A 144,179-nucleotide genomic window follows, 5' to 3' on the forward strand; every position below is an offset into this window, starting at 1 on the left:
GAAGATTTTCCACCCCTTCAACCACACTCACTCGCATCACACAATACGACAAGGTAGAAGTAGTCTATTATGTTTCTTCCACAGTACTACAAGGAGAGAATGACCCCCCCTTGACTCATGCACTCACACACTCATGTGCCGTGTCCTCTCACACATGGGGAACCATAATAGCTACCCCCACATTCCCCACACTCATTTGCATACAACCAACTCATAGAATGAGTAGATGGAGATTTCTCACTCAAAGCAACTGTTTAAACAATTTCTCAAATAGTTCCACACTCCTACGTATGTACACTCTACCGTACATGAATAGCCATTTTATAGTTCCCTTATCTAATTTAGTTCTTTCATCCAGTTATTTATTAACCTCCTATTAATTTCCAAATTTCAATTGTTCAAATATTACCTATTATTACTATTATTATAAACCTATTATAAATGTTCCAACCCAACTCAATATACCATCAATATACCATCCCCCCTTTAAAACCTGTGAAACATGTTTTAACCATAGCCTATACCGTCAATCCTTAACCCTCAGTAAACCACCCAGGCAACGGTACACACACAGGCCACTCCGACACAGAGTAAACCATTCAACAAAACCCCATCAGCTTCATGCGTTGCCATAGTCGGGAAGGACAGACAGGCCCCCCACCCCCGCCCCACCCCCCTCAATACCGAGGAGAGCGGGCAGGGAGGAGCAGCAGCACACACATGCATGCAGCAACAAGTAATCGAGTACTTCTACTTCCCACTGCAGAGTGCGTGTGGATCATAGGCCTACTCATACACTCCTCTCCTAAACCCCCCTCGGCAGTCGGCACTATCCCATCGGCCGGAAGGACAGATGCCGACAAGCGCATAGAGAGAGAGACCAACCATTTCCACTCCACATAGGCCAACGTGTAATACAAAAGCCCCTATTCCATATAACAACCATCAACAATATACAGTCGCAGTATAACACCACCTCAACCATATAACATACTCCACTCCCAACTTCATTACACTCACACAGAGACAACACAAAACACACAGACAAAATAGACAGACCACCCAACTTAACAGACAGATTTACACACAATTTACACCATGCAACACAAACACCCCATCATATCAAGCCAATTTCAATCCAATCATTCCCCCATATTAATTCAACTCCAATTCAATCATCTCATCATAAGTATCTGGTATCCCTATACGTACCCGGTGACACTATGCACCCGGTGACACTATGCACCTCACAGCGTCACTACGCAGTTCGCACAGCCAACATCCACCTTTATTTCATACACGTAACCCACACAAGACACATGCATAGGAAAAAAACACAATTCAAACACAAAACAAAACCATTATCCATTCCACCCATTCCTTAACACCAAAAGTGTCTAAGGGTATCCATCATCCTTAACACCAAAAGTGTCTAAGGGTACAACATCTCAACACGAAAAGTGTCTAAGAGTAGGCTACAATATCTTAACACAAACTGTGACTAAGACTGCACCATTTCAACAGCCCAGCTTAACACCGGAGTGACTAAGACTGGCCAAAAAACATTCTGTTTTGTTATGTGTTTGTCTTGTTACGCATTTCTTCGGTTGTGTTTGTCCATGCCAATGTTACATATACAAAAGAAAATTAATCACACCGTTCCACCCGCAACGCAAAGGGTGCGGTCCCCCCAGACTAGATTGTATAACCGAATAGGTTTGCAGCAGACATTCACCGCACAACGATGGAATTAATTGACTAACGCACGGCCCAACTCCACCAAGTCAGAGAAACGCACGGCTGTGCATGCGCACGGCACATCACATTTACCATGTCCATTTTAGTTGTGTATTATATTTCATTCCATTTCACTGTTATTCAATTCCATTTAATCTCAATTTTATTTAATTTCATTTAATTTCACTTCTATTTAGTTTTACATTTTTACATTAATTTACTTTATTCATAGCAATCGCAATTCCTAGTAACAAAGTAACTCATGGACTCTCACTCGCATCAAAGGCACTATTTCCACCATTATCTCCACCGCCAAATCAATATAGGTTCTTTCCGTTAACCTGTTTTGTGGAAACACAGTAAGTATAGCCAGTAACTTACCAAGTTCCCCCCCCCCCCAAAAAAATAAAAATAACAGGCTGAAAGCGTCCGTATAGCTAGCTCGCCAGATTTGTAATATATTGATGTTGATTAATGATGGAAATATGCCATGCAGGTTGTATAAAAAAGTGAGGTCCATCCAGTGTCCTTTTCTTTCTCATTTTGAGTTTATTTGAAGAACACCAGGAGCTTGCCAAATATGACCAAACAGGACCCAATATTCTCTGAGAAGCCCCGTTCCTCCTACCACCAGGCTCCTATATACTTCTGTGGGTCCCTTCCCACACATACCAAATCCCGTGCATGTGCGTGTGTGTGTGTGTGTGTGTGTGTGTGTGTGTGTGCGCGTGTGTGTGTGTGTGCATGTGCGTGCGTGTGTCAATGATACCCAAATGATAGCCAGATGTGGTCATCAATAGAGGCCTTGTGCTGATCTCCCCTACTGGTCCTCGTTCCTTGACCTGTCTGACCCCTGTCTGACAGAATGCGGAATGTCTCCCCTTAGTATCACTCACTGCTCATATACCATAATGAGAATAAGATGACTTTAAACATGAGCTATGTACCTAAACAACTCCTCATTATTGCAAATATGAAATACATGACATATCATACCTTTGTGGATGTAAATACAGGTGTTTCTCTATATATGTATGACTTGATGAGAACAGAAACATCTTAAGACATAGTCAAGGCTTTGTACTTTGTACGTACTCTCCATGAAGGGGGAAGGGTGGATCTCTGCATCCTGCCTACCCAATTTGAGTTCCTCCCACTGGTTCAGCTTACTGGGTCTCTCCACATCTCTATCGCAGATTGTGTCCCCAACTCTATATATATCTATACATATATGCCTACTGTATAGTATAATGCCTATATGTCTGGGCGCAAATACACGACATATCAAAGCCAGATTTTTTGCAATTTGTAGGAATTCTAGAAATATTAGACCTTAATTTGTCGAATATTTAAGCAATGTATAATGATCATGTGCAGTCCTACTTTCTTTTACTTATTAAAGACTTTTTCTTTTTTTTCAAATATAATTATAGTATAGTATACACTAGCCCTGGAACATGACTGCCATGATGATTATCATGACAGTCATGCAGTAACTTTGCCCTGTTTTTTGCGCTCGCTGCATTTACAAGATTTCCGTATATATAAACATTCAGATTTCAAATATAAAGTACTCACAAAGTGTCCCACGGGTGTTAGTTAGTAGCAGCGCCAGCGATTAGAATTGCTGCGTCCCGCGTTGTTTAATAAAAAGCATTTTTGTCAGAGCTCCCCGGCTACTTTTTTCAAACGGGGTTCGTTTGGGAAATCCACAGTTGCACAGCGGGAGTGCACTCGCCTATTAGTCTGTATTGGCAGGGCGGTCAGCCTACATATATCGAACACACCGAGTGCCACCCTCCTCCCGACCGATAGGGGCGCGTAGTTGAAAGCCAATGGCAAAATAACACCTCGGATAAAAATGCTTTTTATTAAACAACGCGGGATGCAGAAATTCTAATCGCTGGCGCTGCTACTAACTAACACCCGTGGGACACTTTGTGAGTACTTTATATTTGAAATGCGAATGTTTATATATTTTCATTATTTGTAAATGTAGCGTTCGCAAAAACCAGGGTGAAGTTACGTCATGACTCTCGTATGAATACGAGAGACATGTTCCAGGGCTAAGTATACACCTAATCTTTTAACATTCTGGACAAAATATCCAAATTCACACCGAGGTGCCCAGATATCCAAGAAAGGTGTATGGTCACGTGACTTGTCTCCTGTCAGGTGTGAAGTGAAGAGAACCAGGTTTTTATATACTACTCGGCCCGTAGTTATTTTTGTTGCTTTAGCATCGTTAGCACAGTAGCTAGCAGAGGCTGCAGCTGCTGAAAGTGCCCCGAAAGTGAAGAAACTCGCCAGAATGTGAAGCAGAGTCGCCCCGCGGCGAGTGTCCTTCACATTCTGGCGAGTCGTCAAGACGACTCGCCAAAAAGGGTAAAAGTGGCGAGTCTTCTTGTTACCAAAAGAACAGTGCGTGGCTGCGTGTGGAGAGAGAGAGAGAGAGAGAGAGAGAGAGAGAGAGAGAGAGAGGGGGGGGGGGTCCACTGTCCAATCCCAGACGGCACGACACGACACATGCACGTTTAGTTATAATTTTATCACCAGTATAGAACTCACTGTGTAGGCTAGTTTATGAATGGAACACCCCCCCCCCCATTTCCCCTCACTGTATGTATCTTTTCCCTTTTTGCTTCCTATATGATGAATTCCTGTTCTGTTCTTTAGCTACATAGAAATGTCTATTTGTATGTCTCTAAATGTTTTGATGAATTGAACAATGTGGACCCTGTTGTAAACAAGTGTAGCCTAATGCTTAATTGGGTCGTCCACTCACAGTTAACAGTCTTTGTATTGAGTTTGTGCTTGAAATGTACTGTAATTCTGCAAACTGTTAATAAATATTTAAATCAATCAATCAAAATAGCATAGTAGCCTAAGCCCACTTAGAAGTCAATTCAAATCATTGGCATAGACAATCACTGGCCTGACAGAAGTGGGTATGGGAAAGGGAGGGAGCAGTGCTCCACCTTGTGGTACCAACTGGCATTGGCGCACGCCGTGTGAAAACTGCTGAAAACTGAAACTGTGCTCACAGTAAGACACACAGAGAGACAGATGTCATTGAATTGAGCATTATCTATACACAACAAAGTGTGAATATATCTGGCTATAAAGCAAGTCTTCTCCGTTTGTGCTATCTAGATCTAGCATAGTAAGACAAGACACAACAGATACAATGGTTCTTCTGACAAACAAGACAAGACACAACCGTTCTCAATGTGTGAAGGGCCGTCATTTGGCTTCAGGCTTGTCGTCATTAACATTCTGTTTCTGTGTAGACGTGTCATGATCAGTTTGTGTGAACCAGGTAACCAACCAGTTTGACAACCTCTTCTCTTTCCTTGTCTCTGTCTGTCTGTCTGTCTGTCTGTCTGTCTGTCTGTCTGTCTGTCTGTCTGTCTGTCTGTCTGTCTGTCTGTCTCTCTGTCTCTCGAACAGGCTTTATTGGCATGACATTTTACAAGTGTTGCCAAAGCACAATCACAGATATGACAAACAACAACATAATATCACTGAAATGAAAAAAATAATACTTGTGACACGAATTGACATATTTTGCAGCCAAAACAGCACATTCTTTCTGTTCCCCCAGAAGGAGTGGTCATTTCTCCCTTTCTATCATACTTCGGAATTCTGGGAAATTTGTTTCAAATTTTGGGAAAAACTCTCTATAGCTCTGTCATCACAGTGACAGCTCCTCTCTGGGCAGCCAGGTCTGTCCTGTCCTGTCTGTCTGTCTGTCTGTCTGTCTGTGCGTGCACATTGTCAAAGTCTTTCTCAGGTTTGTATCAGTTACTGTAGTTAGGTAGTCTGCCACAGTATACTGTCTGTTTAGAGCCAAATATGTTTCTAGTTTGTGTTGTGATTGTGTGAGTTTGTTCCAATATGTGATGTATTTATCTTTTTCTTTAGTTATAATCTAATAGTCTCTCTCTCTGTCTCTCTCTGCCCCCCCCCCCCCTCTCTCTCTCTCTCTGTCTCTCTCTCTCTCCACCCATCTTTATCTAATCAGGACACAGAAGTCATTTTATTATCCAGTCCAAAGTCTACAGTACAGAACCAGAACCAAGGGTGGTCTACAGTACAGAACCAGAACCAATGGTGGTCTACAGTACAGAACCAGAACCAAGGGTGGTCTACAGTACAGAACCGGGCGGACAGGATCCATGACAGGTAAAGATTCCATTGCACCTGTATAGGTAGCACCTTGTCATTACCTTTAATATATGGTAAGATGGACGCGGTCTGCATGACTCTCTCTCTGTCACCAGGCTGGATTGTCCTGTTTTTAAACGTTGCAGGCATCAGATCTACAAGCTCACAGCGCGGCGCGATGCAACGCGCTGTGAGCTTGTAGATCTGCTCTTGTAGTGTGGGAGGAACGAGGAAGTGTCTCGTTCCCTTCCCCCTTCATTCTAGCTTATTCATTCTAGGGGGAAGGGAACGAGGTCACTGTCACACCTCATTCCTCCGACCCACACTACAAGAGCAGACCTACAAGCTCACAGCGCGTCGCTTTTTCCTCTGCTCTGCTCAACAATTAAGCTACAGGTATATATAAAATATACTTTATGCCGTTAGTATGTTGTGTTTACACGTAACCTGTGTGGTTAACAATAGACCTACTACATGTATCTCTGAATATTTAATACTTTACTTTTTCTATTACTAAACTAATTAAGCAACAGCTACCTATCCTTAAATATTTTCAATAATATTAGCCTGCACTTGTATTATGTCTTCTGTAATCTCAGCATCATTGAAAATGAAGACTTTGTCCTTTTATAAGAAAACAAATAAAGGTTAAATGTACTTTTGAACCCCTACCATGAAATGTTCTATGAGCAGGGTGTGGCTGCAAACAAGTTCTGGTCTTTTTCCTCTGCTCTCTGGCCAGCTCTGCTCTGCTCTGCTTAAGGTCTACAGGTATTTATAAAAGATACTTTATGCTGTTAGTATGTTGTGTTTACACTTAACCTGTAGATCTGCTCTGCTCAACAAGGTCTACAGGTATAATATAAAATATACTTTATGCTGTTAGTATGTTGTGTTTACACTTAACCTGTGGTTAACAATAAGCCTACTACATGTATCTCTGAATATTGAATACTTTACTTTTTAAACTAAGCAACAGCTACCTATCCTTAAATATTTTCAATATTATTAGCCTGCACTTGTATTATGTCTTCTGTAATCTCAGCATCATTGAAAATTAAGACTGTCCTTTTATAAGAAAACAAATAAAGGTTAAATGTACTTTTGAACCCCTACCATGAAATGTTCTATGAGCAGGGTGTGGCTGTAAACAAGTCCTTGGCTTAGTCCACTTCCCTGCAGGGTAAACAAAGAACTTTGCTTTGCTTTGCTCTGTGCACGTATCATTCAGTGAAAGATGTATTTAATGTGTACTGTGTTGTTTTCTCATCAGATTTCCAGCGTCTCACTCTGGACACAAACACAGCACACTGTGTCCTCTCTCTGTCTGAGAACAACAGGAAGGTGACACGTCAGGATGGTCAGTATCATTCATATCCTGACCATCCTGACAGGTTTGATAGAAAGGTTCAGGTTCTGAGTTCAGAGAGTCTAGATGAACGCTGCTACAGTGAGGTACAGTTCAGTGGAAAGGTTGGGATAGGAGTGACTGACGGAGACATCAGTAGGAAAGGAACGGGTCTGGACTGTGTGCTTGGAGGGAATGAACGGTCCTGGTGCCTGTACTGTGCTGATGGTCAGCATGATAACTATTACTCTGTCAAACACAATAGTAAGCAGACTATTCTTCCTATTGAACCCTCTGGTATCTGGACCGTCCCGATGGGACTCTGTCCTTCTACAGAGTGTTAGAGGACACTCTGACTCACCTGTACACCTTCCAGACCACGTTCACTCAACCGCTCTACGCTGGGTTCTATGTTTGGCCTAACTCCTCTGTGTCTCTGTGTGAGGACAGACAGGCTGTGAGGACAGACAGGCTGTGAGGACAGACAGACAGGCTGTTAGGACAGACAGACAGGCTGTGAGGACAGACAGGCTGTGAGGACAGACAGACAGGCTGTGAGGACAGACAGACAGGCTGTGAGGACAGACAGGCTGTTAGGACAGACGGGCTGTGAGGACAGACAGACAGGCTGTGAGGACAGACAGACAGGCTGTGAGGACAGACGGGCTGTGAGGACAGGCTGTGAGGACAGACAGACAGGCTGTGAGGACAGAGACGGGCTGTGAGGACAGAGAGACAGGCTGTGAGGACAAACCGGCTGTGAGGACAGACAGACAGGCTGTGAGGACAGACAGGCTGTTAGGACAGACAGACATACAGACAGGCTGTGAGGACAGACAGGCTGTGAGGACAGACAGACAGGCTGTGAGGACAGACAGACAGGCTGTGAGGACAGACAGACATACAGACAGGCTGTGAGGACAGACAGGCTGTGAGGACAGACAGACAGGCTGTGAGGACCGACAGGCTGTTAGGATAGACAGACAGGCTGTGAGGACAGACAGACAGACAGACAGACAGACAGACAGGCTGTGAGTCGTCTGCATCCTATATTAAACATGATGTGTTGTCCAGTGTGTCGCAGCGTGAGCTTGTAGATCGGCTATTTCGTGTAAAAACAGTGTAAAAACAGTCATTACGACCGCATCAAGGCCCGCCAAATGTTTTATTCCAAAGACTGACTAAAACTAAAATAGAAATTTGCTGCCCAAAACAACACTGTTGTCACAATGCTGTTATCTTATATAACTATATATTTGTTGTTATATTTGAGATGTGTTGATTAAAAACATATTTACATTTCATGCTGTTGAACGCCTTCTTTGACCCTCCTATCATGTCCTATGACCCTTCTTTGAGGGGCGCTAGACCCTCCTATCAGCAGCTTTTCAGGGTGAGTGTAACCCTCCTATGAGCAGCTTTTCAGGGTGAGTGTAACCCTCCTATGAGCAGCTTTTCAGGGTGAGTCTGACCCTCCTGAACAGCTTTTCAGGGTGAGTGTGACCCTCCTCTGAACAGCTGTTCAGGGTGAGTGTGACCCTCCTCTGAGCAGCTTTTCAGGGTGAGTGTGACCCTCCTATGAGCAGCTTTTCAGGGTGAGTGTGACCCTCCTATGAGCAGCTTTTCAGGGTGAGTGTGACCCTCCTATGAGCAGCTTTTCAGGGTGTGTGTGACCCTCCTATATGACCCTTCTTTGAGGGGCGCTAGTCCCTCCTATGAGCAGCTGTTCAGGGTGAGTGTGACCCTCCTATGAGCAGCTTTTCAGGGCGAGTGTGACCCTCCTATGAACAGCTGTTCAGGGTGAGTGTGACCAGAACGCAAACATTGAAGCTAAAAGTGAGGTAATTCACAGCCCTGGAATCCCAGAGTGCTACATGGTTAAACTTCATAATCAATAGAGGGTTAAAAAAGCAGTGTTTAAAAAATGTCGAGCCGGCCCAGGCAGTGGCGTAACTGTCTGGGCACCCGACTGGCAATCCAGTCGCAGTGTGCCACGGGTTCGACTCCCGAGCCCGACGGCGACACGGCACTGTCTGTCCCTTCAAAAAACCAATAAAATGCGTAAGCCGCAAAAAAATATCTTAAAAAAAATAAAAAAAAAATGTCGAGCCCAAAAGGATATTGCTGACAGTGGTTACACGACAATTTAACACCGAAAAGCCCTTCCAAACTAAAACACCTTTTTGGCCTGCATGCTTTAACACAATCGGCGCCGGGATTCCTTCAAAATAGGAGCTCTGGGGTGCCGGAAAGACATTTCTTTACTCTGAAAAACGATCCGGGAAAGAAACGGAGAAATAGTTTGCTTTACTTTGCTAGCTTAGCTTGTTCTCGTTTTTATTTATACGATAATATGCGAACAGATTCTTCTAGTACCAGGACCTCTTGTCCTTTGACACTGATTCTCATATTGTTATATCAGTATCATCAGAAGGGTCATAATACACCACTAGCTTTCTTCACAGATGTGTTCATAAAGGTTGGGGTGTTCAATCTGTTCCAACGATTCGTTTTCAGTAAAAAAAAATGACTCCCTGGTCTATAATCAGTCATGTCTGCTTTTGTATACGCGTCCCAGACATGTGTACGGTAACGATAACTAACAAGTCATGTAATGCATATGTCAATAGATGTCTATGTGGTGTTTTTTTGTTTTGACAGAAAACATGTTAACCCATTCTGTCCTGAGATCAGATTCAAAAAATGTCTTCTACATCCTGACAGTTTTCTGAAAAAGCTATGTTTCTATACGTCAGTCGTTCTTCGATTTTTCAAAAATAGCAGACCTACAATAGCAGACCTACAAGCTTGTAGATCTGCTATTTTTCAATAGCTAAAGCATAACTTTAGCACCACCTTGAACACCAGCATCCCTATTCTGGGGGAATAGGAATGCTATCAAAAATAGCAATACCAATACAAGGTGTGAAGGTTGTTACACTCTTGTAAAAACTGATAAGAGTCGTATTCAAACGATCAACACTCCTACTAATTACTACGTCTTGTAGTATATATGCAGTACTAAATTACTCACACTAAGTTTTCTCTTTGTATTTGTAGTACATTAAAGTACTCACACAAAGTATTAACCTCGGGCAGTATCTGAAGTGAGTCAAAGTAATCACACAGAGTATTCACGTTGGAACCATCTCTGAGAGACCTGCGACCTCAGAGAGGTTCTTCAGGGCCAAGTTGACGGGAGGTTCGTCCTGGGAGCCGGACTCTGTTCTGCAATCGGGACAGTCCTTGTTCTTGTTCTTCTTCTTCTTCACCGTCCACCATTGATTGGCCAAAGAGGAGAACAATGGAACCATATCTGTCCACCAATCACAACCTAACTCACTCAGTATTAATAATGTTTTACTACATTCAGGCAAACTAATGTAACTGATCCATTTAGGAAGATAAATATTATAATTAAATTAATTATAATATTGCACATTAAAAAGCTAGCAGGCTTGAATATTTTATTAAGCAATGTGAATAGCTAATGTGGGTAAACATAAATACATGAGAGAAACTTCTAGGTGCAATAAGGCTCGAAGATATAAGTTATATATATATATATATATAGAAGGGCTCGAAGATATAAGTTGAGGTGAAGAAAATGCCAGCACTCATTGCATGTCATTTTACATGATTTTATTTACCTTACATTAAAACGTACACGTTTGGGCCTGTATGGCCTTCCTCATCATTGTGACAAGACAACAGGAAGTGTGGCATTTATGTGTGAGATACAAATCAACAGTTATTGAACACCGGTGTCAACCGTTATCATCTTACACAGTATCAATAAGAAGTCTCTATTTATGGTACCAAGACAGGATAAATATCATGTAAGCACAATCGAATAAATAGTAAAATATTAATACATCACAATGAGCTATCATAATGAATGTGGGGCCGACCACTAAAGTGCCTGGAAAGCTAATAGACTAAACAGACATTGATACATCTGATGATCTGAAACCCATTAGAAATGTATAAAGACAATAGATACATTTTCTTCACCAAAACATAAATATCCTATACATGACATCCACCAACAGCCTGAAATACATTTGCATTACACTTTACAATGTCAGAACTACATCCATTTCATTGAACATGAATAATAACATAACGCTATAACACTAAGTAAGTCCTAATAAATAACACTAACGAATAATGTGTCTTAATTGAAATTAAAACTATTCTACCATCATCCCCTTTCACTTTTTATATTTTTTATTTTTCAGAAGAGAAGAAATGTAATGAACTATTAAATATTTAAAAAAGAAAAACAGGTTCGCCTAAATAATGTTATATGATCTATAGAAAACTCAGTGTAGTTGCTGCTATTAACAGTAGTGAGAATCATTTAGATGAGCTGAATATAAAATACAACAAATAGAGCAGTAGAGTGTTCTTTCACAAGTTAGTCTGATGACTTGTTGTATCACACCTTCCATGGCTTTACCAATCACATGTAATGCAGTCAAAGTGGTGCACAAGGATGGTGTTCCATTGTCATTAAAACGTAGTCATTTGTCCTAGTTTTGTCTGAAAAGAACAGTGTGTGTGTAATGATGATGGCTAGTCGTTGGTGAGTAATTGATCTATCTATGCACTTTAACATTCAATTGTCATTCGGTATTGTGCATAATTAATGATGGTGGATCATTCAATGCTATGCTCACTGTTTTGTCACTAGAAGAAGGTGTTTGACCATTGCTTCGTCTATAGTGGTGGTTCTTCTGTGCATGACAGCAGTAGAGGTAAATATCTTCTGTGCATGACAGCAGTAGAGGTTAATATATTCTGTGCATGACAGCAGTAGAGGTAAATATATATGTGCATCGCAGCAGTAGAGGTAAATATCTTCTGTGCATGACAGCAGTAGAGGTAAATATCTTCTGTGCATGACAGCAGTAGAGGTAAATATATTCTGTGCATGACAGCAGTAGAGGTAAATATCCTCTGTGCACGGCAGCAGTAGAGGTAAATATCTTCTGTGCATGACAGCAGTAGAGGTAAATATATTCTGTGCATGACAGCAGTAGAGGTAAATATCTTCTGTGCATGGCAACAGTAGAGGTAAATATCTTCTGTGCATGACAGCAGTAGAGGTAAATATATTCTGTGCATGACAGCAGAGGTAAATATATTCTGTGCATGACAGCAGTAGAGGTAAATATATTCTGTGCATGACAGCAGTAGAGGTAAATATATTCTGTGCATGACAGCAGTAGAGGTAAATATCTCCTGTGCACGGCAGCAGTAGAGGTAAATATCCTCTGTGCATGACAGCAGTAGATGAAATATCTTCTGTGCATGACAGCAGTAGAGGTAAATATCTTCTGTGCATGACAGCAGTAGATGAAATATCTTCTGTGCATATCAGCAGTAGATTAAATATCTTCTGTGCATGACAGCAGTAGAGGTAAATATCTTCTGTGCATGACAGCAGTAGAGGTAAATATCTTCTGTGCATGACAGCAGTAGATTAAATATCTTCTGTGCATGACAGCAGTATAGAGGAAATATCTTCCACTATATCACGGGTTAGGCCTGTGTAGGCTATAGTGCATTACAATAGTCTAGGCGTGATGTGACGATGATGCATGGATAACTTTTTCTAGGTCTGATAAAAATGGCTTGATTTTAGCTATGCTTCTTAATTGGAAGAAGCATGCTTGCACGTTTTTTATTTATTTGGGTGTCAATGAAAGCCCCAAGGTTTTTGGCTACCAGGAAATGTGAACAAGTAGCCTAAGCAGAGGACAGTACTATATGCATGCGAATATATATATACGGAATATATATATATAACCTTTTCCCCCATAGTATTAAAGTAGAAAAGTGATTTGGGGAATGGGATCAGATGAGGTTCTCAGTCATTCTCACAGCCACTTCATGTTCTCCGGCCATCAGGTCATCTTACACCTGAAGGACTCAGGCTTGTTGATGTCCTCCCCGGTCGGTGAACACATGGCAGGAGGACTGATGACTCCCCAATTTATCATCATATGCCCATCCAAGGTTGTAAAGTAGTTGAGCTGTATTTATGGGTAGCAGATGCAATGATAATACAATACACGGTGCCACCCAAGACTAAAATGGCTGATTATAAGTTATTATAATAAGTTCACAAAGCAAACACCTGTTGCTATAGCTAAAGGAAAAAGTTGATCAATAACTTGAAAAGACTGCCTAAATAATTGTTTTTTTATTGTTTGTTCAGGAAAATATTTAGTTGGCAATGCATCATGGGCAATCTGGGAACCCATTGGCAAAACAAATGGAAAAACAGCGCCCCCAACAGTCTGTCTTGAGAGACTACACTACATCATTGGTAACACCTTCCAGTGAGCCAACTGATTATGAAGCAGTGACTGATGCAGCAGCTACAGTAGCTGTCATAAACGACAGTCATGTAAATATAATGATATAATCCTGCATTGATGGAGTAGTAAAGTGGTATACAGTAGCTACAGTAGCTGTCATAAACTATACAGTCATGTAAATATAATGATATAATCCTGCATTGATGGAGTAGTACAGTGGTATAGCTACAGTAGCCATCATAAATGACAGTCATGTAAATATAATGATATGAATGAATGAATAGTTTATTTCGATCTTTCAGAGGGAGACATTACACAAAAACAGTTTACTTTTTCTTTTTAGGTGATGGAAAAGGCATAGGCAGAAGCTTAAAGCTTATTAGTGCCTATCCTTATCTCAATGTATTACAAAATACTATTGAAGATATGCATCACAATCAACATATAAACAAAACAAAACAAACAAATTACATTTATAGAAGAAGAAAATAAAATTAAACCAACAAAAAACAAAAACAAAAAACAGACAACGAGAAACAAGGAGGAAAAAAGACAAAAACAGACAAAGCTACAATGTTATACCTTAGTCCAACACTACATAGCATAACATATAATCCTGCATTGATGGAGTAGTACAGTGGTATAGCTACAGTAATATAACCCACACATTCTCTCAAATATAAATCCTGGACCTTATAGTGATGAATTGGACAGAAGCAGAATTACAATGTTTTATAGCACGCTGTGTAAAGACACATGGCCCACAATCATAATTCATTATTATTCTTTCTTTCTGCACTGTACTGTACTGTACTGTACTGTACTGTACTGTACTGTACTGTACTGTACTGTACTGTACTGTACTGTACTGTACTGTACTGTACTGTACTGTACTGTACTGTACTGTACTGTACTGTACTGTACTGTACTGTACGTCTCGCCTATATGCATGTCTGGTGTGATTGGAACGGGATGAAGAGTGAAGAGAACGAGGCAATCAAAGTACAGACATGTTGTATTTCTGAGATAGAAGTTTTATTACATGAGCAGTTAGTTATCCAGACCGTCATTATGTTGCACATTAGGCTATGCCATTTTGACTTTAATATTCTGCTTGTCAAAACATGTCAAGGACATTGATGAGCAGCATGTGCATCACATGCACACAATAGACCGTTAGGCTAGTACAGTGAAGGTATTAGGCTGTTAGGCTTTTGTTGGTTTATACAGAAACAGGAGATGGGCTCCTGCCCTATGGGCCTCATGGCTACAGAAACAGGAGATCTCCTGTTTCTGTAGCCATGAGGCCCATAGGGGCAGGAGCCTATCTCCTGTTTCTGTAGCCATGAGGCCCATAGGGGCAGGAGCCTATCTCCTGTTTCTGTAGCCATGGGGCCCATAGGGCAGGAGCCCATCTCCTGTTTCTGTAGCCATGGGGCCCATAGGGGCAGGAGCCCATCTCCTGTTTCTGTAGCCATGAGGCCCATAGGGGGCAGGAGCCTATCTCCTGTTTCTGTAGCCATGAGGCCCATAGGGACAGGAGCCTATCTCCTGTTTCTGTAGCCATGAGGCCCATAGGGCAGTAGCCTATCTCCTGTTTCTGTAGCCATGTGGCCCATAGGGCAGGAGCCTATCTCCTGTTTCTGTAGCCATGAGGCCCATAGGGGCAGGAGCCTATCTCCTGTTTCTGTAGCCATGAGGCCCATAGGGCAGGAGCCCATCTCCTGTTTCTGTAGCCATGAGGCCCATAGGGGCAGGAGCCTATCTCCTCTTTCTGTAGCCATGAGGCCCATAGGGGCAGGAGCCTATCTCCTGTTTCTGTAGCCATGAGGCCCATAGGGGCATGAACCTATCTCCTGTTTCTGTAGCCATGAGGCCCATAGGGGCAGGAACCTATCTCCTGTTTCTGTAGCCATGAGGCCCATAGGGCAGGAGCCCATCTCCTGTTTCTGTAGTGTGAGGCAGCTTGATGTACAAGTACACCCCCTGGACATGACGCTAGTATGTCACAGGGACTTACTTACTTACCCCCAATCCAACCCTTGTGGCAGAAGATACCATAGACTGAAAAGGGGCGTTTGTGGTTGACCTGAGACCTCCGTCACTCCGCAAGGACGCCTCCCTGCTTGGTGATTCCTTTGTCGACACTGATAGTTGACAGTTTGATAAGTAGCATCTGGAACACATCTGGAGACAGAGTCTGTTGGAGGACCCGGAGGAGTTCCTGGGGCTGGCCGCACACTACGATGGCACGGCTCAGGTGGTCCACGCCCTCCTCCATGTCTCCTCGTAACAGGAGTTCCTCTGCCAACTGGACCTCACCCAGGAAGAACCTCTGAACAGCCTCTTTATCCTTCAGGTCAGGCAGCGTTGACACGAACGTCTTCTCTTTGGTCGCGTTCGGCTTCCTCCTGCGTTCGCGCAGCTTCTTCTTAAAGTTCGGGTCACTCCGTCGTTTTCTGTCAAAATAAACGCAGTATGCGATGAAGACAGTCCCGCACGTGCCAGCGACAATGGTGCTTGTTTTATTACCCATCGTTGTGTAAATGTAACCACACTGTGCCAGTTAAGCCTATATGCCACCAATTTGTGCAAGTATGCCAGACTGCACGATATTTGGGGGTGACAGCTGTCATTCCCTTACAGTCTCTTTATCAGTACTTGGATGTCAGTCTTGGAGTATAATGACGTCACTAATGATGTCACTCAGAGTCATCAGTACTATGAAATCATTTATTGACTTCAAAAAGGCATTTGACTCGATCCACAGATGCACCGTGATGAGAAGAGAATCCTTAATTAAGGCCTACGGTGTCATAGGACCATTAAGGAACAAGGGCGGTGCCTGTAAACGAGTGCGTTTGATGAGGGCTAGGTGCACACAGAAAAATTACATACCAAAAATCTCAATTGTTGCCAAATTTTCTCAGTTTCTAAAAAATAATGTTTCAGAAAAATATTCTTTCACAAAAAAAAAACTTCGAAAATGAAAATAACAAACTTACATTGCTGCAATAGAGGGTATGCAGTGCACGTGACATCATCATCATACCCGGAAGTTATGCGGGAATGCCTACTGAGTGGCAAAAAACTACTTTCTGGCCTCGACAGCCCATACATCCAAACAGAAAAGTCCTATTTGATTAATTGATTCCATTAAATGACTTTAAACAACATAAATTTCACTTTGTCACTCACTTTGCCACTCGACTTGCAATTCACTTTATGCATGCGCATTATACCCTCTATTCAAGCACACAGTCTGTACATTTCAGGTTCCAACACTGTACTACTGTAGGTGTCATGGCCTAGGTGCCGTGGCCCATGGCTATATTCTACACAGAAGTGTATTCTGAAATTGTGATAACCTTTGTGTTAAAGTGAAAAGTTTGCCACCTGTTGGCGTGTTTTGATTTTGCAACTCACTCACTAATTTTATTAGCAGCATAATTAGTAGTTGGGTTCAGCTTAGAGGGTTTTCACTTTCAGTGTGCTGATGCTCAGTGTGTGAAATGTTTGGTGCTGTGCAGAGCTCACTTTCTGCCTTTCCTTTGACTAGAAGCCCTCAGAAGGTCACGTCTGTAAGTTTATTGTATAATGTTGTGATTTTGTGCCCATAAGTTTGTATGTATAAATGCCATATCATTTATTGTATTTTGTATTTCTGTTACAGTTTTACCAATTTGAGCAAATCTTCAAGTAAAGATGAAAGACAACGACACGCCTAGTTTTTTGTCTTCTTGAACTTTTGAATGGTTAAGCTGTTGGATCACCTGTGTAGAGGGAGGCCAATAACACTAGGCTTCCAGCATGGGGCCCTTCTCTCATCTCAATGTCTCAGACAGTGACTTCTACCACTCAAACATAGGGCTCCCTCTGGTGGCCACCACCATCTGTCCAAAGAACAGGAAGGCCTACACACAAAGTATTCACCTACATATCTAGTGAACACCAAACAAAGAAAACATTTCCCAACCTTTACAGAAGTAATTAACAACCGTGGTTTTTAAACGACACATCTATTTTTCAATCATACTAAATAGTATGCATTGACAGAAACATGCACCCCCGTAAAATGGTGCAACCCAATTTGAGTCTTCCACCTATAAAAGGAGCAGTGGATTCAGTGGTGACTCTTTTCTGAACCTATATGACCAGGAAATGAGGATGCCAAGGAAGGGTGACACAGAAAATAGCAGCAGCCAGGCGAACGCGACTAGCAGGACACTGCCAAAGACACCAAGAGCTGCCATGTAGCCAGACCTAGAGAGATGGCATTATCTCCATATTTGGGAATATATACCTGTACACCCTATACATTATCAAAGTACTTTGAGGCCATATTCTGGGTTTTACATTTGGGCACGGACAGATGAACAGACTGGGACAGGCCTCAAGATAGCACCGACCGACTGCAGGTTCTGGAACCTGGATAACTGCTGATCGGAACTGACTTCACACTCACATTATGTGAAGGACTGACATGCAGAGATTTGTAATTCATAGATGTAGACTAAACTCCAGAAAGTGTATTTTCGGATCAATTGGAGCAATACATCCAGAGTGTAGGCTATTTATGGAGCAATGGTCTGTTGGAACAGTACAGACAGAGAGGGTGCCATGTACAGTATTTGAGGAGCAAATGGACCATTGATCAGAACAATAGCGAACAAACAGGATTTTAGCTCCAATGGGACATTTTCTGGACTATACCCCCGGCAACATACTGTAGCTGCCTAGACCCTAATAAACCTGACTGCTTCTCTGAGCATTCTTAACAAGACAGTGTTGTTTCATTGATGTAAATACGTAGACTATTCTTGATTCAATCACTTTAATAAACAACTTTCTACTATTAATGACAAAAATGAAAGTCAAGAAAATGCAGTTGCTGCAGTTATTAGACTAATAACTTGGAATGAATTGAGTCAATGCATTAATTAATACCTACCAAAGAGCATACAAATAACAAAGTCCAGCTGCATCTAGTGGGATATATTTTGATATAAATATCAATAAAGGCATCATACTACACTGGACAAACACATTTTTAAATGTTAATCAAATTGCACAATTGTCTGTTTTTCCATCATATGCAAACTGGAACAGGACCCACTGTCCTCTGGCTGCAGTCGATTCCGACCAAATTAATCAAATAAAATGATTTACTAACAAGACTTAAAATGGAATCAGTTATGACTCCAAGGCCTTAATCAATGTATGCTTTATTACTGGTGTGTGGTCTTTAATATTGGAACATAGAATTTAGGCAAATCTTTTTTTAATACAGAAATAAAATGTACTACACAGCCAAATAATTCAGAACTGTAGCCTGTAATCGTCATTTTCAAAATTATATATTCAAAATGTTCACATTTCACAAGCTTAATACTTTTAGACCTGGAACACCTATACGTCGTCATACCTTTACATACAGGTGTGTGTAGATTGTTGTATACAGTATAGCAACAATCATTTTTAAGCCATTAAAACCAGGAAAGCATCCGAGTTGTTTTAGATTTTGGCGTTGGCCATTTAAAAAAAATAGCAGATATACAAGCTCTTGCACCGCGAGCTTGTATTTCTACTCAGAACGGTGAACCGATATTCCACAGCGGTTGCTCCTCGCACACCAGCCCCTCTAGATCAGAAAGCAGGCTGCAGGCTAGCCTGTTACTAGGGTTGTAACAATATACGGTAGTAACCCGAACAGAAAAATCGATGATTGAATCGTGTTGTCATAATGAACCGCATCGTCAACCATGCAACGTATCGCTGTAAAAATGTATCGTTACACCCCCCAACCTGTTACAGTATAGAAGTCCACTAAACCCACAACAGGAGAGCTGTATAGAGCGTCGCAGTCCCGCCCCCTTTCATGACAACGCCAGGCCCAGGAAATTAATTCCAGTGCATTTTTCCCATAGACATTTCAAAAAGTATGTATTTAAAGACCTGTTGAGCGTCGTACGAAGCCAACTTGACAACAAACACAATATTTTGGACCAAACAAATAATTACAAAGAAGAAAAACAACAAAAGAAGTGTTGTTTTTTTCTACTTTCTAATTCTTTGTTTGGCCCCAAAAACATTGTGTTTATTGTCATGATTTGTCACGACAACAGTTGTCTTTGTCCGCGGCGTAAAACGTCTTTAAATACTTTCTGAAAAGTCTATGATGAGGAAAATGAACGGGGATTTATTTTCCGGGTCTCTCGAGGGGGCGGGACTGCGACTACTCTATATACAGTACATGGAAAATGGAGGATAAGACAAATCAAACTGTCAGAGGGTCAACAACACACCACCATACTGTACATACAGTACATACAGGCTACACTGGCCAAAACAAAAAAGGCACATTACTCCCATTGAGATAACGTTGACTTCTGGACAGAGTTCAAAATATGTATAATTATTGTTCCTGCAGGGCTGGGCAATTATGGACAAAATCAAATCACAATATAACTCGATGTTCTTACAGCAATGAAGCCAAACACATCCCTCCTTTAAAAAAAATATATATATATAATAATTTTTCTATGTAAAGTCTATTTAGACCAAAACTATTAACACCCTAATGTCCCTGTTTGTCCACAACTTGGATGTTTGCTTTCTTCTTGTTTTTATCACCAGGCAGTCTGAGGTTCTCCTCCGTAACCCCAGTCTCCTCTTCAGAGTCTGACCTTTCCTCCGGAGACGTTTGCTCTTCTGTGTCACTGTCTGAGTCGCTGAGCTCTACAAGTGCAACATCCTGAAACAAAAACAAAATAAAAACAACCACACATGTGTCAAATAAATAAAATCATTGATGTACGCATACAACCGATTCTATAGATGACGTCTCTCCTTTCATTCATTCATTAAAAAAAGGTAGGGCAAGTGATATTTAATCGTTTTTGTATATTGTGTTAAGAGTTGACTGACACTAATAGTTTATGTATATTGTGTTAAGAGTTGACTGACAGATCTGTGTCAATATATTATTTTTGTGTCCTGAGCTCGTACAGTAGTACAGTTTCAATGCACTTTTTCCAATAATAATAATACAATGATGACATGCCTAAAACAGGAACAACAGGTGAAAGTGCCGTACAGAGTCGGTGTAGTGGCTCAAGGCCTATTCATAGTCTGGATTTTCGGTGGTGAGGTAAAAACGGAGAGAAGGGCTGGAGCGGTGGCGGTGGTTTGCTCTTCACCGCGGCTCAGTGACGTCATGTTGTAATTCGGTGGTCACCTAACCACCGAAAATCCAGACTATGTATGAGTCTTCAGGCTCACAACGCAATTAAGCACCCAAAACAAATGTTTTAAGTTAAAAAAACAAATGTTGACTCACCATTTCTATGACTTTGTCTGCGTCTTCCTCCACACACTCGATGTCAAAGTGTCCCTGAGGAGACTCACTTATCTGCTGTTGGAGCTTTTCGTTGGCCTGGGCCATCTGTGGCAGGAAACTATGCAACCGGTCCAGAACTATAGCACACAAACACAACATAAACACAAGCACATTATCATCACACATGTGAAACCCTCAAGGACATTAGTACATCTGAGAGTATAAATGGAACAAAGGGTAGGGCTGTCAAGTGAGGAGGGAGGGAGGGGAGTTGCACCACTCGGTTCACACGGGTGTGATTTTTTATGAAACAAACACTTTGCAGACAGAAAGAGGACAATTCTAGCTTTCCGTACAGCTGCAATGTTGGTGAGTGTAACGTTGTTTAATACAATCAGATATTATAAGGACGTTTCTGTTTGGATGGGCTGTTAATAATTGGTTACAGTATTAATGGTTGGTGTTGAATTGAATCTAAAGTTGTTTGCGGCTACTGTTACCAGTTGACAAGTATAGTACTGCCATAAGATCATATATAAGCATATTCCCTGGCCAAGGGAGGGAGGATTCCCCCTTGAATGAGGGTCGAATCAGCTGAGGACTGTACTCGGCTATAACCACTATAGGGACCCCCGTAAAGGTTTCTGACATTTGAATGTTTACGTCTTTACGGAGGGTCCCTCTCCACCTTTACGGGGGTCCCGAGAGGGCCTTATAGTACTCGGCTATCTCGTGGCTTGATATAGGCCAAAATAAACAAAGTTGTAAGGTACTTTCAGAATCAGACGGGCATCGATTATCAGTAAAAACAGAGATATTAAAGAAGATAGCTATTATTGTAGAGACAGACAGACAGAAAGACAAGAAATATATCTCACCATTACTCCTGGGGACCCTCTCAGTCTGTAATGTCTGTCCGGCTTTTGGCTTGACCAGAAGCGTGTCATGGAGACCTGTCATTTAAAAAGACAAAATACATTTTTTAACAATCACTGCATGAGAGACACGAATCCACTCCCACAACGTTTGACAAGGAAGACAATGATCCAAACCTCCTCCGTTGCCAAATGACAACAAATCCTGCGAGCTCGTTTTCTTTCCGTTTAGTTCCATTTATTTAATGTTGTTTTGGTTTTGAAAAATCCACACGCGTCTCTCTCAACACGACAACATCCGGTTGAAAGGTTATAACCTAAAACAAACATTTCACTGGGGTTTTTCCATCCATCATAGCGCCCTCTAGAGGAGTAATTGATCCCTGCTGCCCAAAAAAAAAAACACCATAAGATCCCATTACCCCAAAGGGAAGGGGGGGGCATCGTGGTTTATGATTGGCTGGCGCGACTGACTGACTGTCCTGTCCGTCCCTCTGGGCAGTGTTGTTTTTGGCAGCAAATTTCTATTTTAGTTTTAGTCATAGTCTCTTGAATAGTTTTCACTTAGTTTTAGTCACATTTTAGTCACCTGGAATGTTCTAGTGTTTAGTCTAGTTTTAGTCGACAACACAACACTGCCTCTGGGGCTATGGGATGGTACAAGAAGGTTGTCAGAATAAATTGTACAAGGTGTGCTCCGCGCATGCGCTGACTCTCCACTATTGAAAATATTCGGTGGCACTTTTCTTTTTTGGTTATGACGGTGACGAGTTGTTGGTTCGGCTAGCCTGGCTGTCACCGTTCCGGGTTCTCTTCTGCTCCGTATCATTCATATATCACCGACCTCAACGACTAATGTGAGTTTATTGTCAACGCAAAAAACAAACACCAGATGTTATTTATGCTCAATTTATATACTCTGTAGTGTCTGCCGTATGACGGTGCTGCTCTGCTCTCCGAACACAAGCGATATAGCTGCAAGCTCACGTATATATATATAGGTATTTTTTCGCTCTGTTTTGATGTTGACTCTCCGCTTGCTAGCTAAGATAGCTAGCACCGCCGGGTGTATTGGCTGCTATAGCCCTACAAGCAGAACCCAATGGTACTGAAGTTTCTGACATTTTGGGGTGACCCACGGGGTTCCGAGAGGGGCTATGGCTGCTACAACAGCATATGGTGACATCCTTTAATTCCTACGATTTTATGGTGATGTCCTGTCCTGACTCCTCCTGAGTAAATTAACCGCCTCTACTCATTTGAGGCAGAAATGCCATAGTAGTACAAGGAAGATGGAGGCCTGTATATATATATGTCTGCATAATGTGCCTCAGTCCTGACTCCTGCAGCTCCTGCTTGCTTGCTTGGCCTGTTACGTATTAAAAACCGCAACAAATACTGGACTAGTCTTGCTCTAGCCTGTAGTGTAGACTAGACTATCACACTCACAGTCACTGCTTTAGGAAAATCATGGTTTTTAGAAATGGTCTGGAGATGTATAACTTTAACTGGCAGTGTTTCATGAGACCGACCTGCATGGCTGGCACTGGCTGCAGCTTCAGGAATGGCAAAACCACTAAAATAAAGAAAGAGGTGCAGCTCTTTGGATTAGTTGTATTTGGGCACAACATTACTGGAGCTGCTTGAGTTAGTCTTATACTTAATGGAAACATGAGAGGGAGGGGGAGGGGGGGCAGGTGGGTATGTATGGGCACAGTTACAGTACCAGGAAAAATAAAATAAAAAGTACAGAAATTACACTGACGTAACATCTCTGGAATACGAGACTGCTCGCCCCTTTTTACCAACTCACCCCGGGCGTTACAGTCGGCGGAACAGCCCAGTAATATCCTCTTCAGAGGTTTCATAAACGAACCAAAACTCAATGCGGGACGGAGCCGTGTGTGTTATAAAGGTGGTGCAAAAGACATCTTGAAAGAAAACGTATCGGTGTTAGCTTCGTGAGAACCCTGGATATAATCAGCTGCGTAATCAAAGTAAGAAGCCCAATTATCCATGGTTGATCTAATTCTAATGTAAACCGCTTTGTTGAGAGAGACGTTGAGGACTCTGATGATCCCGGTGAAGGATCAGCTCAGCTTTCACCTTATTCTTCACACTGCCTCTTCCAGGTCGGCACTGACTGGACTTGGCAATATACTCTGGCTTCACATTATAAGTCGGCTCTTTTGTAGTTTTCGGTACCGAGATTCCTCCTTTTCCCACTTCGCCTCGGCTGTTGCTTAAACGGTTAAACCATAACCTTATTCCTAACCTCAACCTCAGTAAAACGATGCCTAAACCTAACCCTATTCCTGAACTTAGCCCCAGTAAAACTATGCCTAAACCTAACCCTATACCTAAACTTAACCCCAGTAAAACTATGCCTAAACCTAACCCTATTCCTAACCTCAACCTCAGTAAAACGATGCCTAAACCTAACCCTATTCCTGAACTTAGCCCCAGTAAAACTATGCCTAAACCTAACCCTATACCTAAACTTAACCCCAGTAAAACTATGCCTAAACCTAAACCTATACCTAAACTTAACCTCAGTAAAACTATGCCTAAACCTAACCCTATACCTAAACTTAACCGCAGTAAAACTATGCCTAAACCTAACCCTATTCCTAAACTTAACCCCAGTAAAACTATGCCTACACTTAACCCTATTCCTAAACTTAACCCCAGTAAAACTATGCCTAAACCTAACCCTATTCCTAAACTTAACCCCAGTAAAACTATGCCTAAACCTAACCCTATTCCTAAACTTAACCCCAGTAAAACTATGCCTAAACCTAACCCGATTCCTAAACTTAACCCCAGTAAAACTATGCCTAACCCTGAACTTATTTCTAACCTTATTCTCAATAAAACAAAATAAAGAATACAAGAACCGCCGCACTGCGCTGTCAGCGTAAAAAAGATGACCTCTTACCCATCTCTGTAGTGAACAATCTGTGCCGAGTTAGTCTCCAAAATTATCTTTCAAATCAGCTTCAGATGATTTTACTCCCTATTAGCCTTGATCTTTTTGTCATTTCAATTATTTCTTTAACAAGTTATTAATTTGTTCAAGGTTCAACGATATAGTTACATTTGTACAATCTACATCATGGTTTTTATATCTGTTATGTCCATCTGGCACTAGACGAGCTTCAGACGATGATGACGGGGAAGATGGGTGGCATCATCATCCAACCGGCATAACCACCAGTCGTCCCTTAAGTCTCCTTCTAAGCCCTTCTTCTTCTTCATAACGGCCCAGACTGGATGGAGGGCGAGACATGAGACGACACCGCGTCAGCCTCAGGACACAGAATGAGCATCCGCACGCTAGGGGGCACAATAGGGGAGTCCCTGCTGGGCACTAGCCTGTCCGTGCGTATGAGTGGAGCGGTGGGTGGTGGGTGGAGCGGTCTCTCCCTCAAGCCCGTCTCGTCCGGGCGAATCACCTCCCTGTTCCAGACCATGGTTCCTACTGGATACACTAAGCTGCAGGAGGAGAGGCTGGCCATGGTGGACCTGGTGGGGGCCAAACCCAAAGCCGGCGAGGCGGGGCAACCCCACGGGAACGGCTACCGCCCAGACGGCGGCCCTCCTCACACCGCTGAGGGCCGTCGGCACAACTTGGACCGCGCCGCCCGCTCGTCTCTGACCTTGTCGGACTGCAGCGACGGAGGAGGACGCTACTCTGAGACCGAGCCCATGCTGCCCGAGGGAAGGCTCTCCTCCGGAGGAGAGGAGGCCGACGAGGAGGAGGAGGAGGAGGAGGGAGGAGCGGTTCAGCGTGCCGAGGAAGGCCACGGAGGAACCGTTGGGATCGGCGGCCGGATCTTGCCCAAGGAGTCGTGGCTGGCCATGGCGCTGCAGATTCTGCTGCCCTTCCTGCTGGCCGGGTTCGGCACCGTGTCGGCTGGGATGGTGCTGGATGTGGTGCAGGTAAAGGTTTTAACTTTCTTCCCCGTTATTAAGTGTTTTCACACCCAAGTGACTCTGGGGTAAGGCAGACCCAGACACTGACTTCACGTAACATTCTCTGCCCAGGGTTGAGCTTTATCTTCCTGGGTAGGGAAGGCAGCAGTCACCAAAGGGTAAAAATAATGTCCAAAGTTGAGCTTAACCCATTTTGGGGCTGGAACCCCTTTTAGTGTTAGCATTATGTTATGCTTTAGCTATGGAAAAATAGCAGATCTACAAGCTCATAGCGCGCCACCGAGTGGCGCGCTACGAGCTTGTAGGTCTGCTATTTTTGGAAGAATCGAAGAACGACTGACATAGAAACATAGCTTTTTCAGAAAACTGTAATTTTCAAACAGACATTTTTAGAAATCTGATTTCAGGTAAAAAATGGTTTAAGTTGTGGCTTCATACAAGTCGATAAGATGTTACGTGGTCACTTCAGTGGTCACTTTTCTCTGTAGCCAACACCACACACAGTTTTTGTGGCTGTTAGGTAATGATAAATATTAATTTCATAGGGTCAAGTAAGTACTATCTATCCCCACAGATGTCTGCTCTGCATAGTGAATAGACCCTATATTTAGTCTAAACTACCGGTATAAGCAAAGTCTGCATGCTTCCTTGGACATCGTCTTTCTTGTTTTCTTTCTTTCTCTACTATTCTAACTCTTTTCTTTAAACTATGCTGCAGTCAGAACCAACATAACTTCACCCACTCGTACACCTGTAAACCTGTGATTTCACAATAATAATGTTGAAATTGAAAATCACATCACAAAGCACTGTTGTTCAGAGGATGGATGAAACTTTTTATGTTGTTTATAATAGTATAATGATGATTATTTAATTAACCAGTCGAGTGGTTAGCATACCACGTATTACCACATGGGCTATAATGCCTGACAATTAGCCCCACCCGTACCACCATAAATCGCTGCCAGCCAAGTTGATGGACTGATATTACAATGTTTTAGACTGGAGCACTTTAGAGAGCACATTTAGAGCCAGCCAAATCTATGGACTTTAATGTTTGTTTAGAGCACTTTAAAGGCAGCCAAGTCTATTGATTGATTGAAGTATTTATTAACAGTTTATTTTTTATAATAATAATAATTACAGTACCTGTGGGTGGACGACACCATAAAGCATTACACTTGTTTACAAGAGGGTCCACCGTTTTCAATTCATCATCCATAGACTTATGGACTTTAACCCATTTTGGGGCGGGAACCCCTTTTGGTGTTTATAGCATTCTGTTCTACTTTAGCTATTGAAAAATAGCAGACCTACAAGCTCATACGAGCTTGTAGGTCTGCTATTTTTGAAAAGTCGTGAAAATGTGGCGCAAATCTTTGAATATATATATTTCAGAGCGAACATCTTTAACTAAAATATTGGCTTCTGGGGGGGGGGGTCCTTGGAACTACATATTTTGAGATGGGGGTCCGTGGCCCAATAGAGATAATTCTGGGGGTCCTTGACATGAAAAAGGTTGAGCACCACTGACTTATAGAAACATGGGTTTTTCAGAAAAATGTTCAGATTTAGAAGACTTTTTTTTAATCGACCTCAGTCCAAAATGGGTTAATGTTTGTTTAGGGCACTAATCAGCGAAGTGAGACGTCATGTGGCCGATATGAATACTGTGGGCGCCACTCACTTCACATGAGCGTAGGGATGGAGCTCGATAACCGATACCCGATAATATCCGATAACAAGCTTATCGAGTACCCGTTATCAATAGGTTTTGGGCTTATCAACACTGTTATGGAGCATAGCGGCCCATGACGTCATGTTTAAACAATCATGGCAAGAGGCCATCAAGAAATAAATGTAATCATCCATGCTGGCACAAACATGGCATGCCTGTCTAAAAGTGTATTGATACCTGCCAACCAGTGCTGTCTGGGTAAACAAAATAACACTTTGAAGTTTAACAGTTTCTTTAATATTATTTTATTGGTAAAAAGGTCAATTGCCTGTTAGAAATGTACTGTATTTGTACTGGTTCTTTTCAGAATTTATTGTCTCCTGTCTTTCATCATATAAAATGCTCGATAGTGGGCTCGATAAGAACCCGGCTCGATAAGCCTTATTGATAAGGTGATCGTTATCAATAAAAAATTAATTTGATTAATTTTTAAGGTGGGACTATACTTCATATAAACTGTTTCTCTGTGTATCTTCTACCGTCCCTCCCAGCACTGGGAGGCGTTCAGATACATCACAGAGATCTTTATCCTGGTTCCTGCCCTGCTGGGACTGAAAGGGAACCTGGAGATGACGTTGGCCTCTAGACTGTCTACAGCGGTGAGAGAAAAACACCCGAGTCATGGACCACAGAGAGTGACACACACACACACACACACACTACATGCATATATACCGTTTGAAAACGCTTCACATGGAAACAACACACACTTACAATTTACAATTTAGGCATTTAGCAGACGCTCTTGATCCAGAGCGACTTACATTAAGCAAAAGCATGGCATACATCACATATATAAAAAGTAGTTACCATGAATCATGTATAAACTAAGAACGTAACAGTGGAGTATCTATGTCAACTATACATACTATACTATATTTAAGCAATAATACACGAGAGGGTGTTGTTTAACGTGATTATTGCCACGACAGTGATGCGGTCAGGAACGAGACGAAGTCGAGTTCCGCAAGCATGTAATTACTCGAGTGTAATATTGCTATTCTACAACAGTTACCCTTAAAACAAAGAGAATCGCTGAAAAAATATATTTTTTTAACTAGAAAAAGTGCCATTCTGGGCACAGGTCTCCACCAGGATAGGAATGTAGGACATTGCAGCTTGCCTTCATCTGGTGGTTGGATAAAAGGGCAACAAAAGTAAATTATCCACAGATCTGTGCAGTTAGAGGTAAAACCACTTTTCGGCCAGTTATAGCGCCACCTTGAGGCTCAGTTGAAATTGTTCATGTGGCATTTCGTCCTCGGCCTAGTGGGAATGTGCGTGCACAATTTCACGGAAATCACGCGATGTCTTCATGATTTGCAGCATTTTGTTTGAAACTGAGCACTCCTGTGAACTTTGGAAGCCAATCTTAACCAATCAGGATGGAGTCTGAGAAATCTGAAAGACCGGTTTCGTTGAATGGCTCTAGAGAGACTGTGTACCAATTTGCGCGATGTTTGGACAAAATCTGTAGGTGTACTGTGCAAAAACTTGTTTTGCACAAAGCGGCCTCCTGGTGGCGCTATAACAGGCCGTTCTGGAAAGTTTGGGGCAGAGGTTCATCGTTGGCATCCAGGGAGTGTGTGTGCAAAATGTGGCATCGACCGGGTTAACGGTGGCCGAGATTAGCTGCTCACGGACACACGGACGGACGGACGGACGGACGGACGGACGGAGTGCAAAACATTGTCTCCACCAGGCCGGTTAACGGTGGCCGAGATTAGCTCCTCACGGACACACGGACGGACGGACGGACGGACGGAGTGCAAAACATACTCTCCCCCCATGCCTTCGGCCTGGTGGAGACAATGACACTACGACCACAAATGTCCAAAGAAACTAGCTAGCCTAGCCACCGAATTTGCTAGCGCTCTGGGAGAACAGAGCAGCTGAATTCTTTGTTTTGATTAGGTGGTGAACAGTGCTGGTTAAACCACCGGCTAGAAGGCTGTTTAAACCAATCAGATTGCTTCCTCTTAACGACCTGTTGTAGAATATATATTATACAATATACATGTGTACTATAAAGTGCCATGACTACATACAATGCAATTCTAGTGCTGTCTACGTAACGAGCTATAAGTCTGTCTAAAATACTATCTAAGTCTGTACATAAAATGCTATCTAAGGGGCTAGGCTATAGGGTAAGTGCTACGGGCCATGATGGAGTCTGAAGAGGTGGGTTTTCAGACTACGGCGGAGAGATTGGGAGTGAGGCTGCAGTTCTGACTGTGGTGGGAAGTGCATTCCATAGTTTTGGAGCCAGAAAGGGAGAAGAGTTTGGGACGCGTGGAGCGTTGTTGTCCCGGCGTTTTTTGTGAACACTTGTCTTAAACAGTCACCATGACACTGACATTTTAATAATTGTTATTATTAAAACTGTTCATGAACGCTATTTTTTTTTTTTTTTTGTTTTTGCACACCTTCTGCTCCAGTCAGCCCTTTTTTGCGATGTCACTGACCTAAAATATAACACGACGTCTGCATGTGGCTGTGTGCTTCTGCGGGTGGCAAACAAGACGTCAGACACACACACACACACACACACACACACACACACACACACACACACACACACACACACACACACACACACGTGTGTGTGCGGTCTCGTAAGCCCCTGTTGTTGTGCTCTTATTATCACTGAGGTCATGTCTTTCTGTGACAAAGTGTGTTACCAACATATCATTATATTAGGGCGTTCTTACGCGTCAGCTTCGTTGTCGGGTGAAAACGAGACCGGTGGATTTGGGGGTGGGGTTGATCTACACCTGTAGCAGGAACGTGGGACTTATTTCCCCTTCAGCTGTATCTACTCTGTTCACACTCCTCCACTTGTTGAGATTATTTATTACAATTTAGGCATTATGATAATTCCCCCAATGTACTGTATATACAATCCCTGTCATTTGCTGGCCCCAGCGCTACCGTTTGGTCTTTGGGAGGGTGTAGCCACGTGTCTCCTCCGACACACATGGAGTGGCCAGCCTCTTCTGTTTACCTGACTGAGTGTGACTGAGTTATTATTGTCCTAGTTACAGTAGTATAGTCTTCTTTGTCTTGTCTTCTCTTTTCTACTTCTTTTTCTATTTCTTCCGTCTGTGCCCCATGCCAGTGTAATAACTGGAGCGGGGGGTACTACTAGTACAAATCCCAAACCTAGAAAACAACATTTTTGACAAATGTCGCCCCAAATGACATGCCCAAAAATATGTTTTTCAAATGGCAGACTAAATCTTGTGCAACACCGTCCATAGCACAATGTACGTAGCAGAGCTTCTCATGTTCACCTTCTCTCTATCCGTCTCCATCGTTCTCTTTCTGCTCTGTTGAAATAGGGTGTTGTGGAACATAATTCCCTCCTTTGTTTGTCTCTGTTGGCTCTTCTCACAGCCCGGCTCCACATTCACTCCTTATTGTGTCAATATGGACAGGGCAGCTCAGTGTCGGTTTATGTTTCCCTCCCCTATCCTCCAAAGCACTCCTTCCCAAATGCAAGCAAGCAGCTCCACTAGCAGAAATGGTGCCTTAATTCAGTTCACCCTCGCCGCCCCTTCACACAATGTGTGCTGTCAGTGCTTGGGCAGCTTCTGTTGTAAGTCAAACAAATATTTGTCCGATTTCCATAATCAGTGATGTAAATAGGTTTTCAATGTAATGTAGTCCCGGGATGCAGGGATGGTCTTTTAGATGAGTCCCAGGGACATTTTATGAGTCCCAATTGAACCACGTTAGGAGTCATGTTTTGCCATTTTTACAAATTGCAGCATTTAACTCCCATTTCATTTTATATATGGTTATAATGTGGTTATATTCATGTAGAAAACAGAAGAAATGATTATTATAACTAAAGCTAGCAAAATAAACAAAATAGAAAACAGTACAGTAGTACAGTAGTGCATTCCGTGGTTACAGAGCTCGTTGTTTTATTGTGTCCCTAAACTATAAACTGCGTTTTGGAATGCAAAATGCAGCCTATTTTAATCTCTGCATAATGTATGATCTGTATGATCTTCCATAAGTCACACTGTGTATGCACTGCAGATGCAGATATTAACCACTTAAAGCCCATTGATCAGGGCACCCCAGGGGTCTATAGTACTTGTCCCCTCTACACCAAATCTCGCAAGTCGCAACGCAGTACACTGTGAACTATTTTTGCATAATGCTCACCTTTTTATGACATGCCCATGACAACAGGGACACTAGATTTCAAGTGGTTATAATCCATTTTGACCTGAGATCAGATTAAAAAAATGTCTAATACATCCTGACAGTTTTCTGAAAAAGCTATGTTTCTATGTCAAGTCGGGGTTCCCGCCCCAAAATGGGATAATCCAGCTGTGGTGGTCCACTCGACCCCGCTGGCCCTACAGCCAAAATGTCGAATTCTGTGTTCTGTTGTTGATAGAAAATGAGTGTGTGAAGTGAATGCTTTGTGCTGACGCAGCCTTATTGTCTCATCCCAACACAGGTGAACGTGGGCAAGATGGACTCTCCCATAGAGAAGTGGAACCTTATCATCGGGAACTTGGCACTGAAGCAGGTAATCAACTTGCACGTTGGCTCACTCGTGGCAGGGCGTCTTGCCAGGACGATATAGGGCGTCCTCGTGGCACTATCTTGCCCAGGACGGACTCATTCACTGGGTCGTTCCATCGATTCTCCTTCCTGATATAACCCATTTTGACCTGAGATCAGATTCTAAAAATGTTCTTCTACATCCTGACAGTTTTCTGAAAAAGCTATGTTTCTATGGGGCAGCGGTGGCCGAACGGTTTGCGGAGCGGTCTTGATATCGGAAGGTCGCTACTCACTAGTTCGTATCCCCAGACCGGCATGTTAAAATTACCACCGCTGAAGTGCCCTTGGACAAGGCATTGAACCTCTACCATGAAATGTTCTATGAGCAGGGCCTGGCTGTAAACAAGTTCTTGAGCTTTGTCCAGTTACCCTGGGTAAACATAGTACCTTTCCTTTCCTTTCTATGTCTGTGGTTCTTCGATTTGTCTAAAATAGCAGACCTATACAAGCTCGTAGCGCGCCACTCGGTGGCGCGCTACGAGCTTGTATTAGCTATTTTTCAATAGCTAAAGCATAACATAATGCTAACACCAAAAGGGGTTCCCGCCCAAAATGGGATAATCTATCTGTATTCTGTGAGGGCTGTGTTGAACAGCCCTTTCTGAACAGGTTTCCGGTAATAATCTACCCGGTGCCTGGATCCTGATAAGATGAGTCAATATGTGTAGTAGTGCTTTGTGAAAATGTCATTTCAATATACTTTTACTACAGTGTGTATATATGATGATTTTTTTATATGAATGCTGTATACTTCCTCTTGAGATCTCCTTTTGCATAATTAGTTATGCAACACGAGCTCACAGAATGTACAGTCTGGGCTATAAAGTTATGTAAACGCGTAACTTATTAACCGGTTTCCCAATGAATGTTTTGTGCTCTCCCAAATGCATCTCTCTTTCTGTCTTGACCTTAAACTATTGGTGTTACTTGTCTATCTCTCGCTCTCGCTCTCTCTCGCGCTCTCTCTCTCTCTGTTATTTAACCCATTTAGGCCTGACATCGAAATTAAAAAAGAATCTTCAAAATCCTGACCCCGGACCCCAAAAATGATATGTAATATGCCTCTCCCCCCCCCCCCCCCCCCCCATCTGAAAATATGTTGTTCCAGGGACCCCTCCCCAGAAGCAATGATTTGTGTTAAAATGTTCACTCTGTAATAATATATATTAAAAGATTTGAGGCACATTTCACGAAAAATAAAATCACACCCGTGTGCACCCATCTCTTTCACTGTTATTTAACCCTTGGCCTACAATTAACGGAAAAAACGGAATTAATCGAAAAATCTAAACCTCCCGTTAACGAAAAAAACGGAATGACAATCAATATCAGTTATCGCGGGGTCAAAAGAGCAAAATTTTATATTTTTTCGCTAATATCACTAATGTTGGATGTAATTTACCAAAAAACGGCCGAAATCCGCGCGATCGTGCGCTATCGTGCACGCGCGCCGTCTATGTGCGTCGCTGTAAAAAATTTGATATTTTGCGATATTTTGGGGTTGATTTGAGGTTAATTTGACTTGGTTATGAAAAATATACGTAGCATTAGCTTAGCAATCCGGACCAGCCAAGCTATTGACTAGGGTCAAAATACTACAGGATGTTGTTGATCGTTGAACCGGAAGTGACTTAGGAAGATCCGTCTATTTTAGCCAAAATCAGCATAATGGTGCTTTCCCGCCATCTGGTGGCGATTCGAGAGAATACATTTGCAATGAAAGAAAAAAGAAAAAACATCTCTTCAATCCACCAGATCTTTTTTTTTTTTAAGATATTTTTTTGCGGCTTACGCCTTTATTGATTTTTTAAGGGATAGAAAGTAGGTTGACAGGAAACAGGAGAGAGATGGGGGGATGACATGCGGTAAAGGCCGTGTCGGGTCCGGGAGTCGAACCCGCGGCACACCGCGACTGGATCACCAGTCCGGTGCCCAGACCGTTACGCTACGGCCTGGGCCCACCAGATCTTTCTTGTATGTTAAAACAATGAATTAAAAATATGCCAATTTGTTACCCAAACAAAAAAATTGGGACTGGCAGTCCAAGGGTGACATCCTCGTATTATTTTTAAGTGTAACCTTCTTGTTCTTGTGCGTTGGGTCCGGGTCCAGGTCCAGGCCACAGTGGTGGGCTTCCTGGCGGCGGTGGCGGCCGTCATCCTGGGTTGGATCCCAGAGGGAAAGTTCCAGATGAGCCACGCCGTGCTTCTCTGCTCCAGCAGCGTGGCCACGGCCTTCATAGCCTCCCTGCTGCAGGGTACGAGCACACACACACACACACACACACACACACACACACACACACACACACACACACACACTGATGTGGGGCGGCTGTGGCTCAGGAGGTAGAGCAGGTCGTCCAATGATCCCTGGGTCGGCGGTTCGAATCCCGGCTCCTCCTCCTGTCCACATACAGTATAGAAGTGTCCTTGGGCAAGACACTGAACCCTACGTTGCCTCCAGTGAGTCGGTCGGTGTGAGCTCGCCACCGTCGGTGTGTGAATGTGGGAAGTGAGGACGCTAGCGTCGACTGTTCGCTGCTTCACCTCCCAATGTATGAATGAATGAACCATTGTAAAGCGCTTTGAGCACTTGGAAAAGCTCTATAAAAATTAAATTCATTCTAATGCTGGCCGGAGGAGGCTCCAGGAAGTTGACAGGTCCACAACCAAGTACATTCCAGGCATTTTATTTACCTCCAAAAAAGTATGCAGTGCAAGTCGGTGACAATACAAAAAATAAATAATAATAATACTGGCCAAAATAACGTTCCAATAAATAGGAAACGAAATACACCTGCTGGTTCAGAGTAATGTAGTAAGAGAATGGTGACACGCTTTGATCTCGCCGCAAAGCGGGGTACCCTATGGGCGATAGTTCCAAACATTGCTCCTAGTATTACCTGGAACTATTCCATTGAGATAGAATGAGCACTTCCGCATTCCATTGTTACAATGAGAGTCAACGGGAGTGTCAACGGGCTAAAGTTTAAGAACACAAAGCAGGATCTTTTAGAGACTGTTACAGGCTGTGTGTCCTTTGATGAGGTCTTGGTCTCGCAGCTCTCTCCCTGATGTCTCTTACTAGCCTCAGGTGATACTGAACTCCTTTCACCTGCAGTAATCCTGCTTTTATATACGTGTGTCAATTGATCATTGACTTAACTGTGGTCTGTTTGCAAGGTCCTTGATATTGTCTAGGGCAGGGGTGCCCACACCTCTTTGACTTGAGAGCTACTTTCAACATGATCAACTCAACAAGATCTGTACCCACTGAAAAAAATTATACTTTTGCTGTAAATGGCTTTGGAATGGCGGCGCTGGCATTACATGTAAAACAAATACAATTGGAATGGGAAAGGGAGAAATGAAATAGGTGGAGATTTTGTATTTACTTTGTAATTCTACCGACGTTTGGGCGCAGCAACACTCTTGAAAAGTATTGTTGTGGGTTTGAGCTGACAGGCTTTTTTATGTCAGTCAATCAATCAAGTCAACTTAATTCAAGTGGCAGATGCAAAAGAATTGTTTATATTTAAATTAACTATTCTTTAGGTACCCGTCATGTGATCTACCTGCACGGCCTTTGTGATCTACTGATAAATCGCGATCTACCTTTTGGTCACCCCTGGTCTAGGGGCACGGGCTGCCCGTGACACACACACACACACACACACACACACACATTAAGGCTCAATTTATACTTCATCATACAACGGTCACAGTGTCGCGTCCCGAACAACAAGCTTTGGCGTGCGACATGCGTCACATGACGGAGCATTAATTAAAGCATTATACATAGTCGTATACAAGACATGGACACCTACACTTTGCATATAGACTCATTCACACATGTAGACACGTGCACAACAATGCTGACACCTAACGGTTAATAGTTAATACACACACATTCACACATGCTCATAATTTATAATATACACAAAAACACGGAAAAACGAGAATGTAACACAATACCAAGTACAGTCGATGACATAATATGATATTATGTAAACCATCGTGTAAATGACCCCACGCTGGTATGTCACAGAAAACTATCAATATGCACCTTCAGCTGTGATGTTGGGTTCCAGGTGCTAAAGAACGCAAAACAAGCACAATACATTATTCTACATCATGATTACTCTTGCTTTAATGTCAGTGTTTTAATGTGTCTGATGATGACTTATCTTAACCCATTTAGGCCTGAGGTCAAAAATTTAAAAAAAATCCTCTAAATCCTGTTTTCTGAAAAACCCATTTTTCTATGTCAGTTGTTCTCAAACATATTCATGTCATGGACCCCAAATATGACATTGATTGCCGACCCTCATCTGAAAATATGTTGTTCCAGGGACCCTCCCAGTAGCAAAGATTTGAGTTAAAAACTTGCTCTGTAAAAATATATATTCAAAGATTTCAGGCACATTTTCACGATTTTCGCGCTATGAGCTTGTAGATCTGCTATTTTTGCAATAGCTAAAGCATAACAATTTACAATTTACAATTTAAGCATTTAGCAGACGCTCTTAATCCAGAGCGACTTACATTAAGCAAGAACAAAAAGCATGGGAATACATCACAAAAAAGCATTTATCATAAAACATGCGTAAGCTAAGAAAGTAACAGTGGAATATCTATATTATGAGACTATACATATAAACTATATATATATATACTACTATGCTATACATGGCGTGCTATGACTATATACAATGCAATTATAGTGCTGTCTACATAACATGCTATAAGTCTGTATCCGATGCTATCTAAGTCTACAGAAATGCTATCTAAGGGGGTAGGGTAAGTGCTATGGGCCATGATGGAGTCTGAAAAGGTGGGTTTTCAGACTACGGCGGAAGATTGCGAGTGATAACATAATGCTTAAAACACCAAAAGGGGTTCTCGCCCAAAATGTGTTAAAGCAACAAAAGGATTACGGTTGTTTGTCTTTCTTTATTTGACGTCTTTGTCCCTCCCTGTCCCTTTGTCCCTGTCTGTCCCCGGGTCCCTCATACAGGTATCATCATGGTGGGGGTCATCGTCGGCTCCAAGAAGACGGGCATCAACCCGGACAACGTCGCCACGCCCATCGCTGCCAGCTTTGGGGACCTGATCACCTTGGCCATCCTGGCGTGGATCAGCCAGGGCCTCTACAACTGCCTCGGTAGGAAAATCACCGGCTTTCTTCTAGTAGAGATGTACCGATAACATTGTTTCCTTCTCCATTCCGATATACCCATAACTTGCGTATCGGTCGATGCCGAGTGCAGGTCCAGTCCACTCCAGTACAGGTCCAGTCCAGTGGGTAATTTTAAAAGAAAATCTAAGACAGTTGTTCTCAAAGTGGGGTCCAGGGACTCTCATGGTTACAATTAGACCCCTCCAGGTCTGTATTTGGATTCATTTTGTGCACTCTCAGATTCATGGGGGTCCTTAAAAAGGACAACTTTAGTTCATGTTTTAGGTTGTTATTAGACAAAGTAAAAGATAGGTCTTAATTTGTTTTCATTTGCTGCTTTCTTTTGTTTTAGGGATTCTAGCTGTTTTTGACAGGGGGGGGGGGGGGGCATTCGAGCATCGGGCTAAATATGTATTTCTTTACAACATTTTATTTTTGTATCATTTACTATACCCCAAGAAATGACATCTGGCCACAAAAGATCACAGGATCTACTGAATGTGAAGGAGTCCTACTGGGGGGAAGCCACACTGTGTCATAGGCTCAATATGTCAGTTTGACACATTCAGTAGATCCCATGATCTTTTGTGACCAAATGTAATTTCTTGGGGTTTCTTGTTAACGTTTGAGAACCAAACATACTCTCTCTCCATGCCTTCGGCCTGGTGGAGACAATGATCTAGGAATAAAACAAAATTACCAACAAAAAAAAACTAAACAAAAATATGTAAAACAGTAGTGCAACATCCACTGAAGCTTTCAAAATACAATCTAATTGATTTCTGTAAATTACATATCTGTGTACAAAAGATGCTAACACACACACCAAAGTCCTTGTAGCAGTGCCTGGAGAGAACTGCAGAGGGAATCTTGAGAAAACAAGAAAGTGGTCCAATAGCCAGACTGCCAATACTTTATTAGGACGCAGCAGGTTAACGCCATCGGGGCCCATGACGTAAATCACCGTCAAGTTCAAGTGCACGGTCATGTGCCCGAGACGAGATTGATAATCTCAGTCACATTAGTGCTATGAAAACTGATCCATCGTCAGCAAGCGCCTCTAGGCTTGCTGAGCACATTTTATTAATGGATTAAATAGGCCCGGGCCCTCAAGGTGTTAACACAAATTAATCCAATGTTTCGGCAGTTAAGCCTTCGTCAGGGAATACAGAGCACATAAATGGTTCACACTTAAATACGGTGCCAGAGAGTCATGCAACCAATCAGAAGCGAGTAGGCAAACTAAATAAAAAAAAAAAAAAAAAAAAGAATATAAAACGGTAGTTTTGTGTAGTGATGTGGTATGGGAATAGCATAGACTGGCATATTTAGGTATTTAGTTTCATTTATTGTCCACGTGTGGAAATGTTTCTTCGGTCTCAACGACAGTAAAAAACAAACGGCAACAACATAAAATTATTTTCTCATGGTAAAAAAGTGCAGGACAACAGTGGCAAATACATTGGAAAAACAAACAAATCTAGTGAGACATGGTATCATTTAGTGCCTTAATGGAATTAGGGATGAAGGACTTTTTATAAATGTTACGGTTAGCTTTTGGTACTTTGTACCGTCTACCAGAGGGAAGTAGTTGGAACTCCCTGCAGAGTGGATGAGAGGAGGTCGTTTGCTATCTTGACAGCTTTTTTACGAAGTACCTCATTGTAGATACAGCTTAAATGTTTCTGTTTCTTCCCAATGATTTTTGAGGCTAGGTTCACTATTCGCTGCAGCTTGCCTCTACCTTTTACCTTTTATATCAGCATTTTAGGCAGTATTCGGCAGCTTTTCCGTGGTGTCGGTATCTGAACAACTCTAGTGCTTTGGTTCAGTTCAGTTCTGCTTTTGTTTTGCATGAAAAAACCTTGTTCTTTTCAGCACTGAGCTAGCCTGCTGGTTGTTGTTTTTGTATTTTACTTCCAAACTTGCTATGCCACTGTTTCTCCTGGCTGCATGTACCCTTTATTTCATAATCAAAATTGATGACAGGGATTTCACCTCCTGTGGTCAGAGGACACGTCGAGCACAGTTCTGAAGTGTTGGAAATAAATGTAATGATTTGTGGAATGAGAATTTGCTGAGAGGCAATCATTTCACCCCAAGTGATTATTGTGAACTCCAGTTATAAATGTGAAAGAACCCAAAGACTTCAATTAGGATAATGGTCCGTTTCCACCACTAGAGGTCGCCCATGCACCATTATTCAGAGTGGCAAATTGAACAGACTCTCTTTTACTTCCACCCAAATATTCAGAAGCATGTTTATTTCATGTCACACCCAGCCCAATATTACACTACATTGCATTACTTAATACATAGAGCGCTGGAAGCCGTTTCCTCTGGAAAATATAACTAACTAAACCAGCCTTGTCAGGTCAGTCAGATCGCATGAAATAAGCATTCAGCACTCACAGACCGACCAAAAAGGCCATGAAAGAAGTAAAAGAAAATGTAATGAGATTTTCAGATTACGCATTTCCATCTCAGTGCCGCCTGGCACCTAGTGGACAGATCCCTGGACAGTTCCTCCGTTGTTTTCAGGGTCAGCCTCGTGTCGACACTTCTCTACTAAATTGGGCCTAATGGCCAGTTTACTCAGTGGCTTAAATCTATTTCAATCACGTGAGTTATCTACATGGAGAGAAAAGGCCAGGTGGAGATCACGGCACCCGAAGTCTGAGGATAAGCAAACGTCTCTGTTTTATAATGATGGCGGAGCCGTTTGCTTTTAGTGAGGAGCTCTTGGTGACTCTCGTACTCTGTGAGCCTTCCCCCCCCAGCTCCGGTTTCATTATCACATTTAGTGTGTAGAAAGAAAGGGAATATCTGTGGGACAGGTGCTTTGCCCCAATTATTCTTCCGAAATAACTTCCCTTCGGGAATATCGTCTTAAGCCATTTTGGGCGCGGAACCCCTTTTTGTGTTATAGCATTATGTTATGCTTTAGCTATTGAAAAATAGCAAATCTACAAGCTCATAGCGTGCCACCGAGTGGCGCGCTTGTAGGTCTGCTATTTTTTTTAAATCGAAGAACGACTGACATAGAAACATAGCTTTTTCAGAAAACTGTCAGGATGTAGAAGACATTTTTTTAGAATCTGATCTCAGGTCAGAATGGGTTAAATCTATTTCAATCACGTGAGTAATCTACAGAGAGAGAGAAGGCCAGGTGGAGACCCCCCCCCCCAGCTCCGGTTTCATCATCAGTCTGATATTTAGTGTGTAGAGCAGGTGCTTTGCCGCAATTATTCTTCCGAAATAACTTCCCTCTACAAGCTCGAACGAGCTTGTAGGTCTGCTTTTTTTGAAAAATTGAAGAACCACTGACATAGCTTTTTCAGAAAACTGTCAGGGTGTAGAAGACATTTATAGAATCTGATCTCAGGTCAAAGTGTGTGTGTGTGTGTGTGTGTGTGTTGTCTTTAGATTACTCTGCAAATTTGTGGCACTTTGTGTGTTTTATAGTGAACAGTTAATCGAACTAATTGATTGAATCAATTATTACAAATAATCTAATCAATCATTTAATTCCAAAATCGATTAAAACATTATAACTTGGGCCTGGGCCGTGGCTCAGCGGTCCAGGCACCTTGGCTGGTAATCCAGTCTGGCAGTGTGCCGCGGGTTCGACTCCCGATCCCGACACCCTTTAATGCATGTACATCTTTTTAATATTTTACTTTTTTCGCTAAGAAAACAGTGGACAGTTGCTTCTCCTTGCAGACTGTAGTTGCCTCCTGTGCTGCTGCAGTGTCCCTGGATGCTACGTGCTCAGTCACGCTCATTCCAATACGGAGGAAAGATGTGTTTAATAATGCATGGCCAGTTAGAATCTGAAAATGATCTCTCTCTCTCTCTCTCCCCCCCCCCCTCTCTCTCTCTCTTGCGCTCTCTCTCGCTCTCTCTCTCAATTCAATTTCAATTTCAAAAGGCTTTATTGGCATGATAAATATGTTTTACATTGCCAAAGCGTACATACAACAAAACAAAAGTCAACAAACATCCCAACAATAATGAACAACAAGCAATAGAGTAACAATGAAAATAAATTAACAAACATAAACATAACAGCAACTTAATGACCCTGTTCAGATAGATATACCTGTCTCTTCTGTCCACTGGCTGTCCCTCAGTTGATGACAACTCCACACGTATTTTGCTGCCAAAACTGTGCATTTGGACTTTTCTCCCAGAACATATTGGAATGATGAGTTATTAATGGTGGATTCAAATTCTTTATATTTTTCTTTAAATTTAGGGAAGAATGATTCTCTGATGTCTTTATACTTGTCGCATTGTAACAAAGTGTAGCTCTGTCTCCACCTCCCCTTGAGAGCAGAGTGAACACAGTCTGTCTTCTCTAGGCAGCCAGTTCTGTCTGTGTCTGCCTGTTTCTATTGCCAGGCGGTGGTCGCTGAGTCTGTACATAGTCAACATCTTCCTCAGTTTTGGATCAGTAACAGTGGTCAGGTAATTTGTCACTGTGTATTCTCGGTTGAGGGCCAAATAGCATTCTAATTTACTCTGGGTTTTTGTTGTGTTTTTCCAATATGTGATATAATGTTCTTGTTGCATTTTGATAATTGTGTTAGTGGAGGTTGTTTTAGGTCAGATTCTCACCTAATACTTCGGTAGACTCAGATCCGTAAGGGCGGGGAATTGGGATTCTTGCATATTTAATTGGCTGCGGTTTGCCTTCACACTGTCATTCGCAGCAATTGGAAACGCAGCAGGGGGGACCTTTATCAATGTGTTCCATTCATAAACTATAGCCTACACAGTGAAATCTATGGTGATAAAATTACACTCATAACGTGCATGTGTTGTGCCGTCTGGGACCCCCCCCCCTCTCTCTCTCTACCCACGCAGCCGCCACACACTGTTCTTTTGGGCATGGAGGCACAGCGCTGCATGAGCGCACTGATATAACTCCCCAGTCCCACACAGTGACAGCACTCCATGTTTACGGCACGCACAGACAGACAGACAGAATATTATGTAGGCTATAATACACTGCAGTGTTTTTATGTGTTTTCTTAAGCAATTGATTAATGTACACGTCCTCATTTCGATCAGGGCTTCAGTCTCCTTATTCGACCACGTCTATCCACAGTAACGGGACATCTTTGCGCTGCGTAAAATATGCCTTCTCCGTCTCCAACTGTGTTCAGCTCCTCACCCGCCACATTATGTTTGCTTCATTTCCTTTATTTACTGCGGATTGCATTCACACCTGCACCGAATCGTAGTCAAGTGCGATTCGAAGCGAAGCGAAACCCACATTTTTGGGCAGAGTAAAATGCGGTTATTTGCTGCGCATTAGGATTCGAATGAGCCTTTACACCTGCCAAACGAAGCGCACTTTCTGACAATGCGCAGCAGGATTCGTTTTAATCGCAGCAAAGCTCTCTGGTATGAATGTGACCTTAGTCAGGGGAGGGGTGGTGGGGGTAAGACTCAGGACCAGCTGACTGAGGGGACTCCTACTCATGTTCTCCTCTTGGCATTTTAAGGCCTGGTGATGGTAGGAGGTGGGGTCACTATTTTGAAGGTGCTTATGGAATTTGAATGCTCTTTTCTGGATGTTAATTAGGAGAGGGAATTGGCCAAGTTCCGCTCTGCATGCATTATTTGGAGTTTTTAATATATATTTACAAAATTCTGTGTGAATAGTCTCAATTGGATGTTTGTCCCAATTAGAAAATTCCTGATTTGCCAGGGGATCCCACACTTCACTACCATACAGGGCAATTGGCTCAATAATTGATTTGTAAATCTTCAGCCAAATTCGAATTGAAATGTAAATTTTGATAGATTTTCTAATCATATAGAAAGCCCTTCTTGCCTTTTACCTCAGGTCATTCACAGCCATGTTAAAATTCCCTGTGGAACTAATTTTTAACCCCAGGTATGTGTGTGTGTGTGTGTGTGTGTGTGTTCTATGTTGGTGCAGCCAAGTAAAAATGGGTATCTGCTTCCCTGACATCTGGACCGTTTCTGGAAAACCATGACTTTTGTCTTTTTCATATTGACTTTCAGGGCCCAGGTCTGACAGAAGTGTTGCAGATGATCTAGGAGCTGCTGTAGTCCTTCTTTACAGTTGGACAGCAGCACCAGATCATCTGCAAACGGCAAGCATTTAATCTCTTTGTTCCCGAGGGTAAGGCCAGGTGCTGATGAGTCCTCCAGTGATTTTGCCAATTCAATTATATAAATGTTGAACACAGTTGGTCTTAGATTGTTGCCCTGCATTAATCCTCTACTTTGGGGGAAGAAATCTGTTCTTTTGTTGCCAATTTTTACTGCACATTTATTATTTTGATACATTGTTTTCTCTCTCTCTCTCTCTCTCTCTCTCTCTCTCTCTCTCTCTCTCTCTCTCTCTCTCTCTCTCTCTCTCTCTCTCTCTCTCTCTCTCTCTCTCTCTCTCTCTCTCTCTCTCTCTCTCTCTCTCTCTCTCTCTCCCCCTCCCCCCCTCTCTCTCTCTCTCTCCCTCCCTCTCTCTCTCTCTCTTCCCCCCCCCCCCCCCACAGACACCTACCCGTACGTGTCGTCCCTGGTGTGTGCGTTCTTCATGTCTCTGACCCCTCTCTGGATGGTCATCTCCTCCAAGCACCCCGCCAGCCGCACCCTGCTCTACTCCGGATGGGAGCCCGTCATCACTGCCATGGTCATCAGCAGGTGTGTGTGTGTGTGTGTGTGTGTGTGTGCGCGCGCGGGTGCACGTGTGTGTGTGTGTGTGTGGGTGTTAACCCATTCTGACCTGAGATCAGATTAAAAAAATGTCTTCTACATCCTGACAGTTTTCTGAAAAAGCTATGTTTCTATGTCAGTCGTTCTTCGATTTTTTTCAAAAAATGGCAGACCTACGAGCTTGTAGATCTGCTATTTTTCAATAGCTAAAGCATAGCATAATGCTAACACCAAAAGGGTTTAAAAAATGTCCTCTACATCCTCGCAGTTTTCTGAAAAAGCTATGTTTCTATGTCAGTCGTTCTTCGATTAATTTTTTTTTAGCAGACCTACAAGCTCGTAGCGCGCCACTCAGTGGCACACTATGAGCTTGTAGATCTGCTATTTTGATCTGCTAACACCAAAAAGGGGTTCCCGCCCAGAATGGATTAAGTCCTCTTCAAAGGGGGAAAGAACAGCTATTCTAATGCTGTCTGAGACGGGGCAGTGTGTGGGTTTGTTTGATGACTCATCCCATAAACAAATTGGCCCTCCTCGACAGACAGCGTGCGCTCCTCGGCTTTTCCCCTTGGGAGGGAGGAGGAGGCAACCTCACAAACACACTGCATGCCACGCCGTGTGTCTGTGTGTCTGTTTTTTTTGTTTTTATACATTTTATTCAAAGAGTATGACATCATATACAAGTTTCACAGAGAGAGAATACGACTCTTTGTTTTTTTTTTACATTTTCTCCCACAACTCCTTTCCCAATCCTCCCCACCCACCCACCATCTTTCCCCACGAGGCCAGACATACAAACAACATATATACCAATAGGTTGAGTACATAACTAAGATACACACAACATATATACAGGTATAAAACCAATAGGTTGAGTAAGATAAGATACAAAGAAAGGGATCACATGGTTATGTTCAGAGAAATAATTAAGTCTCTTTCTCTTTTATAGCTGCTCCTCGACCCAGTCATGTGTATGTACTGTACTATACTGTACTGGTACAACTGTACTGGTTGTGTGCTATGTGTTTCCCTCTTTCTCTCACATAACACCCTTTTTTATGATGACCTCTTTTTGTGTTTTTTTGTCGTTACAATTCTGTGTAAAAGAAGATGGTGGAAAACGTCATTGTGTGTTATGTGCTGTTATTTTCTTTAATCTCATGACGACCCCATTCTGTCCCCCTGTCTCTGCAGCATCGGTGGGCTCATCCTGGACAAAACGGTGTCTGACCCCAACCTGGCTGGAATCGTAGTGTACACCCCTGTCATCAACGGTGAGTCACAGCCATAGACTGTAAAAAATATGGACAAAACGTTCCCCGGGTCTAACATGGACGTAAAATGAAGCCTGTAATTCCTTGCACTGTAAGTCGCCATATTTCTAGATCCGTTTGGGCCCAGCTGGCCATTGGCTGGCCCAGACAACGAGGCGGGACTTCCCCCCCCTTCTTCTTTGTTGGTTTTTATTTTGACTCGAACGGGGGGTGGATCCCGATCATAGACTGTAACAGTAGCCACTCCCCTCAGAACATATGCGACTTTATGGTAAGTTTGTTAATAAATGGGACCATTTTCCAAAAAGAATATTATGACATGAGAAATGAGACTTTAAACTAGTGACTGGAAGCAGAAAGTATTCATGACCATGTTTATTAAGGTAATACAGTCTAGGTGAAGTTGGGCCCAAATGCATGGACCTCTATGGGGCTATGGGTTTTCTTGGGCCCAATGACAGAGCCACAACAGGCCATTATATGAACTTTCAGGAAGTCCCGATTTCCTTAGCGGCTTCACAAAATATCTGTCTGACTGCCCCCCTGGTCCCACCCCGCACCGCCCCGCCCAGCATTAATGTCTTGCTGGCCGCTGAGCGAAACGGCTCATCCCACCTCTCGGCTCTTTTGTCTCTCCACACTTTGTAAAACTCCCTCCCCTCTCCTGTACTGCTAGCGTCTCCTTCACGGGAGACTCGCTTTTAATTAAGCAGCGTTAATGAGGGACATTTTACGAGATGGCAGACTTGTATTCTGTGCCTAATTGTTTCCCCGCCACGCGTGCGGGGGGGGTGGGGGCAAGGGGAAGCTCTTTCAAGCTCACTTGAATTTGCGGCCGCTGCATTTTGGATCTTTAAAAGTCACAGCACCTCCAGCTGTCCGCGGAAGGAGGACTCCCCAGAACGGGGGATCTCAGGAGGAGGGCAAAAAGAGCAGAGGGATTATTTATTTACGGCTGGATGAATAGAAAGGTTGGGAGGGAAAGAGTTGTGTGGATGAGAAGGATGGTTGAAGATGAGTTAGTAAGTGTTCGACGGAGCCAGAGAACCATGAGATGAGATGAGACAGATAAGTCAGTCCAGTCTGTCTGCCCCCCCTCTGGGCAGGGCGAGCCCCCGGCTGTGAGCCTCTGGGCAGGGTGAGCCCCTGGCTGTGAGCAGACGAGACCCCCTGCCATTCCTCCATAGCCTCCCTGCAGTCCCAAATCCCCCACAGTCAGAACCTAGTGACCCGAAAAGGTGCAAGCACCCGTAACCCCACACCTACGGGTTTGGGGGGTGAAGGGTGGCAAGGAGGAGGTGTTGGAGGCCAGATAAAGAGCGACATGGCGATGGTCCAGCGGAGACGGAATAGCGCGTGGGTGTATAGATTGAATTAAACAGACATTGCCGTAGGGTCGTTCAAGTATCTAATTTAATAAACTCATGATAACTAGGAAGGGTGTGTGTGTGTGTGTGTGTGACAAATTGATCGTTCAAGTATCTAATTTAATAAACTCATGATAACTAGGAAGGGTGTGTGTGTGTGTGTGTATGTGTGTGTGACTGTGTGTGTGTGTTAAGCAACAAGTCGACTAGTAAAACCACTAGTCAACCTTGTTGGTACTAGTTGACTAGTTGATAAGAATGTATTTTCCCGATTTTTTTTTAAGCCTTTCTTTTTTTTACATAATAGGTAGTTAAACAACTAGTAAACTAGGCAACTAGTAAAAGTGTGTGTGTGTGTGTGTGTGTGCGACACAAATTGACACGTCGGAACAGAACCAGTGCATTTTCAACACAGTATTATGGTGCTAGTAAAGGCTGGTAGAGAGTGTTGTAACTGTTGTTTTATGGGTCGTTTGAATGAATTAATTGATTTGTCACAAGTTGTCTACTTTTGCGTGTGTAAAGCTCTCATACTAGGCTCTCGGCTGTTTTGTGCGCAGATGCACATGTAGGCGTGCGTGTATGTCGGGTGGGCAACTGGCGGCCCGGGGGCCACATTGCGGCCCCCACCTTCACTTAATGCGGCCCACATGTTAATATCAGAATACTGATAGGGTATTGATTTCAGCTGTTACAATTCCAAACCCGCTTTAATTACTTCATGACTAGTATTAAATGACTATACTTAATGACTAGTATTAAATATGTCTTTTTGTGTCCAATGTAGTTATGTTAACAGTTCATAAAGTTAACATAACTATAACTAAATGCATTTGAAATTCAATAAAAAGGTTACTTTTCAGGATTCCAATTAAAAAATGGCAAAAGATTATTCAGGTTTTCAATTCAAATATAGCAAAGAATTGCTGATCTACAAGCTCAATTTGAGCTTGTAGATCGGCTATTTTTCCTACGACAATAATATGCAATGTGGCCCTCTGGAGTGAGTGTGGAAATATAGTGGCCCTCGCTATCGTCCAAGTTGCCACCCCTGGTGTATGTGATTAAAATGCTGCGGTACCGGAAAATATAATCACTCTCTTACACTACTGCTTACAGAGCCACCCAGCTGTAAACATTGAATCAGTTTAACCTCCTATTTATCATTCTGAAATACAAAGACCCAGTTCCACTCCAACTGTTAATCCCCTGCTCTGTCCTGGCATTGTATTATCATAATCATACACAAACATGCACACGCAATGACTAACAAACGGGTTTTCTTCCACTTGAGAGCTGCTTTGTGTCCAACTTGCCAAGTACATTTGAATTGAACATACCTGCTATTCAATTTTCTTTTTGAAATTGTGTGTGAGTTGTGATGGACAATTACTACTTGTTTAAACATACCTGCTATTCTATTTTTTTATTGAAATTGTGTGATGAGTTGTGATGGACAATTACTACTTGTTTATGCTGTGCTAGCTGAACTCAAAGTTTTGCTTTTTGCAGACATAAGTCTTTGTCTAGTTAGTTCTCTCTTATCTTGTGTGTACACATATTGGCAGAGCATTTTGTTCTATTCTATTGGGGCTCTGCGGTGAAGCCAGGATCAATGTTGGGGCAAAACAGCCTGATTAGGATATGGTGGCGGCGGGAAAAAAAGCAGGTGTTTGTGAAGAGAAGATAACAACAGCCCTATTATCTTTATCTAATGGAGACACGGAGACACTCCAACAGGCAGTTAAGATGTGCTGCTCGCTAATGCTTGCAAACATTAAACCATTTTGGGGCAGGAACCCCTTTTGGTGTTTTAAGCATTATGTTATATATCAACATATTTTCAGATGGGGGTCGGTGGCCAATTACTTATACGGTACTTTTTGGGGTCCTTGACATGAAATAGTTTGAGAACCACTGACATAGTAACATGAGGTTTTTCAGTTTTTTTTTTTTTTTTTTAAAGACATTTTTAAAATGTCGACATCGGCCCTAAAGGCTCATACATAGTCTGGATTTTCGGTGGTGACCACCGAACTACAACATGACGTCACTGAGACGCGGTGAAGAGCAAACCACCGCCACCACCGCTCCAGCCCTTCTCTCTGTTTTTACTCACCACCGCTCAACGTTATTTCAGCTCCGGTGGTCAGCTCACCACCGGAGAGGTGGTCACCTCACCACAGAAAATCAAGACTATGAATAGGCCTTTAATGGGTTAAACCAGACTAGAGCCCGACCCAAATGCAGATCCTCAGACCACTGATTACATGTTTTTTTGAATAATTTCTACAGCTATTTTATGTTGTTCACCACCTATAATGACATGCCCAAAATTGGGATGGTTGGAAGTGGTAAAACAAATCGGGACATATCGGATGATGCATTATTGTCATAAGCTAGTTGCTAGTTGCTAGTTGAAACTGATAGCTAGTCTCTAGTTGAAACTGATAGCTAGTTGCTAGTTGAAACTGGGAGGCATCCTTTGGTCCGACATATCATTGGTCCGACTCGGGATAGGGTTGCGGGGTTAGGTTTAGGTGTGCTGCCCCGTGCTCGCGGTTATGGTTAGGGTGAGGGTTTGGGGTAGGTAGTCGGATTTGTGATTTGTTGGTTGTATATATTCATCTTTATTGATGCACCAGTGTTCAACCGTTCATGATAAATATAAGCAGCGACTCTCCGTAATGCGTCTTGGCAACGAGGATAGGAAGGATCACTAACTTTTGCACTGAATCTTTCTTTTTAGGTCAACCGAGCGTGGCTTGGTTCTGGCACCACCAGAACCTAAAACCATGTGACAAAACACTTTCTATTAAATGGAAAATGTGTTGCTTTTGGGGCTTTTGTTGCTCTCAGACTATGATGAAAAAGATAAAGAAACTCCATTTGTCTGAGGGGATGAAAGTAGGGCGCTGTAGTGAATATGAAATGTTATTCTCTGTACATACCCGTCGGTCTCATGACGTGTTTGATTTTAATTAAAAGCTAGCATGAATGACTAAATGAATAAATATATTTCCCATCCCTCGTGAATTTCCCCCTCTCTCCCTCCCTCTGTTTTGTATTTGTATTTTCCTCCTCTGTCACAATGTTTATTTTCTTTAGGCGATGTCCATTTGTCATTGCTGCTCTCAGGGGTTGTCAGACTGAGAAAAGAACAAAAGAAAGAAGAAATTAATCCATTTTGACCTGAGATCAGATTCTAAAAATGTCTTCTACATCCTGACGGTTTTCATTCTGACCTGAGATCAGATTCTAAAAATGTCTTCTACATCCTGACAGTTTTCTGAAAAAGCTATGTTTCTATGTCAGTCTATAGCAGTTTCTATAGCAGACGTACAAGCTCGAGCTACGAGCTACGAGCTTGTAGGTACCACTCGGTTCACACTGGTGTGATTTTTCAATAGCCGCTAAAGCATAACATGATGCATAACATGACACCAAAAGGGGTTCCCGCCCAAAATGGCTTAAATAGGATCTGAGCATCGGTGCTGCTCCATGCCTCCCAGGCAGATGTGACAGCCAATATCTCTGCTGTCCTCCTGCATACATTTATTTTCAAGCAATGCAACACTGAGTTGCATTCTAAGCCCCCCCCCCCCCCCTCAACTCTTCTTACTGTATATGTTCAAAAGGCAAAGCTGACAGAGGAATAAAAACGATCGTTATTAGCTATTGGAAACATCCAGTTTCACACTCGGATGTACACGCGTTTACACTTCTACTCGTAATCAATCAGCACAGCTCCAGAGTACACTGGAACAATTACAGCCACAGCGCACACGCACACACACACACACACACACACACACACACACACACACACACACACACACACACACATTTAACATCTTTATTTGTAACTATTCACATTTGACAAGAAATCTCTTGATCACAAACAATAGTGGATGCGCAAACTTGAGAACTCAACGGGTCACACGGGTACAGAAAGCATCGCCTTCTCCATATATGGCGACTGCCAATTATTGTAGACACTGAACAGCATTTTGCCGATGCCTTAGCTCTCTGATTGGGAATGCCTGCAATCTGCAGGCCCCTCACGACTGATTTGTGGACAACAAAAAAAATAAGGAATGTGGACGATTTGGACCTTATCTTGGCTTGTAGGAGAAGAGGCGAGGTCAACATCACATGGGTCGGCAATTCCCCAAAAGGGAGCTGGTATATCTCCCACTCCAGCCATTTTCACAAAACGTGATGGGCCTTAGATCCGACATACTGTTGGTCCGAGTGTCATTAGACCGACAACCTACTGTACCTCAAACCCTAACCCAGGGGTAGGCAACCTGTGGCTCTTATAGGCCCTCTCCTGTTAGCCTGGCTAATAAGCCAGACTCAAATCACACTGTCGTGTGGTATTTGAGTCTGGAGAGGCTGTGTATGGTTCTTGTTTCCCGGGGGGTGGGTTGAAACATTTTCTCTTTGACGCAATTGGTCAGAGCAACTGTCAGTCAAAGGTCTCAAGCATTGAACGTCACTGTACCAAAGCCTGCCCATATTGCATACCGTGTCCCGATTGGCCACACCAGTTCTCTGGTGTAGGAAATGGCCCTAATCCGCTGGCAGGCATTTTTTTTTGGCATTTTCGGCTGATTCAGTCTGGCTTCTTAGCCAGGCTACTCTCCCGTGGCTCCCAGTTGCTATGGCAAAGAAGTATGAAAAGGAATAAGGGGTTTTCTTTTTCTTTTCTTTTCTTTTTTTTAAAAACATTTAATCATAATGTATTATTGACTTTGTAGTAGGCATAAAGTTATTCTTTCATTTTGATATTGCAAAACAATGTTGCCTTGCCTATACACCAGATAAAAATAAGAATCAAATTTAATGAAGGATAATAGAAGAATAGAATGTATTCATGATAAGACATCTTTGTTTGTTTTCACCACCAATGCTGCTGGCTTACTGGTACAATAAAATGTAATATTGAAACACCAGAAACATCACAAAATAATTAAAGTCTGCTTTTTTGAAGCAAACATATTTTGCGGCTCCAGAGAGAATTGTAATGGGTTTTTGGGCCAAAAATGGCTCTTCTGATAATAAAGGTTGCCTACCTCTATCCCTAACCTAACCATAACCGCAAGCATGGGAGCAGCGCATGTCCGACCGGTGTTCCCGCATGTCGGGTCTTTGGTGTGTCGGACGTGCGTGTGCCTCCTCGTTGGATCGGCTCAAAGATGGCCGTCCGCGACACTGTCCCACTGAATGACTCGGGACGATTACTCTTGTGAATGTTTTTTTGTCCTGAAGTGTACTTTTTTGCCTGAGAGGATTCTGTTCTTCTCTCTTTGATGTCCAGGTATTGGGGGAAACCTGGTAGCTATTCAGTCCAGCAGATTCTCCACCCACCTGCACTTCCACTTCGCCCCTGGAGAGGTGCCCGAGGAGGCCAAGGGCTGCTACTACCCCTGCCGCACCTTCTGGGGATCAGGTACTGTAACTACTGTAGGGCTGGCATCATCATGAACTTTTAGTTGACCATTAATTGTCATACAAACCATTAAAATGTTTTGCGAATTGAACATTGGAACATAAATTAAAAATACCAATGCTGCTTGCCGATTAGGCCGTTTAAACATACATTTCACGGGGCTTAGGTCCTAAGTCCTAAGCCTTAGGACATCAATTATGTAAAATGTACAAAGACTATTACTGAAATATCCACACAAATGACTGACGGTATACTGCCAAGGGTTGTTCTGCCACGAGCACAAGGAATCAGACCATGAGTGTTGCAGTCCCGCCCCCTTTCATGACGAGGAATTATTGCCTAATTAGTGTGGTTGCCTGAAGGCAACCATACTATTGTTTTTGTGACCTTTTATTATTATTAGTGTGGTTGCCTGAAGGCAACCATACTATTGTTTTAGTGACCTTTTATTCTTTTCATTATAGATAAACTTATTTTGCCGCATTATACCTCCCACAGTTTTTGTCGCACGCACTCGAGCCATATGTCAAAACGACGGGCTACATCGGGAATCGTGTGCGTGTATTTTGCTAAGACATTTGTTGAATAGTTTAATTGATATGAATTAATTAGTGCATTAAATTTCCCCATAGACATGAATGGGAAAATGCAAAAACTCACTTTCAAGTATTTTTTCCTCTGAGACCGTAAGGGCTATACATACAAGACTTGGAGGAGAGATTCATAATAATTACTAAAATTAATTACCTTAGAAGTATATCGGTCGGCCTCATGGTGGCGCTATAACAGCCAACTTTACCTTTTGGGGTATAACTCTTGAACCGTAGCTCGTAAAATAAAAAATATTTTTTCCTTGGATTCCTTGGGTCATGACACATCTCCCCATATAGGCCACGCCCATTTGCGTCTAGATAGATTTCCCGCCATTTTGAATTTTGTTCAAAACACACTTTTTGCTACTCCTCCTACAGATTTTGACCAAATCTCACAAAAATCGGTACACATGATCTCGGGACCTATCCCATTAAAACAGCACAGACAGAATTTAGATCTTCTGTATCGTTCGGCCGTAAACGTCTTCCAAAGTTAGTGGGAGGGGCCTATTTTACAAAAAACGCCACAATTCACGCACGGAATGTCCGATCCATCCCAAATTTGAATCACAGGTCGAGGGTGGTTTCATCAACGCAGAGACAAAAGCGATTCCATTTTCGACGGGTGCGATGTGGGCAACCACACTTTGCAATTTCCCAGAATTGCCTCTTTCTAGTTCTTCTTTTTATTATAGATAAACTTTATTTTGCCGCATTATACCTCCCACAGTTTTTGTCGCACGCACTCGAGCCATATGTCAAAACGACGGGCTACATCGGGAATCGTGTGCGTGTATTGGGATAAGACATTTGTTGGATAGTTTAATTGATATAAATTAATTAGTGCATTAAATTTCCCCATAGACATGAATGGGAAAATGCAAAAACTCACTTTCAAGTATTCTTTCCTCTGAGACCGTAAGGGCTATACTTACAAGACTTGGAGGAGAGATTCATAATAATTACTAAAATTAATTACCTTAGAAGTATATCGGTCGGCCTCATGGTGGCGCTATAACAGCCAACTTTACATTTTTGGGTATAACTCTTGAACCGTAGGTCGTAAAATCAAAATATTTTTTCCCTGGATTCCTTGGGTCATGACGCATCTCCCCATATAGGCCACGCCCATTTCCGTCTAGAACGAATTTGCAGCAAATTAGCATTTTCTTCAAAACACACTTTTTGCTCCTCCTCCTACAGATTTTGTCCAAATCTCACAGAAATCGGTACACATGATCTCGGGACCTATCCGATGAAAACAGCACAGTCAGAATTTCGATATTCCATATCGTTCGTCCGTAATCAGCTTCCAAAGTTAGTGGGAGGGGCCTATTTTACAAAAGAAATGCACAAATCACGAGCGGAAAGTCCAATCCTCCCCAAATTTGAATCACATGTTTAGGATGGCCTAATCAACACAGAGCCAAAAGCAATTCCATTTCAATCCATAGGGGGCGCTACAATTGCAAAAACAATTACCCGTTTGTTGCAAAAACACGATTTTGGGGGGGAAATCCCCTTTGAATGACTTACGCATGATCACAAAGGGTGACTTGACATTGTAATTGGCTGCCAAATTACTGGGAGGGGCCTATACCCCTTTGTTGCAAAAACATGATTTTGGGGGGGAAATCCTCTTTGAATGACTTATGCATGATCACAAAGGATGACTTGACATTGTAATTGGCTGGTATAATTATTGGGAGGGGCCTATATCAGCCAACCTATCCGATTAAAACAGCACAGTCAGAATTTAGATCTTATGTATCGTTCGGTCGTAATCGTCTTCCCAAGTTAGTGGGAGGGGCCTATTATACAAAAAAAGCCACAATTCACGCACGGAATGTCCGATCCATCCCAAATTTGAATCACATGTCGAGGGTGGTTTCATCAACGCAGAGACAAAAGCGATTCCATTTTCGACGGGTGCGATGTGGGCAACCACACTTTGCAATTTCCCAGAATTGCCTCTTTCTAGTTATAACCTGGAATGAGTGGGGAGCTGAGCAATGGTCTGCTATGTAGTGTTGGACTAAGGTATAACATTGTAGCTTTGTCTGTTTTTGTCTTTTTTTCCTCCTTGTTTGTCGTTGTCTGTTTTCTGTTTTGTTTTTTGTTTGTTTTAATTTTCTTTTCTTCTTCTATAAATGTCATTTGTTTGTTTTGTTTATATGTTGATTGTTATGCATATCTTCAATAGTATTTTGTAATACATTGAGATAAGGATAGGCACTAATAAGCTTTAAGCTTCTGCCTATGCCTTTTCCATCACCTAAAAAGAAAAAAGTAAACTGTTTTTGTGTAATGTCTCCCTCTGAAAGATCGAAATAAACTAAACTATAAAGACCATTTAAGCGTCGTACAGAGCCAACTCTTTGTGTGACAAATCATGACGACAAACACAATATTTTGGACCAAACAAATAATTACAAAGAAAAAAAACAACAAAAAAGTGCAGTTTCCTTCTTCTTTCTAATTATTTGTTCAGCCCGAAAAATGGTGTTTGTTGTCATGATTTGTCACGACAAGAGTTGGCTTTGTCCGCGGCGTAAACGTCTTTAAATAAATACTTTCTGAAAAGTCTATGAGGAAAATGAACAAGTAATTCTTTTCTGGGTCTCTCGAGGGGGGGAGGAATTGCGACGCTCTATACTGTCCTGTTATAAGGACAAGCTGGACAATAAACCATCGTTATCAGGACTAGGAGGCTTTACGAAAATATAATGGAAAATATAATGTATCATTCATAGCAGGGCACAGAGATGATGATAATAACACTATGATTTCTTCCACACCGCCTGGCATTGCACGTTGGCAGTGTCCTTGATTGTCCTAACCGCTTGTTGTTTTTGATGATTCTGCCAGCGGATTGTCAAAGTTTCTGGGAACGGGTTCATGTGCTGCATACAGCCGTAGGGGTTCTGTTCTGGCAGGCAGACAGAACCCAGATGAATATAGTGAGCTATGAAAAGGGTAGACTGATCTGTAGCTAACCGACTGCAATTCTTTCATCACAATGTAGTTTAGGCAATATTCAGAAATCAGAATAGGTAGGTTAGAGGTAAGACCAATAGCCTGGACGCAACATCATGCTTGCATCATAAAAACTCAATCTTTTTTTTAAATATATTTTTTATCCCACGATTTTGTAACCCATTTTTCACCCCTGTGTCAATCATCTAATGTGATCCTGGGCTCTACACACACTCCGCCAACATAGTCCCCATATATGGGGGACAAGGGGAGAGCAACGGACTTGAACTCATGCTTCCTTCATGCCTGAGTGTCCAAGTTGCTCCTTTACACCTGACAGGGGGGGGAGTTTCCCTGGTTGGACGTAGCGCGTGGAAGGAACACGTTATTCCAACCAGTTCCTTTCCCCTCCATCAGGCGCCCCGGCTGGCCAGGGGGAGGCAGTTTAGTGACCAGGATTACTGCATGTTTTTTGTGAGGGTACCTACCCTAGGGGACACGGTGAGAACATGCAAACTCATTTCAGAGACACCCATACATCTTCTTTGATTAGTCCATAGACACTCAATTCAAAATATGAATGAATATGAATATTAATTAATAATGTTAATTTAAAGTTATACCAGCCCTACTATGGACTCTGTTTACATGGGAGGGGAAAGGGAAGTGTGCCTCACCGTTAAGGTGGTTGCACACTGGACACGTTTTTTCGTAAAACCGATGGAGAAACGCCCTAGAAATCCTCAAAACGCTCTCGGTGTGTGGAGACCTTTAACGGTCCTTCCTCTGTCGCCGCCACTCTTCCTCATCGTTTCCCGTCTTTTCTCAGGACCCAATCACCGCTCTGCTCAGGTGCTGCTCCTATTGGTGGTCCCTGGTCATGTGATCTTCCTGTACACCATACACTTGATGAAGAGTGGCCACACTACCCTGACGCCCATCTTCATGACCGTGTACCTGGCTGCTGCCCTGCTGCAGGTGAGACCACTCACCTAACTGTACACCTGTACACTGTACACCTGACCGTATACCTGGCTGCTGCCCTGCTGCAGGTGAGACTAACACAGAAATTGAGGTATCGGGATCGGAAGCGAAAAAAGCTACAAGCTCACAACGTGACACAATAAGACAAATTGTGATCTTCTAGTTTGGCTATTTGTATTATGTGAGTTATTCGTCATATCTGCCCTAGGGATGCAAATGATTGATTGATTATATATTATTTTTGAGAATCTTAATTTCCCTCAATTTATGTCTAATCTGATATTCAGAGACGACACAAAAGGCATATTATGTTCCTTAGTCAAATATTTATTTGACCATTTGAGATGCAGGGCCATGCGATGGTTTTATTTTTGAGGAATAAATAAATAAATCTTGTCTTGTCAGATCACATGCAAAAGCAGAGATGTTTCTGTGGCTACCTTTTTTCTTTTTCTTTTTACCGGCCCACATGTGCGTTCCTCGGCCGTAGACACTAGACAGCATTTGCATTCACAGAAAACCGCCTGTAGTGGCTAATTCACACCATGAACAATAAAAAACTTAAAAAGCCACTAAAGGCACCGGGCAGCGAATCTTACGCAGTGGTATAGGGAATGAGGCCATTGTCCAGTCAGGCAGCAACATTTGATAGTGTTTTATTTTTCGGCTTCTCCAGACAAACATACAGCACAGTGCTAGGCTCTCCCTGTCCTGCTGGTAAAAGAACCATGAACCTTCCCGGTGCTCACTGACTGTGTGTGCTCACTTAATTAAGTAGACTCAGCTGTGCCCCCAGAATTGCCCATCACCTTCAAAATAAAAGCATTAGCTGTAACAGAAATAATGGCTGTAAACTAATTAAGCAACGCAAACTAAATAATAAATGCATTAGATAATTATATAGAAAATATACTGAAATACTAAATAGCTCCCACACCGCCCAATGATAGAACCGCAGAATTTTCTATTACTTGTTAAAGCGCAAATAACATGCATTTTAAAACTGCTTTTAATATTTAATAATCATATTGTCTATGTCCCTCAAAGTTATTTCTAATGGTTTGAGCCTCAATCACCACTCTGATATAACCATGCCTTGTTAATTCTTTCTGGACTTTGAAAGCAGTTTTAGCTGCAGTACCACACTGTCCTGAGGTGGAGAGGGTGCTGATATGCAGATTATTTAATATTTGAGTCATTATAATACTCATGCTAGATAAAACCAGGCTTGTTTCCATTCCATGCCAGCTTGGAAAATCAACAATGGTGGACATTGTAAACAAAGTGGAAATGCAAATTTGCAACTGAAGACTGAAGAAAAGGAGGAATTATACAAAGTAGGGTGACATTGATGACATCACGATGAGGCCAAAATCAGTCGAGCTGTTTCTGAGAGCAATTTCCATTAAAACACCCATATGACATGAAGGCCTGATTGTTCAAAATTGGTTATTTGTGGGGATAGAAAACACACATGGGAGCCCCAAAAACACAAAAGAAATTGAAAAAGTTGAATTTTATGTTATAGGTCCTTTAACTGTTAATTTAGAAATGTCTTAATGTTCATTAATTGATTTTCGATTAATTAACATCCCTAATCGGCGCTGTGGGAATTTTGTTTACGAAGCCTAAATGCCAAACAGAAATGTAATTTTTATGTTCCGATGTTCAATGCCAAAAACACAATTTAATCGTTAATCGCAATTATAAAATGTCCTGATCGGGGAGGGTCCTAACCATAGTGATTTTTTTTTTAAACTAGAAGGCCATCTAAAGTCATTCCTTCATGCATATTGATGTTGGTATTTTGTATAATTAACGAGCAATGTAACAACAGGGTCACGACCGAACTCCTGTCTTTGATGAGCCCCAATTTGCATACTTTACTCTGCTATTAGCTTTTAGTCAGTGAGAACATGAATGAGCAGCATTTAAACGTTTTAAACTATTGATGTGTACTCTACTGTGAGACTCTTATGGTGAGACAGGTGTGTGTGTGTGTGTGTGTGTGTGTGTGTGTGTGTGTGTGTGTGTGTGTGTGTGTGTGTGTGTGTGTGTGTGTGTGTGTGTGTGTGTGTGTGTGTGTGTGTGTGTGTGTGTGTGTGTGTGTGTGTGTGTGTGTGTGTGTGTGTGTGTGTGTGTGTGTGTCCGTGCGCGCTGTGCATTCCTAGAGCTGTGGTTTGTGGCTAACGCCTTTGAGGAATCTTGACTTTTCTGTGAGCTCCATGAGTTTGAAGTTTTGAACTGTTTTGAAGGCAATTGTGGTTGACAATTATGGAAAGCAAAAAAGCCATCAAGTTATCAATTGCTCCTTTCAGCATTTTTCTAGTTTGCCATAACTTGACTTTGTGGTATGTATGGTATTTAGGCAGTATGTTCTCTGTGCTTCGCTGATTATGTTTGTGTTGCTTTTAGCTAGTTTATTTATTAATTTTTGCTGCTCTGTGTTGAAAAGTGGGCAAAGGGTTCAACGTCTGTGTTCTACCCGGGATTCGAACCGAAGTCCCCCGGCTGCATTTGAGACCACATTTCCTTTTACAGCTCTTCCGTTTTTAGCTTATAGGAGATGTTGCACTTTTTGAGCTGCAGAGGCAGTACCGCTTGTTAACCAGTAGGTGTCCTAAGGTGTCTGTCTGCTGCAGGTGTAAGTACTAGTTACATTGTATTTTATTGTCTGCTTTACAGGTTAAAATAAAGATTTGTTCGTTATAATAATTTGCAGCTTTACACATTCAACCCATTAGCCCATTTAGCCCTGATGTCGAAATAATATTAAAAAAGTATTCTGAAAAAATATATATTCAAAGATTTGTGCCGCATTTTCACGATTTTTCGAAAATAGCAGACCTACAAGCTCGAGTGGCGAGCTTGTAGATCTGCTACACCCTCACATACATACATACATACATACAGATACATACATAAACAAATGTACTTAAGTACAGTACTTAATGTAATGTACAACTTGGTTCTATGACCAAAGAGAACGGCGAGTGTCCATGCCCAGCACGATGTGATGGAATAACGTGTATAGACTAGCATTGCCTTTTCCAGTTTTCGTATTTTGCATAGAAGTGCTTTAAAAGTTACTTTTTCCAAAGCCTGAAGAGAAGGCAGACAGAATAATGTTAAAAATCCAGTGGCATCGTTGTAAATCTCACTCCGACAGCTCAGGGGGGGGTTATCACATGAACGTTGCTTTGAGCAATGCTTGTTTATCCCATTTTGGTCGGGAACCCCCTGTTGGTGTTTTAAAAGCATTATGTTATACTTTAGCTATTGAAAAATAGCAGATCTACAAGCTCATAGCGCGCCACCGAGTGGCGCGCTACGAGCTTGTAGGTCTGCTATTTTTTTTTTAATCAGGAAAGTGCGGCACAAATCTTTTGAATATATATATTCTTTCAGAGCGAATAGTTTTTAACTCAAATCTTTGCTTCTTGGGGGGGTCCCTGAAACAACACATTTTCAGATGGGGGGGCGGGGGGGATCTGTGGCCAATTTCATATATTTTTGGGTGTCCTTGACATGAAATATTGAGAACCACTGACATGAGGTTTTTCAGAAAAAAATACATTTTAAAAAGAGATTTTTTTTTTAATTTCGACATCAGGCCTAAATGGGTTATGCTGTTTGGTGGCAGCTGAGGGCTATTATTATTAATCATTTTGTTCAGAAGAGCAAAATCATTATTCACATAATTCCAAATGCACTACACGTAGTTTAGGAGAACTGCATTAAATTAAAATAGGATGGATTGAACGAACCATGCATATAGATTTAAATTAATTTAGATTCTAATTGCCTAAATCTTATATCAAACCTATAGGCTCTCATGCAATTATTCACATGAGAGTAATCTGTCCCGTAGTGAATTCAGTGGGAATGATATGTTGATATTAATTTTTTTTAACACATTTGATCCCGTTGACGGATATACTCGCCCTGATTAATTAATTGCGCGTAATGCGCAGTGCGCTCTGGGCGAGTAGGCTCGTCCTGTGAGGCATTTGATATCGCTATAAGATTGCCTTGATATTTTCCTTCTTGTTTTTTTTTCAACCACTCCGGTTGCTGTGCACAGTTGCTAGGGCCCCCAGCACACACACTGTCTCATTCTCCATAGCCATTAGCTTCTGCTTCTGCTTCTGTTTTGGCCTTTTTTCTCAGGAACTACGGCGCTCTCCTTGGTTTTGAATTGGCGATGTTCAGAGGTCTTTTCTGATTAACTGATGAGTGCGACGGGAACATTTTCTAGAGCAAGGACGGACCTAATTTTTGCTCGCTAGCATTGATGCCATGCTTTAGCATCTAAGATGGCAAATCCATTAAGAGTTTTGCAGCCACGGCTGACTGATGTCAGGATATGCAGTGCTTTCTAATTAGACCTCTCTCTCTCTCTCTCTCTCTCTCTTCCTGTCGGCCCCTGCCTGAGGGCCCGGAGGGCCTCCATGTTCTCCCTGTACAAAGTGTACATGTTCACTGATCTTGTTACCACTTCATGTGGACAACACACCCTCTATACATCCTGCATGACAAAGCACTAGAGAGGCAGATATGGTTTCATGTGCTCTGCTGTGTGTGCACACAGAGTTACATACGTGGACATTAAGTCCCTGGCTTTGTGGCGTTGTTTCTGGGCTCTTACTGTGAGCTTCATCGTTGTGAGACGAGACACCGGAAGCCCTGAATAATAATAATAGCTTAAATGTATATAGCGCTTTTCTAAATACCCAAAGCACTTTACATAGGAACACTAGGAACAGACTTTATTAAGAAAAAGAAAAAAAACAAAGCAAAACATAACAGATACAACAGTACAGGGTTAAAAAGATAAAAGGATAAACGAGGGAAGGGGGGGGACATCCTAACCAGACCTCAGCTGGGGAAAGGTGGGTTTTGAGTGAGGTTTTGAAGGAGAGGAAAGAGAGAGCAACTCTGAGATGGTTAGGGAGTTCATTCCAGAGTTTGGGGGCCGAAACATAGAAGGCCCTGTCCCCCCAGGTGCGGTACTGAAGAGACACAAGCTCATGAAACCCTGTGGGATTTAACCTGGAAGACGAAATGCGTAAGACGCTGCACGATGGACCACTGGTGCGTGATTGATCGGTTTGCGCGTTCAAACCCAGTGTTGTTTTCAAGGCCCACCAAAAGACATTTTAGTCGACTAAATCAGCCGTAGATTTAGTCGACTAAAATTAGATTAACACTAAAACATTCCAGGTGACTAAAATGTGACTTAAACGAAATGAAAACTATTGAAGAGACGATGACAAAAATCAAAATTTGCTGCCAAAAACAACTCCATTTTAGTTTTAGTCGTATATATGTAGTCATCTGAACTTATTTACTTATAGTCTAGTTTTAGTCGACTAAAATACCATAAGATTTTAGTCTTAATAAATATACAGTTGTAGACAAAAAAAATATTTTGGCGGGCCGTGATGGCGTTGTGATGGCTGATGTTTTCACTTGGTTACACAACACGTCCCAAAGTCATCCTGTATGAAGAGAAAGAAGAGGTCAAATATAACGTATGAAAGGATCTTCCCGACATAGGTTGTTAGAACGTCCTGGGACAATAGATCTTCTATTGTCCTGTGACAATAGATCTTTTATTGTCCTGTGACAATAGATCTTCCCATCGGGCAGGTTTTACTTCAGGTGGAACGAAAGACTTGAGTAGGATTTAGGGGGGTGCCCTCCAAAGGACCGTGCCAACGGCTACTGGACTGTGACTCTGGGGATCAAAGACGAGGAACAGGCTAAATGAAATGCATTGGCCCGTTTCGAACCGAACACGCATGCAGCGTGCAATTTATGTGAACTCTTTCACAGACTTTCCTACTATAGGCTGAGGAATATATCCCACCCTTTTCACACCCAGCTCAGTGGCCTTGTGGTTAGAGTGTCCGCCCTGAGACTGGGAGGTCGGGTCAAATACCAAAGGCTGTTAAAATGGGACCCAGTGCCTCCCTGCTTGACACTCCGCATCAAGGGTTGGATTTGGGGGTAAGTCCCTGCGACATACTAGCCCCCCTGGACATAGTCATGTCCAGGGGGTGTACTTGTACATCAAGCTGCCTCACGCTACAGAAACAGGAGATAGGCCTGTTATAGCGCCACCAGGAGGCCACAACCTGACCTGCCCAGGTGGTCAGGGCCCGATGGGCACTTTATCTAGTTTTTATGGTGTGGAGGCCAGAGTTCATTTCTACACAGTTTAAGTTTAAGACATGTTCTGCTGGGTTACATGGTAAATGCTCACTGGCGTTCGCAACTAAAAAGATCTGACCCGTCTGAAGTGAGTGGTACTGTACTGTACTGTACTGTACTGTACTTTACAATCCCTCCTCCCTGGCCTGTGTGCGTCTGTGTGTTAGGCTGTGCAACAGTGACACTTGTGGTGAACAAACGCTATATTCTCGTGCTCGGACAGACCCAGGGACATGCATAGCTGTCTATAGGAGTGGTTGCGCCACTCAAAAAGAGAAATAGTGATACAGCATTAGATGGTTCACATGTCGGTGTTTTTGCTGACTGGTGACACATTTTTCCATGTTGATGAGATGTTTGTTTTTGTGAGTCAGTATATTTCGGTGTTGCCAGGTCTTGGCAACACAACAACAAATGGACCAGTTATGTGATCCCTGTTTTAACCCATTTTGGTTGTTAGCATTATGTTGTGCTTCAGCTATTGAAAAATAGCAGATCTACAAGCTCATAGCTGCTATTTTTGAAAAATCGAAGAACGACTGACATAGAAACATAGCTTTTTCAGAAAACTGTCAGGATGTAGAAGACATTTTTAGAATCTGATCTCAGGTCAGAACGGGTTAGGCTGTCCTTCTGAACGTTCCCCCTCCTGTTTGCTCAGGGAGTTACCTCTTCCCTCGGTGCCTCTTCTCGTCCACTCTCGCTCTCTCTCCCGCTCTCTCTCTCTCTCTCTCTCTCTCTCTCTCGCTCGCTCGCTCGCTCTCTCACAGACACACACACTTTCACTCTCACTCACTCACTCTCACTCACTCACTCACAAACACATACACTTCCTCTCTCTCGCTCTCTCTCTCTCACAGACTCACTCACTCACTCACTCACTCTCTCACACACACACACACACACACATGCACACACACACACACGCACACACACACACTTCCTCTCTCACTCACTCTCTCTCACTCACTCACTCACTCACTCACTCACTCACTCACTCACTCACTCACTCACACACACGCACACACACACACACACTCACTCACACACACACACACACTTCCACTTTCTCCCTCCTCTCCTTCAGTTTGCAAGTAAACACAAACCTCAGTCCTGAGAAGCCAGTGAGAGGCACGTCTGAGAGATTATACTTGAAGCTGCTTTGCTCAATATATTTGACATTAAGCACTATCAGCACATTGGAGGTTTTATGAAAGACACCCTGAACAAGGAAAACAACCGCACACTGTCTGTATGGATAGCCTGATGAAGGCCGCATAGGCCGAAACGTTGCTATTTCCCTGTAAATAAAAGTTGGTCACTGCATTTGAAGACAGTGTGCGGTTGTTTTCCTTCATTTTTGGGGTACCGTACCCTCTCCTACGCACCTGTCGCCTGTAGGTGTGCAAAAGCTTTGCTTTTCAATGAAAGACACCCTAAAAGACCTGAGGTCTTACTGGGTAACTTCACAGGATTGAATCTAGTACACAAAAATACTACAAAGAGACGTGCATGCATTCAGAGATAAAGTAACGCTGCCGCGGCAGTCTGTCTTAACCCATCTTTGGCAGGAACCCCTTTTGGTGTTAGCATTATGTTGTAATTTAGCTATTGAAAAATAGCAGATCTACAAGCTCATAGCGCGCCACCGAGTGGCGCGCTATGAGCTTGTAGGTCTGCTATTTTTTTTAAATCGAAGAACGACTGACATAGAAACATAGCTTTTTCAGAAAACTGTCAGGATGTAGAAGACATTGTTAGAATCTGATCTCGGGTCACCACCCTAAGAATATATTTTTTACGTTGCCAGTCGGTGTGAAGAGAACAATGCCATTCTTACGGCTTGAAACTAAAACTAAATATATCGACAATTTAGTCAACGGATAAAAACTAGACTAGAATGTTAGGAAGGGACTAGTGGACAAGAGATCCAGTATAAGTCATTTTACACTTGGTTGCATGCTGAAAATAGCAGATCTACAAGCTCACAACCTCTGTCGCCAATGCTTTTCACGATGCAACTCTGAGAATCTACACCTGCACAGACGTTGTTGGAAACTAACCTTTTACGCTACGGATAGTTCATTTTTGCCTCTGCAGAAAATGCACAAAATAGGGGTGCCGTGTTGAAAGTGTTTGAAGCATTCATACACACACACACACACACACACACACACACACAACTGTGCTTGGCTTCTCCTCCTGCCTGTGTTAGTCATCGGTAATTGGAGATATGGAGATATATATGACACAGTGAGCACAGCTGACGACCTTACGCAATATATTATTCTGTAGGCGTTTCCTCGCTGGCCTCGCAGACACAATTAGGAAAGTGTAGGTGGAGTTATCTCTTAATACACTTCACTGTTTTTGTTCCGGTTGACATTCACCTTTACATTTGCATGCATCTGTTTTTCTTTCAGACAAATGACACCAACACAGACTGCAAATGTGTTTTCTTTAACTTCTTTTCCTCTGTTTTTCTTTATTTTTTCTTGTTTTTTTTTTTTTTACAATTTTGGTATCTTTTAGATATATATTTTAGCCAGCAGTTTGCATCAATGACTGTAAGCTTGCATTATTGTGAGCAGAGACACCGGAAGCCCCTTAACCCATTCTGACCTGAGATCAGATTAAAAAAATGTCTTCTGCATCCTGACAGTTTTCTGCAAAAAGCTATGTTTCTATGTCAGTCGTTCTTCGATTGTTCGAAAAATAGCAGACCTACAAGCTCGTAGTGCGCCACTCGGTGGCGCGCTATGAGGTTGTAGATCTGCTATTTTTCAATAGCTAAAGCATGACATGATGCTAACACCAAAAGGGGTTCAATGACTTTGAAAGTGAGTCTGGGAGCAGAAAGTACACCTACCCCGTCAAAATGAATGAAGGGCAAACCTTGTCTCTCTGACTTTGGCCCTGCCATGAGTAGTTAGGTTTGACGGGACGTCCCGGAGGTGCTTTTCATCGTGCGATACGACAAGTAGTTCTATCCTTAACTTACAGTGAGAATGTGGTGGTGTTCTTGACAACATACTATCCTTTGATTCTCATGTTGCGGAAAATGCGTTTCTTTAATGTCTCGTCTGTAATGATGACTATCCTTATTGTCCCGGCTGCTATTCAGCTGCTGAACAGCAGATATAGCACTTTATTCTTGCCTCTTTGAAGTTTGCACATACTGCCCACGAATGCTGACTTTGCTACTATTGAATGTCATGAATTCTCTGTCTCCAGTGCCCTGTTCTTAGATCTTAGTCTTGTTTTGAATGTTGTTTGTTTGTGTGTATTTTCTTTTATACTGTTATCTGGCTGCAAACCAATTTCCCGCAAGGGACAATAAAGCTAACTTGAACCTTGTTGGAAGAATTTCCCCAAACAGCCACCTTATTTTTCTGTAATGATCTGTCAGTGAAATGCCCTGTATGGCCAGCAGGCAGTGTGTCTTTCACCGTCTGGCACCGTGTTCAGAGTTCATCCTAATTGCCATTCATTCAAGACGTTTTTTATTTTGTTAATGTTGCTTCTAGCAACTCTGCACAGCCAACGTCCCCTTCAATTATAGCCACGTGTTTATCTTTTAATAGAACACCTCTCGACACCTTCCTGGGCCATTCTTAAAACAGAGATCAGATTATAAAAATGTCTGTTTGAAAATTACAGTTTTCTGGAAAAGCTATGTTTCTATGTCAGTCGTTCTTCGATTTTTCAAAAAATAGCAGACCTACAAGCTCGTAGCGCGCCACTCGGTGCTTGTAGATCTGCTATTTTTCAAATAGCTAAAGCATAACATAATGCTAACACCATAAGGGGTTCCCGTCCAGAATGGGTTGAAACATTTCATTATGGAGAAACACCCTCTCACTCCATCCATGCCTGTTTGTTTGTTTGTTTTGCCTCCTCTCTCTCGTCTCAGGTGTTCACGTTGCTGTGCATCGCGGACTGGATGGTCCACCGGATGTGGCGGGTGGGCAAAGACCCCGACAGCTTCTCCATCCCCTACCTGACGGCGCTGGGCGACCTGCTGGGCACGGCCCTGCTCGCCCTCAGCTTCCACTTTCTGTGGCTCATAGGCGACCAGGACAGCGACGTCGGCGACTGACGTAAACCTCTGGAACCCCGAAGAGAAAGGAACGGTGTGGTAACGGCCCGGGGACCCCCTGGTGCCCGGTGCCCACCATATTGACCGTAACCCCTCCTCCCCTCCCCTCCATAAGGAACGGTGTGGTAACGGCCCGGGGACCCCCTGGTGCCCGGTGCCCACCATATTGACCGTAACCCCTCCTCCCCTCCCCTCCATAAGGAACGGTGTGGTAATGGCCCGGGGACCCCCTGGTGCCCGGTGCCCACCATATTGACCGTAACCCCTCCTCCCCTCCCCTCCATAAGGAACGGTGTGGTAACGGCCCGGAGACCCCCTGGTGCCCGGTGCCCACCATATTGACCGTAACCCCTCCTCCCCTCCCCTCCATAAGGAACGGTGTGGTAACGGCCCGGGGACTCCCTCGGTGCCCCAGTGCCCACCGTATAGAGCGTCGCAGTCCCGCCCCCTTTCAGAACAACGAGTGGCCCAGGAAATGGTTCTCCATTCATTTTCTCCGTAGGCTTTTCCTAAAGTATTTATTTAAAGACGGTTACGCCGCGGACAAAGCCAACTCGGATCGTGACAAATGACAATGAACACAATGTTTTGGGCCGATCAAATAATTTATAAAAACAAAACAAATAGTGTTGTCTCCTGCCTTTATTTTCTTCTTTCTAATGATTTGATCGGCCCCAAAACATTGTGTTCATTGTCATGATTTGTCACGATCCGAGTTGGCTTTGTCCACGGCGTAACCGTCTTTGAAAAAATACTTTAGGAAAAGTCTATGAGCAAAATGAACGGCGATTTCTTTTCCGGGTCTCTCGAGGGGGCGGCACTGCGACGCTCTATTGACCCCTCCTCCCCTCCCCTCCATAAGCCTTGCGGTGGTTTCCATCTCTTCGCGTCTCTCGGCTGGGGGACATTCCCTCTACTTCTCTCGCTGGACACACAGTGGCATTTATTTATCACGATGCTGTGAGAGACGGGGAGATGCTCCGCACGTCAAGGTTTAGCCAAACAAAAAGACAATTTATTTGTATCTGGCCATTTTTTATATATTTACATGTATGTATATATAACTAAATATATGTATTCCATAACTCAGTGCTCATCGCCTTGAGATAATTAAATAACCCTTATTGTTTCTTTGCACCGAGGCACCTAACGTTAATGTATGTCCTGCTGCATCCTCGTCGGGGAGAGAAAATTGACGCCAATATTTTTTAGAATTTAGAATTTTGCCTGTTTTTGTTTACGTTGCGGACGTCCCGTGCAATCCCAAAGTTTTAAGATGGCTCGTTGAAAAGATAAAAGCAGACACTGATTTCTTTGCCATTGGCCGACCGCCATTATAGTTGGTTTCCTGCATCTGATCACCATGTTGTCTGAACCCACAGGTCAAAGGTCAGAGAGCCCGCACGGTAAATATGGATTTCATGCTTCTTTTACCACCATGTATTTGAGTCTGTCTATAATAATAATACCATAATTATGCAGAAGATGTCAATCAATACCACCAGCATCACATGCTCGATCGACCCAGTAATGAATCTCTGTGAATGCTAAATGGTAATTGCGACAGTCGTGTTAAACAAAATAATGAGAGGAATTATCTTCAGACCTTCAGATTATTTGTATTTATTCATTTGCTTAGTTATCATCGATGTGGGTTCAGACATGCTACAGTGCCAACAGAATCAGTGGACATACAATATGCACGCCAAGCACATGCTGTTTACATACGTACTGTCTCTCCAAGCCATAGAGCGCCGAAGTCCTGACGTCACTCGCTCATCCCCTGGTTCTAAAGTCCTGACGTCACTCGCTCATCCTCTGGTTCATGGAGGTTTTTCTCTATGGAGAATAACCCATTTTGACCTGAGATCAGATTCTAAAAATGTCTTCTACATCGTGACAGTTTTCTGGAAAAGCTGTGTTTCTGTGTCAGTCGTTCTTCGATTTTTCAAAAATAGCAGACCTACAAGCTCGTAGCGCGCCACTCGGTGGCGCGCTAAGAGCTTGTAGATCTGCTATTTTTCAATACCTAAAGCCTAACATAATGCTAACACCAAAAGGGGTTCCCGCCCAAAATGGGGGTCCTCTTAAAAATCGTCTCGTATAAGAATTGTGGTCCAAAGAATAAACAAACTGTTTCGGTCGATATTGTCGGGGAGGTGTCGATGTATTGTTTGACAGTCGTTCAGTCATATTTCATACAGTTCTGTTTTCTAGCGAAAATGTAACTAATTTGGCAGCATTGGCACAAAACTATTAGCGTTTTCTCTCAGTCAGTTGATTCTTCATATCCATATGATATGACGGCCAGGATGATTTGTCTATTTTTCAAACGCAGTTCATATTATGAGGCGATCTAAAATCTCTCCAAGTACATAAACCAGTGGACTTGGCTCCCTCTACCGATATTGACGTCAGACTTCGGTGCTCTATTTATTCCAATGATTATGTGCCTCTTTGAGATTCACTGGTTAACATGGTATTATTCTCTGTCATGCCATAAATGTAATTTCTTTCTTTTTTTTCTACTTTCATTGTAGTACCGTGCAATTAAGAATCGTTTTAATTTTGTATTCGCTACCAATTTTCTGTTAACTGTTGTACGTTTTTGCTTTTGTGGCATACATTGGCAATGCATAAATGTTTTAATAAATGTCCATTTGATAAATAACTAAATTGTGATTCTGTGGTGGCTTTCCGTTATACAAAGTACAAATGCTTTTTAATTAAATGACCACGCCTAAAGGGACCTTTTCATCTCAAGGCCCCTCCAAATTGACACATTGGAGGGCCCAATGGGGCCACATTAATTAGCACGCAGACCCCCGTTTAATTTCAAGGACCCCCAGGTTTGACATGCATTAGGCTACAGACCCCCATTTAGGCCTTACGTCAAAATTAGTTTTCTGAAATACCTATGTTTCTGTATCTGTGCCAGTGGTGCTCAATAGTTCATGTCAAGGACCCCAATTATTATATGTAATTGGCCGCCTCCAGAAGCAAATATTTGAGTTAAAACGTTCGCTGTGAAAGAATATATATTCAGAGATCCGCGCCACATTTTCACGATTTTTCAAAAATAGCAGACCTACAAGCTCGTAGCGCGCCACTCGGTGGATGCGCTATGAGCTTGGTAGATCTGCTATTTTCCAATAGCTAAAGTATAACCTAATGCTTAAAACACCAAAGAGGGTTCCTGCCCAAAATGGCTTAATGACATTTCTGTTTCTGAATACTAAAGCCAAATAGGAACACAGCAGTGTTCTTTCTCGCTCCGTTTGCCTCAAGTTAGGCCAACAAATGTCTTGTTCTCCCACGATCACCATGACAACACAAGCAGAAAGTGTTCATCCCTTCTCGACCGCTCCTGCGTTCAAAGAACATGCATTTTCCACACGCGGCACGCCATACTTCACACCCACCGCTCTGCATCATCCATTCCATAGGCACGCAGCCTGCAGGCTGTCATTTTAGATTTTATATATAGATATACAATAACATGTGTTTTTCCAGGAAACTTAGGTTTTAGAACAGTGGTTCTGTAATGGGGTTTTGAAGATGCAAATGACTAACTGTCTCGACTGCATTCACATGAGTCACCACACAGTAGGTTTTCAGCTGTTGGTTGTCTGTCAGATGACCTGTTACTAGACCATAGGACCTTGTTTGACCATGTCCACATTCAGGGGTGGACTGGCCACAGGTCATACCGGGCATATTCCCGGTGGGCCGCGACCATAGGGGGCCGCCATGATTTTAAAATAATCATGACGGGCAGGCCAATAGGCGGCAGGCCACCAGGAAAGGTCCGGGCGTGCTGCCATTCTGCCAGTGCCATCATGATAATGTCACTGTACCTGTATCAGTGAGTGACAAATAAACCCTCTAGGGTTGTGTAGTTGTCTGTTGGTTTCTGTAAAAGTGGTGGTATTAGGGCTTGTTTGTTTGTGTGTGCCTCGACGGAGCGGGGCGGTAGAGTTTCTGCTATCTGTGCGCTGGTTGCGGTTGGCCGGTCTGGGCCAAATTCACGTGAAAATGACTGGGCCAAATTTTTGTCCCAGTCCAGCCCTGTCCACAGTGACCACACCTCCAATGTGTTCTCTGCTCTGTCATTGTGTATAAGTGATAAATGTAAAGGGTTCAGGAGGCTTGGATTCGTGCTTCCTCCCTGGGCGGGTACAGACCTTAGAGTATATATGAATATTATATATGAATATTAATATATACAGAGCAGTCTTTGTAATAAAGGGACATTGTTTCAGTCCAACTCTCTACCTTGATTATTTCTTCAAGACTCTGACGTGAGTTCTGAATAATCCACCACTGTTCTCAAAAATAGCAGAATATAGCGCGCCGCTGTGAGCTTGTATATCTGCTATTTTTGAAGACTCAAATGTTTTTTTAACAAATCTGGGGGATCCCTGGCACAAAACTTTTTAAGATAGGGGTCTGCAGTGCGGCCAAATATACAGATATATCAATTTGGGGGTCCTTGGAGAAAAGTTTTGAGAACTACTGATCTAGGAGGTTCTCAAACCTCATAGTGGCGCGCTACGAGCTTGTAGGTCTGCTATTTTTGAAAAATCGTGAAAATGTGCCTTAAATCTTCTGGGAGGTCCCTGGAACAACATATTTTCAGATGGGGGGTCGGCGGCATTGTACATATATAATTTTTGGGGTCCTTGACATGAAATATTGAGAACCACTGATGTAGAAACATGAGGTTTTTCCAGAAAAAATACATTTTAAAAAATGCATTTTTTAAATTCCGACGTCAGGCCTAAATGGGTTAATGGGTTAACTTGTAGCACGAATAGTAGCATGAATGCTTAGCGTAGCGAATAGGTGAATTCTAGATATGGGATAATTGATTTACTACGTTGGGGAGTATAAGTACAGTGTTGTTCAGAGAGAATCAAATGTTCTTCAGAAGATGGAATCAGAAAGGAATCAGTTAGACATACTACTACTACTACTGTAGACTCCCCCTACTGATAAGAATTACAGTAACCTAAGGTGATTTGCATGATATTTCCAATTTTGTCATCCAAAACGTGGGCTTTCTCAACATCCGTTGAAACGGAAGCGTGACAAGGCGGACGAAGGGAAAGCTAGAAAACATACATTTCTGCGGTGTCTTTGGAAATGGAAATGGAGAGATGCATTAGCTCTGCCTCGTCCACTTTAACCAATGTGATTTTTCACGCTTATGTTTTGTTCCCAGGCTCAAAAGAAAGTCTGGCGTTTCTGATGAAGCCGTTTTGTTTTTTTACGAGATGTATTCAAAGAGTGTTCAATGAAATTGGTCTCTACACAATATCATCAATATCAAAGATGGTTCTGTTGTTTTTCTTTCACAACAAAAGACAAAAGAAACCCTCCCTCATGTCCTTGGGGGACACAAAATAATACACTGCCTATAAAGGAAGTGAAAAATAAATTAATACTAAAGGAATAGAATAGAATCGAAGAATGGGGACACCGAGCAAGTGCCCATCGATGTTGGAGAGTTAATTGTGTATTAAATCTTATTTTCAAACTGAAGAAAGACTTTCAATCTTTTAACCAGGATGTAACTATAACTCACAGTAAGTCAGTAACTATAACAATAAAAGTAGAGATGTCCCAATACTGTATCGGTATCGGAAAAGTAGTGGTATTGGCCCTTATTTGTCATATCGGGTCATATCGGTATCGGTGAATATGCCAGTCTAACCACCGATCCGACACAGGGGTAAGGAAGGGGTTGACACTATGGCAGGTAAATAAAATGTTGGGGCATGTGGAGTTTGCTTTGGAGTTGCCCCAAACTGCAAGTGCACATTATGAGTGAGGAGTCAGCTATAAACACGAGATATATAGCTAGATAGCTATAAACACAACACCAGATATATAGCTAGATAGCTATAAACACAACACCAGATCACAACACTGGTATCGGTATTTGGTATCGTTATCGGCTAACACAGAAATTGTGGTATCTGATCGGGAACGAAAAAAGTATATCGGGACATCCCTAAATAAAAGTATAGTTCCACCGCTCAGTTCGCACGGGTGCGATTTTTGTTTGTTTGTTTTTTTTACTGGTTGACGAGACCTGTGACGCATCGTTGTCATAACGGACAGTCAGGACCGCTGGAAACGGCTCATTATCCAGGCGCTGACCAAAGCACTCCTGGCGTGCTTTTTTTTAAACTTTTTTATTATAGGGTTTTTGACCCTGATTGATATAATTTACTCAGCGTGTATGTGCACCCATTGCTTTACAATGCACTACTGTTAGTGTCTAGACAGTCCGATAGTTTTAACAGTGGCAATAAGTTAGCCCAGTTAAAGGATGATAAACGAGGGCATGGGGTTTTTGGGGGGGTACACAAGGAGTTAACTCTGTCCCAACAGTAACCCAGATATAGGTCCAGAAGGCCCTATGAAACCTAAACCAGGTGTGGACGTTTCAAACGGCCCTAGGGGGGCTATTATCAGCAGAGCCCCAGACACGAGGGGGACAAGAGGAGCCTGAAGGGTAGCTAATCTCCCCCCATAGCATCACATCACATCCATCCAATACCCCTCTGGCAGCTCCCCAGGTGCCGAGGTGCCGGTCCTCATTTTTTAGGAAACAAATACTTTGCTTCTCACAGTAAGGTTAATTGGGAACAGATTCCTCCAGAGAGAGGTGTGTTTTTTCTAGCCGGTGATGTCAGGCGACAGGTCGCTCAACTGTGTTCAAATCTACGACGTGCCCAGAGGACTTTCACCCGTTGCTGCGGAACGATTAATGAGTGACTGACGAGCATGGAATTTTGATTTGTGTCTGTCTGACTGACTGACTGACTGCACCTACTGTACACTAATCAAATTATAGCCGGCAAACATTCAGCTTTATTATAACTGCCATGTGCTTCTACTTGTCGAGTTGATGGCACAGGAGAGGCGTTTAACCTGGACTGTTTTTATTCCTTCTAATCACATTTGGAATGCAGTGTAGTGTACTCGTGGTACCTACATGGTAGCCAAACTGTTTGTTTTGTTTTGTTTTGTTTGTTTTTATTAAAAAATATATATATATATATGAATCCCAAAGAAAAAACCAAAAAAACAAACATAACAAAAGCAGACAGACACACAAAGGTAAACAGAAAAACAGCTTGACATAAACTATACAACAATACAGCATTTTTCAAGTTGAGTGCAAGGCAAGGCAGGAAAAGAGCAGGAGACATGACTCACAATATACAGCAGATATATGACCTTATTTGTCACAGGTCAGCCCCCCCCCCGCTCGCACCTTGTAGAGACAGAGGCCCCGGAGACCCCCAGCCCGCCACCAGGTGACTGGCCCGGAGGCCCCCGGAACAATTTTTAGCAATTTTGCAACTTTGCAACTTTTTTTTTTGTAATTTTTATTTTGCTAATCTTTTTTTGCAATTCTTTTTTGCAATTTATCTTTTTGAAAATTTATTTTTGCAATTCTTCTCATATGCGGTTAAGCTTGCTTGTGGATCCTGATGGCTGCTAGAACAAAGGACCGTCCAAGGTGCCAAGCAGTAGTAACAGAACATCGTCTTTACTGGATCATTCTGTACGAAGATCCACATTCATAACGCAACCAATTAAGTATCCTGTATCATATCAAATTTTTTTTTGCAAATTTCTTTTGCAAAATTTTCTCATATGCGGTTAAGCTTGTAGCAACTCATAATGTAATAATCAGCTCATAATGTAATAAAATCATGAGCGCATAACGTAATAACAGATTTTTCAAAAAAAGACGTGTTACATTATGAGTTGCCTTAATAGGCAGCTCATAATGTAATAAAAGTTCATAATGTAATAATGGCCCATATTGGTGAGAAAAGTCTTACACTGTCATTGTTATTACCTCTGTTGACAAATGTAGACTTTCATATGGCCCATATAGTCTTACACTGTCATTGTTATTACCTCTGTTGACAAATGTAGACTTTCATATGGCCCATATAGTCTTTGTCATTGTTATTACATCTGTTGACAAATGTAGACTTTCATATGGCCCATATAGTCTTACACTGTCATTGTTATTACCTCTGTTGAAAAATGTAGACTTTCATATGGCCCATATAGTCTTACACTGTCATTGTTATTACCTCTGTTGACAAATGTAGACTTCCATATGGCCCATATAGTCTTACACTGTCATTGTTATTACCTCTGTTGACAAATGTAGACTTCCATATGGCCCATATAGTCTTACACTGTCATTTGTATTACCTCTGTTGACAAATGTAGACTTTCATATGGCCCATATAGTCTTACACTGTCATTGTTATTACATCTGTTGACAAATGTAGACTTTCATATGGCCCATATAGTCTTACACTGTCATTGTTATTACCTCTGTTGACAAATGTAGACTACCATATGGCCCATATAGTCTTACACTGTCATTTGTATTACCTCTGTTGACAAATGTAGACTTTCATATGGCCCATATAGTCTTACGCTGTCATTGTTATTACATCTGTTGACAAATGTAGACTTTCATATGGCCCATATAGTCTTACACTGTCATTGTTATTACCTCTGTTGACAAATGTAGACTTCCATATGGCCCATATAGTCTTAGGAGTTTAAGTGGATTAAGTATCCAACAGAGGTAATAACAATGACAGTGTAAGACTATATGGGCCATATGAAAGTCTACATTTGTCAACAGAGGTAATAACAATGACAGTGTAAGACTTTTCTCACCAATATGGGCCATTATTACGTTATGAACTTTTATTACATTATGAGCTGCCTATTAAGGCAACTCATAATGTAACACGTCTTTTTTTGAAAAATCTGTTATTACGTTATGCGCTCATGATTTTATTACATTATGAGCTGATTATTACATTATGAGTTTTTATTACATTTAACTTATTTCATCATGAGCCTTTTTGAGCCCTTATTACATTATGAGTTGCTATTACATTATGAGTTGCTACATGCTTGCTTGTGGATCCTGATGGCTGCTAGAACAAAGGACCGTCCAAGGTGCCAAGCAGTAGTAACAGAACATCGTCTTTACTGGATCATTCTGTACGAAGATCCACATTCATAACGCAACCAATTAAGTATCCTGTATCATATAAAAAATAAAAAAAAATTGCACTTTATTTTTGCAAATTCTTTTTTGCAAATTTCTTTTTGCACATTATTTTTGCAATTTTTTGTTTTGCTAATATTTGTTTGCAAATTTTTGTTTTGCAATTTCTTTTTTTGCAATTTTTTCTCATATGCGGTTAAGCTTGCTTGTGGATCCTGATGGCTGCTAGAACAAAGGACCGTCCAAGGTGCCAAGCAGTAGTAACAGAACATCGTCTTTACTGACACATTGCTCCAATAAACAGCTGCAACCGATGCGGTGTCATACTGTACATAATGTTTTAATTTTTTTGCAAATTTATCTTTGCAAATTTTCTTTTTTGCAATTTTTTTTTTGCAATTTTTTTTTTTTTTTTTTGCAAAAAAAACATTGGGATGTTTTTTTTTTTGCAATTTGTTCTCAAATTGCGGTTAAGCTTGCTTGTGGATCCTGATGGCTGCTAGAACAAAGGACCGTCCAAGGTGCCAAGCAGTAGTAACAGAACATCGTCTTTACTGGATAATTCTGTACGAAGATCCACATTCATAACGCAACCAATTAAGTATCCTGTATCATAACCGCACTAGATGATCCTGCATATACATATCTGTAACATGGTGGTACATATATTTGTAACAAACCAAACTGCGAGTTTATGATGATTTTAGTTGTGGAGAGAGACATGGATGCATTTAGTAACTAAAAAACATCGCATGGATGCACCTGGGACGTATCCTCAGTGATGTATCCTGAGGTCAACGGGGTTTCGGGTCTCTCAACATCATACCCCTCACTCAGGCGACCCAGCCGGGAGTGATCAAGTCTGCTACAGTGATGATTAGTGAAAAGTGTTGTGGCTTGCAACATGCAAAAGAGTTATGAAAAGTGCTTGTAGTCAGGCGCACGTTTGAAGATTTTGAGGTTGTGCATTGACGTCTCAACTGTACTCCTCACAAAAGTATAACTGCAAAGTGCTTCTGCATGGTCAGGTCAGGTGCAGCAGACTTTGATTGAATGGGTTAAGCGCTTTTCACAGGGTGATGGCGAGTTCAATCCTTCCATCCCTGTGTGAGTTTATAATCCTCATATATAAAAAGTAGATTTGGAAAAAGGCAACTTCAGGAGAAAAGGTTGAAAAGCTCACGCTGCAAAGTGTCTTAACACAGGACAAATGGTCCAGTACGGAGGATGTTGTGGCTGTCTGGTGCAATTAGGCTCTCGGTCAAATCATGCCATTTAAGCCGGAGGTGTGACTCAACGCCGGTGACAAAAATAATTAACTTCAACCCCGAAACTGAAACACACCACTTACTTACTTGTACTTAAGGGCCGAGTCATACTCCTATTTTACCGCTGTTTCGACGCTGTAGTGCCAAAATGATTTCGGCTTGTCAGAAATTTTCAGTAGCACCGAAGAGACGACTTTAGGACGGTACCCGCCCCCCCGAACCTCAAATGACGTCACATTGTAGGCTCTACAGAGCAGAACCGACTTTTATTCGGCTCTAAAATAGGAGTATGAATCGGCCCTTAGAGTTTAAACAACCATAGGCCTACTACTAAACCAGAAGGAAATGTCTATTTGTGTTTTCTCTTTGCGTAAACAGAGAACATTCCTGACAGCCTAGGGTGACATTCCTCCAACAGCCTGTACCTGGAAATGCTAGCCTAATTTACAGAACACTGACGTTGGCCTGACGTGACCTGCACACTAGCTTTCCCTTTACCATATCATAGATGGGCAACTGGCGGCCCGGGGGCCACATGCGGTCCCCACCAACACTTAATGCGACCTGCAGGTTAATATCAGAATACTCATATATATATATATTATGTATGTGCAAATATGACCTCAGTCTGTCTTTTGTATGTCCAATGTATTTGTATTTAGTTCATAAAGTCATCATAACTATAACTAAATGCATTTAAAATTAAATAAAATGTTACTTTTCAGGATTCCAATTCAAAGATAGACAAAAATAATTAGAGATTTAAATTAAAATGTTGCAAAAAATAGCAGATCTACAAGCTCAAAATGCGTCGCACTGCAACGCATTTTGAGCTTGTAGATCGGCTATGTTTGCTACGACAGTAATATGCAATGTGGATATATGCCTCTGGAGTGAGTGTGGAAATGTAGTGGCCCTCTGGAGTGAGTGTTGGAAACTTAGTGGCCCTCTGGAGCGAGTGTTGGAAACTTAGTGGCCCTCTGGAGTGAGTGTTGGAAATTTAGCGGCCCTCTCCAGCTTCAAAGTTGCCCACTCCTGACCTACAGTATATCATATCCCATCTGTATATATGTTTTATTCTCGAATCATCCAGAACCCCCCCACAGACAGTTGAATGGCCTGCCCCGTGACCTCTGTCCTCCTATCTCTACCGTCCTCCGTCTCTCGTACAGACAGTACAGACAGTTGAATGGCCTGCCCCTGTGACCCTGTGACCTCGGTCCTCCCCTCTCTACCGCCCTCCGTCTCTCGTACTGACAGTAAGTGTGCCAGTGATGAGAGAATAGATCAATAGCGGTGTCTGCATCGTTGGGACAGATGACTCAGCGTCGCAGAGTGGACACAGCGTGCTCTATAGCAATGACACCGGTCTGTCTGTCCTTGTTTTAGCCTGTCATCAATCTCATTTATTTGGCATCAAGCTCGAAATGTGAAGGTGTCTGTGGTGGGCGACCGGATGGGATGGGACACATAATGACATTTATTATAGAACACCTGGGAGACCCCAATTACCAGAGAGAGAGGGAGGATGTGCCCCTTTGATTTGATTTGATTTGATTTGATTTATTTGATATATTCATGATACAATTCATAGAAGAGCAGTACAGAATTATCAGGATTGCACAAAAAGTCAGAGGACTTATTTCCATTGTGATCCAAATAAAGAAATAAATTGTTACAGAAGAACATGTGTACATGTGTACTAACATTACAATACTAATGACATTTACAACCGGCCATCGTAGATCAATAAACAAAAGACAATAAATAGATATAAATAGATAAATACAGCACTATACCAACTTGCCCATCAGCCACTTTTTCAACATATTTTTTTAAATGTTCAAAGACTGAGCAAATTTAACTTCCCTTGGGATTTTGTTCCAATCCTCCACCCCTGTATATTTAAATGAGCTTCTACCTACCCTATGTCTCAGGTTTGGTGGTTTAAGATCAGCTTTCTTAGCTGAGGTCTTGAGTATAATCCTGGCAAGCACCTTTTTAACCATTCTAGCGTGCATCAACTGAATTTGATCCTTTGGAATTTCTTTCTGTAAAAGTTTAGCCGGACAGTTTATCTGCTGCAAAGGCACCTTTGTGCCCTCCCTGGCTCCCTCAGCAAGTGTCTTCCAGTGCTTCTGAGTTGTTCTTTAGTCTTCAAAATGTTAAAGTACTCCAGAAATGAACAGTGGGGGTTCATCTGTGCCACCGGCCGTTTCTCCGTGCCTCACAGCAGATGTCTAGTGCTTTTGTATGGTAGCCTCAAAACACACAAATTGTGCACTGAGTGTGCACACTATTGCACCAACAACACACCTACCTTCACAGGTGTCCTCTGTTGTTTATTAACCAATTTAGGCCTGACGTCGAAAAAAATAAAAAATTTGCTCTGAAAGAATATATACCTATTTAAAGATTTGTGCCGCATTTTTACGATTTTTCAAAAATAGCAGACCTACAAGTTCTTTGTGCTCTATACCCAAATGAGGGTTCTTACACCCATATTATTTTACGATTTCATAGAGCTCGTAGAGACCTTTAAAAATTATACATAATGTCAAATAGGCCCCTTTGCGATCCAAGTTCTCGATTTGTCGTACGACAAATTATTAATGCAACAGAGGTAACATACCGTACACATGTACAGCCCCAGAGACTGTTTCCCCAGGGGCCTGGGAGGGTGAGGGCGGGTGGATACTTGTGAGGGTCTGTTTTGTTTTTGTTGTTGTCTGTTTTGTTTTGTTTCTGCTTGTTCTGTTTACTGTTTTGTTTTGTCTCTTGTTTTATTTGCTATGTTTTGTTTGTGGTCATTTATGTCTTGTATTTTAAAATGGAAAAAACCTAATAAATATATATATTATATATATATATAAAAGAGACTCGTACCCTCTGCTCTCTTCTTTGCAATTGTTTCTTGTGCCTAACCCCTACTCTGCCTTCTGATTTAAACACACACACACACACACACACACACACACACACACACACACACACACACACACACACACACACACACACACACACACACGAGCGCACACAAACAAACACACACTCTCGCGCGCACAGCTTCCCTGCTGCAGTCTGCCTCCCCCATAATGACAGGGTGTAGAAAGCCAGAGGGAGAGCAGGGCTGAGGGCAGAGAGTGTATTTCTGCCCATACACACACACACACACACACACACACACACACACACACACACACACACACACAGGGCTGAGGGCAGAGAGTGTATTTCTGCCCACACACACACACACACACACACACACACACACACACACACAGGGCTGAGGGCAGAGAGTGTATTTCTGCCCCACCAGGGATGGGACCACAAGGTCAGCCGGAACGGGAGGAGGAACTCTGCCAATAACAGGGGGTGTTCTGGTCGACCATCAAAAGAGACAAACATTCCCAACATCAGACGCCATGTTTAGAACAGCCTGACCTGAGATCAGATTCTAAAAATGTTCTTCTACATCCTGACAGTTTTCTGAAAAAGCTATGTTTCTATATATATGTTCTTCGATTTTTCAAAAATAGCAGACCTACAAGCTCGTAGCGAGCTTGTAGATCTGCTATTTTTCAATAGCTAAAGCACAACATAATGCTAACACTAAAAGGGGTTCCTGCCCCAAAATGGGTTTTGGTCCTGCAATTAGTCCTGCAGCCAACAGGCTGGGAAATTAGCTATATAGTTATTTTTATTGGCCTAAAAAAAAATAATGACATACATTCATGAATCCACCTGCTGACCGAACTGTCATCATTGAGCAATTTATTTTATAGGGGGTTATAATTATGTGACCATACCATTAACGATCTATAAGGCAAAACATTCAAAATTGTTATGCTTTAAGTAGCATCATGTGACATGTCAAACTAGGGGGTTTTCATGATTCTGAATCCATTCCAAGCATTAGTTTTGCAGAAAAAAACGTGCTGACATCATCACATTTGTGATGACGCCTATGGCCGTTTTTAGCCCAAGGAGTGTTTTTTGTGCAAAACTAATTCATGAAGGCCTATAGACAATATTTTAGGCCAATAAAATAAAAAACATATACCAAATTTCCCACTCCACCCCCGGTTGCCGGACTAAATGTTTAATCTGAGGGGCTCGAATTTGAGTTTGGAAATGTTCTTTTCCTTCTGCGACTGATTGTTTCTGAAGGTCATGCGTGTGTGTGCGTGCGTTTGTGTGTGTGCACGTGTTTCGGGTGGCAGGGGCGTAGACTTGCTTTCCATTAAGGAAAGGCCTGTTTGTGGTGTCCCAGTGAGATCACTCCTCCTGGTTTTATATACACACACACACACACACACACACACACACACACACACACACACACACACACACACACACACACACACACACACACACACACACACACACACACACACACACACACACACACACACACACACACACACACACACACACACACACACACACACACACACCCATAGGGACATTTCTTCAAAGGAGCCCACTTAAGAAGGACCACTGAGAGCACAGTGCACAACGTTGACGTAATGACAGACAGATGAGGGTCTTTCTTTCCAAGGCAACAACCACGTGGGTGAGGGATCCAAACACAGCTGCTATGCTAGAGCAGGGGCTTCCAGTGGGGGGGGGGGGGGGGGGTTATCAAATGTATTGTGTTTTCTGTTTCCTGTACTATAGAGCGTTGCAGTCCTGCCCCCTCGAGAGACCCGGAAAACAAATCCCCGTTCATTTTCCTCATAGACTTTTCAGAAAGTATTTATTTAAAGACGTTTACACCGCGGACAAAGCCAACTCTTGTTGTGACAAATCATGACAACAAACACAATTTTTCGGGCCAAACAAAGAATTAAAAAGTAGAAAAGAACGGCAGGTTACAACACCTTTTTTGTTGTTTTTCTTCTTTGTAATTATTTGTTTGGTTTGTTGTCATGATTTGTCACGACTCGAGTTGGCTTCGTACGACGCTTAAAAGGTCTTTAAATAAATACGTTTTGAAGTGCCTATGGGAGAATGCATTGGGATTCATTTCCTGGGCCTGGCGTCACCATGAAATGGGGAGGGACTGCAACGCTCTATAGGCCACAGCCCGAGCTGTGGGGGGAGGAGGGGTGCCCCCCCATGACGATTATAAAAACATATCGTCTTCTGTAGACAATAAAGTGGGTTTCAGGTGTGGTAATCTGAACACAGCGTCTTTACGCTCTAGTGAAATAGTACATTTCATATATTGAATGTAAACATACAACAGGACAAAGGTCACAGCGCTGTAGGACTTGGATAGTACTTATTACTACCAAACTCCATACGTGGGGTGACAGAGCTTTCACCTTTGCTGCCCCAACCCTGTGGAATGCCCTCCCTAAGGCACTCAGAGATGCCCCCACCCTCCAAACTGTCAAAAACACCCTCAAAACCCACCTCTTCAATATTGCCTTCCCTAGCTAACCCTTTTCACTGTCTTTTAATGTTCTTTAGCTTTTAGTGTTTTTTTTCCACTTTTTTTTCTAATAAAGTTGTTTTTATTTGTGTTGTAAAGATCCCCCATGTAAAGCGTCTTTGGGTAGGCCTACTCAGAAAAGCGCTATATAAGTTTGAGATATTATTATTTTTTTATTTTTTTGCTTTGCAACACCATGCCTTTACTTGCAGGTGAAATATTTTGTTTTGACGGTACTTGTACTACTGTTTACATGTACTACATTTTTGTCTAATAAAATAGGCTATTCATTCAATCAATCAAACTGCATTAACTATAACAGAGATACTACTAACCAAGCTATCCATGTCAACATGCTCTAGGAGTCTCAATAACAGGTATAAGTGACGTTTAATGTTTGTAGCCTAATGTTTAATGTAGCAGAAGAGGCCATTCATTGAACAGCGTTTTGCACCATTTTAACATCCCAGATCGATTGAAATATGAATCTACTGTGCTGACTACACCTCCATGATATATTAGGAGTAGTACAATTACATTCCATTGTGAATAAAAACGTATTAACCACAGTGTAATGCTAAAGGTTTCATCACAGGGCTGTCTGCTTCATGTAATATAATTAAAAGTGTTGTTGGTGACAGTTATATGGGTCACGTGGTGTTGCGTGCTACTATAACCTACGTCACTCATAGTAAAGTCAGCTGTTCGCGAGGCGGCATTTCATGAATGGAAGGAGAGAGGGGGTGAACGGGGGGAGGGTCCAACTTCGTTGACCGCAATCGCTTTTTACTATGCTGTGAGATTCACTGTGGTAATGTTCTCTAACCTTAATACAATATAACAAAAGCAGTACCCTGGCCTGGAACAGTGATTCTCATGCAGACAACGACTAAAGCAGCGAGTCTGACAGCTAAAACGTTTCCCCGCTATCATACGATATAGACGGCATACAAGTGTATTGTGAATCAATAGATTGAGTGCTATCCTTACTTTCATGCAAAGCACCAACTTCAGTGTTTACGGACTGACCTACAATAACTAGGCCTATAGCCTACAATAGCACAGTGAGTCTCAGACTGGGGGGTCCGGGGACCCCCAGCCCTAGTACCTACCTGTCGTTTTTTTTAATGAATTGAACAAGGTGGACCCTCTTGTAAACAAGTTTAATGCTTTATTTTATTGGGTCGTCCACTCACAGTTAACAGTCTTTGTATTGAGTTTGAAATACGGACGGCTGAAATTCGATATAGCCCCCGTAAAATCTGAATTCCCCTTTTTACCTCCTTTATGATGAATTGCTGTTCTGTTCTTTGAATATTATAGAAGTGTCTATTTGTACGTCTCTAAATGTTTTGATGAATTGAACAAGGTGGACCCTCTTGTAAACAAGTGTAATGCTTAATTGGGTCGTCCACTCACAGTTAACAGTCTTTGTATTGAGTTTGTGCTTGAAATGTACTGTAATTCTGCAAACTGTTAATAAATATTTAAAAACAATCAATCAATCAATCAACATGTACTGTAATTCTGCAAACTGTTAATAAATATTTCAATCAATCAATCAAAGGTTGCAGTAGGCTACCTACCTGTTTGTTGCTGGGGGTCCCAGAGAGAGAAATGCCACTAAATGGGGGTCTGCAGTCTAATGCATGTCAAACTAGCCCTAACCATAAGGTCACAAAAACAAGTAGTCCGTGTTGTAGAATTTTTTCCAACAGGGTTTGAACTGGCAAAGTTAAAAGGTTAGGACTCTAAGTCAGATGACTAGTCCGCTAGACCACCAAGGACGGTGCCAAGTTAGACATCAGGCTCTGTATTGTGTATTTAAGCGTGACGTCAGCCACTTCCGGGTCCTACTCAAGGAAGGTCCACGTCATATATTTTCTTTACAGTTTACAGTTACATTAATAATTCTACTCGAGTTGGAAGCATTAACCCATGCTATAACCCATGTTTTTGGAAATTTTTCATTTTTTTCAAATCCTCAAAAATGATGAAAAACGGCGTGCTATAGTATGCCGTACGGTATGGGCTATAGCCCATGTTCAGAAATGATGAAAAACGAGGTAAATTTTATTTTCCAAAATTTCAAAAAACGATGGGCTGGCTATACCCCAAGTTTTTTGAAAATTTTAATTTTTTTCAAGTCCTCAAAAATGATGAAAAATGGCGCGCTATAGTATGCCGTACGGTATGGGCTATAGCCCATGTTCAGAAATGATGAAAAACGAGGTTAATTTTATTTTTCAAAATTTCAAAAAACGATGGGCTATAACACATGTTTTGTTGAATTTTTTCATTTTTTTCAAATCCTCTAAAATGATGAAAAACGGCGTGCTATAGTATGCCGTACGGTATGGGCTATAGCCCATGTTCAGAAATGATGAAAAACGAGGTTAATTTTATTTTTCGAAATTTCAAAAAACGATGGGCTATAACCCATGTTTTTTTAATTTTTAATTTTTTTCAAATCCTCAAAAATGATGAAAAACGGCATGCTATAGTATGCCGTACGGTATGGGCTATAGCCCATGTTCAGAAATGATGAAAAACGAGGTTAATTTTATTTTTCAAAATTTCAAAAAACGATGGGCTATAACCCATGTTTTTTGAAATTTTTCATTTTTTTCAAATCCTCAAAAATGATGAAAAACGGCGTGCTATAGTATGCCGTACGGTATGGGCTATAGCCCATGTTCAGAAATGATGAAAAACGAGGTAAATTTTATTTTTTAAATTTTCAAAAAACGATGGGCTATAACCCATGTTCTTTGAAATTTTTCATTTTTTTCAAATCCTCTAAAATGATGAAAAACGGCGTGCTATAGTATGCCGTACGGTATGGGCTATAGCCCATGTTCAGAATTTATGAAAAACGAGGTTAATTTTATTTTTCAAAATTTCAGAAAACGATGGGCTATGACCCATGTTTTTTTTTTAATTTTTAATTTTTTTCAAATCCTCAAAAATGATGAAAAACGTCGTGCTATAGTATGCCGTACGGTATGGGCTATAGCACATGTTCAGAAATGATGAAAAACTAGGTTAATTTTATTTTTCAAAATTTCGAAAAACGATGGGCTATAACCCATGTTTTTTGAATTTTTTCATTTTTTTCAAATCCTCAAAAATGATGAAAAACTGCGTGCTATAGTATGCCGTACGGTATGGGCTATAGCCCATGTTCAGAAATTATGAAAAACGAGGTTAATTTTATTTTTCAAAATTTCAGAAAACGATGGGCTGTAACCCATGTTTTTTTTAAATTTTTCACTTTTTTTCAAATCCTCAAAAATGATGAAAAACGGCGTGCTATAGTATGCCGTACGGTATGGGCTATAGCACATGTTCAGAAATGATGAAAAACTAGGTTAATTTTATTTTTCAAAATTTCGAAAAACGATGGGCTATAACCCATGTTTTTTGAATTTTTTCATTTTTTTCAAATCCTCAAAAATGATGAAAAACTGCGTGCTATAGTATGCCGTACGGTATGGGCTATAGCCCATGTTCAGAAATGATGAAAAACGAGGTTAATTTTATTTTTCAAATTTTCAGAAAACGATGGGCTATAACCCATGTTTTTTTGAAATTTTTAATTTTTTTCAAATCCTCAAAAATGATGAAAAACGGCGTGCTATAGTATGCCGTACGGTATGGGCTATAGCCCATGTTCAGAAATGATGAAAAACTAGGTTAATTTTATTTTTAAAAATTTCGAAAAACGATGGGCTATAACCCATGTTTTTTTAAATTTTTCATTTTTTTCAAATCCTCAAAAATGATGAAAAACGGCGTGCTATAGTATGCCGTACGGTATGGGCTATAGCCCATGTTCAGAAATGATGAAAAACGAGGTTAATTTTATTTTTCAAAATTTCAAAAAACGATGGGCTATAACCCATGTTTTTTTAATTTATAATTTTTTTCAAATCCTCAAAAATGATGAAAAACGGCATGCTATAGTATGCCGTACGGTATGGGCTATAGCCCATGTTCAGAAATGATGAAAAACGAGGTTAATTTTATTTTTCAAAATTTCAAAAAACGATGGGCTATAACCCATGTTTTTTGAAATTTTTCATTTTTTTCAAATCCTCAAAAATGATGAAAAACGGCGTGCTATAGTATGCCGTACGGTATGGGCTATAGCCCATGTTCAGAAATGATGAAAAACGAGGTAAATTTTATTTTTAAAAATTTCAAAAAACGATGGGCTATAACCCATGTTTTTTTAAATTTTTCATTTTTTTCAAATCCTCAAAAATGATGAAAAACGGCGTGCTATAGTATGCCGTACGGTATGGGCTATAGCCCATGTTCAGAAATGATGAAAAACGAGGTAAATTTTATTTTTCAAAATTTTAAAAAACGATGGGCTATAACCCATGTTTTTTTAATTTATAATTTTTTTCAAATCCTCAAAAATGATGAAAAACGGCATGCTATAGTATGCCGTACGGTATGGGCTATAGCCCATGTTCAGAAATGATGAAAAACGAGGTTAATTTTATTTTTCAAAATTTCAAAAAACGATGGGCTATAACCCATGTTTTTTGAAATTTTTCATTTTTTTCAAATCCTCTAAAATGATGAAAAACGGCGTGCTATAGTATGCCGTACGGTATGGGCTATAGCCCATGTTCAGAAATGATGAAAAACGAGGTAAATTTTATTTTTTAAATTTTCAAAAAACGATGGGCTATAACCCATGTTCTTTGAAATTTTTCATTTTTTTCAAATCCTCTAAAATGATGAAAAACGGCGTGCTATAGTATGCCGTACGGTATGGGCTATAGCCCATGTTCAGAATTTATGAAAAACGAGGTTAATTTTATTTTTCAAAATTTCAGAAAACGATGGGCTATGACCCATGTTTTTTTTTTAATTTTTAATTTTTTTCAAATCCTCAAAAATGATGAAAAACGTCGTGCTATAGTATGCCGTACGGTATGGGCTATAGCACATGTTCAGAAATGATGAAAAACTAGGTTAATTTTATTTTTCAAAATTTCGAAAAACGATGGGCTATAACCCATGTTTTTTGAATTTTTTCATTTTTTTCAAATCCTCAAAAATGATGAAAAACTGCGTGCTATAGTATGCCGTACGGTATGGGCTATAGCCCATGTTCAGAAATTATGAAAAACGAGGTTAATTTTATTTTTCAAAATTTCAGAAAACGATGGGCTGTAACCCATGTTTTTTTTAAATTTTTCACTTTTTTTCAAATCCTCAAAAATGATGAAAAACGGCGTGCTATAGTATGCCGTACGGTATGGGCTATAGCACATGTTCAGAAATGATGAAAAACTAGGTTAATTTTATTTTTCAAAATTTCGAAAAACGATGGGCTATAACCCATGTTTTTTGAATTTTTTCATTTTTTTCAAATCCTCAAAAATGATGAAAAACTGCGTGCTATAGTATGCCGTACGGTATGGGCTATAGCCCATGTTCAGAAATGATGAAAAACGAGGTTAATTTTATTTTTCAAATTTTCAGAAAACGATGGGCTATAACCCATGTTTTTTTGAAATTTTTAATTTTTTTCAAATCCTCAAAAATGATGAAAAACGGCGTGCTATAGTATGCCGTACGGTATGGGCTATAGCCCATGTTCAGAAATGATGAAAAACTAGGTTAATTTTATTTTTAAAAATTTCGAAAAACGATGGGCTATAACCCATGTTTTTTTAAATTTTTCATTTTTTTCAAATCCTCAAAAATGATGAAAAACGGCGTGCTATAGTATGCCGTACGGTATGGGCTATAGCCCATGTTCAGAAATGATGAAAAACGAGGTTAATTTTATTTTTCAAAATTTCAAAAAACGATGGGCTATAACCCATGTTTTTTTAAATTTTTCATTTTTTTCAAATCCTCAAAAATGATGAAAAACGGCGTGCTATAGTATGCCGTACGGTATGGGCTATAGTCCATGTTCAGAAATGATGAAAAACGAGGTTAATTTTATTTTTCAAAATTTTAAAAAACGATGGGCTATAACCCATGTTTTTTTAATTTATAATTTTTTTCAAATCCTCAAAAATGATGAAAAACGGCATGCTATAGTATGCCGTACGGTATGGGCTATAGCCCATGTTCAGAAATGATGAAAAACGAGGTTAATTTTATTTTTCAAAATTTCAAAAAACGATGGGCTATAACCCATGTTTTTTGAAATTTTTCATTTTTTTCAAATCCTCAAAAATGATGAAAAACGGCGTGCTATAGTATGCCGTACGGTATGGGCTATAGCCCATGTTCAGAAATGATGAAAAACGAGGTAAATTTTATTTTTAAAAATTTCAAAAAACGATGGGCTATAACCCATGTTCTTTGAAAATTTACATTTTTTTCAAATCCTCTAAAATGATGAAAAACGGCGTGCTATAGTATGCCGTACGGTATGGGCTATAGCCCATGTTCAGAAATGATGAAAAACGAGGTTAATTTAATTTTTCAAAATTTCAGAAAACGATGGGCTATAACCCATGTTTTTTGAAATTTTTCATTTTTTTAAAATCCTCAAAAATGATGAAAAACTGCGTGCTATAGTATGCCGTACGGTATGGGCTATAGCCCATGTTCAGAAATTATGAAAAACGAGGTTAATTTTACTTTTCAAATTTTCAGAAAACGATGGGCTGTAACCCATGTTTTTTTTAAATTTTTCACTTTTTTTCAAATCCTCAAAAATGATGAAAAACGGCGTGCTATAGTATGCCGTACGGTATGGGCTATAGCCCATGTTCAGAAATGATGAAAAACTAGGTTAATTTTATTTTTCAAAATTTCGAAAAACGATGGGCTATAACCCATGTTTTTTGAAATTTTTCATTTTTTTCAAATCCTCAAAAATGATGAAAAACGGCGTGCTATAGTATGCCGTACGGTATGGGCTATAGCCCATGTTCAGAAATGATGAAAAACGAGGTTAATTTTATTTTTCAAAATTTCAAAAAACGATGGGCTTATAGCCCATCGTTTTTTTAAATCTTTCATTCTTTTCAAATCCTCAAAAATGATGAAAAACGGCGTGCTATAGTATGCCGTACGGTATGGGCTATAGCCCATGTTCAGAAATGATGAAAAACTAGGTTAATTTTATTTTTCAAAATTTCAAAAAACTATGGGCTATAACCCATGTTTTTTTAAATCTTTCATTTTTTTCAAATCCTCAAAAATGATGAAAAACGGCGTGCTATAGTATGCCGTACGGTATGGGCTATTGCCCATGGTCAAAAATAGGATAAAAAACGTCTAAAAATAGACGTCTAAAACACGTCTATTTTAAAAAAAACGATGGGTTATAGCCCATCGTTTTTTTTTTTTCAAATCCTCAAAAATGATGAAAAACGGCTTGCTATAGTATGCCGTACAGTATGGGCTATAGCCAGGGGGGCAGTCAGCCAGATATTTCGTGAAGCCTCATTTGAAATCGGTAGTTCATATAATGGCCTGTTGTGGCGCTGGACTGGACCCAAAAAGCCCCATAGCTCCATAGAGGCCCATGTATTTTGGCCCAACTTCACCTAGACTGTATTACCTTAATAAACATGGTCATGAATACTTTCTTCTTCCAGTCACTAGTTTAAAGTCTCATTTCTAATGTCATAATATTCTTTTTGGAAAATTATGGTCCCATTAATTAAAAAAATTACCATAAAGAAAAAAAAACATCGCGTATGTTCTGAGGGGCGTGGCTACCGTTACAGTCTATGATCGGGATTCCCCTCCCACTCGAGTCAAAATAAAAACCAACGGAGAAGAAGGGGGGAAGTCCCGCCTCGTTGTCTGGGCAGCCAATGGCCAGCTGGTCCAAAACGGAGCCAGCCAATGGCCAGCTGGTACCAAACGGATCTAGAAAGATGGCGACTTACAATAACAGGCTTCATTTTACGTCCATGTTAGACCCGGCGAACGCTTTGTCCATATTTTTTACAGTCTATGGCTATAGCCCATGGTCAAAAATGGGATAAAAAACGTCTAAAAATAGACGTCTAAAACACGTCTATTTTTAGACGTGTTTTAGACGTCTATTTTTAGACATTTTTATCCCATTTTTAGACGCTCGTCTAATAGCCCATACTGTACGGCATACTATAGCACACCGTTTTTCATCATTTTTGAGGATTTGAAAAAAATGGAAAAAATAAACGATGGGTTATAGCCCATCATTTTTTGAATTTTAGATTTTTTTTCAAATCCTCAAAAATGATGAAAAACGGCTTGCTATAGTATGCCGTACAGTATGGGCTATAGCCCATGGTCAAAAATGGGATAAAAAACATCTAAAAATAGACGTCTAAAACACGTCTATTTTTAGACATGTTTTAGACGTCTATTTTTAGACGTTTTTATCCCATTTTTAGACGCTCGTCTAATAGCCCATAATGTACGGCATACTATATCACGCCGTTTTTCATCATTTTTGAGGATTTGAAAAAAATGGAAAAAAAAAAAACGATGGGTTATAGCCCATCGTTTTTTTTTTTTTTTTTTTTTTCTCAAAAATGATGAAAAACGGCTTGCTATAGTATGCCGTACAGTATGGGCTATAGCCCATGGTCAAAAATGGGATAAAAAACATCTAAAAATAGACGTCTAAAACACGTCTATTTTTAGACGTGTTTTAGACGTCTATTTTTAGACATTGTTATCCCATTTTTAGACGCTCGTCTAATAGCCCATACTGTACGGCATACTATAGCAAACCGTTTTTCATCATTTTTGAGGATTTAAAACAAATGGAAAAAAAAAATAAAAAGATGGGTTATAGCCCATAGTTTTTTTAATTTTAGATTTTTTTTCAAATCCTCAAAAATGATGAAAAACTGCGTGCTATACTATGCCGTACGGTATGGGCTATTGCCCATGGTCAAAAATAGGATAAAAAACGTCTAAAAATAGACGTCTAAAACACGTCTATTTTTAGACATGTTTTAGACGTCTATTTTTAGACGTTTTTATCCCATTTTTAGACGCTCGTCTAATAGCCCATACTGTACGGCATACTATAGCACGCCGTTTTTCATCATTTTTGAGGATTTGGAAAAAATGAAAAAAAAAAACGATGGGTTATAGCCCATCGTTTTTTTTTTTTTTTTTTATCCTCAAAAATGATGAAAAACGGCTTGCTATAGTATGCCGTACAGTATGGGCTATAGCCCATGGTCAAAAATGGGATAAAAAACATCTAAAAATAGACGTCTAAAACACGTCTATTTTTAGACGTGTTTTAGACGTCTATTTTTAGACATTGTTATCCCATTTTTAGACGCTCGTCTAATAGCCCATACTGTACGGCATACTATAGCAAACCGTTTTTCATCATTTTTGAGGATTTAAAACAAATGGAAAAAAAAATAAAAAGATGGGTTATAGCCCATCGTTTTTTGAATTTTAGATTTTTTTTCAAATCCTCAAAAATGATGAAAAACTGTGTGCTATAGTATGCCGTACGGTATGGGCTATTGCCCATGGTCAAAAATAGGATAAAAAACGTCTAAAAATAGACGTCTAAAACACGTCTATTTTTAGACGTGTTTTAGACGTCTATTTTTAGACGTTTTTATCCCATTTTTAGACGCTCGTCTAATAGCCCATACTGTATGGCATACTATAGCACGCCGTTTTTCATCATTTTTGAGGATTTGAAAAAAATGAAAAAAAAAAACGATGGGTTATAGCCCATGTTTTTTTTTTTTTTTTTTTTTTTATCCTCAAAAATGATGAAAAACTGCGTGCTATAGTATGCCGTACGGTATGGGCTATAGCCCATGGTCAAAAATAGGATAAAAAACGTCTAAAAATAGACGTCTAAAACACGTCTATTTTTAGACGTGTTTTAGACGTCTATTTTTAGACGTTTTTATCCCATTTTTAGACGCTCGTCTAATAGCCCATACTGGACGGCATACTATAGCACGCCGTTTTTCATCATTTTTGAGGATTTGAAAAAAATGAAAAATGAAAGAAACGATGGGTTATAGCCCATGTTTTTTGAAATTTTGAAAAAAGAATTATCCTCGTTTCTCATCATTTTGGACCATGGGCTATAGCCCATATCGTACGGCATACTATAGCACGCTGTCTTTCATCATTTTTGAGGATTTGAAAAAAATGAAAAAATGAAAAAAAGAACGATGGGTTATAGCCCATGTTTTTTGAAATTTTGAAAAAAAGGTTATCCTCGTTCTCATCATTTTGGACCATGGGCTATAGCCCATATCGTACAGCATGCTATAGCACGCCGTTTTTCATCATTTTTGAGGATTTGAAAAAAATGAAAAAATAAAAAAAACGATGGGTTATAGCCCATGTTTTTTGAAATTTTGAAAAAAAATAGGTTATCCTCGTTTCTCATCATTTTGGACCATGGGCTATATCCCATATCGTACGGCATGCTATAGCACGCCGTTTTTCATCATTTTTGAGGATTTGAAAAAAATGAAAAAATGAAAAAAACGATGGGTTATAGCCCATGTTTTTTGAAATTTTGAAAAAAAAAGTTATCCTCGTTTCTCATCATTTTGGACCATGGGCTATAATAGCCCATATCGTGCGGCATAATATAGCACGCCATTTTTCATCATTTTTGAGGATTTAAAAAAAATGAAATAATGAAAAAAACGATGGGTTATAGCCCATGTTTTTTTTAATTTTGAAAAAAAAAGTTATCCTCGTTTCTCATCATTTTGGACCATGGGCTATAGCCCATATCGTACGGCATGCTATAGCACGCCGTTTTTCATCATTTTTGAGGATTTGAAAAAAATGAAAAAATGAAAAAAACGATGGGTTATAGCCCATCGTTTTTTTTTTTTTTTTTTTTTTTTCAAATCCTTAAAGATGATGAAAAACGGCTTGCTATAGTATGCCGTACGGTATGGGCTATTGCCCATGGTCAAAAATAGGATAAAAAACGTCTAAAAATAGACGTCTAAAACACGTCTATTTTTAGACGTGTTTTAGACGTCTATTTTTAGACGTTTTTATCCCATTTTTAGACGCTCGTCTAATAGCCCATACTGTACGGCATACTATAGCACGCCGTTTTTCATCATTTTTGAGGATTTGAAAAAAATGAAAAATTTAAGAAACGATGGGTTATAGCCCATGTTTTTTGAAATTTTGAAAAAAAAAGTTATCCTCGTTTCTCATCATTTTGGACCATGGGCTATAGCCCATATCGTACGGCATACTATAGCACGCCGTTTTTCATCATTTTTGAGGATTCGAAAAAAATAAAAAAATTAAAAAAACGATGGGTTATAGCCCATGTTTTTTGAAATTTTGAAAAAAAAGTTATCCTCGTTTCTCATCATTTTGGACCATGGGCTATAACCCATATCGTACGGCATACTATAGCACGCCGTTTTTCATCATTTTTGAGGATTTGAAAATAATGAAAAAATGAAAAAAACGATGGGTTATAGCCCATGTTTTTTGAAATTTTGAAAAAAAAAGTTATCCTCGTTTCTCATCATTTTGGACCATGGGCTATAGCCCATATCGTACGGCATGCTATAGCACGCCGTTTTTCATCATTTTTGAGGATTTGAAAAAAATGAAAAAATGAAAAAAACGATGGGTTATAGCCCATGTTTTTTGAAATTTTGAAAAAAAAAGTTATCCTCGTTTCTCATCATTTTGGACCATGGGCTATAGCCCATATCGTACGGCATACTATAGCACGCCGTTTTTCATCATTTTTGAGGATTCGAAAAAAATTAAAAAATTAAAAAAACGATGGGTTATAGCCCATGTTTTTTGAAATTTTGGAAAAAAAGTTATCCTCGTTTCTCATCATTTTGGACCATGGGCTATAACCCATATCGTACGGCATACTATAGCACGCCGTTTTTCATCATTTTTGAGGATTTGAAAATAATGAAAAAATGAAAAAAACGATGGGTTATAGCCCATGTTTTTTGAAATTTTGAAAAAAAAAGTTATCCTCGTTTCTCATCATTTTGGACCATGGGCTATAGCCCATATCGTACGGCATGCTATAGCACGCCGTTTTTCATCATTTTTGAGGATTTGAAAAAAATGAAAAAATGAAAAAAACGATGGGTTATAGCCCATGTTTTTTGAAATTTTGAAAAAAAAAGTTATCCTCTTTTCTCATCATTTTGGACCATGGGCTATAGCCCATATCGTACGGCATGCTATAGCACGCAGTTTTTCATCATTTTTGAGGATTTGAAAAAAATGAAAAAAACGATGGGTTATAGCCCATGTTTTTTGAAATTTTGAAAAAAAAAGTTATCCTCTTTTCTCATCATTTTGGACCATGGGCTATAGCCCATATCGTACGGCATGCTATAGCACGCAGTTTTTCATCATTTTTGAGGATTTGAAAAAAATGAAAAAAACGATGGGTTATAGCCCATGTTTTTTGAAATTTTGAAAAAAAAAGTTATCCTCGTTTCTCATCATTTTAAACCATGGGCTATAGCCCATATCGTACGGCATGCTATAGCACGCCGTTTTTCCACATTTTTGAGGATTTGAAAAAAATGAAAAAATGAAAAAAACGATGGGTTATAGCCCTTTTTTTTTTTAATTTTGAAAAAAAAGTTATCCTCGTTTCTCATCATTTTGGACCATGGGCTATAGCCCATATCGTACGGCATACTATAGCACGCCGTTTTTCATCATTTTTGAGGATTCGAAAAAAATTAAAAAATTAAAAAAACGATGGGTTATAGCCCATGTTTTTTGAAATTTTGAAAAAAAAGTTATCCTCGTTTCTCATCATTTTGGACCATGGGCTATAACCCATATCGTACGGCATACTATAGCACGCCGTTTTTCATCATTTTTGAGGATTTGAAAATAATGAAAAAATGAAAAAAACGATGGGTTATAGCCCATGTTTTTTGAAAATTTGAAAAAAAAAGTTATCCTCGTTTCTCATCATTTTGGACCATGGGCTATAGCCCATATCGTACGGCATGCTATAGCACGCCGTTTTTCATCATTTTTGAGGATTTGAAAAAAAATGAAAAAATGAAAAAAACGATGGGTTATAGCCCATCGTTTTTTTTTTGTTTTTTTTTTTTTAATCCTCAAAGATGATGAAAAACGGCTTGCTATAGTATGCCGTACGGTATGGGCTATTGCCCATGGTCAAAAATAGGACAAAAAACGTCTAAAAATAGACGTCTAAAACACGTCTATTTTTAGACGTGTTTTAGACATCTATTTTTAGACGTTTTTATCCCATTTTTAGACGCTCGTCTAATAGCCCATACTGTACGGCATACTATAGCACGCCGTTTTTCATCATTTTTGAGGATTTGAAAAAAATGAAAAATGAAAGAAACGATGGGTTATAGCCCATGTTTTTTGAAATTTTGAAAAAAGAATTATCCTCGTTTCTCATCATTTTGGACCATGGGCTATAGCCCATATCGTACGGCATACTATAGCACGCTGTTTTTCATCATTTTTGAGGATTTGAAAAAAATTAAAAAATGAAAAAAAAAACCGATGGGTTATAGCCCATGTTTTTTGAAATTTTGAAAAAAAAAGTTATCCTCGTTTCTCATCATTTTGGACCATGGGCTATAGCCCATATCGTACGGCATGCTATAGCACGCCGTTTTTCATCATTTTTGAGGATTTGAAAAAAATGAAAAAATGAAAAAAACGATGGGTTATAGCCCATGTTTTTTGAAATTTTGAAAAAAAAAGTTATCCTCGTTTCTCATCATTTTGGACCATGGGCTATAGCCCATATCGTACGGCATACTATAGCACGCCGTTTTTCATCATTTTTGAGGATTCGAAAAAAATTAAAAAATGAAAAAAACGATGGGTTATAGCCCATGTTTTTTGAAATTTTGGAAAAAAAGTTATCCTCGTTTCTCATCATTTTGGACCATGGGCTATAACCCATATCGTACGGCATACTATAGCACGCCGTTTTTCATCATTTTTGAGGATTTGAAAATAATGAAAAAATGAAAAAAACGATGGGTTATAGCCCATGTTTTTTGAAATTTTGAAAAAAAAAGTTATCCTCGTTTCTCATCATTTTGGACCATGGGCTATAGCCCATATCGTACGGCATGCTATAGCACGCCGTTTTTCATCATTTTTGAGGATTTGAAAAAAAATGAAAAAATGAAAAAAACGATGGGTTATAGCCCATCGTTTTTTTTTTGTTTTTTTTTTTTTAATCCTCAAAGATGATGAAAAACGGCTTGCTATAGTATGCCGTACGGTATGGGCTATTGCCCATGGTCAAAAATAGGACAAAAAACGTCTAAAAATAGACGTCTAAAACACGTCTATTTTTAGACGTGTTTTAGACATCTATTTTTAGACGTTTTTATCCCATTTTTAGACGCTCGTCTAATAGCCCATACTGTACGGCATACTATAGCACGCCGTTTTTCATCATTTTTGAGGATTTGAAAAAAATGAAAAATGAAAGAAACGATGGGTTATAGCCCATGTTTTTTGAAATTTTGAAAAAAGAATTATCCTCGTTTCTCATCATTTTGGACCATGGGCTATAGCCCATATCGTACGGCATACTATAGCACGCTGTTTTTCATCATTTTTGAGGATTTGAAAAAAATGAAAAAATGAAAAAAAAAACCGATGGGTTATAGCCCATGTTTTTTGAAATTTTGAAAAAAAAAGTTATCCTCGTTTCTCATCATTTTGGACCATGGGCTATAGCCCATATCGTACGGCATGCTATAGCACGCCGTTTTTCATCATTTTTGAGGATTTGAAAAAAATGAAAAAATGAAAAAAACGATGGGTTATAGCCCATGTTTTTTGAAATTTTGAAAAAAAAAGTTATCCTCGTTTCTCATCATTTTGGACCATGGGCTATAGCCCATATCGTACGGCATACTATAGCACGCCGTTTTTCATCATTTTTGAGGATTCGAAAAAAATTAAAAAATTAAAAAAACGATGGGTTATAGCCCATGTTTTTTGAAATTTTGGAAAAAAAGTTATCCTCGTTTCTCATCATTTTGGACCATGGGCTATAACCCATATCGTACGGCATACTATAGCACGCCGTTTTTCATCATTTTTGAGGATTTGAAAATAATGAAAAAATGAAAAAAAACGATGGGTTATAGCCCATGTTTTTTGAAATTTTGAAAAAAAAAGTTATCCTCGTTTCTCATCATTTTGGACCATGGGCTATAGCCCATATCGTACGGCATGCTATAGCACGCCGTTTTTCATCATTTTTGAGGATTTGAAAAAAATGAAAAAATGAAAAAAACGATGGGTTATAGCCCATGTTTTTTGAAATTTTGAAAAAAAAAGTTATCCTCGTTTCTCATCATTTTGGACCATGGGCTATAGCCCATATCGTACGGCATACTATAGCACGCCGTTTTTCATCATTTTTGAGGATTCGAAAAAAATGAAAAAATGAAAAAAACGATGGGTTATAGCCCATGTTTTTTGAAATTTTGGAAAAAAAGTTATCCTCGTTTCTCATCATTTTGGACCATGGGCTATAACCCATATCGTACGGCATACTATAGCACGCCGTTTTTCATCATTTTTGAGGATTTGAAAATAATGAAAAAATGAAAAAAACGATGGGTTATAGCCCATGTTTTTTGAAATTTTGAAAAAAAAAGTTATCCTCGTTTCTCATCATTTTGGACCATGGGCTATAGCCCATATCGTACGGCATGCTATAGCACGCCGTTTTTCATCATTTTTGAGGATTTGAAAAAAAATGAAAAAATGAAAAAAACGATGGGTTATAGCCCATCGTTTTTTTTTTGTTTTTTTTTTTTTAATCCTCAAAGATGATGAAAAACGGCTTGCTATAGTATGCCGTACGGTATGGGCTATTGCCCATGGTCAAAAATAGGACAAAAAACGTCTAAAAATAGACGTCTAAAACACGTCTATTTTTAGACGTGTTTTAGACATCTATTTTTAGACGTTTTTATCCCATTTTTAGACGCTCGTCTAATAGCCCATACTGTACGGCATACTATAGCACGCCGTTTTTCATCATTTTTGAGGATTTGAAAAAAATGAAAAATGAAAGAAACGATGGGTTATAGCCCATGTTTTTTGAAATTTTGAAAAAAGAATTATCCTCGTTTCTCATCATTTTGGACCATGGGCTATAGCCCATATCGTACGGCATACTATAGCACGCTGTTTTTCATCATTTTTGAGGATTTGAAAAAAATGAAAAAATGAAAAAAAAAAACGATGGGTTATAGCCCATGTTTTTTGAAATTTTGAAAAAAAAAGTTATCCTCGTTTCTCATCATTTTGGACCATGGGCTATAGCCCATATCGTACGGCATGCTATAGCACGCCGTTTTTCATCATTTTTGAGGATTTGAAAAAAATGAAAAAATGAAAAAAACGATGGGTTATAGCCCATGTTTTTTGAAATTTTGAAAAAAAAAGTTATCCTCGTTTCTCATCATTTTGGACCATGGGCTATAGCCCATATCGTACGGCATACTATAGCACGCCGTTTTTCATCATTTTTGAGGATTCGAAAAAAATGAAAAAATGAAAAAAACGATGGGTTATAGCCCATGTTTTTTGAAATTTTGGAAAAAAAGTTATCCTCGTTTCTCATCATTTTGGACCATGGGCTATAACCCATATCGTACGGCATACTATAGCACGCCGTTTTTCATCATTTTTGAGGATTTGAAAATAATGAAAAAATGAAAAAAACGATGGGTTATAGCCCATGTTTTTTGAAATTTTGAAAAAAAAAGTTATCCTCGTTTCTCATCATTTTGGACCATGGGCTATAGCCCATATCGTACGGCATGCTATAGCACGCCGTTTTTCATCATTTTTGAGGATTTGAAAAAAATGAAAAAATGAAAAAAACGATGGGTTATAGCCCATGTTTTTTGAAATTTTGAAAAAAAAAGTTATCCTCGTTTCTCATCATTTTGGACCATGGGCTATAGCCCATATCGTACGGCATACTATAGCACGCCGTTTTTCATCATTTTTGAGGATTCGAAAAAAATTAAAAAATGAAAAAAACGATGGGTTATAGCCCATGTTTTTTGAAATTTTGGAAAAAAAGTTATCCTCGTTTCTCATCATTTTGGACCATGGGCTATAACCCATATCGTACGGCATACTATAGCACGCCGTTTTTCATCATTTTTGAGGATTTGAAAATAATGAAAAAATGAAAAAAACGATGGGTTATAGCCCATGTTTTTTGAAATTTTGAAAAAAAAAGTTATCCTCGTTTCTCATCATTTTGGACCATGGGCTATAGCCCATATCGTACGGCATGCTATAGCACGCCGTTTTTCATCATTTTTGAGGATTTGAAAAAAAATGAAAAAATGAAAAAAACGATGGGTTATAGCCCATCGTTTTTTTTTTGTTTTTTTTTTTTTAATCCTCAAAGATGATGAAAAACGGCTTGCTATAGTATGCCGTACGGTATGGGCTATTGCCCATGGTCAAAAATAGGACAAAAAACGTCTAAAAATAGACGTCTAAAACACGTCTATTTTTAGACGTGTTTTAGACATCTATTTTTAGACGTTTTTATCCCATTTTTAGACGCTCGTCTAATAGCCCATACTGTACGGCATACTATAGCACGCCGTTTTTCATCATTTTTGAGGATTTGAAAAAAATGAAAAATGAAAGAAACGATGGGTTATAGCCCATGTTTTTTGAAATTTTGAAAAAAGAATTATCCTCGTTTCTCATCATTTTGGACCATGGGCTATAGCCCATATCGTACGGCATACTATAGCACGCTGTTTTTCATCATTTTTGAGGATTTGAAAAAAATGAAAAAATGAAAAAAAAAAACGATGGGTTATAGCCCATGTTTTTTGAAATTTTGAAAAAAAAAGTTATCCTCGTTTCTCATCATTTTGGACCATGGGCTATAGCCCATATCGTACGGCATGCTATAGCACGCCGTTTTTCATCATTTTTGAGGATTTGAAAAAAATGAAAAAATGAAAAAAACGATGGGTTATAGCCCATGTTTTTTGAAATTTTGAAAAAAAAAGTTATCCTCGTTTCTCATCATTTTGGACCATGGGCTATAGCCCATATCGTACGGCATACTATAGCACGCCGTTTTTCATCATTTTTGAGGATTCGAAAAAAATGAAAAAATGAAAAAAACGATGGGTTATAGCCCATGTTTTTTGAAATTTTGGAAAAAAAGTTATCCTCGTTTCTCATCATTTTGGACCATGGGCTATAACCCATATCGTACGGCATACTATAGCACGCCGTTTTTCATCATTTTTGAGGATTTGAAAATAATGAAAAAATGAAAAAAACGATGGGTTATAGCCCATGTTTTTTGAAATTTTGAAAAAAAAAGTTATCCTCGTTTCTCATCATTTTGGACCATGGGCTATAGCCCATATCGTACGGCATGCTATAGCACGCCGTTTTTCATCATTTTTGAGGATTTGAAAAAAATGAAAAAATGAAAAAAACGATGGGTTATAGCCCATGTTTTTTGAAATTTTGAAAAAAAAAGTTATCCTCGTTTCTCATCATTTTGGACCATGGGCTATAGCCCATATCGTACGGCATACTATAGCACGCCGTTTTTCATCATTTTTGAGGATTTGAAAAAAATGAAAAAAACGATGGGTTATAGCCCATGTTTTTTGAAATTTTGAAAAAAAAGTTATCCTCGTTTCTCATCATTTTGGACCATGGGCTATAACCCATATCGTACGGCATACTATAGCACGCCGTTTTTCATCATTTTTGAGGATTTGAAAATAATGAAAAAATGAAAAAAACGATGGGTTATAGCCCATGTTTTTTGAAATTTTGAAAAAAAAAGTTATCCTCTTTTCTCATCATTTTGGACCATGGGCTATAGCCCATATCGTACGGCATGCTATAGCACGCAGTTTTTCATCATTTTTGAGGATTTGAAAAAAATGAAAAAAACGATGGGTTATAGCCCATGTTTTTTGAAATTTTGAAAAAAAAGTTATCCTCGTTTCTCATCATTTTGGACCATGGGCTATAACCCATATCGTACGGCATACTATAGCACGCCGTTTTTCATCATTTTTGAGGATTTGAAAATAATGAAAAAATGAAAAAAACGATGGGTTATAGCCCATGTTTTTTGAAAATTTGAAAAAAAAAGTTATCCTCGTTTCTCATAATTTTGGACCATGGGCTATAGCCCATATCGTACGGCATGCTATAGCACGCCGTTTTTCATCATTTTTGAGGATTTGAAAAAAAATGAAAAAATGAAAAAAACGATGGGTTATAGCCCATCGTTTCTTTTTTGTTTTTGTTTTTTTAATCCTCAAAGATGATGAAAAACGGCTTGCTATAGTATGCCGTACGGTATGGGCTATTGCCCATGGTCAAAAATAGGACAAAAAACGTCTAAAAATAGACGTCTAAAACACGTCTATTTTTAGACGTGTTTTAGACATCTATTTTTAGACGTTTTTATCCCATTTTTAGACGCTCGTCTAATAGCCCATACTGTACGGCATACTATAGCACGCCGTTTTTCATCATTTTTGAGGATTTGAAAAAAATGAAAAATGAAAGAAACGATGGGTTATAGCCCATGTTTTTTGAAATTTTGAAAAAAGAATTATCCTCGTTTCTCATCATTTTGGACCATGGGCTATAGCCCATATCGTACGGCATACTATAGCACGCTGTTTTTCATCATTTTTGAGGATTTGAAAAAAATGAAAAAATGAAAAAAAAAAACGATGGGTTATAGCCCATGTTTTTTGAAATTTTGAAAAAAAAAGTTATCCTCGTTTCTCATCATTTTGGACCATGGGCTATAGCCCATATCGTACGGCATGCTATAGCACGCCGTTTTTCATCATTTTTGAGGATTTGAAAAAAATGAAAAAATGAAAAAAACGATGGGTTATAGCCCATGTTTTTTGAAATTTTGAAAAAAAAAGTTATCCTCGTTTCTCATCATTTTGGACCATGGGCTATAGCCCATATCGTACGGCATACTATAGCACGCCGTTTTTCATCATTTTTGAGGATTCGAAAAAAATGAAAAAATGAAAAAAACGATGGGTTATAGCCCATGTTTTTTGAAATTTTGGAAAAAAAGTTATCCTCGTTTCTCATCATTTTGGACCATGGGCTATAACCCATATCGTACGGCATACTATAGCACGCCGTTTTTCATCATTTTTGAGGATTTGAAAATAATGAAAAAATGAAAAAAACGATGGGTTATAGCCCATGTTTTTTGAAATTTTGAAAAAAAAAGTTATCCTCGTTTCTCATCATTTTGGACCATGGGCTATAGCCCATATCGTACGGCATGCTATAGCACGCCGTTTTTCATCATTTTTGAGGATTTGAAAAAAATGAAAAAATGAAAAAAACGATGGGTTATAGCCCATGTTTTTTGAAATTTTGAAAAAAAAAGTTATCCTCGTTTCTCATCATTTTGGACCATGGGCTATAGCCCATATCGTACGGCATACTATAGCACGCCGTTTTTCATCATTTTTGAGGATTCGAAAAAAATTAAAAAATTAAAAAAACGATGGGTTATAGCCCATGTTTTTTGAAATTTTGGAAAAAAAGTTATCCTCGTTTCTCATCATTTTGGACCATGGGCTATAACCCATATCGTACGGCATACTATAGCACGCCGTTTTTCATCATTTTTGAGGATTTGAAAATAATGAAAAAATGAAAAAAACGATGGGTTATAGCCCATGTTTTTTGAAATTTTGAAAAAAAAAGTTATCCTCGTTTCTCATCATTTTGGACCATGGGCTATAGCCCATATCGTACGGCATGCTATAGCACGCCGTTTTTCATCATTTTTGAGGATTTGAAAAAAAATGAAAAAATGAAAAAAACGATGGGTTATAGCCCATCGTTTTTTTTTTGTTTTTTTTTTTTTAATCCTCAAAGATGATGAAAAACGGCTTGCTATAGTATGCCGTACGGTATGGGCTATTGCCCATGGTCAAAAATAGGACAAAAAACGTCTAAAAATAGACGTCTAAAACACGTCTATTTTTAGACGTGTTTTAGACATCTATTTTTAGACGTTTTTATCCCATTTTTAGACGCTCGTCTAATAGCCCATACTGTACGGCATACTATAGCACGCCGTTTTTCATCATTTTTGAGGATTTGAAAAAAATGAAAAATGAAAGAAACGATGGGTTATAGCCCATGTTTTTTGAAATTTTGAAAAAAGAATTATCCTCGTTTCTCATCATTTTGGACCATGGGCTATAGCCCATATCGTACGGCATACTATAGCACGCTGTTTTTCATCATTTTTGAGGATTTGAAAAAAATGAAAAAATGAAAAAAAAAAACGATGGGTTATAGCCCATGTTTTTTGAAATTTTGAAAAAAAAAGTTATCCTCGTTTCTCATCATTTTGGACCATGGGCTATAGCCCATATCGTACGGCATGCTATAGCACGCCGTTTTTCATCATTTTTGAGGATTTGAAAAAAATGAAAAAATGAAAAAAACGATGGGTTATAGCCCATGTTTTTTGAAATTTTGAAAAAAAAAGTTATCCTCGTTTCTCATCATTTTGGACCATGGGCTATAGCCCATATCGTACGGCATACTATAGCACGCCGTTTTTCATCATTTTTGAGGATTCGAAAAAAATGAAAAAATGAAAAAAACGATGGGTTATAGCCCATGTTTTTTGAAATTTTGGAAAAAAAGTTATCCTCGTTTCTCATCATTTTGGACCATGGGCTATAACCCATATCGTACGGCATACTATAGCACGCCGTTTTTCATCATTTTTGAGGATTTGAAAATAATGAAAAAATGAAAAAAACGATGGGTTATAGCCCATGTTTTTTGAAATTTTGAAAAAAAAAGTTATCCTCGTTTCTCATCATTTTGGACCATGGGCTATAGCCCATATCGTACGGCATGCTATAGCACGCCGTTTTTCATCATTTTTGAGGATTTGAAAAAAATGAAAAAAACGATGGGTTATAGCCCATGTTTTTTGAAATTTTGAAAAAAAAAGTTATCCTCGTTTCTCATCATTTTGGACCATGGGCTATAGCCCATATCGTACGGCATACTATAGCACGCCGTTTTTCATCATTTTTGAGGATTTGAAAAAAATGAAAAAAACGATGGGTTATAGCCCATGTTTTTTGAAATTTTGAAAAAAAAGTTATCCTCGTTTCTCATCATTTTGGACCATGGGCTATAACCCATATCGTACGGCATACTATAGCACGCCGTTTTTCATCATTTTTGAGGATTTGAAAATAATGAAAAAATGAAAAAAACGATGGGTTATAGCCCATGTTTTTTGAAATTTTGAAAAAAAAAGTTATCCTCTTTTCTCATCATTTTGGACCATGGGCTATAGCCCATATCGTACGGCATGCTATAGCACGCAGTTTTTCATCATTTTTGAGGATTTGAAAAAAATGAAAAAAACGATGGGTTATAGCCCATGTTTTTTGAAATTTTGAAAAAAAAGTTATCCTCGTTTCTCATCATTTTGGACCATGGGCTATAACCCATATCGTACGGCATACTATAGCACGCCGTTTTTCATCATTTTTGAGGATTTGAAAATAATGAAAAAATGAAAAAAACGATGGGTTATAGCCCATGTTTTTTGAAAATTTGAAAAAAAAAGTTATCCTCGTTTCTCATAATTTTGGACCATGGGCTATAGCCCATATCGTACGGCATGCTATAGCACGCCGTTTTTCATCATTTTTGAGGATTTGAAAAAAAATGAAAAAATGAAAAAAACGATGGGTTATAGCCCATCGTTTCTTTTTTGTTTTTGTTTTTTTAATCCTCAAAGATGATGAAAAACGGCTTGCTATAGTATGCCGTACGGTATGGGCTATTGCCCATGGTCAAAAATAGGACAAAAAACGTCTAAAAATAGACGTCTAAAACACGTCTATTTTTAGACGTGTTTTAGACATCTATTTTTAGACGTTTTTATCCCATTTTTAGACGCTCGTCTAATAGCCCATACTGTACGGCATACTATAGCACGCCGTTTTTCATAATTTTTGAGGATTTGAAAAAATGAAAAATGAAAGAAACGATGGGTTATAGCCCATGTTTTTTGAAATTTTGAAAAAAGAATTATCCTCGTTTCTCATCATTTTGGACCATGGGCTATAGCCCATATCGTACGGCATACTATAGCACGCTGTTTTTCATCATTTTTGAGGATTTGAAAAAAATGAAAAAATGAAAAAAAAAACCGATGGGTTATAGCCCATGTTTTTTGAAATTTTGAAAAAAAAAGTTATCCTCGTTTCTCATCATTTTGGACCATGGGCTATAGCCCATATCGTACGGCATGCTATAGCACGCCGTTTTTCATCATTTTTGAGGATTTGAAAAAAATGAAAAAATGAAAAAAACGATGGGTTATAGCCCATGTTTTTTGAAATTTTGAAAAAAAAAGTTATCCTCGTTTCTCATCATTTTGGACCATGGGCTATAGCCCATATCGTACGGCATACTATAGCACGCCGTTTTTCATCATTTTTGAGGATTCGAAAAAAATTAAAAAATGAAAAAAACGATGGGTTATAGCCCATGTTTTTTGAAATTTTGGAAAAAAAGTTATCCTCGTTTCTCATCATTTTGGACCATGGGCTATAACCCATATCGTACGGCATACTATAGCACGCCGTTTTTCATCATTTTTGAGGATTTGAAAATAATGAAAAAATGAAAAAAACGATGGGTTATAGCCCATGTTTTTTGAAATTTTGAAAAAAAAAGTTATCCTCGTTTCTCATCATTTTGGACCATGGGCTATAGCCCATATCGTACGGCATGCTATAGCACGCCGTTTTTCATCATTTTTGAGGATTTGAAAAAAATGAAAAAATGAAAAAAACGATGGGTTATAGCCCATGTTTTTTGAAATTTTGAAAAAAAAAGTTATCCTCGTTTCTCATCATTTTGGACCATGGGCTATAGCCCATATCGTACGGCATACTATAGCACGCCGTTTTTCATCATTTTTGAGGATTTGAAAAAAATGAAAAAATGAAAAAAACGATGGGTTATAGCCCATGTTTTTTTTTAATTTTGAAAAAAAAGTTATCCTCGTTTCTCATCATTTTGGACCATGGGCTATAGCCCATATCGTACGGCATACTATAGCACGCCGTTTTTCATCATTTTTGAGGATTCGAAAAAAATAAAAAAATAAAAAAAACGATGGGTTATAGCCCATGTTTTTTGAAATTTTGAAAAAAAAGTTATCCTCGTTTCTCATCATTTTGGACCATGGGCTATAACCCATATCGTACGGCATACTATAGCACGCCGTTTTTCATCATTTTTGAGGATTTGAAAATAATGAAAAAATGAAAAAAACGATGGGTTATAGCCCATGTTTTTTGAAATTTTGAAAAAAAAAGTTATCCTCTTTTCTCATCATTTTGGACCATGGGCTATAGCCCATATCGTACGGCATGCTATAGCACGCAGTTTTTCATCATTTTTGAGGATTTGAAAAAAATGAAAAAAACGATGGGTTATAGCCCATGTTTTTTGAAATTTTGAAAAAAAAAGTTATCCTCGTTTCTCATCATTTTAAACCATGGGCTATAGCCCATATCGTACGGCATGCTATAGCACGCCGTTTTTCCACATTTTTGAGGATTTGAAAAAAATGAAAAAATGAAAAAAACGATGGGTTATAGCCCTTTTTTTTTAATTTTGAAAAAAAAGTTATCCTCGTTTCTCATCATTTTGGACCATGGGCTATAGCCCATATCGTACGGCATACTATAGCACGCCGTTTTTCATCATTTTTGAGGATTCGAAAAAAATTAAAAAATTAAAAAAACGATGGGTTATAGCCCATGTTTTTTGAAATTTTGAAAAAAAAGTTATCCTCGTTTCTCATCATTTTGGACCATGGGCTATAACCCATATCGTATGGCATACTATAGCACGCCGTTTTTCATCATTTTTGAGGATTTGAAAATAATGAAAAAATGAAAAAAACGATGGGTTATAGCCCATGTTTTTTGAAAATTTGAAAAAAAAAGTTATCCTCGTTTCTCATCATTTTGGACCATGGGCTATAGCCCATATCGTACGGCATGCTATAGCACGCCGTTTTTCATCATTTTTGAGGATTTGAAAAAAAATGAAAAAATGAAAAAACGATGGGTTATAGCCCATCGTTTTTTTTTTGTTTTTTTTTTTTTAATCCTCAAAGATGATGAAAAACGGCTTGCTATAGTATGCCGTACGGTATGGGCTATTGCCCATGGTCAAAAATAGGACAAAAAACGTCTAAAAATAGACGTCTAAAACACGTCTATTTTTAGACGTGTTTTAGACATCTATTTTTAGACGTTTTTATCCCATTTTTAGACGCTCGTCTAATAGCCCATACTGTACGGCATACTATAGCACGCCGTTTTTCATCATTTTTGAGGATTTGAAAAAAATGAAAAATGAAAGAAACGATGGGTTATAGCCCATGTTTTTTGAAATTTTGAAAAAAAGGTTATCCTCGTTCTCATCATTTTGGACCATGGGCTATAGCCCATATCGTCAGGCATGCTATAGCACGCCGTTTTTCATCTTTTTTGAGGATTCGAAAAAAAATAAAAAATTTAAAAAACGATGGGTTATAGCCTATGTTTTTTGAAATTTTGGAAAAAAAAGTTATCCTCGTTTCTCATCATTTTGGACCATGGGCTATAGCCCATATCGTACGGCATGCTATAGCACGCCGTTTTTCATCATTTTTGAGGATTTGAAAATAATGAAAAAATGAAAAAAACGATGGGTTATAGCCCATGTTTTTTGAAATTTTGAAAAAAAAAGTTATCCTCGTTTCTCATCATTTTGGACCATGGGCTATAGCCCATATCGTACGGCATACTATAGCACGCCGTTTTTCATCATTTTTGAGGATTCGAAAAAAATTAAAAAATGAAAAAAACGATGGGTTATAGCCCATGTTTTTTTTAATTTTGAAAAAAAAGTTATCCTCGTTTCTCATCATTTTGGACCATGGGCTATAGCCCATATCGTACGGCATACTATAGCACGCCGTTTTTCATCATTTTTGAGGATTCGAAAAAAATGAAAAAATGAAAAAAAACGATGGGTTTTAGCCCATGTTTTTTGAAATTTTGAAAAAAAAGTTATCCTCGTTTCTCATCATTTTGGACCATGGGATATAACCCATATCGTACGGCATACTATAGCACGCCGTTTTTCATCATTTTTGAGGATTTGAAAATAATGAAAAAATGAAAAAAACGATGGGTTATAGCCCATGTTTTTTGAAATTTTGAAAAAAAAGTTATCCTCGTTTCTCATCATTTTGGACCATGGGCTATAACCCATATCGTACGGCATACTATAGCACGCCGTTTTTCATCATTTTTGAGGATTTGAAAAAAATGAAAAAATGAAAAAAACGATGGGTTATAGCCCATGTTTTTTGAAATTTTGAAAAAAGAATTATCCTCGTTTCTCATCATTTTGGACCATGGGCTATAGCCCATATCGTACGGCATACTATAGCACGCTGTTTTTCATCATTTTTGAGGATTTGAAAAAAATGAAAAAATGAAAAAAAAAAACGATGGGTTATAGCCCATGTTTTTTGAAATTTTGAAAAAAAGGTTATCCTCGTTCTCATCATTTTGGACCATGGGCTATAGCCCATATCGTACGGCATACTATAGCACGCCGTTTTTCATCATTTTTGAGGATTTGAAAATAATGAAAAAATGAAAAAAACGATGGGTTATAGCCCATGTTTTTTGAAATTTTGAAAAAAAAGTTATCCTCGTTTCTCATCATTTTGGACCATGGGCTATAACCCATATCGTACGGCATACTATAGCACGCCGTTTTTCATCATTTTTGAGGATTTGAAAAAAATGAAAAAATGAAAAAAACGATGGGTTATAGCCCATGTTTTTTGAAATTTTGAAAAAAGAATTATCCTCGTTTCTCATCATTTTGGACCATGGGCTATAGCCCATATCGTACGGCATACTATAGCACGCTGTTTTTCATCATTTTTGAGGATTTGAAAAAAATGAAAAAATGAAAAAAAAAAACGATGGGTTATAGCCCATGTTTTTTGAAATTTTGAAAAAAAGGTTATCCTCGTTCTCATCATTTTGGACCATGGGCTATAGCCCATATCGTACGGCATACTATAGCACGCCGTTTTTCATCATTTTTGAGGATTCGAAAAAAATTAAAAAATTAAAAAAACGATGGGTTATAGCCCATGTTTTTTGAAATTTTGAAAAAAAAGTTATCCTCGTTTCTCATCATTTTGGACCATGGGCTATAACCCATATCGTACGGCATACTATAGCACGCCGTTTTTCATCATTTTTGAGGATTTGAAAATAATGAAAAAATGAAAAAAACGATGGGTTATAGCCTATGTTTTTTGAAATTTTGAAAAAAAAAGTTATCCTCGTTTCTCATCATTTTGGACCATGGGCTATAGCCCATATCGTACGGCATGTTATAGCACGCCGTTTTTCATCATTTTTGAGGATTTGAAAAAAATGAAAAAATGAAAAAAACGATGGGTTATAGCCCATCATTTTTGTTTTTTGTTTTTTTTTTTCAAATCCTTAAAGATGATGAAAAACGGCTTGCTATAGTATGCCGTACGGTATGGGCTATTGCCCATGGTCAAAAATAGGATAAAAAACGTCTAAAAATAGACGTCTAAAACACGTCTATTTTTAGACGTGTTTTAGACGTCTATTTTTAGACGTTTTTATCCCATTTTTAGACGCTCGTCTAATAGCCCATACTGTACGGCATACTATAGCACGCCGTTTTTCATCATTTTTGAGGATTTGAAAAAAATGAAAAATTTAAGAAACGATGGGTTATAGCCCATGTTTTTTGAAATTTTGAAAAAAAAAGTTAACCTCGTTTCTCATCATTTTGGACCATGGGCTATAGCCCATATCGTACGGCATACTATAGCACGCCGTTTTTCATCATTTTTGAGGATTCGAAAAAAATTAAAAAATTAAAAAAACGATGGGTTATAGCCCATGTTTTTTTAAATTTTGAAAAAAAAGTTATCCTCGTTTCTCATCATTTTGGACCATGGGCTATAACCCATATCGTACGGCATACTATAGCACGCCGTTTTTCATCATTTTTGAGGATTTGAAAATAATGAAAAAATGAAAAAAACGATGGGTTATAGCCTATGTTTTTTGAAATTTTGAAAAAAAAAGTTATCCTCGTTTCTCATCATTTTGGACCATGGGCTATAGCCCATATCGTACGGCATGCTATAGCACGCCGTTTTTCATCATTTTTGAGGATTTGAAAAAAATGAAAAAATGAAAAAAACGATGGGTTATAGCCCATGTTTTTTGAAATTTTGAAAAAAAAAGTTATCCTCGTTTCTCATCATTTTGGACCATGGGCTATAGCCCATATCGTACGGCATACTATAGCACGCCGTTTTTCATCATTTTTGAGGATTCGAAAAAAATTAAAAAATTAAAAAAACGATGGGTTATAGCCCATGTTTTTTGAAATTTTGAAAAAAAAGTTATCCTCGTTTCTCATCATTTTGGACCATGGGCTATAACCCATATCGTACAGCATACTATAGCACGCCGTTTTTCATCATTTTTGAGGATTTGAAAATAATGAAAAAATGAAAAAAACGATGGGTTATAGCCCATGTTTTTTGAAATTTTGAAAAAAAAAGTTATCCTCGTTTCTCATCATTTTGGACCATGGGATATAACCCATATCGTACGGCATACTATAGCACGCCGTTTTTCATCATTTTTGAGGATTTGAAAATAATGAAAAAATGAAAAAAACGATGGGTTATAGCCCATGTTTTTTTTAATTTTGAAAAAAAAGTTATCCTCGTTTCTCATCATTTTGGACCATGGGCTATAGCCCATATCGTACGGCATACTATAGCACGCCGTTTTTCATCATTTTTGAGGATTCGAAAAAAATGAAAAAATGAAAAAAAACGATGGGTTTTAGCCCATGTTTTTTGAAATTTTGAAAAAAAAGTTATCCTCGTTTCTCATCATTTTGGACCATGGGATATAACCCATATCGTACGGCATACTATAGCACGCCGTTTTTCATCATTTTTGAGGATTTGAAAATAATGAAAAAATGAAAAAAACGATGGGTTATAGCCCATGTTTTTTGAAATTTTGAAAAAAAAGTTATCCTCGTTTCTCATCATTTTGGACCATGGGCTATAACCCATATCGTACGGCATACTATAGCACGCCGTTTTTCATCATTTTTGAGGATTTGAAAATAATGAAAAAATGAAAAAAACGATGGGTTATAGCCTATGTTTTTTGAAATTTTGAAAAAAAAAGTTATCCTCGTTTCTCATCATTTTGGACCATGGGCTATAGCCCATATCGTACGGCATGCTATAGCACGTCGTTTTTCATCATTTTTGAGGATTTGAAAAAAATGAAAAAATGAAAAAAACGATGGGTTATAGCCCATGTTTTTTGAAATTTTGAAAAAAAAAGTTATCCTCGTTTCTCATCATTTTGGACCATGGGCTATAGCCCATATCGTACGGCATACTATAGCACGCCGTTTTTCATCATTTTTGAGGATTCGAAAAAAATTAAAAAATGGAAAAACGATGGGTTATAGCCCATGTTTTTTGAAATTTTGAAAAGAAAGTTATCCTCGTTTCTCATCATTTTGGACCATGGGCTATAACCCATATCGTACGGCATACTATAGCACGCCGTTTTTCATCATTTTTGAGGATTTGGAAAAAATGAAAAAAACGATGGGTTATAGCCCATGTTTTTTGAAATTTTGAAAAAAAAAGTTATCCTCGTTTCTCATCATTTTGGACCATGGGCTATAGCCCATATCGTACGGCATACTATAGCACGCCGTTTTTCATCATTTTTGAGGATTTGAAAAAAATGAAAAAATGAAAAAAACGATGGGTTATAGCCCATGTTTTTTTTTTTTTTGAAAAAAAAGTTATCCTCGTTTCTCATCATTTTGGACCATGGGCTATAGCCCATATCGTACGGCATACTATAGCACGCCGTTTTTCATCATTTTTGAGGATTCGAAAAAAACTTAAAAAATGAAAAAAACGATGGGTTATAGCCCATGTTTTTTGAAATTTTGAAAAAAAAGTTATCCTCGTTTCTCATCATTTTGGACCATGGGCTATAGCCCATATCTTACGGCATACTATAGCACGCCGTTTTTCATCATTTTTGAGGATTTGAAAAAAATGAAAAAGTGAAAAAAACGATGGGTTATAGCCCATGTTTTTTGAAATTTTGAAAAAAAAAGTTATCCTCGTTTCTCATCATTTTGGACCATGGGCTATAGCCCATATCGTACGGCATACTATAGCACGCTGTTTTTCATCATTTTTGAGGATTTGAAAAAAATGAAAAAATGAAAAAAAAACCCGATGGGTTATAGCCCATGTTTTTTGAAATTTTGAAAAAAAGGTTATCCTCGTTCTCATCATTTTGGACCATGGGCTATAGCCCATATCGTACGGCATGCTATAGCACGCCGTTTTTCATCTTTTTTGAGGATTTGAAAAAATGAAAAAATGAAAAAAAACGATGGGTTATAGCCCATGTTTTTTGAGATTTTGAAAAAAAAAGTTATCCTCGTTTCTCATCATTTTGGACCATGGGCTATAGCCCATATCGTACGGCATACTATAGCACGCCGTTTTTCATCATTTTTGAGGATTCGAAAAAAATTAAAAAATGTAAAAACGATGGGTTATAGCCCATGTTTTTTGAAATTTTGAAAAAAAAGTTATCCTCGTTTCTCATCATTTTGGACCATGGGCTATAACCCATATCGTACGGCATACTATAGCACGCCGTTTTTCATCATTTTTGAGGATTTGAAAATAATGAAAAAATTAAAAAAACGATGGGTTATAGCCCATGTTTTTTGAAATTTTGAAAAAAAAAGTTATCCTCGTTTCTCATCATTTTGGACCATGGGCTATAGCCCATATCGTACGGCATGCTATAGCACGCCGTTTTTCATCATTTTTGAGGATTTGAAAAAAATGAAAAAAACGATGGGTTATAGCCCATGTTTTTTGAATTTTTGAAAAAAAAAGTTATCCTCGTTTCTCATCATTTTGGACCATGGGCTATAGCCCATATCGTACGGCATGCTATAGCACGCCGTTTTTCATCATTTTTGAGGATTTGAAAAAAATGAAAAAATAAAAAAAAACGATGGGTTATAGCCCATGTTTTTTGAAATTTTGAAAAAAAAAGTTATCCTCGTTTCTCATCATTTTAAACCATGGGCTATAGCCCATATCGTACGGCATGCTATAGCACGCCGTTTTTCATCATTTTTGAGGATTTGAAAAAAATGAAAAAATGAAAAAAACGATGGGTTATAGCCCATGTTTTTTGAAATTTTGAAAAAAAAAGTTATCCTCGTTTCTCATCATTTTGGACCATGGGCTATAGCCCATATCGTACGGCATACTATAGCACGCCGTTTTTCATCATTTTTGAGGATTTGAAAAAAATGAAAAAATGAAAAAAACGATGGGTTATAGCCCATGTTTTTTTTAATTTTGAAAAAAAAGTTATCCTCGTTTCTCATCATTTTGGACCATGGGCTATAGCCCATATCGTACGGCATACTATAGCACGCCGTTTTTCATCATTTTTGAGGATTTGAAAAAAATGAAAAAATGAAAAAAACGATGGGTTATAGCCCATGTTTTTTGAAATTTTGAAAAAAAAGTTATCCTCGTTTCTCATCATTTTGGACCATGGGATATAACCCATATCGTACGGCATACTATAGCACGCCGTTTTTCATCATTTTTGAGGATTTGAAAATAATGAAAAAATGAAAAAAACGATGGGTTATAGCCCATGTTTTTTGAAATTTTGAAAAAAAAAGTTATCCTCGTTTCTCATCATTTTGGACCATGGGCTATAGCCCATATCGTACGGCATGCTATAGCACGCCGTTTTTCATCATTTTTGAGGATTTGAAAAAAAATAAAAAATGAAAAAAACGATGGGTTATAGCCCATGTTTTTTGAAATTTTGAAAAAAAAATTATCCTCGTTTCTCATCATTTTAAACCATGGGCTATAGCCCATATCGTACGGCATGCTATAGCACGCTGTTTTTCATCATTTTTGAGGATTTGAAAAAAATGAAAAAATGAAAAAAACGATGGGTTATAGCCCATGTTTTTTGAAATTTTGAAAAAAAAAGTTATCCTCGTTTCTCATCATTTTGGACCATGGGCTATAGCCCATATCGTACGGCATACTATAGCACGCCGTTTTTCATCATTTTTGAGGATTTGAAAAAAATGAAAAAATGAAAAAAACGATGGGTTATAGCCCATGTTTTTTGAAATTTTGAAAAAAAAAGTTATCCTCGTTTCTCATCATTTTGGACCATGGGCTATAGCCCATATCGTACGGCATACTATATAGCACGCCGTTTTTCATCATTTTTGAGGATTCGAAAAAAATAAAAAAATGAAAAAAACGATGGGTTATAGCCCATGTTTTTTGAAATTTTGAAAAAAAAAGTTATCCTCGTTTCTCATCATTTTGGACCATGGGCTATAGCCCATATCGTACGGCATACTATAGCACGCCGTTTTTCATCATTTTTGAGGATTTGAAAAAAATGAAAAAATGAAAAAAACGATGGGTTATAGCCCATGTTTTTTTAAATTTTGAAAAAAAAGTTATCCTCGTTTCTCATCATTTTGGACCATGGGCTTGGACCATGGGCTATAGCCCATATCGTACGGCATACTATAGCACGCAGTTTTTCATCATTTTTGAGGATTTGAAAAAAATGAAAAAAACGATGGGTTATAGCCCATGTTTTTTGAAATTTTGAGAAAAAAGTTATCCTCGTTTCTCATCATTTTGGACCATGGGATATAACCCATATCGTACGGCATACTATAGCACGCCGTTTTTCATCATTTTTGAGGATTTGAAAATAATGAAAAAATGAAAAAAACGATGGGTTATAGCCCATGTTTTTTGAAATTTTGAAAAAAAAAGTTATCCTCGTTTCTCATCATTTTGGACCATGGGCTATAGCCCATATCGTACGGCATGCTATAGCACGCCGTTTTTCATCATTTTTGAGGATTTGAAAAAAATTAAAAAATGAAAAAAACGATGGGTTATAGCCCATGTTTTTTGAAATTTTGAAAAAAAAAGTTATCCTCGTTTCTCATCATTTTAAACCATGGGCTATAGCCCATATCGTACGGCATGCTATAGCACGCCGTTTTTCATCATTTTTGAGGATTTGAAAAAAATGAAAAAATGAAAAAAACGATGGGTTATAGCCCATGTTTTTTGAAATTTTGAAAAAAAAAGTTATCCTCGTTTCTCATCATTTTGGACCATGGGCTATAGCCCATATCGTACGGCATACTATAGCACGCCGTTTTTCATCATTTTTGAGGATTTGAAAAAAATGAAAAAATGAAAAAAACGATGGGTTATAGCCCATGTTTTTTAAATTTTGAAAAAAAAGTTATCCTCGTTTCTCATCATTTTGGACCATGGGATATAACCCATATCGTACGGCATACTATAGCACGCCGTTTTTCATCATTTTTGAGGATTTGAAAATAATGAAAAAATGAAAAAAACGATGGGTTATAGCCCATGTTTTTTGAAATTTTGAAAAAAAAGTTATCCTCGTTTCTCATCATTTTGGACCATGGGCTATAGCCCATATCGTACGGCATGCTATAGCACGCCGTTTTTCATCATTTTTGAGGATTTGAAAAAAATTAAAAAATAAAAAAAACGATGGGTTATAGCCCATGTTTTTTGAAATTTTGAAAAAAAAAGTTATCCTCGTTTCTCATCATTTTAAACCATGGGCTATAGCCCATATCGTACGGCATGCTATAGCACGCCGTTTTTCATCATTTTTGAGGATTTGAAAAAAATGAAAAAATGAAAAAAACGATGGGTTATAGCCCATGTTTTTTGAAATTTTGAAAAAAAAAGTTATCCTCGTTTCTCATCATTTTGGACCATGGGCTATAGCCCATATCGTACGGCATACTATAGCACGCCGTTTTTCATCATTTTTGAGGATTTGAAAAAAATGAAAAAATGAAAAAAACGATGGGTTATAGCCCATGTTTTTTAAATTTTGAAAAAAAAGTTATCCTCGTTTCTCATCATTTTGGACCATGGGCTATAGCCCATATCGTACGGCATACTATATAGCACGCCGTTTTTCATCATTTTTGAGGATTCGAAAAAAATAAAAAAATAAAAAAAACGATGGGTTATAGCCCATGTTTTTTGAAATTTTGAAAAAAAAGTTATCCTCGTTTCTCATCATTTTGGACCATGGGCTATAACCCATATCGTACGGCATACTATAGCACGCCGTTTTTCATCATTTTTGAGGATTTGAAAATAATGAAAAAATGAAAAAAACGATGGGTTATAGCCCATGTTTTTTGAAATTTTGAAAAAAAAAGTTATCCTCGTTTCTCATCATTTTGGACCATGGGCTATAGCCCATATCGTACGGCATGCTATAGCACGCCGTTTTTCATCATTTTTGAGGATTTGAAAAAAATGAAAAAATGAAAAAAACGATGGGTTATAGCCCATGTTTTTTGAAATTTTGAAAAAAAAAGTTATCCTCGTTTCTCATCATTTTAAACCATGGGCTATAGCCCATATCGTACGGCATGCTATAGCACGCCGTTTTTCATCATTTTTGAGGATTAAAAAAAAATGAAAAAATGAAAAAAACGATGGGTTATAGCCCATGTTTTTTGAAATTTTGAAAAAAAAAGTTATCCTCGTTTCTCATCATTTTGGACCATGGGCTATAGCCCATATCGTACGGCATACTATAGCACGCCGTTTTTCATCATTTTTGAGGATTTGAAAAAAATGAAAAAATGAAAAAAACGATGGGTTATAGCCCATGTTTTTTGAAATTTTGAAAAAAAAGTTATCCTCGTTTCTCATCATTTTGGACCATGGGCTATAGCCCATATCGTACGGCATACTATAGCACGCAGTTTTTCATCATTTTTGAGGATTTGAAAAAAATGAAAAAATGAAAAAAACGATGGGTTATAGCCCATGTTTTTTTTAATTTTGAAAAAAAAGTTATCCTCGTTTCTCATCATTTTGGACCATGGGCTATAGCCCATATCGTACGGCATACTATAGCACGCCGTTTTTCATCATTTTTGAGGATTTGAAAATAATGAAAAAATGAAAAAAACGATGGGTTATAGCCCATGTTTTTTGAAATTTTGAAAAAAAAAGTTATCCTCGTTTCTCATCATTTTGGACCATGGGCTATAGCCCATATCGTACGGCATACTATAGCACGCCGTTTTTCATCATTTTTGAGGATTCGAAAAAAATGAAAAAATGAAAAAAACGATGGGTTATAGCCCATGTTTTTTGAAATTTTGAAAAAAAAAGTTATCCTCGTTTCTCATCATTTTGGACCATGGGCTATAACCCATATCGTACGGCATACTATAGCACGCCGTTTTTCATCATTTTTGAGGATTTGAAAAAAATGAAAAAATGAAAAAAACGATGGGTTATAGCCCATGTTTTTTGAAATTTTGAAAAAAAAAGTTATCCTCGTTTCTCATCATTTTGGACCATGGGCTATAGCCCATATCGTACGGCATGCTATAGCACGCCGTTTTTCATCATTTTTGAGGATTTGAAAAAAATGAAAAAATGAAAAAAACGATGGGTTATAGCCCATGTTTTTTGAAATTTTGAAAAAAAAAGTTATCCTCGTTTCTCATCATTTTGGACCATGGGCTATAGCCCATACCGTACGGCATACTATAGCACGCCGTTTTTCATCATTTTTGAGGATTTGAAAAAAATGAAAAAATGAAAAAAAACGATGGGTTATAGCCCATGTTTTTTGAAATTTTGAAAAAAAAAGTTATCCTCGTTTCTCATCATTTTAAACCATGGGCTATAGCCCATATCGTACGGCATGCTATAGCACGCCGTTTTTCATCATTTTTGAGGATTTGAAAAAAATGAAAAAATGAAAAAAACGATGGGTTATAGCCCATGTTTTTTTTAATTTTGAAAAAAAAGTTATCCTCGTTTCTCATCATTTTGGACCATGGGCTATAGCCCATATCGTACGGCATACTATAGCACGCCGTTTTTCATCATTTTTGAGGATTTGAAAATAATGAAAAAATGAAAAAAACGATGGGTTATAGCCCATGTTTTTTGAAATTTTGAAAAAAAACAGTTATCCTCGTTTCTCATCATTTTGGACCATGGGCTATAGCCCATATCGTACGGCATACTATAGCACGCCGTTTTTCATCATTTTTGAGGATTCGAAAAAAATGAAAAAATGAAAAAAACGATGGGTTATAGCCCATGTTTTTTGAAATTTTGAAAAAAAAAGTTATCCTCGTTTCTCATCATTTTGGACCATGGGCTATAACCCATATCGTACGGCATACTATAGCACGCCGTTTTTCATCATTTTTGAGGATTTGAAAAAAATTAAAAAATGAAAAAAACGATGGGTTATAGCCCATGTTTTTTTAAATTTTGAAAAAAACAGTTATCCTCGTTTCTCATCATTTTGGACCATGGGCTATAGCCCATATCGTACGGCATGCTATAGCACGCCGTTTTTCATCATTTTTGAGGATTTGAAAAAAATGAAAAAATGAAAAAAACGATGGGTTATAGCCCATGTTTTTTGAAATTTTGAAAAAAAAAGTTATCCTCGTTTCTCATCATTTTAAACCATGGGCTATAGCCCATATCGTACGGCATGCTATAGCACGCCGTTTTTCATCATTTTTGAGGATTTGAAAAAAATGAAAAAATGAAAAAAACGATGGGTTATAGCCCATGTTTTTTTAAATTTTGAAAAAAAAGTTATCCTCGTTTCTCATCATTTTGGACCATGGGCTATAGCCCATATCGTACGGCATACTATAGCACGCCGTTTTTCATCATTTTTGAGGATTCGAAAAAAATTTAAAAATTAAAAAAACGATGGGTTATAGCCCATGTTTTTTGAAATTTTGAAAAAAAAGTTATCCTCGTTTCTCATCATTTTGGACCATGGGCTATAACCCATATCGTACGGCATACTATAGCACGCCGTTTTTCATCATTTTTGAGGATTTGAAAATAATGAAAAAATGAAAAAAACGATGGGTTATAGCCCATGTTTTTTGAAATTTTGAAAAAAAAAGTTATCCTCGTTTCTCATCATTTTGGACCATGGGCTATAGCCCATATCGTACGGCATGCTATAGCACGCCGTTTTTCATCATTTTTGAGGATTTGAAAAAAATGAAAAAATGAAAAAAACGATGGATTATAGCCCATGTTTTTTGAAATTTTGAAAAAAAGTTATCCTCGTTTCTCATCATTTTAAACCATGGGCTATAGCCCATATCGTACGGCATGCTATAGCACGCCGTTTTTCATCATTTTTGAGGATTTGAAAAAAATGAAAAAATGAAAAAAACGATGGGTTATAGCCCATGTTTTTTTTAATTTTGAAAAAAAAGTTATCCTCGTTTCTCATCATTTTGGACCATGGGCTATAGCCCATACTGTACGGCATACTATAGCACGCCGTTTTTCATCATTTTTGAGGATTTGAAAAAAATGAAAAATGAAAAAAACGATGGGTTATAGCCCATGTTTTTTGAAATTTTGAAAAAAAAGTTATCCTCGTTTCTCATCATTTTGGACCATGGGATATAACCCATATCGTACGGCATACTATAGCACGCCGTTTTTCATCATTTTTGAGGATTTGAAAATAATGAAAAAATAAAAAAAAACGATGGGTTATAGCCCATGTTTTTTGAAATTTTGAAAAAAAAAGTTATCCTCGTTTCTCATCATTTTGGACCATGGGCTATAGCCCATATCGTACGGCATACTATAGCACGCCGTTTTTCATCATTTTTGAGGATTTGAAAAAAATGAAAAAATGAAAAAAACGATGGGTTATAGCCCATGTTTTTTTAAATTTTGAAAAAAAAGTTATCCTCGTTTCTCATCATTTTGGACCATGGGCTATAGCCCATATCGTACGGCATACTATAGCACGCCGTTTTTCATCATTTTTGAGGATTCGAAAAAAATTAAAAAATGAAAAAAACGATGGGTTATAGCCCATGTTTTTTGAAATTTTGAAAAAAAAAGTTATCCTCGTTTCTCATCATTTTAAACCATGGGCTATAGCCCATATCGTACGGCATGCTATAGCACGCCGTTTTTCATCATTTTTGAGGATTTAAAAAAAATGAAAAAATGAAAAAAACGATGGGTTATAGCCCATGTTTTTTGAAATTTTGAAAAAAAAAGTTATCCTCGTTTCTCATCATTTTGGACCATGGGCTATAGCCCATATCGTACGGCATACTATAGCACGCAGTTTTTCATCATTTTTGAGGATTTGAAAAAAATGAAAAAATGAAAAAAACGATGGGTTATAGCCCATGTTTTTTTTAATTTTGAAAAAAAAGTTATCCTCGTTTCTCATCATTTTGGACCATGGGCTATAGCCCATATCGTACGGCATGCTATAGCACGCCGTTTTTCATCTTTTTTGAGGATTTGAAAAAAATGAAAAAATGAAAAAAACGATGGGTTATAGCCCATGTTTTTTGAAATTTTGAAAAAAAAAAGTTATCCTCGTTTCTCATCATTTTGGACCATGGGCTATAGCCCATATCGTACGGCATACTATAGCACGCCGTTTTTCATCATTTTTGAGGATTTGAAAAAAATGAAAAAATGAAAAAAACGATGGGTTATAGCCCATGTTTTTTTAAATTTTGAAAAAAAAGTTATCCTCGTTTCTCATCATTTTGGACCATGGGCTATAGCCCATATCGTACGGCATACTATAGCACGCCGTTTTTCATCATTTTTGAGGATTCGAAAAAAATTAAAAAATGAAAAAAACGATGGGTTATAGCCCATGTTTTTTGAAATTTTGAAAAAAAGGTTATCCTCGTTTCTCATCATTTTGGACCATGGGCTATAACCCATATCGTACGGCATACTATAGCACGCCGTTTTTCATCATTTTTGAGGATTTGAAAATAATGAAAAAATGAAAAAAACGATGGGTTATAGCCCATGTTTTTTGAAATTTTGAAAAAAAAAGTTATCCTCGTTTCTCATCATTTTGGACCATGGGCTATAGCCCATATCGTACGGCATACTATAGCACGCAGTTTTTCATCATTTTTGAGGATTTGAAAAAAATGAAAAAATGAAAAAAACGATGGGTTATAGCCCATGTTTTTTGAAATTTTGAAAAAAAAAGTTATCCTCGTTTCTCATCATTTTGGACCATGGGCTATAGCCCATATCGTACGGCATGCTATAGCACGCCGTTTTTCATCATTTTTGAGGATTTGAAAAAAATGAAAAAATGAAAAAAACGATGGGTTATAGCCCATGTTTTTTGAAATTTTGAAAAAAAAAGTTATCCTCGTTTCTCATCATTTTGGACCATGGGCTATAGCCCATATCGTACGGCATACTATAGCACGCCGTTTTTCATCATTTTTGAGGATTTGAAAAAAATGAAAAAATGAAAAAAACGATGGGTTATAGCCCATGTTTTTTGAAATTTTGAAAAAAAAAGTTATCCTCGTTTCTCATCATTTTAAACCATGGGCTATAGCCCATATCGTACGGCATGCTATAGCACGCCGTTTTTCATCATTTTTGAGGATTTGAAAAAAATGAAAAAATGAAAAAAACGATGGGTTATAGCCCATGTTTTTTTAAATTTTGAAAAAAAAGTTATCCTCGTTTCTCATCATTTTGGACCATGGGCTATAGCCCATATCGTACGGCATACTATAGCACGCCGTTTTTCATCATTTTTGAGGATTCGAAAAAAATTAAAAAATTAAAAAAACGATGGGTTATAGCCCATGTTTTTTGAAATTTTGAAAAAAAAGTTATCCTCGTTTCTCATCATTTTGGACCTTGGGCTATAACCCATATCGTACGGCATACTATAGCACGCCGTTTTTCATCATTTTTGAGGATTTGAAAATAATGAAAAAATGAAAAAAACGATGGGTTATAGCCCATGTTTTTTGAAATTTTGAAAAAAAAAGTTATCCTCGTTTCTCATCATTTTGGACCATGGGCTATAGCCCATATCGTACGGCATGCTATAGCACGCCGTTTTTCATCATTTTTGAGGATTTGAAAAAAATGAAAAAATAAAAAAAACGATGGGTTATAGCCCATGTTTTTTGAAATTTTGAAAAAAAGTTATCCTCGTTTCTCATCATTTTAAACCATGGGCTATAGCCCATATCGTACGGCATGCTATAGCACGCCGTTTTTCATCATTTTTGAGGATTTGAAAAAAATGAAAAAATGAAAAAAACGATGGGTTATAGCCCATGTTTTTTTTTATTTTGAAAAAAAAGTTATCCTCGTTTCTCATCATTTTGGACCATGGGCTATAGCCCATACTGTACGGCATACTATAGCACGCCGTTTTTCATCATTTTTGAGGATTTGAAAAAAATGAAAAATGAAAAAAACGATGGGTTATAGCCCATGTTTTTGAAATTTTGAAAAAAAAGTTATCCTCGTTTCTCATCATTTTGGACCATGGGATATAACCCATATCGTACGGCATACTATAGCACGCCGTTTTTCATCATTTTTGAGGATTTGAAAATAATGAAAAAATAAAAAAAACGATGGGTTATAGCCCATGTTTTTTGAAATTTTGAAAAAAAAAGTTATCCTCGTTTCTCATCATTTTGGACCATGGGCTATAGCCCATATCGTACGGCATACTATAGCACGCCGTTTTTCATCATTTTTGAGGATTTGAAAAAAATGAAAAAATGAAAAAAACGATGGGTTATAGCCCATGTTTTTTTAATTTTGAAAAAAAAGTTATCCTCGTTTCTCATCATTTTGGACCATGGGCTATAGCCCATATCGTACGGCATACTATAGCACGCCGTTTTTCATCATTTTTGAGGATTCGAAAATAATGAAAAAATGAAAAAAACGATGGGTTATAGCCCATGTTTTTTGAAATTTTGAAAAAAAAGTTATCCTCGTTTCTCATCATTTTGGACCATGGGCTATAGCCCATATCGTACGGCATGCTATAGCACGCCGTTTTTCATCATTTTTGAGGATTTGAAAAAAATGAAAAAATAAAAAAAACGATGGGTTATAGCCCATGTTTTTTGAAATTTTGAAAAAAAGTTATCCTCGTTTCTCATCATTTTAAACCATGGGCTATAGCCCATATCGTACGGCATGCTATAGCACGCCGTTTTTCATCATTTTTGAGGATTTGAAAAAAATGAAAAAATGAAAAAAACGATGGGTTATAGCCCATGTTTTTTTTTATTTTGAAAAAAAAGTTATCCTCGTTTCTCATCATTTTGGACCATGGGCTATAGCCCATACTGTACGGCATACTATAGCACGCCGTTTTTCATCATTTTTGAGGATTTGAAAAAAATGAAAAATGAAAAAAACGATGGGTTATAGCCCATGTTTTTTGAAATTTTGAAAAAAAAGTTATCCTCGTTTCTCATCATTTTGGACCATGGGATATAACCCATATCGTACGGCATACTATAGCACGCCGTTTTTCATCATTTTTGAGGATTTGAAAATAATGAAAAAATAAAAAAAACGATGGGTTATAGCCCATGTTTTTTGAAATTTTGAAAAAAAAAGTTATCCTCGTTTCTCATCATTTTGGACCATGGGCTATAGCCCATATCGTACGGCATACTATAGCACGCCGTTTTTCATCATTTTTGAGGATTTGAAAAAAATGAAAAAATGAAAAAAACGATGGGTTATAGCCCATGTTTTTTTAAATTTTGAAAAAAAAGTTATCCTCGTTTCTCATCATTTTGGACCATGGGCTATAGCCCATATCGTACGGCATACTATAGCACGCCGTTTTTCATCATTTTTGAGGATTCGAAAAAAAAAAAAAAAAAAAAAAAACGATGGGTTATAGCCCATGTTTTTTGAAATTTTGAAAAAAAAAGTTATCCTCGTTTCTCATCATTTTAAACCATGGGCTATAGCCCATATCGTACGGCATGCTATAGCACGCCGTTTTTCATCATTTTTGAGGATTTAAAAAAAATGAAAAAATGAAAAAAACGATGGGTTATAGCCCATGTTTTTTGAAATTTTGAAAAAAAAAGTTATCCTCGTTTCTCATCATTTTGGACCATGGGCTATAGCCCATATCGTACGGCATACTATAGCACGCAGTTTTTCATCATTTTTGAGGATTTGAAAAAAATGAAAAAATGAAAAAAACGATGGGTTATAGCCCATGTTTTTTTTTAATTTTGAAAAAAAGTTATCCTCGTTTCTCATCATTTTGGACCATGGGCTATAGCCCATATCGTACGGCATGCTATAGCACGCCGTTTTTCATCTTTTTTGAGGATTTGAAAAAAATGAAAAAATGAAAAAAACGATGGGTTATAGCCCATGTTTTTTGAAATTTTGAAAAAAAAAAGTTATCCTCGTTTCTCATCATTTTGGACCATGGGCTATAGCCCATATCGTACGGCATACTATAGCACGCCGTTTTTCATCATTTTTGAGGATTTGAAAAAAATGAAAAAATGAAAAAAACGATGGGTTATAGCCCATGTTTTTTTAAATTTTGAAAAAAAAGTTATCCTCGTTTCTCATCATTTTGGACCATGGGCTATAGCCCATATCGTACGGCATACTATAGCACGCCGTTTTTCATCATTTTTGAGGATTCGAAAAAAATTAAAAAATAAAAAAAACGATGGGTTATAGCCCATGTTTTTTGAAATTTTGAAAAAAAGGTTATCCTCGTTTCTCATCATTTTGGACCATGGGCTATAACCCATATCGTACGGCATACTATAGCACGCCGTTTTTCATCATTTTTGAGGATTTGAAAATAATGAAAAAATGAAAAAAACGATGGGTTATAGCCCATGTTTTTTGAAATTTTGAAAAAAAAAGTTATCCTCGTTTCTCATCATTTTGGACCATGGGCTATAGCCCATATCGTACGGCATACTATAGCACGCCGTTTTTCATCATTTTTGAGGATTCGAAAAAAATGAAAAAATGAAAAAAACGATGGGTTATAGCCCATGTTTTTTGAAATTTTGAAAAAAAAAGTTATCCTCGTTTCTCATCATTTTGGACCATGGGCTATAACCCATATCGTACGGCATACTATAGCACGCCGTTTTTCATCATTTTTGAGGATTTGAAAAAAATGAAAAAATGAAAAAAACGATGGGTTATAGCCCATGTTTTTTGAAATTTTGAAAAAAAAAGTTATCCTCGTTTCTCATCATTTTGGACCATGGGCTATAGCCCATATCGTACGGCATGCTATAGCACGCCGTTTTTCATCATTTTTGAGGATTTGAAAAAAAAGAAAAAATGAAAAAAACGATGGGTTATAGCCCATGTTTTTTGAAATTTTGAAAAAAAAAGTTATCCTCGTTTCTCATCATTTTAAACCATGGGCTATAGCCCATATCGTACGGCATGCTATAGCACGCCGTTTTTCATCATTTTTGAGGATTTGAAAAAAATGAAAAAATGAAAAAAACGATGGGTTATAGCCCATGTTTTTTTAAATTTTGAAAAAAAAGTTATCCTCGTTTCTCATCATTTTGGACCATGGGCTATAGCCCATATCGTACGGCATACTATAGCACGCCGTTTTTCATCATTTTTGAGGATTCGAAAAAAATTTAAAAATTAAAAAAACGATGGGTTATAGCCCATGTTTTTTGAAATTTTGAAAAGAAAGTTATCCTCGTTTCTCATCATTTTGGACCATGGGCTATAACCCATATCGTACGGCATACTATAGCACGCCGTTTTTCATCATTTTTGAGGATTTGAAAATAATGAAAAAATTAAAAAAACGATGGGTTATAGCCCATGTTTTTTGAAATTTTGAAAAAAAAAGTTATCCTCGTTTCTCATCATTTTGGACCATGGGCTATAGCCCATATCGTACGGCATGCTATAGCACGCCGTTTTTCATCATTTTTGAGGATTTGAAAAAAATGAAAAAATGAAAAAAACGATGGGTTATAGCCCATGTTTTTTGAAATTTTGAAAAAAAAAGTTATCCTCGTTTCTCATCATTTTAAACCATGGGCTATAGCCCATATCGTACGGCATGCTATAGCACGCCGTTTTTCATCATTTTTGAGGATTTGAAAAAAATGAAAAAATGAAAAAAACGATGGGTTATAGCCCATGTTTTTTTTAATTTTGAAAAAAAAGTTATCCTCGTTTCTCATCATTTTGGACCATGGGCTATAGCCCATATCGTACGGCATGCTATAGCACGCCGTTTTTCATCTTTTTTGAGGATTTGAAAAAAATGAAAAAATGAAAAAAAACGATGGGTTATAGCCCATGTTTTTTGAAATTTTGAAAAAAAAAGTTATCCTCGTTTCTCATCATTTTGGACCATGGGCTATAGCCCATATCGTACGGCATACTATAGCACGCCGTTTTTCATCATTTTTGAGGATTCGAAAAAAATGAAAAAATGAAAAAAACGATGGGTTATAGCCCATGTTTTTTGAAAATTTGAAAAAAAAAGTTATCCTCGTTTCTCATCATTTTGGACCATGGGCTATAACCCATATCGTACGGCATACTATAGCACGCCGTTTTTCATCATTTTTGAGGATTTGAAAAAAATGAAAAAATAAAAAAAACGATGGGTTATAGCCCATGTTTTTTGAAATTTTGAAAAAAAAAGTTATCCTCGTTTCTCATCATTTTGGACCATGGGCTATAGCCCATATCGTACGGCATGCTATAGCACGCCGTTTTTCATCATTTTTGAGGATTTGAAAAAAATGAAAAAATGAAAAAAACGATGGGTTATAGCCCATGTTTTTTGAAATTTTGAAAAAAAAAGTTATCCTCGTTTCTCATCATTTTGGACCATGGGCTATAGCCCATATCGTACGGCATACTATAGCACGCCGTTTTTCATCATTTTTGAGGATTTGGAAAAAATGAAAAAAACGATGGGTTATAGCCCATGTTTTTTGAAATTTTGAAAAAAAAAGTTATCCTCGTTTCTCATCATTTTAAACCATGGGCTATAGCCCATATCGTACGGCATGCTATAGCACGCCGTTTTTCATCATTTTTGAGGATTTAAAAAAAATGAAAAAATGAAAAAAACGATGGGTTATAGCCCATGTTTTTTGAAATTTTGAAAAAAAAAGTTATCCTCGTTTCTCATCATTTTGGACCATGGGCTATAGCCCATATCGTACGGCATACTATAGCACGCAGTTTTTCATCATTTTTGAGGGTTTGAAAAAAATGAAAAAATGAAAAAAACGATGGGTTATAGCCCATGTTTTTTTTAATTTTGAAAAAAAAGTTATCCTCGTTTCTCATCATTTTGGACCATGGGCTATAGCCCATATCGTACGGCATACTATAGCACGCCGTTTTTCATAATTTTTGAGGATTCGAAAAAAATGAAAAAATGAAAAAAACGATGGGTTATAGCCCATGTTCTTTGAAATTTTGAAAAAAAAGTTATCCTCGTTTCTCATCATTTTGGACCATGGGCTATAACCCATATCGTACGGCATACTATAGCACGCCGTTTTTCATCATTTTTGAGGATTTGAAAATAATGAAAAAATGAAAAAAACGATGGGTTATAGCCCATGTTTTTTGAAATTTTGAAAAAAAAAGTTATCCTCGTTTCTCATCATTTTGGACCATGGGCTATAGCCCATATCGTACGGCATGCTATAGCACGCCGTTTTTCATCATGTTTGAGGATTTGAAAAAAATGAAAAAATGAAAAAAACGATGGGTTATAGCCCATGTTTTTTGAAATTTTGAAAAAAAAAGTTATCCTCGTTTCTCATCATTTTAAACCATGGGCTATAGCCCATATCGTACGGCATGCTATAGCACGCCGTTTTTCATCATTTTTGAGGATTTGAAAAAAATGAAAAAATGAAAAAAACGATGGGTTATAGCCCATGTTTTTTTTAATTTTGAAAAAAAAGTTATCCTCGTTTCTCATCATTTTGGACCATGGGCTATAGCCCATATCGTACGGCATGCTATAGCACGCCGTTTTTCATCTTTTTTGAGGATTTGAAAAAAATGAAAAAATGAAAAAAAACGATGGGTTATAGCCCATGTTTTTTGAAATTTTGAAAAAAAAAGTTATCCTCGTTTCTCATCATTTTGGACCATGGGCTATAGCCCATATCGTACGGCATGCTATAGCACGCCGTTTTTCATCATTTTTGAGGATTTGAAAAAAAAGAAAAAAAGAAAAAAACGATGGGTTATAGCCCATGTTTTTTGAAATTTTGAAAAAAAACGTTATCCTCGTTTCTCATCATTTTGGACCATGGGCTATAGCCCATATCGTACGGCATACTATAGCACGCCGTTTTTCATCATTTTTGAGGATTCGAAAAAAATTAAAAAATGAAAAAAACGATGGGTTATAGCCCATGTTTTTTTAAATTTTGAAAAAAAAGTTATCCTCGTTTCTCATCATTTTGGACCATGGGCTATAGCCCATATCGTACGGCATACTATAGCACGCCGTTTTTCATCATTTTTGAGGATTCGAAAAAAATTAAAAAATGAAAAAAACGATGGGTTATAGCCCATGTTTTTTGAAATTTTGAAAAAAAAGTTATCCTCGTTTCTCATCATTTTGGACCATGGGCTATAACCCATATCGTACGGCATACTATAGCACGCCGTTTTTCATCATTTTTGAGGATTTGAAAATAATGAAAAAATGAAAAAAACGATGGGTTATAGCCCATGTTTTTTGAAATTTTGAAAAAAAAAGTTATCCTCGTTTCTCATCATTTTGGACCATGGGCTATAGCCCATATCGTACGGCATGCTATAGCACGCCGTTTTTCATCATTTTTGAGGATTTGAAAAAAATGAAAAAATGAAAAAAACGATGGGTTATAGCCCATGTTTTTTTTAATTTTGAAAAAAAAGTTATCCTCGTTTCTCATCATTTTGGACCATGGGCTATAGCCCATATCGTACGGCATGCTATAGCACGCCGTTTTTCATCTTTTTTGAGGATTTGAAAAAAATGAAAAAATGAAAAAAAACGATGGGTTATAGCCCATGTTTTTTGAAATTTTGAAAAAAAAAGTTATCCTCGTTTCTCATCATTTTGGACCATGGGCTATAGCCCATATCGTACGGCATACTATAGCACGCCGTTTTTCATCATTTTTGAGGATTCGAAAAAAATGAAAAAATGAAAAAAACGATGGGTTATAGCCCATGTTTTTTGAAATTTTGAAAAAAAAAGTTATCCTCGTTTCTCATCATTTTGGACCATGGGCTATAACCCATATCGTACGGCATACTATAGCACGCCGTTTTTCATCATTTTTGAGGATTTGAAAAAAATGAAAAAATAAAAAAAACGATGGGTTATAGCCCATGTTTTTTGAAATTTTGAAAAAAAAAGTTATCCTCGTTTCTCATCATTTTGGACCATGGGCTATAGCCCATATCGTACGGCATGCTATAGCACGCCGTTTTTCATCATTTTTGAGGATTTGAAAAAAAAGAAAAAATGAAAAAAACGATGGGTTATAGCCCATGTTTTTTGAAATTTTGAAAAAAAAAGTTATCCTCGTTTCTCATCATTTTGGACCATGGGCTATAGCCCATATCGTACGGCATACTATAGCACGCCGTTTTTCATCATTTTTGAGGATTTGGAAAAAATGAAAAAAACGATGGGTTATAGCCCATGTTTTTTGAAATTTTGAAAAAAAAAGTTATCCTCGTTTCTCATCATTTTAAACCATGGGCTATAGCCCATATCGTACGGCATGCTATAGCACGCCGTTTTTCATCATTTTTGAGGATTTAAAAAAAATGAAAAAATGAAAAAAACGATGGGTTATAGCCCATGTTTTTTGAAATTTTGAAAAAAAAAGTTATCCTCGTTTCTCATCATTTTGGACCATGGGCTATAGCCCATATCGTACGGCATACTATAGCACGCAGTTTTTCATCATTTTTGAGGGTTTGAAAAAAATGAAAAAATGAAAAAAACGATGGGTTATAGCCCATGTTTTTTTTAATTTTGAAAAAAAAGTTATCCTCGTTTCTCATCATTTTGGACCATGGGCTATAGCCCATATCGTACGGCATACTATAGCACGCCGTTTTTCATAATTTTTGAGGATTCGAAAAAAATGAAAAAATGAAAAAAACGATGGGTTATAGCCCATGTTTTTTGAAATTTTGAAAAAAAAGTTATCCTCGTTTCTCATCATTTTGGACCATGGGCTATAACCCATATCGTACGGCATACTATAGCACGCCGTTTTTCATCATTTTTGAGGATTTGAAAATAATGAAAAAATGAAAAAAACGATGGGTTATAGCCCATGTTTTTTGAAATTTTGAAAAAAAAAGTTATCCTCGTTTCTCATCATTTTGGACCATGGGCTATAGACCATATCGTACGGCATGCTATAGCACGCCGTTTTTCATCATGTTTGAGGATTTGAAAAAAATGAAAAAATGAAAAAAACGATGGGTTATAGCCCATGTTTTTTGAAATTTTGAAAAAAAAAGTTATCCTCGTTTCTCATCATTTTAAACCATGGGCTATAGCCCATATCGTACGGCATGCTATAGCACGCCGTTTTTCATCATTTTTGAGGATTTGAAAAAAATGAAAAAATGAAAAAAACGATGGGTTATAGCCCATGTTTTTTTTAATTTTGAAAAAAAAGTTATCCTCGTTTCTCATCATTTTGGACCATGGGCTATAGCCCATATCGTACGGCATGCTATAGCACGCCGTTTTTCATCTTTTTTGAGGATTTGAAAAAATGAAAAAATGAAAAAAACGATGGGTTATAGCCCATGTTTTTTGAAATTTTGAAAAAAAAAGTTATCCTCGTTTCTCATCATTTTGGACCATGGGCTATAGCCCATATCGTACGGCATTGCTATAGCACGCCGTTTTTCATCATTTTTGAGGATTTGAAAAAAAAGAAAAAAAGAAAAAAACGATGGGTTATAGCCCATGTTTTTTGAAATTTTGAAAAAAAAAACGTTATCCTCGTTTCTCATCATTTGGGACCATGGGCTATAGCCCATATCGTACGGCATACTATAGCACGCCGTTTTTCATCATTTTTGAGGATTTGAAAAAAATGAAAAAATGAAAAAAACGATGGGTTATAGCCCATGTTTTTTGAAATTTTGAAAAAAAAAGTTATCCTCGTTTCTCATCATTTTAAACCATGGGCTATAGCCCATATCGTACGGCATGCTATAGCACGCCGTTTTTCATCATTTTTGAGGATTTAAAAAAAATGAAAAAATGAAAAAAATGATGGGTTATAGCCCATGTTTTTTGAAATTTTGAAAAAAAAAGTTATCCTCGTTTCTCATCATTTTGGACCATGGGCTATAGCCCATATCGTACGGCATACTATAGCACGCAGTTTTTCATCATTTTTGAGGGTTTGAAAAAAATGAAAAAATGAAAAAAACGATGGGTTATAGCCCATGTTTTTTTTTATTTTGAAAAAAAAGTTATCCTCGTTTCTCATCATTTTGGACCATGGGCTATAGCCCATATCGTACGGCATGCTATAGCACGCCGTTTTTCATCTTTTTTGAGGATTTGAAAAAAATGAAAAAATGAAAAAAACGATGGGTTATAGCCCATGTTTTTTTTAATTTTGAAAAAAAAAGTTATCCTCGTTTCTCATCATTTTAAACCATGGGCTATAGCCCATATCGTACGGCATACTATAGCACGCCGTTTTTCATCATTTTTGAGGATTCGAAAAAAATTAAAAAATGAAAAAAACGATGGGTTATAGCCCATGTTTTTTTAAATTTTGAAAAAAAAGTTATCCTCGTTTCTCATCATTTTGGACCATGGGCTATAGCCCATATCGTACCGCATACTATAGCACGCCGTTTTTCATCATTTTTGAGGATTCGAAAAAAATTAAAAAATGAAAAAAACGATGGGTTATAGCCCATGTTTTTTGAAATTTTGAAAAAAAAGTTATCCTCGTTTCTCATCATTTTGGACCATGGGCTATAACCCATATCGTACGGCATACTATAGCACGCCGTTTTTCATCATTTTTGAGGATTTGAAAATAATGAAAAAATGAAAAAAACGATGGGTTATAGCCCATGTTTTTTGAAATTTTGAAAAAAAAAGTTATCCTCGTTTCTCATCATTTTGGACCATGGGCTATAGCCCATATCGTACGGCATGCTATAGCACGCCGTTTTTCATCATTTTTGAGGATTTGAAAAAAATGAAAAAATGAAAAAAACGATGGGTTATAGCCCATGTTTTTTTTAATTTTGAAAAAAAAGTTATCCTCGTTTCTCATCATTTTGGACCATGGGCTATAGCCCATATCGTACGGCATGCTATAGCACGCCGTTTTTCATCTTTTTTGAGGATTTGAAAAAAATGAAAAAATGAAAAAAAACGATGGGTTATAGCCCATGTTTTTTGAAATTTTGAAAAAAAAAGTTATCCTCGTTTCTCATCATTTTGGACCATGGGCTATAACCCATATCGTACGGCATACTATAGCACGCCGTTTTTCATCATTTTTGAGGATTCGAAAAAAATGAAAAAATGAAAAAAACGATGGGTTATAGCCCATGTTTTTTTTAATTTTGAAAAAAAAAGTTATCCTCGTTTCTCATCATTTTAAACCATGGGCTATAGCCCATATCGTACGGCATACTATAGCACGCCGTTTTTCATCATTTTTGAGGATTCGAAAAAAAATTAAAAATGAAAAAAACGATGGGTTATAGCCCATGTTTTTTGAAATTTTGAAAAAAAAGTTATCCTCGTTTCTCATCATTTTGGACCATGGGCTATAACCCATATCGTACGGCATACTATAGCACGCCGTTTTTCATCATTTTTGAGGATTTGAAAATAATGAAAAAATTAAAAAAACGATGGGTTATAGCCCATGTTTTTTGAAATTTTGAAAAAAAAGTTATCCTCGTTTCTCATCATTTTGGACCATGGGCTATAACCCATATCGTACGGCATACTATAGCACGCCGTTTTTCATCATTTTTGAGGATTTGAAAATAATGAAAAAATGAAAAAAACGATGGGTTATAGCCCATGTTTTTTGAAATTTTGAAAAAAAAAGTTATCCTCGTTTCTCATCATTTTGGACCATGGGCTATAGCCCATATCGTACGGCATGCTATAGCACGCCGTTTTTCATCATTTTTGAGGATTTGAAAAAAATGAAAAAATGAAAAAAACGATGGGTTATAGCCCATGTTTTTTTTAATTTTGAAAAAAAAGTTATCCTCGTTTCTCATCATTTTGGACCATGGGCTATAGCCCATATCGTACGGCATGCTATAGCACGCCGTTTTTCATCTTTTTTGAGGATTTGAAAAAAATGAAAAAATGAAAAAAAACGATGGGTTATAGCCCATGTTTTTTGAAATTTTGAAAAAAAAAGTTATCCTCGTTTCTCATCATTTTGGACCATGGGCTATAGCCCATATCGTACGGCATACTATAGCACGCCGTTTTTCATCATTTTTGAGGATTCGAAAAAAATGAAAAAATGAAAAAAACGATGGGTTATAGCCCATGTTTTTTGAAATTTTGAAAAAAAAAGTTATCCTCGTTTCTCATCATTTTGGACCATGGGCTATAACCCATATCGTACGGCATACTATAGCACGCCGTTTTTCATCATTTTTGAGGATTTGAAAAAAATGAAAAAATAAAAAAAACGATGGGTTATAGCCCATGTTTTTTGAAATTTTGAAAAAAAAAGTTATCCTCGTTTCTCATCATTTTGGACCATGGGCTATAGCCCATATCGTACGGCATGCTATAGCACGCCGTTTTTCATCATTTTTGAGGATTTGAAAAAAAAGAAAAAATGAAAAAAACGATGGGTTATAGCCCATGTTTTTTGAAATTTTGAAAAAAAAAGTTATCCTCGTTTCTCATCATTTTGGACCATGGGCTATAGCCCATATCGTACGGCATACTATAGCACGCCGTTTTTCATCATTTTTGAGGATTTGGAAAAAATGAAAAAAACGATGGGTTATAGCCCATGTTTTTTGAAATTTTGAAAAAAAAAGTTATCCTCGTTTCTCATCATTTTAAACCATGGGCTATAGCCCATATCGTACGGCATGCTATAGCACGCCGTTTTTCATCATTTTTGAGGATTTAAAAAAAATGAAAAAATGAAAAAAACGATGGGTTATAGCCCATGTTTTTTGAAATTTTGAAAAAAAAAGTTATCCTCGTTTCTCATCATTTTGGACCATGGGCTATAGCCCATATCGTACGGCATACTATAGCACGCAGTTTTTCATCATTTTTGAGGGTTTGAAAAAAATGAAAAAATGAAAAAAACGATGGGTTATAGCCCATGTTTTTTTTAATTTTGAAAAAAAAGTTATCCTCGTTTCTCATCATTTTGGACCATGGGCTATAGCCCATATCGTACGGCATACTATAGCACGCCGTTTTTCATAATTTTTGAGGATTCGAAAAAAATGAAAAAATGAAAAAAACGATGGGTTATAGCCCATGTTTTTTGAAATTTTGAAAAAAAAGTTATCCTCGTTTCTCATCATTTTGGACCATGGGCTATAACCCATATCGTACGGCATACTATAGCACGCCGTTTTTCATCATTTTTGAGGATTTGAAAATAATGAAAAAATGAAAAAAACGATGGGTTATAGCCCATGTTTTTTGAAATTTTGAAAAAAAAAGTTATCCTCGTTTCTCATCATTTTGGACCATGGGCTATAGCCCATATCGTACGGCATGCTATAGCACGCCGTTTTTCATCATGTTTGAGGATTTGAAAAAAATGAAAAAATGAAAAAAACGATGGGTTATAGCCCATGTTTTTTGAAATTTTGAAAAAAAAAGTTATCCTCGTTTCTCATCATTTTAAACCATGGGCTATAGCCCATATCGTACGGCATGCTATAGCACGCCGTTTTTCATCATTTTTGAGGATTTGAAAAAAATGAAAAAATGAAAAAAACGATGGGTTATAGCCCATGTTTTTTTTAATTTTGAAAAAAAAGTTATCCTCGTTTCTCATCATTTTGGACCATGGGCTATAGCCCATATCGTACGGCATGCTATAGCACGCCGTTTTTCATCTTTTTTGAGGATTTGAAAAAAATGAAAAAATGAAAAAAAACGATGGGTTATAGCCCATGTTTTTTGAAATTTTGAAAAAAAAAGTTATCCTCGTTTCTCATCATTTTGGACCATGGGCTATAGCCCATATCGTACGGCATGCTATAGCACGCCGTTTTTCATCATTTTTGAGGATTTGAAAAAAAAGAAAAAAAGAAAAAAACGATGGGTTATAGCCCATGTTTTTTGAAATTTTGAAAAAAAACGTTATCCTCGTTTCTCATCATTTTGGACCATGGGCTATAGCCCATATCGTACGGCATACTATAGCACGCCGTTTTTCATCATTTTTGAGGATTTGAAAAAAATGAAAAAATGAAAAAAACGATGGGTTATAGCCCATGTTTTTTGAAATTTTGAAAAAAAAAGTTATCCTCGTTTCTCATCATTTTAAACCATGGGCTATAGCCCATATCGTACGGCATGCTATAGCACGCCGTTTTTCATCATTTTTGAGGATTTAAAAAAAATGAAAAAATGAAAAAAATGATGGGTTATAGCCCATGTTTTTTGAAATTTTGAAAAAAAAGTTATCCTCGTTTCTCATCATTTTGGACCATGGGCTATAGCCCATATCGTACGGCATACTATAGCACGCAGTTTTTCATCATTTTTGAGGGTTTGAAAAAAATGAAAAAATGAAAAAAACGATGGGTTATAGCCCATGTTTTTTTTAATTTTGAAAAAAAAGTTATCCTCGTTTCTCATCATTTTGGACCATGGGCTATAGCCCATATCGTACGGCATGCTATAGCACGCCGTTTTTCATCTTTTTTGAGGATTTGAAAAAAATGAAAAAATGAAAAAAACGATGGGTTATAGCCCATGTTTTTTTTAATTTTGAAAAAAAAAGTTATCCTCGTTTCTCATCATTTTAAACCATGGGCTATAGCCCATATCGTACGGCATACTATAGCACGCCGTTTTTCATCATTTTTGAGGATTCGAAAAAAATTAAAAAATGAAAAAAACGATGGGTTATAGCCCATGTTTTTTTAAATTTTGAAAAAAAAGTTATCCTCGTTTCTCATCATTTTGGACCATGGGCTATAGCCCATATCGTACCGCATACTATAGCACGCCGTTTTTCATCATTTTTGAGGATTCGAAAAAAATTAAAAAATGAAAAAAACGATGGGTTATAGCCCATGTTTTTTGAAATTTTGAAAAAAAAGTTATCCTCGTTTCTCATCATTTTGGACCATGGGCTATAACCCATATCGTACGGCATACTATAGCACGCCGTTTTTCATCATTTTTGAGGATTTGAAAATAATGAAAAAATGAAAAAAACGATGGGTTATAGCCCATGTTTTTTGAAATTTTGAAAAAAAAAGTTATCCTCGTTTCTCATCATTTTGGACCATGGGCTATAGCCCATATCGTACGGCATGCTATAGCACGCCGTTTTTCATCATTTTTGAGGATTTGAAAAAAATGAAAAAATGAAAAAAACGATGGGTTATAGCCCATGTTTTTTTTAATTTTGAAAAAAAAGTTATCCTCGTTTCTCATCATTTTGGACCATGGGCTATAGCCCATATCGTACGGCATGCTATAGCACGCCGTTTTTCATCTTTTTTGAGGATTTGAAAAAAATGAAAAAATGAAAAAAAACAATGGGTTATAGCCCATGTTTTTTGAAATTTTGAAAAAAAAAGTTATCCTCGTTTCTCATCATTTTGGACCATGGGCTATAACCCATATCGTACGGCATACTATAGCACGCCGTTTTTCATCATTTTTGAGGATTCGAAAAAAATGAAAAAATGAAAAAAACGATGGGTTATAGCCCATGTTTTTTTTAATTTTGAAAAAAAAAGTTATCCTCGTTTCTCATCATTTTAAACCATGGGCTATAGCCCATATCGTACGGCATACTATAGCACGCCGTTTTTCATCATTTTTGAGGATTCGAAAAAAAATTAAAAATGAAAAAAACGATGGGTTATAGCCCATGTTTTTTGAAATTTTGAAAAAAAAGTTATCCTCGTTTCTCATCATTTTGGACCATGGGCTATAACCCATATCGTACGGCATACTATAGCACGCCGTTTTTCATCATTTTTGAGGATTTGAAAATAATGAAAAAATTAAAAAAACGATGGGTTATAGCCCATGTTTTTTGAAATTTTGAAAAAAAAAGTTATCCTCGTTTCTCATCATTTTGGACCATGGGCTATAGCCCATATCGTACGGCATGCTATAGCACGCCGTTTTTCATCATTTTTGAGGATTTGAAAAAAATGAAAAAAATGAAAAAAACGATGGGTTATAGCCCATGTTTTTTGAAATTTTGAAAAAAAAAGTTATCCTCGTTTCTCATCATTTTAAATCATGGGCTATAGCCCATATCGTACGCCATGCTATAGCACGCCGTTTTTCATCATTTTTGAGGATTTGAAAAAAATGAAAAAATGAAAAAAACGATGGGTTATAGCCCATGTTTTTTTTAATTTTGAAAAAAAAGTTATCCTCGTTTCTCATCATTTTGGACCATGGGCTATAGCCCATATCGTACGGCATGCTATAGCACGGCGTTTTTCATCTTTTTTGAGGATTTGAAAAAAATGAAAAAATGAAAAAAAACGATGGGTTATAGCCCATGTTTTTTGAAATTTTGAAAAAAAAAGTTATCCTCGTTTCTCATCATTTTGGACCATGGGCTATAGCCCATATCGTACGGCATACTATAGCACGCCGTTTTTCATCATTTTTGAGGATTCGAAAAAAATGAAAAAATGAAAAAAACGATGGGTTATAGCCCATGTTTTTTTAAATTTTGAAAAAAAAAGTTATCCTCGTTTCTCATCATTTTAAACCATGGGCTATAGCCCATATCGTACGGCATGCTATAGCACGCCGTTTTTCATCATTTTTGAGGATTTAAAAAAAATGAAAAAATGAAAAAAACGATGGGTTATAGCCCATGTTTTTTGAAATTTTGAAAAAAAAAGTTATCCTCGTTTCTCATCATTTTGGACCATGGGCTATAGCCCATATCGTACGGCATACTATAGCACGCAGTTTTTCATCATTTTTGAGGGTTTGAAAAAAATGAAAAAATGAAAAAAACGATGGGTTATAGCCCATGTTTTTTTTTAATTTTTAAAAAAAAGTTATCCTCGTTTCTCATCATTTTGGACCATGGGCTATAACCCATATCGTATGGCATACTATAGCACGCCGTTTTTCATCATTTTTGAGGATTTGAAAATAATGAAAAAATGAAAAAAACGATGGGTTATAGCCCATGTTTTTTGAAATTTTGAAAAAAAAAGTTATCCTCGTTTCTCATCATTTTGGACCATGGGCTATAGCCCATATCGTACGGTAGGCTATAGCACGCCGTTTTTCATCATTTTTGAGGATTTGAAAAAAATGAAAAAATGAAAAAAACGATGGGTTATAGCCCATGTTTTTTGAAATTTTGAAAAAAAAAGTTATCCTCGTTTCTCATCATTTTAAACCATGGGCTATAGCCCATATCGTACGGCATGCTATAGCACGCCGTTTTTCATCATTTTTGAGGATTTGAAAAAAATGAAAAAATGAAAAAAACGATGGGTTATAGCCCATGTTTTTTTTAATTTTGAAAAAAAAGTTATCCTCGTTTCTCATCATTTTGGACCATGGGCTATAGCCCATATCGTACGGCATGCTATAGCACGCCGTTTTTCATCTTTTTTGAGGATTTGAAAAAAATGAAAAAATGAAAAAAAAACGATGGGTTATAGCCCATGTTTTTTGAAATTTTGAAAAAAAAAGTTATCCTCGTTTCTCATCATTTTGGACCATGGGCTATAGCCCATATCGTACGGCATACTATAGCACGCCGTTTTTCATCATTTTTGAGGATTCGAAAAAAATGAAAAAATGAAAAAAACGATGGGTTATAGCCCATGTTTTTTGAAATTTTGAAAAAAAAAGTTATCCTCGTTTCTCATCATTTTGGACCATGGGCTATAACCCATATCGTACGGCATACTATAGCACGCCGTTTTTCATCATTTTTGAGGATTTGAAAAAAATGAAAAAATGAAAAAAACGATGGGTTATAGCCCATGTTTTTTGAAATTTTGAAAAAAAAAGTTATCCTCGTTTCTCATCATTTTGGACCATGGGCTATAGCCCATATCGTACGGCATGCTATAGCACGCCGTTTTTCATCATTTTTGAGGATTTGAAAAAAAAGAAAAAATGAAAAAAACGATGGGTTATAGCCCATGTTTTTTGAAATTTTGAAAAAAAAAGTTATCCTCGTTTCTCATCATTTTGGACCATGGGCTATAGCCCATATCGTACGGCATACTATAGCACGCCGTTTTTCATCATTTTTGAGGATTTGGAAAAAATGAAAAAAACGATGGGTTATAGCCCATGTTTTTTGAAATTTTGAAAAAAAAAGTTATCCTCGTTTCTCATCATTTTAAACCATGGGCTATAGCCCATATCGTACGGCATGCTATAGCACGCCGTTTTTCATCATTTTTGAGGATTTAAAAAAAATGAAAAAATGAAAAAAACGATGGGTTATAGCCCATGTTTTTTGAAATTTTGAAAAAAAAAGTTATCCTCGTTTCTCATCATTTTGGACCATGGGCTATAGCCCATATCGTACGGCATACTATAGCACGCAGTTTTTCATCATTTTTGAGGGTTTGAAAAAAATGAAAAAATGAAAAAAACGATGGGTTATAGCCCATGTTTTTTTTAATTTTGAAAAAAAAGTTATCCTCGTTTCTCATCATTTTGGACCATGGGCTATAGCCCATATCGTACGGCATGCTATAGCACGGCGTTTTTCATCTTTTTTGAGGATTTGAAAAAAATGAAAAAATGAAAAAAAACGATGGGTTATAGCCCATGTTTTTTGAAATTTTGAAAAAAAAAGTTATCCTCGTTTCTCATCATTTTGGACCATGGGCTATAGCCCATATCGTACGGCATACTATAGCACGCCGTTTTTCATCATTTTTGAGGATTCGAAAAAAATGAAAAAATGAAAAAAACGATGGGTTATAGCCCATGTTTTTTTAAATTTTGAAAAAAAAAGTTATCCTCGTTTCTCATCATTTTAAACCATGGGCTATAGCCCATATCGTACGGCATGCTATAGCACGCCGTTTTTCATCATTTTTGAGGATTTAAAAAAAATGAAAAAATGAAAAAAACGATGGGTTATAGCCCATGTTTTTTGAAATTTTGAAAAAAAAAGTTATCCTCGTTTCTCATCATTTTGGACCATGGGCTATAGCCCATATCGTACGGCATACTATAGCACGCAGTTTTTCATCATTTTTGAGGGTTTGAAAAAAATGAAAAAATGAAAAAAACGATGGGTTATAGCCCATGTTTTTTTTTAATTTTTAAAAAAAAGTTATCCTCGTTTCTCATCATTTTGGACCATGGGCTATAACCCATATCGTACGGCATACTATAGCACGCCGTTTTTCATCATTTTTGAGGATTTGAAAATAATGAAAAAATGAAAAAAACGATGGGTTATAGCCCATGTTTTTTGAAATTTTGAAAAAAAAAGTTATCCTCGTTTCTCATCATTTTGGACCATGGGCTATAGCCCATATCGTACGGCATGCTATAGCACGCCGTTTTTCATCATTTTTGAGGATTTGAAAAAAATGAAAAAATGAAAAAAACGATGGGTTATAGCCCATGTTTTTTGAAATTTTGAAAAAAAAAGTTATCCTCGTTTCTCATCATTTTAAACCATGGGCTATAGCCCATATCGTACGGCATGCTATAGCACGCCGTTTTTCATCATTTTTGAGGATTTGAAAAAAATGAAAAAATGAAAAAAACGATGGGTTATAGCCCATGTTTTTTTTAATTTTGAAAAAAAAGTTATCCTCGTTTCTCATCATTTTGGACCATGGGCTATAGCCCATATCGTACGGCATGCTATAGCACGCCGTTTTTCATCTTTTTTGAGGATTTGAAAATAATGAAAAAATGAAAAAAACGATGGGTTATAGCCCATGTTTTTTGAAATTTTGAAAAAAAAGTTATCCTCGTTTCTCATCATTTTGGACCATGGGCTATAGCCCATATCGTACGGCATACTATAGCACGCCGTTTTTCATCATTTTTGAGGATTCGAAAAAAATTAAAAAATGAAAAAACGATGGGTTATAGCAAATGTTTTTTGAAATTTTGAAAAAAAAAGTTATCCTCGTTTCTCATCATTTTAAATCATGGGCTATAGCCCATATCGTACGCCATGCTATAGCACGCCGTTTTTCATCATTTTTGAGGATTTGAAAAAAATGAAAAAATGAAAAAAACGATGGGTTATAGCCCATGTTTTTTTTAATTTTGAAAAAAAAGTTATCCTCGTTTCTCATCATTTTGGACCATGGGCTATAGCCCATATCGTACGGCATGCTATAGCACGCCGTTTTTCATCTTTTTTGAGGATTTGAAAAAAATGAAAAAATGAAAAAAACGATGGGTTATAGCCCATGTTTTTTGAAATTTTGAAAAAAAAAGTTATCCTCGTTTCTCATCATTTTGGACCATGGGCTATAACCCATATCGTACGGCATACTATAGCACGCCGTTTTTCATCATTTTTGAGGATTTGAAAAAAATGAAAAAATGAAAAAAACGATGGGTTATAGCCCATGTTTTTTGAAATTTTGAAAAAAAAAGTTATCCTCGTTTCTCATCATTTTAAATCATGGGCTATAGCCCATATCGTACGCCATGCTATAGCACGCCGTTTTTCATCATTTTTGAGGATTTGAAAAAAATGAAAAAATGAAAAAAACGATGGGTTATAGCCCATGTTTTTTTTAATTTTGAAAAAAAAGTTATCCTCGTTTCTCATCATTTTGGACCATGGGCTATAGCCCATATCGTACGGCATGCTATAGCACGCCGTTTTTCATCTTTTTTGAGGATTTGAAAAAAATGAAAAAATGAAAAAAACGATGGGTTATAGCCCATGTTTTTTGAAATTTTGAAAAAAAAAGTTATCCTCGTTTCTCATCATTTTGGACCATGGGCTATAACCCATATCGTACGGCATACTATAGCACGCCGTTTTTCATCATTTTTGAGGATTTGAAAAAAATGAAAAAATGAAAAAAACGATGGGTTATAGCCCATGTTTTTTGAAATTTTGAAAAAAAAAGTTATCCTCGTTTCTCATCATTTTGGACCATGGGCTATAGCCCATATCGTACGGCATGCTATAACACGCCGTTTTTCATCATTTTTGAGGATTTGAAAAAAAAGAAAAAATGAAAAAAACGATGGGTTATAGCCCATGTTTTTTGAAATTTTGAAAAAAAAAGTTATCCTCGTTTCTCATCATTTTGGACCATGGGCTATAGCCCATATCGTACGGCATACTATAGCACGCCGTTTTTCATCATTTTTGAGGATTTGGAAAAAATGAAAAAAACGATGGGTTATAGCCCATGTTTTTTGAAATTTTGAAAAAAAAAGTTATCCTCGTTTCTCATCATTTTAAACCATGGGCTATAGCCCATATCGTACGGCATGCTATAGCACGCCGTTTTTCATCATTTTTGAGGATTAAAAAAAAATGAAAAAAATGAAAAAAACGATGGGTTATAGCCCATGTTTTTTGAAATTTTGAAAAAAAAAGTTATCCTCGTTTCTCATCATTTTGGACCATGGGCTATAGCCCATATCGTACGGCATACTATAGCACGCAGTTTTTCATCATTTTTGAGGGTTTGAAAAAAATGAAAAAAACGATGGGTTATAGCCCATGTTTTTTTTAATTTTGAAAAAAAAGTTATCCTCGTTTCTCATCATTTTGGACCATGGGCTATAGCCCATATCGTACGGCATACTATAGCACGCCGTTTTTCATAATTTTTGAGGATTCGAAAAAAATTAAAAAATGAAAAAAACGATGGGTTATAGCCCATGTTTTTTGAAATTTTGAAAAAAAAGTTATCCTCGTTTCTCATCATTTTGGACCATGGGCTATAACCCATATCGTACGGCATACTATAGCACGTCGTTTTTCATCATTTTTGAGGATTTGAAAAAAATGAAAAAATGAAAAAAACGATGGGTTATAGCCCATGTTTTTTTTAATTTTGAAAAAA

At 38.6% G+C, this 144,179-nt stretch overlaps 3 protein-coding genes across 5 annotated transcripts; 1 reads left to right on the forward strand and 2 right to left on the reverse strand.

Moving 5' to 3' along the window:
• Window positions 1-15,682: 15,682 nt before the first annotated feature.
• Window positions 15,683-16,117, reverse strand: LOC310879738 (mitochondrial import receptor subunit TOM20 homolog; the record flags this gene model as incomplete). The annotated part of the gene is made up of 1 exon (XM_083794565.1): window positions 15,683-16,117. The coding sequence occupies one exon, from the start codon at window positions 16,115-16,117 to the stop codon at window positions 15,683-15,685; it is 435 nt and encodes a 144-aa protein (XP_083650691.1).
• A 2,748-nt stretch (window positions 16,118-18,865) lies between these two features.
• On the reverse strand, window positions 18,866-22,097 carry nopchap1 (NOP protein chaperone 1). 2 transcript variants are annotated; one of them, XR_014568780.1, is made up of 5 exons: window positions 21,973-22,097; window positions 21,799-21,873; window positions 20,921-21,057; window positions 19,052-20,335; window positions 18,866-19,006 (listed from the first exon to the last, which is right to left on the reverse strand). XR_014568780.1 is itself a non-coding variant. In XM_083757695.1 (4 exons), the coding sequence occupies exons 1-4, from the start codon at window positions 22,031-22,033 to the stop codon at window positions 20,159-20,161; spliced, it is 450 nt and encodes a 149-aa protein (XP_083613821.1). In that variant the 5' UTR covers window positions 22,034-22,097; the 3' UTR covers window positions 18,866-20,158. The 2 variants fall into 2 exon arrangements, 1 of the variants encoding a protein (XP_083613821.1); XM_083757695.1 differs by having other exon boundaries at window positions 18,866-20,335.
• Window positions 22,098-22,526: 429 nt separating this feature from the next.
• Window positions 22,527-67,059, forward strand: slc41a2b (solute carrier family 41 member 2b). 2 transcript variants are annotated; one of them, XM_083757686.1, is made up of 12 exons: window positions 22,527-22,652; window positions 24,947-25,737; window positions 27,961-28,068; window positions 31,947-32,018; window positions 34,169-34,313; window positions 37,076-37,222; window positions 43,771-43,918; window positions 45,125-45,204; window positions 51,895-52,026; window positions 56,425-56,573; window positions 66,709-66,928; window positions 67,010-67,027. In XM_083757686.1, exons 2-11 carry the CDS (start codon window positions 25,117-25,119, stop codon window positions 66,892-66,894), a joined length of 1,788 nt encoding a protein of 595 aa, XP_083613812.1. In that variant the 5' UTR covers window positions 22,527-22,652; window positions 24,947-25,116; the 3' UTR covers window positions 66,895-66,928; window positions 67,010-67,027. The 2 variants fall into 2 exon arrangements, with proteins under 2 accessions (XP_083613812.1, XP_083613811.1); XM_083757685.1 differs by having other exon boundaries at window positions 66,709-67,059.
• Window positions 67,060-144,179: the final 77,120 nt, after the last annotated feature.

Source organism: Protomyctophum parallelum, assembly GCF_964188405.1.
Source record: "Protomyctophum parallelum genome assembly, chromosome: 22".
Classification (NCBI taxonomy): domain Eukaryota; kingdom Metazoa; phylum Chordata; class Actinopteri; order Myctophiformes; family Myctophidae; genus Protomyctophum; species Protomyctophum parallelum.

Excerpts from the sequence above, each read along its gene's own strand:
- slc41a2b (XM_083757685.1), top strand. The coding sequence starts at position 25,117 with ATGAGCATCCGCACGCTAGGGGGCACAATAGGGGAGTCCCTGCTGGGC. Across the intron at positions 37,223-43,770 it reads GGGCCTCTACAACTGCCTCG|ACACCTACCCGTACGTGTCG; the intron begins GTAGGAAAATCA and ends CCCCCCCCACAG. Across the intron at positions 45,205-51,894 it reads GTACACCCCTGTCATCAACG|GTATTGGGGGAAACCTGGTA; the intron begins GTGAGTCACAGC and ends TTTGATGTCCAG.
- nopchap1 (XM_083757695.1), bottom strand. The coding sequence starts at position 22,033 with ATGGAACTAAACGGAAAGAAAACGAGCTCGCAGGATTTGTTGTCATTT. Across the intron at positions 21,874-21,972 it reads GTCATTTGGCAACGGAGGAG|GTCTCCATGACACGCTTCTG; the intron begins GTTTGGATCATT and ends TTTAAATGACAG. Across the intron at positions 21,058-21,798 it reads GAGGGTCCCCAGGAGTAATG|TTCTGGACCGGTTGCATAGT; the intron begins GTGAGATATATT and ends TGTGTGCTATAG.